Here is a 119,021-nt window from a genome sequence, read left to right on the forward strand (position 1 = left end):
TAATTAGTTTGTTGGAACATTATTTAAGAGTTGTTTTTATTAGTATTTAATGTCCTAATAATATAAATTATAGTTACTTGGAAAAAATTAAATATAAATATACTTAATGAAATATATTAATTATGTTTTTAGAAAAATCAATTATATATATTATGGTTAGGTGGCATTGTTTATTTTTTTTAAAAAATAGTTTATGTCATCAAATTTCGACAAGTTTAAAAAATTCGATGCCCGAAACCTTGGAATTGCAAAAAAATTATTTATTTATAAGTCAATTTTGCTACCCCTATAATTAGTATATATTCTTATTTTACGACCCCTTATATACAAAATAGTAAATTTAATTAATTAGCCGTTTGTAGACACTTTCCATTTTTAATTTTAGTATAATTTTTAACTTTTTCTGCAATAAATACGTTTTTAAGAACATAAGTCCTCGCAAACACTCCCGTGCGGTGTATGTTAGGTATGTAGTTGTGGGAATAAGTTATGATGATTCTGTTATGTCTGTCCATTAAATTCTTTTCACTAAATATATGTCTTTTTAATTAGTAAAATTGATCGATAATTCAATACGCTCTTTTTAATTAGTAAAAAGAAATAAAATGGCATTTAAATTGCACATTTTCGACTTAGTATTTCAATTATAAGAACGACAAACATGATGACACATAATTAAAAATATTCAGAAACAAACATATTTTTATTTAGCCATTGACGTATGGATACATTGCATGTATATATACTATACTAATGCATGTGCATCTATCATCATAACATGCACATCCTTCAAAACTTACATAGTTATTTTACATATATATATATTTATATTTAAAAATTTATTCAGTGCAAGAAGTAGTCTTTAACCCTAATGCATATAGAGGGCAAAGAAGGAGAAGACAGATGCGGCCATGAAGGATCCAACAGCAGGCAAGGCAGCAGCAAGTGCATTACTGGCTGGGGCGTGGGCTGCGTCGTGGCCTGCAGGGGCGGCTGCATCGTGGCCTGCAGGGGCTTCTGCCGGTGCATGTGCGTGGCTGTGGTCACCAGCCGCCACCACAGAGCTAATGGTGGCGACGACGATGAGAGCGACGAGTGCGATCTTCCTCATATCCATGGCGACGACGAAAACTTCAAAGAGGGGGAGTGTGTGTGTGAATTTGTGGGAACACAGTAATTTATTTTTTATTTATATATGTTGCTGAGTTGTTGTGTTATTCTTTATTGAGGAAAGTGGGTTGTCGTTCATGGCTTTTTATACCTCCAAAATTGCTATTTTTAGAGATTAATATTTGTGGTTAATTCTTTTTCTTGCTATTTTTGGAATATTTTTGGGCGTTGATTCTTTCATGTCGCGATGGCTATGGAACGATTCTTTGGGGGCCTTGGACGGTTATAACTTATGCAAGCAGCATAATTTGCATGTTGTTGTCAGCGATAATCGCATTTTTTGATCCTATATGTTTGTATTTTTCTTGAATTATTTAATCATATTTATTTCGATTTTATTATATTGCATCCTATAAGTTGAATTAATTTTTAATTTTAATCTTTACATGTTATTTTCATTCAATAATTAGAGAAGTCATTAATTAGTATTTTTCGTTAATTATTAGATGAAAAATACATGCACTAGAAAAAAATTATTATTGGCTACAATATCAATGGTTATGGCTAAAAATTATGGTAAATAATTATTATTAACTATGATTAAATAAAATCGATGTAAAAATTAACTTTTCCACAAAATTACGGCATTTTTTAGGTGTTAGCAAATAAAATCAACCAGAAAAGTATCATTCAAGTTAAAAAAATATTTTAAATAAATTTAGCCAAACACACGTGTCTGGACTGCCACATCATCAAATTCATCGAAAGCCCTAATTTAGGTGTTATACATAGCTGATGACATAGAATTGTCTTGTCAAATTTGACCGAAAAGGACTAAAATTGCCATATTTATAAAGTTACAAGACTTAATTGCAAACTTTAATTTAAATAGGACTAAAATTGTATTTTTTTCATAAATCAATTACATAATAAGTATGATATACTTGTTATGTCACTAGTGTAGATTCAAGAATACAAATCAATCCACTAAGGGGTGGTAATATGAGTGGAAACCTATAGTTTCAACCCAACTCACTTTGTTTTGGGTTGGCTTGGGTATAGAATTTCTTAACGTGGATTTAATATGATTCTATGTAAATAGATTATGGGTCCTATATGAGTTCTGACAGGTCTTATGTAGGTTTTTAATGTTTAATTTTTTATTAGTCAATCAAAAGTCAATTTTAATAATATAACAGAATTGATGAAAGATATTAGTATAATCATGAATTCAAGATGGATTGTGATGCGTACCACAAATTTGGCCACACCACAAGAGTTGAAGGATCTTCAAGAAAATTCTAAGATTATCAGAGAACTAGCCATGCAAAAACAGAGGTTAGTACTCCAATGTTTAAGTTAGTAACGGATTATGAAGAAATAAAAGGAAAAATTTGAATAAAAATGAGAATAATGGTGAAATATGATGTGGGAGTGATAAATATTCGTGGAGTGTAAAATATAAGCTTGAAATATCCTAAAAGCTAAGAGAAAATGGTGCAAGAAAGTGAGAGTTCGAGAATAAGTGTGATGTTGTTTGATATTCTAATCAGAAATCTGCACATGACCTCTATTTATAGGCTTGTATAGAGTTGAATACAAGATCAATTGCTAAGTGTCATATTGCATTGAAAAGCTCCTTGAATTAGCTTTCATCCACAACAAACTGTTGTAGTAGATTTGGATAAGTATTGGCGGAAATACATGAGCTGAATAGAACTCTGCCAGATCCTATATTTTTCAAAATTAGTTATTTACAAAATTGCCAACTCATTTATGCCCCGATTTACTTGGAACAATTTGGTGATATTTTAGAGTGATGTGTACAAATATATTGATAAGCTACATGATGTGTCATCCATGTTGTATGATAACGTGTCTGGCTGAAATAGATTTATTTGTTGAATTTGCCAGTTCAATAAAGCAGCAGGCAATCTTGTGGGCTTTTCTTCCTGCTGATGGACCTTATCTATCTTGCAGATAAGCCAGCTGGGCTTTTAGTCGGCTAAGCCAGTATGTCTAACTTGTGGGTTTGGTCCAATAACTTTAGGGGCATCATCAGATTGTAATAAATGAGTTGAATTTAATTAAATTTTATAACATTATGGATCCTATATGAGTTGATAATGAGTTTTATGTGGACTAATCATGGGTCTTATGTGGGTCCAACCCATGGTTTAATTGCTTAAAGCCTTAAATTCATTGTTGACTCTGTTGTGCTATATATCATTAACTACTTCAGTATTTTTTATGAGAGACAAACTTTTTTTACATATATTTATTAAATTAATAGTTTTACAAATTAATGATAAAACAAAAGAAAAATGAAGAATCTTACAAAATATTCGAAACTTGCAATTTATATATGACCATATAAAAATCATTTCTTTTCTTTTTTTTTGTGAATAAAATTGACAATATACAACTATGTTATGAATTCTAACGAGCATATCAAATACCAATATCTAATAATACTTTACATATAATATTATTGTAGACAAATAATAATTATCATTACGAATTATTTTAAATGTATTATCATTTTATTATGACTACTACTACTAGCCCAATTCAATCTGATTCATTTTAAACCCAATCCAACCCAACCCAACCCTCCCTCTTGCCACCTCTACAACACACGTCACTGCACCGACAGTGGAAATCTTGGCTTAGACAGCAAGAAAATGAATTAGCTAAACTACGTACTAATCAAAGTCTAAAACCAACTACCTAACCTAACCCATGCATGTGTCTCAATGCGCTCACTCCCACCCACCTCCCCTGGCCCCCTCCGCTTTCAACATTTTCTTTTTCCTTTTCTCTTTTTAGGGAGAGAAAAAAAAAAAAATCAATCAGAACTGTAGAGCAGAATAATTCTTTTAAAAAAATTATAAAAATCATTTATAGACAGGAAAAAGCTAAGTCCTATCGAGCCCCAGCGGCCGACAGAGCTTAGCTTCAAATATCATGGAGCATTTTTTGATATAGATGAAACAATTATAGTTAATAAATAATTTAATTTGAATGTTTTATTGTAACTTTTTTGAAAATAATATTGAAAAAATTTGACATATTTAATTTCATGAATCCTATAAAATAGAGGACTAAAATTGATAAAAGAAAATATATTTATACTTAAACTGCAGGTTTGACCTGCTCAATCACAGAGTCAAATGAATACTTTATATCACTATATTTTGTATTTAATTTGTAAAGCAATTATGTACTTAATTTAAAACTTTTATTAAAATTTAAAATTTATTTAAATTAATCGATTAAATTTTGATAGGGCTAAGCCAATATTTTTGCTTAAAAAAACTTAAATAAATAGTATTTTAATAAAAAATAATATATTTTTACTAATTAATTAACTCGGCATTAATTATGCAACTATAATAATAGGGATTGATTAAATTACGATAAAGTGAGAGTAGCCGAACTTTTTGGTAAGCATTTGCAGCTAACTTAGCTTTTACTTTCCTTATTCAAATCAATCTTTGCAATGTTGTTCTAACATGGGGCGTGTCCCCACCTCTCCTCCCCATCTGTCCACGCTTTTTGTGGGCCCACACGCTACAACCCCCCCAGGCCCAACCTCTGTGTATACATATAGAGCACCTCAGGACTCAGGAGAATACATACACTAGTTGCAATACATATACAGAAGAAATAATCAAATATCAATGGCGGGTTGCAAGTGTGTGATGATGGCGTTGATGCTTGTTGCCATTATTATGGCGACTCTTTCAGGTGCATTTGCTCAGGGAGAATTGGGGCTGGCTCCGGCGCCCTCGCCTGACGCCGGTGCTGGATACTCTGTGCCGGTTTCCGCGGCGGTGGTGGCTTCTTCCGTGCTGCTCTCGCTCTTGGCTCTCATGAAGAACTGAATCTGGATGTTTCGATTTGTATGTTGGGGAGGAATTCTTTCTATTTTTTGTTCTTGATATATATATATATTGATTATTGTTGATTTATTTGGGGAATATGTATGTTGTTGTTTAATTGTTGTGGTGTTATGCATATCATATAGGACAATAGTGTTTTGTAGGTTGAAGAGAGATGGGGAGGGGGGGGGGGTGAGAGGCGCTGCTGTACTTTTATATATTTCATCACTTTCTTATTGTTTTATGTTATATATATATATATATATATATATATATATATGCGCTTTCTTTATTAATGTTTTGAGTTTTGTTTTTCTCCGGCTGCATTTTTCCAGAATCAAATGATTCAGATTGATTTTGATCACTTTTTATTATTTTGTACAAATTCTTAGGAAATTCTGAGAAATGTATTGATGCCAAGAAAATCAGACTTTGAAGCACAAACATCATCTTTACCACTTGTATGCCTAAACATCATCTTCATCATCCCATTCTATCTAAATATTTTAGTACCTACTTTTTTCAAATAAATTTTATCTGAATATTTTAGTACCTACTTTTTCAAATAAGATGTAGTGTAAATTACATGAACACCCCTACAAATTACCCTCAACTTTTTGTAAAATTACCGCCACATTCTCGGAGGTTATAGTTGTAATTACAGCTACACTCCTTATTCAAATACAAAACTTACACAAACACCCTATGAAAAGCCACTAACAGCCCTCAGAAAGTGTGGCCGTAATTTTATAAAATAAGGGGAATGTTTGTGTAATTTAGCCTAATCTCAAAGAGTGTCGAGTAACTTACCCTAAAATCTAACATCTTACAGAATTTTTCCAATAAATTTATCTCTACACGCTCTAAGTCAGCAAAAAAATATCAATGGATAAAAGTGTCATGATCCAGTACCATATGAAAGAGATAAGTATGTTACTTTACTTGCATATGTATATATATATATAGTAGTAAATAAAAAAGATCCAAGTTTACAATAAGTAGTGATACGGGGAGAGATATACACTTGAATGAATAGAGAAAAGTGAAAAATGTATGGGAAGCTTGCTAGTAAACCTAGTTTCCCATGTCTCCTGTGTCACCAAAGTAGAAATCTCTTTGTTATTCCACTGCGCCTTCCAGGTTTCACTATATATATATATATATATTTCCTGGGGACCTTATACTGCTGATGAGCTGATGATGATGATGATGACAACAAGGCAAAGTTTTTAACACATTCCAAACACAGATTACCAATATATATATCAATCCCAAGCCTTTCACCGGCAAAAGATTGGATTTAAGTTTTATCCAAGTTCAGATGGAGGCTGTTTTCTTCTCACATACAATATCGATAAAGTTAAGCCTCCACCAACTGTTGATGACGCCGTATTATTGTTACATACACTTCCACAGACAACCTCAGGGTATCAATTATATTCTGAATTATTGACATAACGGGAAGGGCTGGCGTTGAATCCTGGAACCCAATGGAAATTACTATATCTGAAATTGTGGAGAAGGAAGAGTGTCAATGTTAGGAAACAGATAGGGAAAGACTTCAACATCTTCAGTCTGTAGAAAATAGGTCTGTCTGTAGAAAATAGGAGTTGCTTCTAGTTTAAGGGATTGGTGGCATACAAAAAGAGGAGAATTTACTAATTTCTCCCACATCGATGAACATCTTGTGCAACAGTGGTGAAAGGAAATTTTGAGCTAAAGAAACAGAAAACTCTTAATCAAACATGCATTCGCTCTATTATGCCCTTGGCACTTTTTTCTGTCAGCAGCCAAAGTGTCAGACATTACTAGATTGCGAGATCCTTAAACATCTACATTTGCAGTAGGGATAAAATTTTAGCATAGAAAGCAGCCTGTCTAAACATAACAAACAATTGTGTCTTAACTAAAATGCTGCAAAGTTGTCCTCACCTTAGATAAAAGCACTGTGGTTCCATAATTTGTTGAAATTTTAGGTCATGACATATTCCAGTACCCTACCAAATGTCCTGCATGTAGTAAGATTATATTGATTACGAAACAGAACAAGTTCATAATTTGCACCGTGTTTCCCAAAAGCAATCAACAATGAAGAAATACGCAACAGAGCTCTGCTAATCTGGAAATTAGTATAAAAAAGCACCATTTCACACACCAGAGTAGCAGACCAATTATGATGCGGAAACTTATGTGAGGGTGGGGCAGGTTTAAATGGGTTTTTAAATGGTTTTTTCCTAAAAGTGCTAATCGAGGGAAATACTGGCATATTAGAAATATAAATCCTGAAAAACTGAACGTTAATTCAAATTGAAGGCCTGCATATATATACAGTACTATTACAAGCACAAATAGAAGAGAAGAGTTGGAAAAGATGAAGCTGACCATATTCCAAGATCAATCTTAATGGGACTAGAAAGGACAACAGATAATTTCAAGCAGCTTTAAATGAACCAACCAGAAATAGAAAACGGAGCCAGATATAAAATCCTAAAGTGAAAAGGCATACGTGGTGATGAACAAGATCCAGACCTGAAAATTTCCTTGAAATATTTAATGCCACGATCATCTTATCTGCAAATTTCTAAGAAAGTCGGAGAGCCTGAAAAGCATCACAATTGGCAGACATGAATTAGTGGACCAAACAGTGAAAAGTACTAATATAACATCATAAATCAATGCCCAAAACAGAATTGGTCAGGAGAAAAATAGTGACCTCATATTTTTAGCAATCACGGTATTTCCATCTTCAGCCCCAAGATGGCGAAGAACCACTTCCTCAGGACGGCCATCACGATATGCATGCTGTTAAAGCAGAGTCCATATAAGTATTTAGCATTTTCTGGGCAATCAATTCCCAAGAAAAAAAATTGAAAAAAAGATTAAGAAAGAAAACCAAAACATGCACATTTGTGTATAGGAAACAAGCCAGGAAGGAGAAAGCATCAGCATTCAGTCATCAAAATTTTCGAAACATTTTGAAACATAAAAGAGTTTCTGTGTAAAATCCCATTGTTCTAGGTAAAAGTCTTTTACTGTGTTGCAATCAGACTTCTATAGATTCACAACATAATGTTTAATCAGAAACTGTAGTTTAACATTTTGTTAAACACTACTAATTCAAACCACAGACTGAACCATCAAAACTGCCATATATAAGCACACAGCACACTACCTCCCTCTGGCAAACGTGGAGTATGCTAAAATTATCGAACCAGTAATGCACAACCATACACTTCTGGTGCTTGCAATTTGAATATTGTAAGAGTTAACTATGCTGCGGACCAAATGATATTGTTCGAGGGAGCTATGTTTCGTATGATGGCTAAATATTAAGGATAAACAAAGAGAAAATAAGAAAGAAGTTCATTGTAATTAGAGTTATCACTAACATTAGAACAGCGGAAAGTTCAAAAAACTTAAGAATCAGGCACTACTGACTTTACACTAGGAAAGGCATGACTGACTCTCAATGAAGCCAGTCATTTCCCCAAAAAGATAAAAAAAATAAAAAGCAGAAAATATGCAAAAACAAGTTTGTTGAGTTACAAATGCTTGTGAAGACATGGAAACATAAAAATCAATAAAAGACTACTTGTATTTGACTTATTACGCCAGCACCACCCCCTTATACATCTATAAAGCACATAGAAACTTAGAAAAGACCAGAGAGTTATAGATATTCTTGGAGGACCACAGAAATAAACTTCTAGATTTGAGCTTCCCAAAAAAGAAATACACGTGGGAAATTGATAAGGCTTGAAATGAAATAAATCAATAGAAACAACAAAGAGAAAAAACATATACAAGGATGCAAGATGCTAAAGATTGAGGACATATTGGGAAACACTGGACCATATCAGTATAGTTCTTGGGAAAAAGATTCAAATATAGTTTTATTAATAAGAGAAGCAATGGAAGAGATGAAGAACTAAAAAAACGAACAAAGAAGAATAAAGGGATTTCCAAGATGCAGAAACTTGCAGTCCTAGATATATCTACGAGATCCAAGTTCACGGATGAATTTATGTCGCAGATCAGCTAATTCAGTATTAAAGGCTCTCAACAAAGATTTGAAGAAGATGCAATCGTAAAACTACGCCTACTCAAAATAATATCAGTTATCACATTTAGATAACCAAGAAGAATTAAGAGATCAAAAAGTTAATTCTCATGAAGTATGAGAACTTAAAATCTTGAATAGCACTTGCATATTAAAAGGCGGAAGTGTAATAACAGTAACACCAACTACAACAGCATTCTGGGTTTATAACAGACACCTATTGATAATCCTGTTCTAGCTAACAGCACTTCATGAAAAATCTGATGGTACGCTCACCTAGATGGTTAACCAACAATGGGAGTTGTGTTCCACAAATAAAGCGACACTTCATTAAAAACAAAACTAGTATATGTAGACAACATTACTCTGTATCTGTTAGACAAGGACGTAGAATAAAGGCCATAGATCCCAAAACCCAATACTACATTGTCAGGACCAACTCCATAGCACTTTCTTCTATTTGCACTAAAGGTTAGCCAACTGCCTTGAAGGCAACCTCTTGAAATCAAATTTCACAACTGCAGAGCAGCAAATCTAATGTGTTACAAGATATATTCTCTAAGACTAGGCTGCAATCGTCTGGAAGAGCCCAAACAAACACCCACACCCACCCCTTCGTAGGTTCCCGTTGTTATTTTTTGCTTGAATTGCGATTATGTTTTCCACCTCCATCTGACAAATTTACACCCATACATCTAATCCATTTCACTCCAACCAAAAATAAAGTAAACATTTAACTTTAATAGGCAAAATGTCTGTGAAAAAAGGTTGGCAGTTATAACTATCCATTGATATGGACTTCTCTTTCCAATTTATAACAGTATAGAAACTAAATCCACACCGCCAGAACTAATTAATAAAGTGGTCAGCATGAACCATTAAAACAATAAATGAAACGGTTATGTTAAATATAGAATAACATACCTTATAAAAACAACTAGTCCCAAATGGACATGTACCATTCCCGAAGTCGAAGTGCTTGCAATCAATAGATCTGAAAGAGAACAATCAGCCAATGAGAGCACAGTAGGACGAGAGGAGAGGGGGGACTGGGTGGATGGAAGGCTCAATCATACCGTAGCTTTGCCTTGTAACTATCAATAATATCCTGCTTTTCCTCTTTAGAGGAATACCAAATGACACTAGGGATCACAAAGTATGAAAGTTTTCGACAAATCGGGCAACCTCTCAGTGCAGAATTAACATCCAAGCCAGATGATGGAGAACTGCTACGCCAATTCCTGATACATGTTACGCAGAATGGATGGTCGCACTCTGACAGAATTCCGAATTTCCTTTCCGCTGTTGTAGGCTTTGATAATATACGCTCAAGGCACACACTACACTCTATTTCTTGACTGTGTCTTAGCACCTCTAGATGCTTTTGCCTTTTCTCGCATGTTTTCATGTGTTCTTCTCTTTCTTGAGGCCTGAAGGGATGCAAACAGTGTTTCCCACAGATTGGACACAGGTCCCCATGAATGTGGGGGCATTTCTCCCCATGTGGACAATCACCAGCAGCGGCAAAAGAACAAATTGACTGATCAGCAGAATCAACATTACTAAAATACCCAACACCATAACCCTGATCTAGTATATTGTCATGCCCAGACATTGTCTCCCATGCAGGTCTGGCAGGAGGTTCACTAGAAGCTGAATGTTTAGCAGCAGCATCTGCTAAAATACCTGTACTGTGTGTTGCAGTTCCAGAAAGACGCTCAACAGGGAATGAAATATCTTCTGATGAAGGAGCTGAGGACTGTCTAGAAACTTTGACATGTTCGTATCTGCATCGACTACCATAAGCACAAACTCCCTTCAGATAGAAGGTACATATCTGCAATGGACAAGCAAAAAATAATTAACAGTAATACCAGTAAAAACTGTTGGCAATTGGAACAGGTTGGCAGAAAATTACATTATTTGGTGGGGCCTTCCAATCATGCGAGAACTCACAATGCTCCCCTTTTAAACATGCCCCGTGAGCAAAGAATTTGCACAGAACCCTGCGCAAAATCAATAAATATATTCTCATCCACAGTGTTCTACCACATATCATGATGCAAAAATATTGGTCACAGAGCTTCAACTAAACGTTTTGTTACATGAAAAAGTTAGAAGCTTTTTTGGTCAAAAAGGAATGTTCTACTCATGTTTTCTACTTTTGTCCCTTAAGAATTGTCGTGTCTTCCACTAAGTTTGAGGATGGATTCTGTAAATTTCAGATGTTTCAGCATTTCAAGCTGACCTGAACCAAATTTAGCAGTCTCTGCAGTAATCAGTAATAATGTCAATGACCGACTGCGGAACCAAAATTCATAAATATGCTGATTCTTTATTTTGTTTATTAATTACATGAAAGTAGACTCTGAAGATGAAAACTAACTTATCTTCCAAATTAGCAGGCAGCTAAAATTGATAGGTTCTGCTGTTTGTTTCTAGAAGAATTTTATCAACATCCAAAGTTAAGAGTCTTGAGCTCACCCTAAAACCTGATTGCAAACATAAATGGTTATACTTTTATCCTAATTTGTACTGATGTGATTAACATATTCACTCATCTCAATATTTTACAATGTAGTATAAACCCATAAAAATTCGTTCATATGTTCGCTATCGCCGTTGGTATGAAATGCCTGATAGTTTTGGAAATGGCTGCAGGTTTAGCATTTACCAAGATATGATTGGTCAGTAAAATTGTAACATTATGCGGTTGAAAACTATGAACTCTACATTAGAGGTTACTGGGCATTCCAAACTTTAGAATGTTAACCAGCACTATGAAGTCCCAATATTCAATCCCTTGATTCTTAACCTTACTACTTCTAAGCACAATTGTCTTCCACATGCAGTATACAAACAAAGTAATAAAGATGTCAAAAATAAGCAAACAACTCCTGGAAGTTCATGAGGAAGATTAGAAAGATATGTGAGGAACGATTACCAAAGGATGAGATTCATGAGAAATATGTGAGAATCAAACCAGTTTAAGAATCTGGGAATGGCAATCTTTCTATTACACAATATGGATGTTGCACAAAAATGAAAGTGATATTATCAGCTAACAGGATTTCTTTTTCCTTTTCCTTTCCTTGTAGATGGGTATTACGTCCAACAGTTTTGCTTATTGAACCAAATCTTCTGGCCCCACCTAACATTGTGGAAACCCATTCAAACTAATTTACAGAATTTGACAATCAACAAGTTCAAAAACAAAGTAAAATCAAAGAGTCCATAATTCTAATATGATCAGATTAGAATTGAAGGCTATTAAGATTCCCAACGTCGGAGGGAAAACAAATAAAATTGCACACGAATTCCTGGTCCTCACAGGATTGGTTAAGACAACAAACAAGTAATCTGTTTTGCCTTGCTCAAACATTCCATCTCTTTCCCACCCCCACCTTAACCAAATTAAACAAGAATACCAAATTCACAGAAGAGAGCGACGTATAATTTCCGAAATATAATCCAAATAGAAGAATTACCGTTTAGACATGGCGTCGCTAAGAATAATCCCTTGGAAAACCCATCAACAGTGAGATAACAAGGAGGGATGGAAAGCAATGAGTGAAGCAATAAAAATGCAGGAACGGGGGAGGCTATTTAGGGCTTTCGAAGGTTGGAAATTGGAAGGTTAGGTGGATGATTGTGACGACGGTCCTGCACTTTCAAGGAACACCCCTTATTTACAACGCTGGCATGTCTGAATGAAAATTCCTCCATCGCTGTAATTATATGATTCAGAAATCTCCTACATCATCCATCTCCTCTATCCATCAACCAATCATCAATTAACGGTTACGCATTGGCTGAGTTTCGCCTACCGATGCAAATTTCAGTAATTACTTTTTCAAAAATTTTCATTACAATTATAATAATGAATAACACTGTTATTACAACCACGTTTTTATATAATTCATTACCGAAAATTTGATCATTTTTTAATGTAACCTTAATGTGTTAAAATTTGACAAATAAACGAAAATGATGCAGAATTTATACGTAATCTCATATATAATTATCATCCATTTATCTCAAAGATGCACAAAATGCAATATGCTGTATCAAATATTTTTTTATTATAATAATTAATTACAAATTATTCATAAAATTGAGGTTGCAATATTATTTATTCTCAAGTTATATAAATTTAGTAGATGAGGTGGCAGCATGCTCTACCATGATTGGTCAGTATGATACAAGCAGGATAAGGAAATAATCAAATATTTCTTACAAAACAATCACGTCCACCAATCCGAGCCCCCACCTCCCCCATGGCCACAATTTTCTCTCCCTCCGCCGTCCTTTCCTCCTCCTCCTCCTCCTCCTCCTCCTCCTCCACCACTACCCCTAAACCACCACTTACTCCTCCACCATCCAAACCCCACCTCAGCATCCCACCCGCGAAGCCACCCGTCAACTTGGTCTCCTCTTTAGCCGCCACAGCTCTGGCCGCAACGATACTCACCACCACCCCACCTTCCCTAGCCGACTCCCCCGCAGCTTACAAACTATACTACGGCACCGCCGCGAGCGCCGCAAACTACGGCGGGTACGGAGGCAACTCCGACAAGAAAGCATCGGCGGAGTACATATACGACGTGCCGGATGGATGGAAAGAAAAGCTAGTCTCAAAGATACAGAAGGGAACCAATGGAACTGACAGTGAATTCTACAACCCGAAGAAGAAGGCAGAGAAGGAGTACTTGACTTTTCTTGAAGGGTTCCCAAGACTGGCGCCTAAAGACGTCATTCTGAACAATCTCGCGTTATCGGACGTGGATTTGCAGGATTTGATTGCAACCGCAGAAAGCGTGAGTTCGGAAGAGAGGAAGGACGAGAAGGGGCAGCTTTACTATCTGTATGAGATTGATGGGCTTGGCGCGCACAGCTTGATTTCGGTTACTTGTGCCAAGAACAAGCTGTATGCGCATTTTGTGAATGCGCCTACGCCCGATTGGAATAGGGATCAAGATACTCTGAGGCACATTCATGAGTCTTTCAAGACAGTGGGGTGAGATTTACTGGATTTTGTAGCTGTTCCTGTCAATACAGTCATGTGGATAAATGAGAATATTACTGGTTTTGGTGTTTGCATGATCTTGTGATGAGAAAATATAGTTACTCCGAGTTGTATGTTTGTAGCAGTGAGCTAAATTCAAACACTTCAAGTTGGTATATGTTTCTGCTGAAACAGGTTGAACTGGTAATTATGTTTGCTTTAGTACCATGATGTTTATGTTTATTCGATCATAGAATATGTTTGTTTCCTGGTTTGTTGTTTCAATTACAGTTTATTTGATCATAGTATATGTTTATCCTGGTTTGTTGTTTTGATTACAGTCAAGATCCACTATTTCTTTCCACGAGCACACAAAATATTCTTTGTTTTCGGGACTTTTAGACTTCTAGCAATCATAATATTTTCATATTGAGACATATGGTGGAGTACATAGCACTTTACATTCATATGTAGCAGTCAGTTTTTTGTCTATAGACAATAAGGAACTAAAAATGCTTAACATAATCTAATGGAGATAATAAGCAAGAAAATGATGTATGCGACGCTATACAAGGATGCTCAATACAGGGTGAAACCATCATCGTAGGAAACGTGCCACCCTCGTTGGCAAGGTGGAGCGTTCTCATCATACTCAGCACAACAGCTCCATCTCTTCTTCCAGTTGGCTCTGCCGGTGTTGGGCCTGTTATCTTTCTCGTTCCATTTGTACACAATTACACCGGATCCATCACTCCATTCTCCATCAATTCCTTGGTGAGGTGGGGCAAATGCAAATAATCCCTTCTCACCTGCATATTTTAAAAGCTTTAAATTCCACCTTTGGGAAAATGCCAGTGGGGATCATAGTTGCATCTTTATCTTCAAATGAGTATGCTCTTGAAATTAGAAAGAATAGAATGTGATTGTACCATAAGGATGGGAAATAGGCTGGCTTGCTGCAGTTGGTGGATTTTGAGAGGCCAAAATGTTTAGAAAAGAATGATATTACATGAGTCCACAAGATACACTCTTTCAGATTAGTTGATGAATATTCAGATGACATGTATAAAGCAAACACACAAGAAGAGACTCAGTGGTTCATGCGATAATAGGTAGTTTAGTCAAGATTTAATTGGTTACTATCGAGTTTTGTAACTTTGTACTATTTGGTTGTTCGACATAATCTAATGGGGGTTAAATTATTTAAGATACAAATTACAAACAAAAAGCAGCTTCATTTAATTTGTTCAAAAGATAAAAACCAAAAAGGCAAAAAGCACATAGTTAAAACTTCTAGATGAATAACAAATTGGCCATACAGAAAACATAAAACGCCTTTTAACTTGCCCACAGCTTCACATATCTGATACATGATTTTCCACATTCTATGACAAGGTTGTCTTGAAGAAATACACAATTTAAGCATCATCTGCATTATGGCATCCAAAGTGTTTGATAGCATTTAATCCTGACATGTAAATCTTTTGGTATGTGCATGCAGTGGTTGAGAAGGGCAAAGTAGAACACACTGTTCAAAGAAGTCATAAAGTTAATCCTCCACACAGCCTAGAAACAACTAACTGCTTCATAAATCTTCTCCCCAGTTCACATACGCCCGTTTTCTTCCCTACTCTATTAATCATTAGTCATAAGCAATAACCTAAAAATGTATCTAGTGGCAAAAGGAACAGTTTCATAGAGTCCTTTGATTTCATCTCTTCTATTAAGGGTTGATATAAGTGGCATAATACTTAATACTGTATACTTCTGGTCATACCATTTGCTAATATCTGCCCATTGCTTTGCTTCTAAAAGGATGTTTAAATATACTTCCAATTCTAACACGGACGAGTGTTTTATCAATTGTTGTTTTATTCTCTTGATACAAAAGCATGGAGCATTGAGTTTGTACTGATTACTTTGCTGTGATCACTGATCAGGGCTTCCTTTCATTAGATAGTCCTTTGTTATAAAGATTCAACAACTTAAATTCTTCCGTTTCTTTGAAGTAAGAGGAGTTGTTGCGTTCAATGAACATTCCTTGCATTTGTTTAAATCTTGTATTTTAGTGAGAAAAAACAATACAAAGAGGATTTCACACAAATGACATAATTTCATAATCTAATTTTCAGACATTTCTTTTCCTTTACTTTTTCTTAACTGAAATGCAAAATCCGAATATAACCTTAAGAGTGCCAACTGCCGAACAACAGTTACTACTTACTAGTGCTAAAGAACACACATGCACACAAGGTTCCACCACGAGGCACAAATGCACTACTAACAAATCTTTATTCTGACCGACTGCCATGAGAATTCCTACTACAAAGATTTGCCTAGAAATACTTTTCATTTGAGAAAGTGTATCTGCAGTATATACATACATGTATATAATCAACAGCATGTTCTACAAATTTACTTATGCTCTAATGCTTAGATATTCGATAAAAATACACACTTGATTGCGACACCGGGTATTAATAGATAATAATTCTATACAACTCAGCACCTACACAGCAGAGTGTAATTAACTATGCCAAAACAGAAACGTATATCTAATAAATAATAACAAGACTATTTCCAGAAATTACCATAACACTGACTCAACTTTATTATCATCCCATCATAATAAACAATATCAAAAAGAACATAAAAAAACAAACTTTTCAGGAAAAAAGAAAAGAGGACCATCACATTCACCCGCAAGAATCTTGCAGTGGTATCTAAAGTTGTACCCAAAAACAAAAAAATACAAGATAAAGTTCTAAACTTTATACGCAATCAAAAGTAAAGATGAGAATAAAAAACTTTAACCACACAAATACACTACAATATTGTAGCAAAACAAGAAATGTAAATAAACAAGCAAGGGTATATTCAAATACATACCCGTGGCGTGGCCATGGAAAGCGCAAGCAGTAGGGAAGTTATCCCTATCTTCATAAAGCGTGTTGCACCTCAAGCACCTCTTCTGCGCACTCAGAATCTGCAATCTTTTCGGTGATTTTTGGTTGATTCTTGAAATCGTATGTAGGTTGGGTTGGAATAGCGGGGAAGGATGACGATAAGCCAAAATCATCTCCAAGCTACTGCTCTCAAGAAGTGCTATAGTCGGAATCTAATTATTGAAAAAGCGGGTTTTGATCCTAAAGTCACGCCCGCGCGCGCTTTGTTAAAGTTCAGACTAAGAGGGAGAAAACGCTGCTACTTTTTCCGTCTAAAACGTTAGTTTTGAAATGAACAGACAAAAGTGGGACCCACTTGAGCCTTCTTTTTCTTACCCTCATTTGCATAAAAGCGCGTTTCTTCCACCTGGATCCCACTCTCAACGCTTTTTAGCAATTCTGTTCCACGATTTGGTGAAAATTGCTCCTATGTCTAAAATGAAATATTTAATTTCCATTAAATATAAAATTTAAATCGTAGTGTTCATTTTTTTTTTTTATTGTATGTGATAATAACTATTTTAAGCTACAAAATCGGAAAATGACACTCGAATTGTTGCACAGTTTTAAAGTTTAAAAATAATTATTTTTAAAGACATATTATAATTGAAACATGAAGTTTGTGTTACCTTAAGTTTTAATAATTTGAAAAATTACATTCTACTCTGCTGCACAATTTATACAATTTCATTATTATTTAAAAATAAATAAATAATTCAGATTCAAGTGGCTATATGAATCTTTTTTTTTTTTTCCAGAAATTTGTCGACAAGGGTTTTGGTAGATATATTTCTTGAATTGGAAAATTTTTGTCCAAATTCGACTCGGTCAAACCTGAATCAATCACATAACAATTTAAAGGCTATATTTATTAACTAATTGATGTACACTTTAGAAAAATTGACCAATCATAGAGCAAGTATATTACATCTGTTCTGTAATTAGATTGATTCAATTGAGTTCGGGCAATAATTTTTTGAATTGAAGAATTAAGTAGATGAGTTGGGCTTTGAGTATTTCATAGTATTTTATTAGTGATTCAAAAATCCATGCCATCTAATAATTTTTCTTGTATTCCTAATTTTTAAGTAGAACTGCACCTGTACAGTGTACTTCTTTTAGAAACTATCACTCTTCTCAATTTTCATTTCTGCACTAATTTTGTCCTTTCTCTATCTATGCTTCAACCATTAATTTATTTTAATAATTGATTTATTATATTTTTAATTAACAATTAATTGTAAATATTTGATATTAATATATTAATTACTGATAACTCAAATTCACGATATCAATAATTTAAATACATAAAAACAACAACAACAATATTTTTAAATTTTAAAATTCATAAATCAATCAACATTTTATTACAACATTCAATACGTGATACATTATTACGTCCAAAAAGCAATTAAAAGTACTATTTTCAATTTCTATTTTTTTTCCCTGAAAATTCAAATGTGGGCGTTCAATTGGCCACATTCTAAAATAATTTATCTTTGGCCAAATATATAAAAATGCTTGATTTTAATTTTTTCGAACATTCTCTGGAAGTTTTATTATTTTTATCTTTTTTTTACTAAAATATTTCTTGTGTATAATAAATTATCTGTAACACACTGAAGTATAAACAAAAGATATTTTTTTAATTTAAAATTTTGGATTAAACTTAAAATGCAAATTTATTAAAAAAAAATTGTTTGAGCTAAATATATATAATATAAGGCCATTATTATCTAAAAATTTAATCGTGGGATGTAAGTGTTACATTTATTAGTTTAGAAAGGTAATTGTTACATAACGAATAATTTAGAGGAATAAAATGTATTTTGCCCTTAAAATTATTTCGAATGGATTCCAGCAGAAATTCTTACTTTGGAACCAATAAATTTGGAAAAATTTAATTTAGCCAATAATATATTCTGCAAATTTATAGATTGGCTTCACATATTTCACCTAATTATATAAACAATCTCTAGTAAATAATATTACTATAATCAACACAAAGTTTTATATGATTTTAAAAATATAAGTTTTGTAATTTTCATAGTCTTATCCTTTAATTGATAATTAATAATTTTTTTTATAAATAATAGTTAATAAATTAATAATAATTCATCTCGATATATTAAATAATTTATTAATTTAATTAATATATTAATACTAATGATTAATGTGGAATAAAATGTGATAAATATCCGATTCGACTCAATGAGACAGAAGGAGCATTAATTTATTTCTTATAAAGGAGTCGGGCAAAAACAGACAGTCAATTACAAAAACAGCAAGTGACGTTGATTTGTCCACCCTGTCGCTCGAGACGTATCCCCCACCCCCACCCCACTCCGCGCCTGCCGCTTTGCGTTCCTTCTCCCCAGGCCCAGGACACTCTTCTTTCTCATCATTTCACATTCAAGCTCCTAGAAGCACTACAATTTTAGCTTTGAGTTTCTGCAGAAATATTAGAAAGAAGCTCACTTGAAGGTGCTATATGCGTCGTTGGAAGTGAGCCCATCTCTCGGTTTCTTTCCCTGCCTGTATACGTGAGTTTTTCCAATTCAAACCCTGTTAGTTTTGCTCTTTCATGCAGTTTGATGAAGGTTAGTTGGGGTTTTTGGTTTGGTGTTGCGTTGTTTCTTGCATTGGTGTGTGCTTGGTTTCTTTTAGTTTCAACTTGTGGAGAATGGTTTTTGTTGTGACCCTTGTGGAATTATTGCTAAAGATTGAGTTTTTCGCCTGATTGGAAAGGGTTTCTCTTAAGCAAAAAAGTGAGTTCTTGAATGTGTAGCTGAGTTCACGCGAACAAGTTGTCTTTCTATCAGCTTTTTCTTTCTTGGATTCTCTATTTGATTCTGTTTTTTTCTAGTGTTGTCACTTTCTTGTATCCCCAACTCGAGTGTGTACTTATTTCACGTGATTAATCACTTCTTAGGTCTTCTTTCTCTGGTGTTAAACTGTGAATCTTGGGAAGAAAATTTCTCGATTTGCCTAACACTTTTAGCACAAGGGTAATAAGTTATTTTAAGATTGTTTTGGTCTGCGGCACCTCTTGCTTTACTGATCTGCTCCTGTTCTTTTGCTTTTGGGTGTTCAATTTTATGCTTGGATAGTGTGGGATGTGGGCTTAGTGGAGTGAGCCTTACTCAAAATAGGTTTGACATAGATTTAAGTAGGGTTGAATATCTTTTGGGATTCTGTCATTTCCAAATGTACTTATTAAAAATGGTTTAGCTGATATAAGTTTTGGATTTTCAAGTCTGGTGGTGAAAAATTCGCAATATCAACTGCTTGCCTTGTAATCTCTGTAAGTATTATCAGTATCTTGGAGCAAACTTTGGTCACTGGTTTATGCCTACTGAATGTTTGATTAAAAAAAATTAGAAAGAATGTTTGATGCTGAGTTCAGTTGGCACCCCTCTTGTTTTCTACCATCTTTCTTTCACACCTTTTTTCCCCTGTTTTTCTTTCTTTCTTTTTTAAAACTCTGACGGGAGCATTTATGGCACCATTTTACAGCTCAATGAAGCTGGCTATGCCATATTGTTCAATCACATTTATTTTGTATTTGATTATGTTCACTGATTTAACTGGAAAACTTGGTTTATTTGCTTCCAGATCATGTGGGCTTTGTCGTTAGTGAAGTAAGTATTTTCCGTACTACTTGAAATAATCAAGAATTGAATTGTTTGTCATCTTCTACAATGATTATGATTATAATCATTTAAGATAATCTAAAAAATGGGAACCAATATACTCGTCTAATGTCTTAATTTTGAGTTTGAGTTGTTTCATAGTTCTGGATTATTGTGGAAAATCCACGTCGATCCTGGTTGGGTCATGTTCCTGAATGTGGGTAGACTACTAGCAAAAGACATTGCAGCAAACATTTTCTTTCTCATTTTAAGGTTTTGTATCAAAGAAGTTGTTGGTCATTTATTAATATGCTGTCTTATATGCATTTGGGACCACCTTTTTGTGGTCTATGATTGAAAATAGTGGCGCTATGTTTGGTTGTAAACCTTTAAATATCAATTAGATGCTTAGCTCTCTCTCTTACCAACCTCCTCCTGTACCTCCTTTCACACGCACTGCACATGCATGCCTAAAATCACTTTCTCACATGTGTGTGGGTGTGATGGATTGTCTGGATTTTGTATATGTGTTCTGGGTATGAAGGCCTTACAAGAAAATGGAGAACTTCAATTTTGATGCAGGTTTGCTCTGGTTTTTGCTTGTCGACAATATTCAGGGGCCACTTTAACACAAAATATTGAAGGCTGAAAACCTACTCCAAAATTCATTTACATATATTTTCTGGACAATAATTTATTGGTTTGTCCAGCAACAAGTTCAAATTAATAAAAAGTGCTCAGCGCTTTAGTAGAAGGGAAAAATACAGCCCTGTTGAAGATTGAAGCTAAATTCTTCATTGCTGATGACGCTCAAGATATGGCTTCAAGCTATCCTTTTAATTTGTGGAGTTTTCTTCAAGGCATCAGGTGAATCCCGCAGACCTTTTGCATGCTTTAATAGACCAATATGCTCAATAGTTTGGTCACCTTTCCTTAGATTTGACCAGATACCAGATTCTTGACTTCTTATCTTAGGAGCACAGTTCTTTTTGTTCATTATTTGAAGGGTTTTTAGTAGGAATAAAATTCAATTGAATCGTTTTTGTCTCCCATGCCCTGTTTGATTCTGTATATGAAGAGTTATTCTCACGCATGGCTTTCTGTTCAAATTTGGAGTAATCTGATAATAATACTGATATTCTGCTAATTTAATTCTAATTTTTCTTGTGCATTAACGGCCTCCTGAGAAGAACTTGTACCAAATTATCTGTACTAATACAGTGACCATTACAGATCATTTGCATCAACTATGTGTCAAAAGATTGGAAGAGCAATACAGCATTGTCTATCACGAATAAGGATATCTGACTTTGAAGCATTAAATTGATACTTTGCAAAATTGTGGCTTCCTAAGATTATGTGTTTCTTTTGATATGAAGTTGGATAATTATGTTAATGTTAAATGCTGTATATGGTGGATATTTTTTGTGTGCGGAAATTACATTATGAGATAGTCACACTCCAATAGGGTACGGAGCAAACATATGCTAACAATGAATCTAATAACATGATTCTACTACATACCTGGACGAGTTTCTTTCATCATGTGTTTTGAGTTAATAAGTTTCTTTTAGTTGCAAACAGATAATCAGAAAACTAGCTATTACTATTTTCTATATCATCATAATTATAATATACTCGCTGTGCAGGTGCATTTGTTGGGATAAATATTGGAACTGACGTCTCAAACCTACCTTCAGCTGTTGATATAGTTGGAATTCTTAAAGCTCAGCAAATAACTCATGTGCGTCTGTTCGACGCTGATGCCCACATGCTGAATGCTCTTTCAAACACAGGCATTGAAGTTATGGTTAGTGTTACAAATGAAGAAGTCCTAGGTATTGGAGAATTACCATCGACAGCAGCAGCCTGGGTTAATAAGAATGTTGCAGCTTATGTTCCCTCAACTAATATTACGGCAATTGCTGTAGGCAGTGAAGTTCTTACTTCGATTCCACATGCTGCACCTATTCTGGTTCCTGCCATGAACAACCTATATAAAGCCCTTCTTGCTTCAAATCTCAACTATCAAGTCAAAATTTCAACGCCACATTCAATGGACATAATTCCCCGGTCTTTTCCTCCCTCTACCGCCACCTTCAATGCAACATCCAACTCTACTATTTTCCAGATCCTTCAGTTCTTGAAAAACACAAAGTCCTATTACATGTTAAATGCTTATCCTTATTATGAATATGTTAAGAGCAACGGCATTTTTCCTCTCGAGTATGCTCTTTTCAAACCACTCCCCCCAGTTAAACAAATCGTCGATCCAAACACCCTGTTCCATTATAACAGTATGTTTGATGCTTTGGTGGATGCTGCTTATAACTCTATAGCTGCTCTCAACTTTTCAGGAATCCCTATTGTTGTTACTGAAACTGGTTGGCCGTCATTTGGCGGCTCCAAAGAACCTGATGCTACTGCAGAAAATGCAGAGACATACAATAGTAATTTGATAAGGCGTGTGTCTAATGATTCAGGCCCCCCTAGTCAGCCCACCATTCCCATCAACACATACATTTATGAACTGTTCAACGAAGACAAAAGGCCTGGGCCTGTCTCTGAGAGAAACTGGGGTGTACTTTTCACTAACGGCACTGCCGTCTACGACGTAAGTTTGAGTGATTCAGATAGTCTTGGTGCAAATTCTTCCACAGCTTTTTGTATCGCAAGACCAGGTGCAGATGAGAGCTCATTGCGAGATGGACTTAATTGGGCTTGTGGGCCTGGCCAAGCTAACTGCGCGGCCATTCAGAAAGGGCAGCCGTGCTACTCCCCTAATACAGTGCAAAATCATGCTTCTTATGCTTATAATGATTACTATCAGAAAATGCGCAGCTCTGGCGGGACTTGTGATTTTGGTGGCACAGCTTCGTTAACTACTGCCGACCCTAGTAAGTTTTAGACTCCATTCATCTTACTATCTTACATAGAGCTCAGAAGATATCTATTCTGGTAACAGGGTTATATGTTTTCTGCATTCACGAAACTACTTTATTTGTCATATCATGTATTCATATATTATTTTCAATGAAGATCTGCCACAAAGTTGTTAGTAATCACTTGTCCCTGTGTTCATTGCAGGCTATGGATCTTGTAGATTTATAGGAAGGTGAGACACACAACATTTATCCATTCCCTTAATAAGCTTGAGAACAAAAAAACGAACTCAAGAAAAGATGATAAATAACCTCTCCTTTCATTTGGTCGATGTGATCTCTAATATATTGATCTACATTTTGGCTGCAGTGGAAACTCGAGCATGGGGGGGCTGTTTCCACCTGCCGCACTTGGACCCATTGGCCCTTCTTCCGGTAGCTCAACGAGTATAGTCCTCCGTTTTGGTAGAGTAGTTGCAGTAGTTGCTCTTCTTGTTTTGCTTGATTTGAATTTGAGAAACATTTTGTAAAATACCTGGGAGTCAGGATCTGTCGGCCGTCCTCCTCCGGTAGCTCAAGGACTGTAGTTGGTAGAAGAGTTGTAGTAATTGCTGCTCTCTTTTTGCTTGATTTGAAATCGGGAAACATTTTGTAGCCTGACTAGAGACTGGAATTCTGACCTGTTGCATTAATTGTTTGAAACCATTCTCAGATTTGGACAAGGTTGCAAGAGAAATCGTGATTGTTTTAGAACTTTGTTTCACTTGTTTCATGAAGCCATTTTAAGATTTTAGCAGTATTTTGGAGAAGTCGTGTTCGTTTTCCTTTGTTATGTTAGTGTAATTTTAAGAACCTGGATATTTCCATGGATGCACATTATATAAATGTCCAATCTTAAGATGTTCTTTGTAACTAAAGGAATTAGAAAAAGGCATCAAATTTTGTCTAAGGGAAATATTGCAAATCTTTTGGGGAATAATATGTAAATTTTAATTGTTTGGTAGTAAAAATGTACCTTGGAGGGGTCTAGGTACAAATTTAAATGTTTTAGGGACTTAATTGCAAAATCAGAAATTTGAAATGAGACAACCAAATTCCAAACAAATAAAAAAAAAAAGAAAAAGAAAAAATGTTGATTATCACATTATGGTCCAGCCCATGGGCTATAATTGTGAACTCCACTGACAAATAGATTATTACATCCAATGAAAGAACCAACGCATCTTATGTGGGCTGAGGCTTCTGTAGCAAAAACTAATAATACAAAGAAAGAAATTTATGTTTGTTCGAATTTATTTATTTATTTTTTTTTTTGTGGCAAACTATTTAAAACGAAATATGCTTTCACATAATCAGCCAAAATTTCTTATGCGAATCAGATATAAAAGTACTTTAAATTAGGAATAAATTATACCATCTTAGCATAATATATAAATTAAATATTACGCTAATTAACATAACTTTAAACAAATTGTTTGACTAATGTATATGATGTATATGTCGGTGGAATCCATTTATTTACAAGGGTAAAAAAGTAATTTTTTTATATGCAAGCCACAGAATAAAATATACACCATACCACATTCTAAAACTCTCAGTACCACTATAAATACCCCATATATTAATTTTTAAATCAGGTGACTATTAATTGATTTGGCCACTCATTACACATTCTCTCAAAATTTCTCTTCTAGACTTAATTTTAGTAAATTGTTGTGTCGAGGGTAAAATTCTCGTTTCATCCTTTTATCAAAATCACAACCACAACAATATACAAAAGAAAATTTTCACAAAATACAATATCGTCTAATATTCTCTATTCATTTACGTGGTATATATATATATATATGTGTGTGTGTGTTATTTTTTTTGTTATATGTAATTAACTAGTGTGTATATATAATACAGTACACATCGATATATCATTTTACATATATGTAGAACTTTATGTTATAAGATGATATATATATATATATATGCAATAATATATTCAATCCATAAAGTGCTATTGATTTATTAACAATGAGTAGGTTTGTGCCTCATTTGATCATTTTAAGCATTTAGAGTGTATATATATAATTTATGTCATTTTAATTACAAATGGGTCTAAGATTAAGTAATAATTTATATGTATACAAATTTCTTCATTGAAGATCTGAAGTAAGTACATGATATTTTTATTAATAGATAAATATTAGTTCAGAGGATAGAAGAAATCATAATTTTCTAAAAAGTTTCCATATTCTTAACTTTTTATTAATATTACATATACATTTGAACGATACGTCTCCACAATAACATTTTTCTGAAGCCGAGGTCATCATTTTTTTGTCCGACATCACCAACTCATATCAATGAAAGCGATGGATTGTTATTTTTTGAAGAAATTAATTATAATAGATTATTAATATCAAATATCTATATCTAACAATTATATTCGAGAATTTTAATAATTCATGGGATCTATATATATATCAAAACCAAAAAGAAATAGTATTCAAGATTCCACCAAGGAATTAAAGTGGAAAAACAAAATACAAAAGCAATTAAATCAAACTTTATAATTACACTCTCAAAATTAAAAAATAATTGATATATGATTAATTAAGAGCCAAATTAATGTTAAACCCTTTAACATTAATTAACATAAACAACCACCATTGTACAATTGTAGAAAAAGATCATCTGCATGCTGGATCATTTATAATTCAATTGGAAATCTAATAATTATAATTAGATAAAAGAAGAAAAAAAAACTTTTTCTTCTCACACATTTATAACTCAAAACAAATTAACTTTCCACACACAAAATCCCAAAACAAAACCAAAAAAAAAAAAAAAAGAGGGAAAAGAAAAGATCAAACTCCTCCACTTAATTCCAACACCATGCAAGCACACACATATATATAAAAGAAAAAAAAGGAAAAAAAAAAAGAGACGGATGATCATGACATTGGAGACGGATTATCTTGATCATCATGATCACCATTGTGAAGATCAAAAATCTCAGAAGTCGATTCCTCCTCCTCCTCATCCTCCTCGTCCAGATGATCATGATTATAGTTATAAGTATCGTAATTGTTATGGGCGTGGTGTCGGTAGCCATGTCCATGGCCAAAGGCCTTAATGTGGTCTTTGAGGGACCTCTTGTGCTTGAAATCAGAGCCACAGAAGCAATACCAAATCTTGCCACAGTTCTTCTCATGGGTTCTCCAGTCGCCCTTGACGGCGAAGGGCTTGCCGCACTTCCTGCACATGAAGGGCTTGGCACCGTGCTTCCTCTTGTAGTGCGTCTGTAGGGTTCTGAAGTCTTTGAGGGGTCTGGCTCTCGGGTGCTCTATGTTGTGCTTACACCCCGCCGCGCAGCAGTAGCACGGCAGCCTCAGCATTGCTGTTGGCTGTGTGCCTCTCAGTGACTCCGGCCCTTTTCTGTATTGTGATCCATGCCCCCACATATGCATCTGCATCCATCCATCCATGCATACATTAATTAGGTAAAACACACACCTACTCCCACACACTTATATATACATGAAATTAAGCTGCAGGGATTCATTAATCAATTCATCTTGGATCGATGTAATTATTTATTTTCGGTTGGGGCGTAAGAGAATCCTAACGTTGAATATTTGAGCATATATACATATGCAAACTAAGAGGAGTTCTTGTTCAGATCAGATTTGATTTTACCGCATTGATTAGAATATATATATATATATATATATATTCATCAGTACTAACATTTACATGTAAAATATTGTATTTTGATCAGATAAAAAGTTCAATTTGGGGCTAGCTAAAAATTCTATGCAAAGGAAATAACCAAGTTTTGCACAATATTTGAGAAGTTCAATTGATGATAAAATATATAGATTGTTAGTATATGTAACATTTGAGATTTGATCAGAGTTGTTACTGAACTTTTAAATTAATTACCAATTGTTTCCACCAAGAGTTTTATTCTTTCCTAATTATATACATATTTTATCTTGATTCTTGCAGTTTAATAGACACACATTCAACTAATTATTTTTTATTAAAAAAATCATTTTAGAAGAGTCCATCTTTTGATTAAGATAAAATTTTAAAAAAACTTTGCCAAATTAAACTCATCCTGAAAAATATTGTTTGTTTAGGTTTTAGAAACTTTTTCCTTCATTGTTCTTTCGGTATGAAGATATACATGATTACTTTACTGAAAATGGTTTAAAGAAAACCAATCCTATTTTTAGTCCCAACATCCTATTTTCTCAAGCCCACGCTAGTTTTGAAATTTCAGTTCGAATTATCTATTTTAAATCATGTTGCATCTTTTATTTTATTCAATATATACACACAGTAGGTATACAAAGATCTTGCACCCAGATTCCGAGAAACATGACTTATTTAACGTTGGAGGAAAAGTACGTTGGCATAAACCATGCTTTCTTAAATTTAAATTCTCCAACTTAGTAATCCAAACACTACAGAATTCTATCACATTCTCCCACAATCTTAACCCAAAAAAATAAATAAAGTAAAACAAAAACGAAATGAATCCAAACATATCTTTTTGTCAGGAAACAAAATCAGTGTCTGCATGAGCAACAAACACAGGCAGAGGAGTGAAAGCGTGAATCCGTAACTCAATTAATGTCGCATATATAAATCATGACTTTATATTCACCAAAAAATGCAGCTAGCTGATACATGTATGTATATATCTATACATACAAAGAGTTGTACTTAATTGAATGTGTGTACATATGATAAAATTAAATAAAAAAACTGTAGATAGAAAGGCAAATAGCAGGCATTGGGGGTGCGTGTGTATGCAGTGCAGTGGGATCTTTACAATTTGCAGTTGAGTAAGTGATGAAAAAACATCTGAAAACAGCTACACCTTTGCAACTTGTCGGGGTTTTCATTTTCAACCCACATGCATTTGGCTCAGTAACAGTGTTTTGCACAGACTTTTAAGGTCTTCAACAGATTAAAGTTCAGTCCCCCCAATTGTCAAATTTATAAATTAAAGCCCCGAAGAAAAAATTTCATTTATATCCCAGAAAATTGAGAGTTTTTTAGTCATAAAATCTTGAAAAAGAAGCATATATACATATTTTTCAGGAATTGAGGCGGAATAATTAACCTAAATGGTTTTCACATTTTTGTTAGGAGCTGGTTGTGATTGACAAGAACAAGATGATGATGAGCAAAACATAGGAATGTGATTGACACTAAACATGCAGAGAAGTGACTGTTTAAATCTGAGACTCATCTTTTGTTTTTACTACCTACACATATCACTTGACTTGACAACATCATATGTAGTTATTGTTTAAGAAAATCTCACGACTTGACTTCCCCTAAAACAATATAAACAAAACGTCTTTTTTTTTTTTCATTTTTACATGAAATTAAGATATATATTAAATGTTTACCCAAAAATTTCACTAATTTTGTTTTCAATATGCAAAAAGGAACTAATTATTGCAAAACATTGATTCATGGGATTCATTATTCCAGAAATTAAAGATAATTTATTATATATATTGCTGGGAATTAAATTAACTATAACTAGCAAGGTCAATTATTCAAGATTTCCGTAATGAGTGAAACTATAAGCATATCCAAGAAAAAAAAAGATATAATTAACTAAATTGTACAAAAAATTGTTTTTTTTTTAGTAAAATTGTCTGTGCCTAGACAGGGGGTTTGGCGTTAAATTGCAGAAAAAATTGTGGAGAAGTGTGAAATATGAAAAGGTAGATAGGGTTAATTGTTGATGGAGAAATTATAATTACCTGGAGATTGTTGTATCTGTTGAAAGTCTTGGAACAAAGGTGACAAGAGAATTGAGTAGGTCCAATGAGGATTTGTGAAGGAGTGGGAATCCAGTACTGACCCATGTTGAATCTGTTCAAGGGCAGCCCTGAGAGTATATCCACACCTTCTTTCTCCACCATTGATTCTGATCCAGCAGCAGAAGCATAAGTAGAAACCCTTGATGAGGAGGAGGAGGAGGAGGGGTGGTGGTGCAGATCAGCAGAAGTAGGGGTGAGCGGAAGGCCTATTTGTAGGGCTATGCTAACATTCTCATCACTAGTACTGGTAGTAGAAGTGCATGAGGGGTGTTGGTGAATTAGGTGTAATTCTTTGGTGGTGAGAGTAAGGCTGAGGGTGTTGAGGAGAGGAAGGGGCTCCTTGGGAGGTGGCGGAGGAGGAGGAGGAGGAGGAGGGTTTGGTGGTGGGACTGATGAGTAGTGAGAGTGGAGTGGGATGAAGTTAAACCATCCAGCTGCTGCAGTGGAGAAATTATAGTGAGGAGGAGGAGGAGGAGGGTCTCTCATGATTAGGGATATCAGTGGAGGAGAGGATTCCTTTGATCTACAAGGTGATGATGGATGATGATGATGACGATGCCCTCTCTCTATTTCATTTTACTCTTTCCTTCATTACATTATTAATGTTAGCTACCTCTCTCTCACACACACACTTGTGGTCATGACCTTGTTTCTTCTGTCTCTCAATATATATACACACACACAAGAGAGAGAGAGAGAGAGAGAGAGAGAGAGAGAGAGGGTTATGAATGATGGTGAAAGAACAAAATTCTCTTTAGGAATTTGGAAATTCAAGACATTCTGGTACAGGCCAGGAGGTGATGAGACTAAAATTATGTGCAACTTATAATTAAGTCTAATTTAGTGTTTTTTTTTATTACTAAATATAATAATTTTCAAGACTTACATTAGTTTTTCAAACAATATTTACTATACCACTTCGTTTTAAAAAAAAGTAATAAAATGTGCAGATTATCATATCATAACATTAAAAACAAAGTACGAAACATATATACATAATTTCAGTACATATATAAATATTAATCATTTGCAATTAATAATGAAAAAACAAGCTAAAATTAAGAAAAGAAAAAAGAATAAAATCCCACATGCTATTATTATATTGGGACAGATTTTAAACCTAAAATCTTATGTTTGGAAGAATTCTGAGACATCCCTAACACAAAACCTCTTTTTTTGTTCCTGAATTTTTTTTTTTTGCAGTAAATAATTAGCCATTTTTCCTAAAGTGTGTAATAAAAGATCGTTTATCCCTATGTGTTAAAAAAATAATATCTTTTTGCTTATTATTTCACTTGTTATTTGTCACTATTAATTACTTTTCCACAAAAAATCATAAATTTTATTCCGATTAGTATTTCATATTCATATTTTTTAAAAATATTATAAAAATATATTTTATTTAATAATCCTCCCACTAAGTAATATAATTAGGGATTCATACGCAATAATTAAACTTGCATGATTGCAAAAAATAATTAATTTATTAATTAATTAAATTATAATATGTGAAAAAATAATATAATTAGATGATATAGCACATAAAATATAGAAAACTGAAAATATTAAATATGTGAAAGTGCAAATTTAATTATTCTTAAAATTTAAATTATTTGAAAATTCCTATTTCAACTTCAAATATACAATTTTTAAAAGTAAATTTACAAACGGTAAAGTCGAGCAATTAAGATTATTATAACAAGGGTAAATTAATCAAAAATAAAGTTTGATCTATTTACAGAAAAGCTAAAGTGGCTAAAAGCACCCTCAAGGTGCTTCTAACGTTTGGCATAAAAGTCATTTTTTTAGTCTTTTCAAAAACAGAAATTTGTATCTCAAATACTTCAAAAGACGCTTTTTTGAAACGCTGGCAAACACTCCCTACCACTACTCTTTCTACTTTAACTTCCTATTTGAGTTTCATTCATCAATTACATCTTTACTTAGACGACCACTGATCCCAAATAAATAATAAAATATATATAGAGAAAATTTTCTCTATAAATACAAAATATTAGCAACTATTTTTTTAAAAAAAAATAAACATATGATGAGTGTGTATATATACGTATGTGTTTTAACTAATTAATTAATTATTTGATCAGGGAGTTAGGTCTATATACAAGTATTTCAAGTGTTGAACATCAATCTCATCCAGCATTGTTTTGGAGAACGTGTAGAGAGAGTATTGGTTCATGTGTAGAACATCAATCACACATATATATATATATATATATATATATTAATCTGGGATTTAACTATTGTTAAGGTTGGAATAATCAAACATTAGTCAAAAGTCAATTTCCCATGATCAGAGGATTTCTCATCAATTCATAAACTCTTCCCCATGCTCCACTACATTCCCTTTCTTTTTTATTTTTTATTTAATTTTTCAGAAAATTAATTAATTATATGTATATTTCCCCTTTTTTAAATATGGAGTGGCAAATAAAGAGACAAATTCAAATGGAAAATAATTAGGGTTGAGAGTAACAAGTCAACAACTCATCACCCCAATGTCTCCATCTCCCTCCACTTCATTTAATCAATTCACAACTACAATTTTCGAAGCCATCAAATTAAGCTAAAATCCATATTAATTAATTTTTCTATTTTTTATAACAGAGTGTATATTATCATTTTATATACTTTAAAGAGTAAACAAGAAATTTTGATCGGACTCCAATTGAAGTGAACAATACCTTACTAATTAGGGTGTTCGATTGTGATAAATAAGTGTACGTCACATCAATATTCGAAACTCTGATGTGCCATGTGGCTAAAATTGAACTTTTCTAAATATTACCAAAAGTAATAAAAAATAACATATTAACGATCACAAAATATTAAGTAATAATTTTAAAATATTATTACTAAAAGTATATATGTAATAATTATTGTGATGACAAAATACTCTTATCGTTCATTAAGTAAAAAGTTGATAATAAGTATACTTAATTATCACTTAATTCATAATAGGATCATAAAATCTAATTAACCTTTACCGACTTAAATTACAGCATAAGATATTTATAAATTAATTGATTAAAATTGGATGTGTCCTCAGTCTGATAAAATCATAGTATTGGAAGGGCTGTGGCATTGAGTGGAATGTGATATACGTAGGTAGTGTCGGGGATTGATGGGCAGAGAGAATGGGACATTAATTAATATTTACATATATGCAACAATTAATTAATGCATCATCTCATCACAATTTTGGCTTCTTCCTAATTCATTTATGACTATGGAATATATAGTGCATGCAATTCTACCAATTCTATATTACTAGTGATCGTGGCACGTTATTTTTTTATGTACATATATATAATAAATTAATATATTTATAGGTAGTACTATCAATTATACGGTCGAACAAATTAATATGAAAATTTAAAGTTTTTATCATATCAGTTAATCAATATTTTTTATGATTGAAGCATTTTCATAATTGCGATCTGGTAATTATTTCTCGAATTTTTTTTTTACCCAGATCAGATTTGACCAAATCCAATCAATTACACAGCAAGCGTGATACACTTATTATATAATTGATCAATCTTTCTGTATAGCAATTACATAGTTATAAATATGTTACATTAATTTTATAATTGATTCATATCTCATCAAATTTGATTTGAATTATGAATTTTGCTGTTTTCCAGACCACTCAATTTTGAGTTTCGCCCATGCGCAAATAGTATAGATATTTTAAAGAAGTAAATTGATGGCAAGCACAATTTTTAAGCAATGGTGGAACCCAATCCAAGTAATTGGAGGATATATGTTTATATATATGTTTGAGTGGACTTGATAGGACATCCTAGTACATAATTCAGAATCCCAACGTTGTACCTATATATATATACAATTTTGAATGAGGACCTATACTCTAACTAGGTAGACCATTTTTGGTATTGCACGTAGAATAGTACTGCTAATTTTATATTTATACTAATTTTTACATCATGTTATTCTTATGTACATATAATGAATAAATTTTTAAAAATAATATTATAAAAAATTATAAATATATAAATTAATATATTATATTAAAAATAAAAATGAAAGAAAGAAAGAAAGAAAAACTAATTTGTCAAATAATGTAAAGTTTAAAAAATTAAATAAATTCGTTGTGTTATCAATTGAAGGACATTTTGAATTTACAAAAAATTAGTGGGTCGGTGTCATTAATCGCCGTTTGTGAGTATGAAATATCTTTTCTTTTTGTATGATATAAATTAAACACTTGAATTAATCATTTTAACTAATTAAATTTTGTACGCAGAAATACAATTTTCAGATTACTCACAAAATAAATATATATATAATATATACACACATACATACACATCGTGAATTTGAATTTGAAAAGAGTGGTGTGTGTATATATATATATATATATGTATAGTGGCGAAATTGGTGAAATTATCGGAGTTTGAACATTATTAAATAATTGCATTTAGATTTGAGCTTAAGTTAATTCTCATGGGAAGCAACAAAGGAGAGTTTGTAATAATTTATAACAGTACTTACACCACATAAAAGACAATGGAAATTGCAATCTCATTTATTATCTTCCCATGTTCTGAAATTCGGACATCAAATATTTGAGGTTTTTTTTTTTTGTTTCTCCAGATGAGATTTAATTTCAACAAACAAGAACATATAATATTAGTGGTCGTGACGTTCAGATTTCACAGTACAAAAGTTGTGATTTCGAATTCCTTAGATATAAGTACTTAATTTCATCTACTATTAATAATAACATACTATATTTTTATTTATTTTGAATTTGATTGTTGATTTAAAAATATTAAGCTTTTAAACAATAATAATAATAATAACTTACAATATAAGTGGTAGCATATTAAGTGATAATTCCAAACTATTATCAAAGATATATACTAAAGTAACAATAATTTTAATTTGATCACAATATAGTTATTGGTGATAAGAATTGCGCATAAAATTATCAGTACATAATTAAGTCAGTGATGCATTTCACAAAAAGAGAAATTGAATTTTTCTCAACTCACACAACAACAACAAAAAAGAAATTGAATTGTTTTAATTCAGTGACAAATCTATACTATTTACCACGATCAAATAAAATTAATACGAAAACTTAAACTTTGAGATCTCGATTAATCAATATTTTCATGATTTTTAGCTGTGGTTAACGTTTTGACCTCAATAGGTGGCTGGTTTATACTTAGAAAAAGCAATAAATCAGATGAAGAACTGAACTGAATTAAAACTCTTGTTTGACCTTTATACTTTATTGCAATTAAGTCGTCGAAATTGGCAATAATTATTAATGTAAGAATTTTGAAGGATTTAGGTGGTCAATAATATTATTTAATGATATTTTGGTAATTGCAACTATTAATTAAGACTAATATATATATATTATTGGCAGGGGAAAAATAAAAAAACAAAGTGGAACTTGAAAAACAGTGTCAATGCTTTGACTGGCAGTCGTGATATGGACGTTTCCAAGAATGCACGAGTGTGTGTTGTGTGTGTTTTTCTATGCATTTAAACTATGTCCAAAGTCTCCAGATTTACATAAATTCGAGGATGCTGATGATCTCGATCCAAACCCTCCAATTTTAGGAATTCTAGATCATCACTTCATTTCCCACTTTACCCCCCCATTATTAATGAACAAAACTCAGATTATAATAATTATTATTAATTATATGTATTAACTTGTGATGATAATCTTTGTTATTTCATATTAATTAATGGTTTTTGTCAATTTATTAGTAATGAAAAAACTTGTGCATAAATTGTTACTATATATTAATAATTAATAACAAAACATTATCCACGTCGTTCATGATTTTTGGCACATGTATAATTAATAGCAATTCAAGATTAATAGTAAATGTAATTGTCGTTTTAATTTAATTATTACTAAATCTTAAATCATCTGATGATAATCCTCTTGAAAATCTCTCCCAGTCCTCATCCTTCAAGCTGTGTGGCGAAGCCAGAAATTTGGCCTAGTCTTATCAAGATTTAATTAATTAGTTTGATAAATAAAAATATTAAATTCATGGAACAAATATATTACTATAATAATCGTTGAAATTAAGTACGTACAATGAAATTAGCTTTAGAGATGAATTTTTCCGTCTATGATACTCTTTTTTCTTCTACTGACGATGGGTAGGTTGAAATTTATAATTTTTTATCAGTTTCTTAATAATAAGTTTATCCATTGATTTCTTGAAAACCAAAACTTGCATTTATATAATCATTTTAAAAAATAAAAAATCATGATTAATTTTTATATCTAAGCTTATTTATTTGTCCTGCAAATTCTAAAATGATCCTAAAATCCAAAAGTTTTAATAAAAAGTGTTTATGTAATTAGACTTATCCAATCATCCATAACGAGTGTCAATGTATTTTTTCCTTAAGAAGTAATATTAAATATATTAGGTAAATTATAAAAGAGCTCTATGAGGTTTGTTATAGTTATAAATATTCTTTCATTATTTAAAAAATTATAAATACCTCTAAATTAACGGCTTTCTAACAAACACCCCCTATAATGAGCTATATTTATTAGACGGTCATTAATTTCTAAAAGTATTTGTAATTTTTCAGACTGTGAGAAAAAATTTATAAATTGTAATTATGATAAGTAAAAAAAAAAAAAAAAACTCCTAGTAATTTGCAAATATATTATTCAAACTCATCTTGCCAAAGCTAACAAAACCAAGATCAAAATAACTGCAAAAACAAGCTTTTATCGCATTCCTTCTCTCCAGTTCCTATCTAAATTATTCACTACATATATATATGCTGCATTAATTCAAACAGGAAAACTCCTAAACTGATTCCATGTTGCAGGAAATTAGCATGCAATTGGTGAAAGGAGAGGTGGGCAAGACTCATCAGTTTTCAGAATAGATGGGGACTTATGATCAGGACTCCACAAAATACCCTTTTCTTTTCTGATCATCATCATCAATCATGATGCTTACAGATTCTAAAATGAACATTGTACTACTATACCAATGTATAAAGACACAGTCCAAACCCTTTTTTTTTTTAAAAAAAAAGGGTATTTTTGGAGAAAGAAAAAAAAATATTTATATTGCAATGATTAGAAGTAACTGTTGAGATAGAAAGATGATGTCATCCAGACTTTATTGGCATTTGCTACTTTGCCTACTGCTGCCTGCATGATAGTGATATATGCCTCCTCCTCTACCATTTCTACCCTTCTCTACCCCCCACCCCCCCCAACCCACAGTGCACATATAGTGTGCTTGTATGTATATATATGCTTGTATATATAACCACTGGTTTTTTCTCCATATATCCCTGTCCATGAGTTATGTATCTACAGTATTTGGAACCATTCCAAATGAAGTACACATGAAGAACTATTGGTACTGTTCTAATTTAGAAGTATTTGGTGATTTCTACCACCAATCCATTTAGTTTGTTAATTTAGATAGAATATTGTTATACTCATAATACAATTTTAAATTCTTATCAAGACATTCTGGTTTTTGGGTGATTTTCATATGATTAAAGCTTAATTCTTTACAATAATAAATCGGCTATAAAGACCAGCACAAAGTACAGGCACAATCCTCCCTTATAGGTATGTAGAGTGTGTCGCTACTTTCCTAATTTGTAATGAAAAAATAAAAAATTAAAATCTTGATGATTTCTGTACATTCATATTTCTTCCTGCAACATATATATGCTGTTTTTCATGAAAACAGATGTTAAACATAGATACTTAAGACTGTCAACATACATACATACAGAGAAAATAAATTTGTAACTATAAAATTACAGAAAACAAATAATTTAATAGTAATTTAGGTCGAAGTCAAATGTAACTGAAATCATACTTTTCATCAGGGATTGACTGACTGAAGTTGTAAATTTTCATTATAGTTGTCGGCATGTAAAATGTACTGTACTGTGTGTAATTATGTTCCATCAGGTTCTCACAGTTGCATCTACCTCAACTAGTTTAACATTAGCTGTAAACATTTCTCAGAACTCATAAATCAATCCATAATTTGGATCTGCAAAATCAATACTCAAGATTCTGCAAGAATCATACAGTACTTGCACTGATGATTCTTCAGGTAGTTGCAAGCAACAGTCCAACATTTACAGTAATTTCTTGTGAGGAAATAAAAATTAATTAAAAAGGACCTTGTTAAATTTCACAAATCTGGATATTTAATGTGTAAAGCCTGAAACACCTGTGACGACGACCAATCACAAGTAAGTTAATGAACATTTCATTACACTATAATAATAATCAGAGAATCCACAAGAGAAACCTGCAGTTTCTGTGCATTTTTCTGGAATGTAATGATCACTCCATGCCCTGAAGTCATCCAGTGGCAATAACGAAAACTTAGAGAAAGTTTTTTTTCTTTCTTTCCTGCACCAAAATAAGGGCATGTGAGATGGACCAGACCACATTAATCTTCCCCATATTTGGTTAAAGTCCCTGCCTCAATCCTGCAACCTCATATGCTACAGTTATTGCCTTCTTTTGGACAAACAATCTACAAAATTTGGTGTGAAAGGTACAGGTTGCCTTTACAATGTGAATGGAAATCACCAGAAGCGATAACCATGCACAATTTAAGGCACCAATCTAACACAGCCCCACTCATTAAAATGCAAATATTCTGTGGATTATGTGTTCATTCAGATCCGAATTGCGAGAGTTTATTTTGTTTAAGTGAACAAAAAGAAGGGTACTTATAAAGTCACTGACATCATGTAGGAGACATGTGATGAGTGCAAGGGAAGATGGAAGATGAAAGATGAAACTGTTTTATTTGGACAGAACCACACTCTAGATGACACCACTTTCTGAGAAAAGAAAAAAGACAAAAACGAAAGGGGTCGGCAACTGCAGTCTCAATAAAACGAGCAACCCCGTTAAAGGGTTATCACAAAGTGAGTGAGGCAGAAAATAGACCACTCAATGAGCATGGGTACGATGCTGAAAACGATGGCTTCCACGAGCTTCGAGGTCATTTGAGCATTTTGTGGGTAGCCAAGAGCCACCAGCAAATTGAAACCAAGCAAAGAGTACATCATGGCAAGAATAGATGATATGGTGGATCTCTATGGAATATGGATCTGCTCGCATGTTGTATCCATCACACTTCATGAACAGTCCTAAAGTAGTATTTCTATCTTTCTGTGGTACTTAATGGAACAAGTGTGTCCAAATCACTTGCCTTCCCATGAAGCTGATCTACTTGAAACAAACACCCAGTGGATTAAGGTCTGGAGCTAAAGGCAAGGTGCAATAAGTTCTACTTTGTTTGCCATTCGACACGTTGAGTTGGCCCAGTAAAGATAATCCCGGAAATCTTGCAAGAAATGGACATTGCCTGAAAGAGATTACTTGGTTCTTGAAGCTCATGAGGCAAGACTCCAATAACAAATGCTAAAAAACAAGCTATCCCACTCTTAGCCAACTTGGCAGGTCATGATAAGGGAAACCATTAAAACCATTTTGAACCCAAAAAGGTACAGGGTACCTAACTTTACAAAGGTGCGCATGTGGTCTGGTTTCCTTAATGGTGAGATACATGGGAAGGAAACATCGAGTATTTCATCATACAACCATCACCAGTTAACCATCTGCAACAATTGGGGAAGCAAATAAATTAAGATAATCATACAAACAAACTGGAGAAATTTTGATGAATGAATTCAACAATAGTCCTCAAGAGATCAATCTCTTTTTGTCTGAATTTTGTTAAATCCCAAAACTTTTCAATGTGAATTTAAAGTACCTCAAACTTCCTAAGACAACGAGTTGACTCAAATAGCTGGAAGGGTTCTTCAAAAATTTCATGGCAAAAATGACATGAGAACTATTTAAATGGTGAGATACACGGGAAGGAAACATTGAGTATTTCATCATACAACCATCACCAAGCATGTCTAGAAACTGTAACAAGAGAATTAGAATTTTATGCTTACAAAGACCAAACTGACTCAAGTTATGTGCAATAAACATCAAGCATAATCAAAGAATGCCCCAGGGGGCGGCGGGGGTCTGTAACAATTGGGGAAGCAAATATATTTAAGAAATCAATACAAACAAACTTGGAGAAATTTTGATAAATGAATTCAACAATAGTCCTCAAGAGATCAATCTCTTTTTGTTTGAATTTTGTGAAATCTCAAAAATTTTCAACATGAAATTAAAGTAACTCAAATTTCCTAAGACAACCAATTGACTCAATGATCTGGAAGGGTTCTTCAAAAATTTCATGGCAAAAATCACATAAGAACTATTTAAATGGCAAAATTAGTGGAATGATATGTCACCATAGTTTTGAACTCTCTTTGTAGCTCTCTCTTTCTCATAGAATTATATCCTACTGCTACATCGATCGATGTAACCAAACCAAAGGAAAAACCTAAATATCTGAGTTGATTTCTGATTCTATTATTCTTTATAAGATGTTGGGATCTCTCTGAATTTTGAATATCAGCTAGTGTAGTTTAATAGCAATCATCAGAATTATCTAGAGTATGTCAGCATAATAAAAAAAATAACAATCAATCTCCATAATGGATCTTTAGGTACTGAATGGTTCTAAGAGCTTAATGAAAAAGTTTATTAGTTTCTCAGCTCCTCTGTTTGACCAAGCCATCCACCAATAAAAGAAAAAACTGGAAAGAAACATATTGTATTAACATGCAGTATTATGTATAACCAAGATATACAACAAAGTTTGAGTCATCGGAGCATCTTTTATCCAGACATGTACATGATAACCCATGTTGGCAGACAATTCTCAACTGTGTGCATGTGTCAGAAACTAAGATAAGGTCAATTCAAAATTTACAAGCACCCATACACACACACGCACAACCAGCATCTTGCATTTAGCAAATTCATGTATCCAGAAGACATATTGACCACAGTGAGCCACTCAGTGGCTCTAGATTTTAATCAAAGCATTAGGTTTTGTCCTAGACTCCTATAAGAAAAGTCCAACTTATCCTAATAAACAAAGCACCACTCAAACTTAAAGAAATGTAGGGATGCAAATCAGAAAGGCCTACAAATTCCATTGGAGTCAACCATACAGAAAATACTCCTAGTTTAAGAAATGAATGTTTGTGGCCTTTGACTGGTATTTAAAAGACTTAAGATTCCTGAGATATTCTATTTTCCATGTGACTTCAAGTTTGAAATGGAAGAAAATCAAGAGATGGTAAAAAACAAAAGGAAAGAAAGGAAGATGAACTCACATGCAAGAGGAACAGACATTTCTAAGGATTCTTCAGTATGAGAGATTGCTCCTAAACCATAACAATTTTATGCGTGCTTGAGTGCAGAAAAAGAGATGAGCCATTGGATTAAATTTGGAATGACATGAAGGGTCCACTAGGATTTAACCAAGAAACAAAGGGAGGAAGTGATAAAGAAATTTTTACTACATTATCCTAAAAAATGGCCATCCTTTTAAGTAAGTACTTTCTAAGTTCCAAGTGTCGATAAAAGAGAGTCTGAACCTTGACATCAGAAGGTATGTTCAGCTTCCTACTGCTATTTAATTTGGACAACAGTGTTGGCTAATATACAAGAAACCACCATCTGGATTAATTTACTTCAGTTCTGCCCTCATTATTGTTATTATTCAGTTTATGAGATAATGCAAGTTCAATTGTTTCTCATGTTGATGAATCCACTATGTTTGGTTTCATTTTTAATTTGTTTTGGTGTGTTCTGTGGAGATAGAGAGAGAAAAACAAAGATACATAACTATGTGTTAGAAATAAGGTTTATGTATGGATTTGTTTTTGGAGATAATATAAAATAAATATGGTATGTTTTATGTTGTTTAGTGGAAGATAAAAACTACTATTCATTGTCAAATAATGTCTCTTTTATATATATTTATATATATGTATGAGTATGTATATAATTTTTTTAGTTGTAGAGCCTATAATTAGTGTAAACTTATTTTGACCAAAAACAAATGAAGCACTGTTTCAAAACACCACCAAAACTTCCAAAACAAATCAAGGCAAATATTTACCATGTTTTGGCCCATCTCGAAAATGGCAAAAATGAAACCAAACACTATGATTGTTTTTCTGTATACCCAAACTCTAAGCCATGGATTGAGGCACCAAAAGTTCTAATTTTGTTTCAGCAAGTTTCTGAAACCGTCCATAGGAGTCTCCTTCCTCCCTCAGCAGATTTAATGTATTCCCCGCAGAAAATATATATAACAGAATAAAAGCAAATTGTCGGAACACACGTAAATGCCTCAGCCCCTCCTTTTGTCACCCTAAAAAGGAGTAGCAATGAAAGCCCCCAATATTTAATAACAGAGCAAAAGAAGATTGCAAATTTCCAGTAGAAGAGTGAAAGGTCAAATCTCTAAAGATGCAGAACTGATATGCCTAGTGGAAAATATGTTTAGGATATGTCAGCAAGAAAAGTGAAATGTAGAAGCCAGGAAGCAAAATTGTCAAGAGATAAAAGAAACACAAAGAAGTCTTCAAGGTTCTAAGTTTGAGATTGGGAGGCAACTGAAATATTCAAACATGTTGAATCTTCCTTAGAAAATCAAAACACTTTGAAGACAGGAATATAGAATGGTATAAAACTTTCTAGAGCGATAAAACACCAGAGACCATTTAATGGCCTTTTGACAGAGATATGCTAACATTCTACGAGCATTGTTGCGAAATGTTACTTCTATTACAAGCACACTGGTGCAGGTTTTAATTCTAAGGTCTATGATTAACATTTCCTGGATACCAGTTGAACTTAGAGTGTATAATATATCTGAAAAATGGTCAAATATCTACACATGTGAAAGAACATAACTCTAATACACTTCAAGAATACGGCATAGTGAAGATGCTGGGCATCCAAGACCTTAAGGATTTCAATATAAAACATGTGAAGAGAAAAAAGTCTTAAGGCAGAAAGATGACATGACGTGCAATTAAATGAAACATTTGGTAAACGAATTGGAGTTTGTTTTCCACTCATCAAACTGGTTATAACGGGTGATCCTTCAAGAATAAGATCTTCAGCTAAAGATAATAACATGAATAAGCTCTCGGTCTAGAAAATTAAGGATAGGCCAACGTCAGGAAATTTGACTATTTCCTTAGAAAACCAACAGGATGATAGCAACTGGCACTTCTTGTGAGGAAAAAAACATTCAATTTCATTTTGGAGTGGCATTTAGACAGAATAAGGATTTACAACGCCAATGAGAAAGGAACCGAGAAACCCTTTCACAAAAATCACAAGATTTATAACTTAAATAGTCGAAACAAGAACAAGAGCTACTACTCAGTGGCAAATAAATATGGAAGGCGTTTAACAACAGATAATAGAACATTAAACCAACTCATGCACTTGGAAACAATAAACAGGACAAAAACAACCAAATTAACCTGCAACAATCACAGAATTACTCCACTAATTCTAAACAACCATGAGGATATGATGATGAGTAGTTAAAAAGCATGTCCAGAAAGCCGGTCATAAGCATACGATCACGAATGCCATCTATTTGATCAAAGTACTGAATGTAGGAGAGGAAATTACCTCATTTCATACAGAAAAATTCAAGCTATAGCATTGTCGTCTGCCAATGAAATGCCTCGCCATCGTTCTTGGGATTGGAGGGATTCAGGCGCATCAAAGAGAGGGAATAGGGAATACCCAATACGTAGTATGAACTTGAAATATCAATTTTTGCTCATATATCATATTTATATTGGTGTTCGTTGAGTACCGTAAATTTCTTCAAGCTATAAGTGTACTAAAGTTTGGATGAATTTGAAGATATCTAAAATTTTAATTCCAATGTTAGAAAACGTTAATACTTACATACAAATGATCGTAAATTCTAAATAAAACTTTGGTTTTTCTTCGTTTTCTTCTTCCGATTTTGACTATTGGAAGATCTATGAAGCTACTAATAATGATTTATTTATTTCAATAGTAGTTATTATTGATTAGTTATAAAATTTTGCTATATTTCAAGTGGTAGAACCCTAAAACAACTATCATTTGTTGGCAATACATGTATACCACCTAAACTACCCTCAATTGTACTTATTTTTCCCTACAGCCGTGTCTAAAATTGATGTTGCTCCTATTGAGCGCGTCAAACATTTGGTCAAGGCTAGTAGGCTGTCTAAACTTTAAAAAGGGGCTGGTGGCTGGTGTGTTTGATGGTTATGATAAGCTGCAAGTGATTGTTTTCGGAAAGAAATATGAATCTAATGACAATGCAGCTGAGTATCTTGAGTTTAAGATACTAGAATTAAGGCATATATTACTGATGCAAACGACTTTGTTGGCCTCTTGGTCAAAATTCTTGAGCACAAGACATGTCGTGTCGTAGCCGTTTTTCCCACATCAGATCCTCCCATGAAGAGTACTATTTCCATGTAGGGAGGAGATGGTGTTGTGTCGTGTGCCAGATAATATCACGGCATGTTTATCTTAATTGTCGTTCTTGTTTGCTGATGAATCGCTGAGACTGATATTCTCATAATTTATGTGGTAATAAACTTTTGTGACGCCACGCTCCCTTGTAGCAAATTTTGTGTTCAAAATTAATTTTTAATTTAATGAGACTTAAATCCATAATACAAGTGATAGTAATGGACCACTTGATCGTCGGGCAGACTGACAAAGAATGTAAGCAGTGGCAGTCAAAAAAGAAAATGAATTCCTTGCTTGCAACAAGGTGTTGGAGCGGTCCCATTGGTGTGATTGCGCCATCTTTTGAGTTCCCTATGCGGCTTTTCCTCGAACACTTTTGGGACAAATTCATTGAATAGAGATGGACACAATCAACAAGAAGATAGGGCCTCCTCTTGTTCCTGTTGCTGCTTTCCTAGCTTAGCTTCCTATTTATATTGACCACCTCACTCCTCCCATTATTCACTACCCTTTCTCACCCAAAAACTTAATTAATTAATTAAAATAGACTTTACAACATTACATTTATTAAGAAAAAATTTGTAAATTTCTATTTCTCCAAATACTCAAATAGAATATTGTAATAAATAAATTTCATGTAGCATTTAATATATTTTAAAAAATTTAAATTTGGTTTAAATGATTGAGTCACGTGTAAAAGTATATAGATTATGTGAATTTTATATAGGTGAGACTTATATATTAAATAAAAAAATATAATAGTATTTAAGAATTAAAAAAAGCTAACTTAAAAAAATAACTCATTAGAGAAATAAAATTAATAATAATAATAATAAATTAAAAAAAAGGTGAATATATATATATATTAATAGATGTTCCATTGACTGAGGAAGCTGCTTTTGAGGGGGAGGAAACAAAATGGATATGTAGGGACAGACAGGTGCTACAGTAACAGCTGTAGGGCAAAAATCTTTGCAGACAGCGTTGTGGGAATTCGGCTGCCCCTACCTCGATTTATACTTCTCATCGGCTATTAAAACGGCTTTACATTCACATGCTCTTGCTCTGCTCATTCCCTTTTTATCCCCCCCCCCCCAACATCTTTCTATATTTCACTTTCACCCCTTTCTTCTTTTTTATATTTTCAATTTTGATTCATTATTTTATGAAGCTTTGCTGTGTAATTTTTGGATGGATGAATAATGGGAAGTTTTGTAATTAATCCAAAATTATGTGATTAATATATGTTTTAATAAAATTCATTAAATTTAAACTACTTTTTTAAAGAGATAATTGAAATTTTTCACTGTCTAAACGTATTGATTTACGTTTGAGTATAAAATTAATTAATATTGAATACAGTAATTGTAAAAGAATTTATAAAATGAATAATTAATATTACCAAAGTGCCCCTAAAAGTATTATATAAGGGTTGTTCGTGATAAAGAAGTAAGGGTATAAATGGTAATTTTTTCTGATTTTAATATATAGTATGATTGTCTTAGCATCTATTTCAAAATATTATAAATATCTATATTAAGTTACTATTTAGGTGAATAATATATATTTTTTTTAATATTGTATTTGGATTGATGAATTTGGATTTAAAAGCAGATTTGGAAAAGGATTTCAATTAACTCCATATCGAAAGAATTTGAATCTATTAATATTTAACAAAACGTAATTCAGAATTAAAATTGAAGGATTTAAAACTCTTTAAATATAACCATAAGCTCGTTAACTCTTGAATTTCAATACCTTTTGTTAACTATATACCTATATTGAAAAAAAAATCTATTTTCAAATTCAGATAATGGAATTGACTCAAAGATCCATAAAGATTATATTTGGTTTAATTGATTTTGATTGTAAGGATTTCAATTTTTTTATAATAATTTATTTGAATAATTCTATATAAAAAATAATTTCAAGTCATTCAACTCCCATTTTAGAAGATGTTCGAAGTGCACTCTTTTGTATACGTCAGAAGTCCATTAATGAGAAAGGGTTGAGTAAAACTTGAACTCAATTCTTACATTGATGAATATGAACACAATTGAAATTCGGGAGAGTTATACGTTTGTGTATGTGAAAATTTTTTTTCGATACAAAGTTATTTAAGATCCCGACTCTAAATGTTTTTTTTCAAATTCACATATATCAATTCAAATATGACCTAAAATAATTGTTAGCCACACTATGTGTGTCTAAATTCTAAACTCTAATAGTTTCAACAATAAAATAATAATAATAATCAGTTGTAAATCCAATCACTCAAATTAAAATTAAATGTTAACCCCCTTTAACTATATAATATAAAAACTAAAGAAGAAAAAAGAATCAGAATTATCTAAATATTTCAAAAATCTGAAATAAAATACTAGTAATTTATAATTAATTACTACATGCATAAAGTGTAAAAGTATGGGGAGGGAGGGAGGTATAGATAGAGACAGACGTAAATACAAAATATGGTGTGGTGGGATGGCGTGTATCTCAAGTCCGGCATAAGCGCCTCAAGCAAAGCAGACCAGCCCACTGCACCACTTCAGACGTCACAAAGACAAAGAGAAAACACGCACCCACACCCCCCACTGTGTGTCAATCACATTTTTTGTCCTCTTTTTCCCCACCCCACCACAGCAGAGGTATATCATCATACATGGATGCGCTTTTCTTGGCTTCTTCGACTGATTCTTGATCGATTATTGTGTTGGAATTTTTTTTGCATGAGGGCGTAATGTGTGTAGTGTTGTTGGTGTGTTTCTTTTTGGTTTTCTGAAAAAAAGAAAAATGAAAAGAATCCATCTTGTAAGGGGCTGTTGATGCGCCCTGCTTTTTGAGTTTCCTTAGATTCTTTTTTCGTGTTTTTAGTTCAAAATCTTGAGTGTGATCCTGTTTTCTTTGAGCAACGGAGAGTGATTAGTGTTATTGCAGGTGTTTTCTTCTGGCCCAGTTGTTTTGGGGAGGCCAATTTCTTGAAACAAGGATGAATGAACATCAGCAGCTAGAGGTGCAGTACATGGACAGCGGCTACTCTTACCCTGTCTGCTCAGAGGGCTTCATGGATTTCTTTGGCGGGGTTCCAGCGGCCCCTTTGCATTATGTTAACATGCTGCCGATGCATGATCAGGTAATTTTCTTTTGATGCTCAAATCGCTGTTGACAAAGTGTTGCCGGGTGATGAAAACGGCGTTTACTTTGTTTGATCAGACAATGGATGGAAACGTGCGTGTATCCATATGTTTCTGACTTGATATTGCAGTTAGACAAGATTCTTGGATGCTCTTGTTTGAGATATAAGTGGTGTTTTATGGATTCGTTTAGTGTTTCTGTTGTGTATCTATTGCATTGAGCAGAATTTCAAATGCCTATGTAATGCACTGATACTTATGTAAAAAGTTGTAAGAGTACTCCAATATGCAGGAGCGGGATATTGGAGTGTCTGTGTGAAAAACATCAGAGAGAAAGTGTGATTTCTGGCCAAGAATTTGCATGAAGATTTAATTCCTCTTGTAGCTATAACAGAATTCTAGTTGCCTTTTCTACTATATATTTTGTTGGGGAGACAGCCAGACTGGGTTGCAAAGACTTTGGTTGGACTATTGGTCTTGTCAACATAGGTGGTACCAGCTGATGGGCTCAAATGCACCTTCATATGTTGGATATGTTGAGAGGATAAGTTCGACCTGTCTTTTTCACGACGTATATGTGTGCAAGGCCAAAAGTGTCCACTAGATCACATTTGTTTTTCCCATGTTACCTGGCATGATCCGTGGCCCAGGCTCAGCTTAGTGGATAGCACCTTGAGAACAGCTCCAACATCATCTGTCGGTCTCAACCACAGACCACAATTAAGCTGTTGTTGAGAAATGCTTATTCCTTGTATTATAATCTAGTTTTGCTCTATCTTCTTTAAGTTATGTGGGACAAGGCACAACAAGTGTTATGGCTCCAGTATTAGGGATTTATTTTGGGTGATAATGAAATTTGGCCGAGTCATCTGCCCTTTTCCCCTATATTAATATCAACGGAACTTCTTGTGTGCATCTGTCTGTGCACAGAGCAACCTTCGGATGCATGTAAAAAAGTATCTCAAGTTTATATTTACAAACATTTGGATTTAGCACACTGCTCTTTGCACTTCATGTCTTGATATGCTAGGAAAAAGCATTTTATTTCTGAATGTCACGCTTATGTATTGCTGTATGTGTTCTGTACTCATGAAGAATGTCTAGCTGTGTTGATGTCATGAAAGGGATGAACATATCATATTTAACTTTGGCTCTATTTGAAAATGCTTTCCCAGCTCAAACATGTGGTCTTAGGAATATGAAGTTAGATTTGTGAGACCAATAAACTGAAGTAGTAATTGCTCAAAACTAGAACTGCTTTGAAGAGTGGGGATATCTCTGCTGTAACTACAGTTGAGTTTTGTGATCACCTATTAATATTCCTTTTATGAGTCTTCTGCATGCATTTCATGATTATCTTAGACCATGACATGATTTATTCTTTTCTATTCCCAAATTTTTATGCTTGTAGCAGACTCTAGTGAAGGAATTCAATGAACATACATCTCATGATAAAGGTTTTCATCTTTTCATCCAGGAATCTGCATATTGGTCAATGCATATGAGTTCATACAAATACGGAGTGTCTGGTTCAGAGAGTACTTCTTATTATGGTCTCAATGAGTACAATGACCAGGACCCAAGACTGGATTTTAATAGGAGATCCTGGGAATACCCTTCAATGACAACTATAGAAGAACCTGTACCTGTAGATATACCATCCGAGCAAAATACGGTTTCTGCTGAGCATTCTATTACGAATGTAGAGGAAAGTAAGTAGTTCTTTATCTTCTATTGAGTTTCTAGCTTGAGGCGAAAGACAACAGAATTATCTGATGAATCCCGCGCGTTTATAAAATGCCATGTAGCCCAAATTTTCCTTATTCCCAGGTCCTTCATGTCAATTTTTTATTTTAACACACTGTTGCATTATTTTCTGAACATGCAGGCTCACCAAACGACCAAAATGATGGCAGTACCCAGGTTGGCATTTTTAGGATTCCATTTATGTTTACATGTTTTTCATTTTTGGAATATATAAACCAAAAATTGCATGATGGTGGAAAATCCAAAACCCTGCTACATGTGTTATGGTATTTGTTTGGTCTCGTGCTTGGTGGTTTCAGTAATGCTTTGTAATTCCGCCTTGGTTACTATTGATGGGAGAAAATTTTAAGTTTTGATTTCAATTGCTTGGGACAGATAATAGATATACAATCGGCACCCTTACAGCCCTACAAATAAATGTGAAAAAATAAGTGAAGTCAATACTTATCATCCATCTACATGTGAAATGATTGGAAACCCCCCATAAACGGAAATGGTTGTAATGACTGTGCTGTGATCATTAAAAGCAAGCTTCAAAGTACCCCATTAATTGATAACTGTCAGAAAGCGTTATTCGTACACAAGAAAGCAAAGATTATAACCGTGGGCGGTCTCTAAAGAAAGACTTCCAAAGCATAGACAAAAAGAAACGAACTCCTTGTATCTCCATTCACTTTCACTCTTTTCTTTATTCACTTGGATGAGTTTAAGACAATTTTTTCTGCAATGTTCTTACTTGTATGATGATGTTGACTGCTGGCACGTTCTCTAGTCGTCAGAGAAATTTTTTTCTTTCTCTCTGGTTATAGATGCTAAACTCCACTTTCATTGATGAATGGCATGGGTTAAAGTTGTGAATCTTTTTAGTGTCTGTTTTTTAACTTTGTTTCATGTTGTTTATGTTATGACAGGTCTTATGGCAAGACGATATTGATCCTGACACCATGACGTATGAGGTAGGGAAATTTGTCTCTACAGCTTTTCTTTTACTGTTTCATGCTTGCTATCATGCTATCTGATGTATCAGAGCATTTAGTTTCAATGTGGGTTCTTCCCCTTGCAACGACCCTTTACCTCGTGAACTCTTTTCTTAAGATTCATAGCAAGCGCTCAAAAATTGAGTATAAAACTGCATCATATACTGGCAAAGTAATTGATCGTCAAGAATGGACAATACCAGTGCCAATCTTGTTACGAGTATTATAATTACAATGTCGAAGTTAATAGGTAATGTTGCCATTCTTTATTTGACATATGTAGTGTAAGATTTGTTCATGAAGTTGGTAATAAAGGATTTCCAAGGAATAAGGCAATGCCTGTAGTTGATAGTCTAACAAAGTAATTGATACCGTCGCTTGGTGTATTAAAAAATGTGGGATATCTAGGTCGTCAATATGCACGTTCTAGGATAGTAAAGCATCCACCTCTTCTGAGTACACTGCTGTACAGCAGGAATGACATGCATAAATAGACATACAAAATGCTAAGAAAAATGGGAAAACCATGCGATTTTCGTAGTTCCCCCAACATTTGTAAGCATTTCCAGTGTTTGTGCAGAAAAATGACAGTTATTTAACTTTTTCTATTGCGTTGGTTATTCAAATGTGTAGGAACTGCTTGATTTAGGCGAGGCAGTGGGAACTCAGAGTAGAGGACTTTCGCAAGAGCTCATAAATATGCTTCCGACCTCAAAACACAAGTCTGGTGGAATCTTCTCAAGAAGAAAATCTGGAGACAGGTGACCTTCTGCAGATTAGGTTCTTATTTTCCTTGGAAAACGGACCTTAAACCTCCTTTTTTGAATAAATTCTGTGAGTTTCTGCCCATTCTACCGCATTATGGGTTGCGGGAAACGCATTGAGTTAATCAATTATAATTAGGAGAAATGTTAGATGCTACACCTTTTTACTTAGAGCTCTATAAGTTTCAAGGTTGTCATGCTTTTCTCTGTGGGACAACAGATGTGTCATTTGCCAGATGCGATACAAACGAGGGGACCGACAGATCAATTTGCCATGCAAGCATGCATACCATACTGACTGCGGCTCCAAGTGGCTTAGCATCAACAAGGTAATCCAGCATCCATCTTTTGATCCGTGAGTTTGCTCTGTTTTCTTAATACTTGTGATAGCTAATTCTACTTGTTCGTTTCAGACATGTCCAGTTTGCAACACTGAGGTATTTGGTGACGAGTCAACGCATTGATTGATCAAACAAACTAACCCAACGCCTTATGGTGAACGGGGCGTGTGTCTTTATACATTCTTTGACGATCTCTCTTTTCTCCATACATAGAAGCAATGCAGACTCTAACTAGTTCCCTTTCTCCCCTGTGGTGTAGTAGATCTACTTATATTTATCAGAGCGACTTTGAATTTTTTGTATGCTAATGCTGAAAGCTGCTCTCTCAGTTCTTTCAACATACTTTTGTCACAAGTTAGTTTTGGAACTTGCAAGATTACTGAGCATTACTGTTTTCTTGGAAAGTTAATAACCACTGTTTGCAATAGCTTAACTTAAGTGCTTATCAGTATACTGTTTTTATTTATAATTTGCGCTTTTGAACGGTTTAAATTAAGATGATTTATTTTCAACAATTTTTGCAGATTATTTGTAAAATTGCGCATTTTAAGTGCTCTCCCAGAAGCATTTTATTTATTTATTTTTTCAACATTTTACCTTTGTTTTCAAATGTTACTAACTCCCACTATAATTTATTTCTACCATAAAAATAAAAGCTATCGCAAATCGCGAACATCCTCTTGATATGAAGAAACAAGGCCTCCAAAGTTGAACACCATCCATCATTGTGTACTATGCATAAAGAATAAGAACATGAATCACAAATGTGGCAGTATGTCATCTATGGTTCACAAACACATGGAACTTCAACACATCGCTGATGCGTACAATGGGAAAATTGTCCAAACAAATTCTTATTATCTATGGTTGGATCTTTCTAGTGCTATTTCACCACAAAAAATTCATTTTCTCATATTTTTCCATATAAAAAGTTATTATAAAATATTACGTATTTTCTATTCAAAATTATCACTGTCTCATCTTTTCGTACAAAAAAAATATTATAATCTAATTATATTTTTACTGTATCACATTTTTTTTTCATACAAAAAATAATGATAAAACAAACACATTTTTCATTATATTACCACCCTTTTGTAAGAAACATATCACAAAATATTCTTATTTCTTACACAACACTCAATTGGAACATATATTAATTTTTTTAAAATATATAATTAATTTGTGTAAATAAACTATAATACAGGAGCGTGGGTGTAATTACCGGTTCTTATACGTTAGTCGACACTCGACAGTGTTGCCCCCTAAGTCCTTCATCATAAGTTAAAACCAATTATTCAGAAATTACAAGTAAACAAAGGCAAGAGTCGCTGTTCTAAATCCTATTAGCTGTTGGCTTTGCCTCCACCCCCTTAAACCCTCTCTAAACCCCACATTCATATTTCACCGCCAATACCCAGGTACGGCCTCTTCAGCTGCTGGTTCTATATATCTTGATGATAAAAGTAAGTCTTTCCCGAGTTAATCCCGAAACTTTTCTTGGTTTTTTCTTATTTCTTTTTTCTGTAAGATTGTGAGGTAGCAGGCTAGCAGCAGCTGTTATTTTCTAGTCTGTGTTCGCAGGTTTCTGTTATTCTTCGCCACTTAACGATGTTTTCAAGATTTTCCGGAACTGTTTGGTCTCAATTTAGAATTTTTTTACGGAGCGTATACGTATTAAATTAAAATACTTTAGTGATGGATTGATGGGTCTAAAGCGAGTGGATGGAATTTTTTATGTGGATGAACTGAAACAACTTCTTGATGGGTAGCGTGACATGGTTTATGATATGATGTGTTTAGGAAGTTGTTTGCCACCTGTTTGATGAATTGCCTAGTGAAAATTGCATGAAGGGTTGATGAGAGAAGCCTTGCAATCGATGGTTATGAAATCATGTAGTAGAAGGGGTTTGTCAAATGCCATCAACTCGGTCGCCAAACTACTTTTTTTCGTTTCTCTCTATATTGGTCATAGAAGGGATAGAATCACAGTTATGCTCATTATTTTTTGCAGTGTCTAGTGTGTGTGTTTCTTTCAGATTGATGGATTTCTTTTTTTATTTTATATTTTGCGGCAGTACCTAGCGAGTATTGGCTGGCCTCTGCTACTTCTTTTGACTTTGGCTCTCATTTGAGTAAGCTTTTCTCTATTCGTGATGGTTTTATTGTTTTTTCCATGTTAATACCAAAACAGCCGATTAAATTAAAGTTTTCCTGAAATTAGAAATATCATAGCCATTGATAGGTATTTATTGTCCTTTAATTTACAGTAGTGAACTCTATTCTTAGAAGAAAATTCATTCTTTGCCTGTTGATTTCCTTAAACACTCTTTTTCAGTAACAGAAGCGTCAAACGTAAATTGTTAATTAAAGTTTTAGATACTTATGTCCTTTTGACATCTGTCTTCTGCAGTGAAGCACTTGAATAATTCTATTTCTTCTGTTGGACATTCAAAATTTAGCAAGCATATCAACAACTTTAAGATCTCTTCGTTCTACGGCAGCAAGAGGAGGTACAGTGGCTGTCCCAGTGGGTTTCCTCCTGGAATAATTAACAAAAGTCATCCCATTCTTCAATCTAGTGGGCTTCAGCATTGGTTCAAGAATTGGCAACACCTGAGAAAGCATAAACTAACAGCAAGTACTTTTAGTTTGGCAGTTGGTTTTTGGCCTCATGGACGGGCAAGATTATGGCTAGAGAAGATTGGAGCAATTGAACCATTCTCTGGGAACTTAGCTACATGTTGGAGCAACATTAAGGAAGAGGAAGCTCTTGAAAGATATAAGCTGATAACTGGAAATACAGTATCCAATCCTGAATTCCAGGTGTATGGGAAAAAGAACCCTGAGGATAATTGGCTTGCAGCTTCCCCTGATGGAGCTGTTAACAGCTTTATTTATGGCTTGCCAACACACGGGGTTCTTGAAATTAAATGCCCTTTCTTTGGTGGTGATATGAACAAAGCCCACCCATGGAAACGAGTGCCACTGCATTATATCCCCCAAGCTCAAGGTTTGATGGAAATACTTGACCGAGATTGGATGGACATGTATGTCTGGACTGTTAATGGCAGTAGTTTGTTTAGATTACACCGCGACGTGGAGTACTGGAATATCCTGAAGACAGCATTGTCTGATTTCTGGTGGAAGCACGTTCAACCAGCAAAAGAGATCTGCAATAGATCGGCGATCACTAATCCACTTGTTGAACTAAGCTCACTCAGGCCAGCCCCTAAGCATGAGTTGCATCGTTACATTGTGTATGAAAGCAAACTGCTTGTCGACAACTCAAAACTGTTGATGCGGGAAATTCATGGCAAGTTGCAAAACTGATGCTGGAAAGCAAGACAAAATTCTAATTAGCTGGAGAAACCAAGATATAAGTGGAAAACTTAGTCCCTACAGTGAGCTTCAGTCTCCAGTTTGGTATGGGATCAAGAGAAGTAGTTCGTTGATTAGCATGGGGGGAATGGTTGCATGTTCTGGAGATGGATACATCTTTCCTTAAATAGGTGACAATCACTTATGAAAAGAAACAAAAAGGAAAGTGGGAGAGTTTAAGGTAAGCTTAGCTTCTTCCTTAATACTTTGAACTTTTCCTACCACCTTATTCTTCCTGGGAAGTAGTGTTGCCATACTCATTAACTCATAAGTGTATAATGTGCCCAGTGAAGAAAATCAATCTTTCACATAATAAACACTAGCGATCTGAATATTTATTTATTTTTAATTGGCTTAGCATGCATATCAACGAATTTCTAGTTTGAGACAAATAATATAGTAATCCCTGCATTTTTTTTTTTTGGCGCCTCCACCAATTTTCTAAAGAAGAATTAATGTTGTGGTGCTTTTGTTTCAAAATGGTGGCAGAAAACCATGAATATGGGACACTTACCAGGGAATCAGGGTACTCAACTTTGAGTGCCCTGACTCGAGATTTTGGAAGCTCAACCCGGAAGAGAAGAATATGAAGATTGTGGTGGAAGCCGAGGGCTCGGGCCTATATCACTTTTATACTTAATCTATGGAACAATCGTTACTGATTTATTAGAGTGTATATATAAGCAGTTCTAGAGTCTCATTATGTACCATGAGTTTTTATTTTTTTTTGTTCATTGATGCTGCATCAGTTTTTGAAGAATAAGACTTCTCTCTCCCTGCCCATGGATGTTGGTTACATGGGCCGAACCATGTAAATTCTTGTATATCCTTTAGTTTTCTTGCTCTAATTTCTTTGTTTAAATGTTGTTTTCCCGACAAACAGTGTGTGAAACGGATAGAAAGATTGCTTTTGAAGTATATAAAGAAGAATTGTTTGGGGTAGCTGCACCCTACAAATATCTTAGTGATGAATCTGTCTTGGGGGGGCTTTAAAAGCCTGTTGTAAAGAAGTCTTCTGCTCTCCTTCATAATTCCCATCATAACTTACAACACTAGATTTGTGTTGCTTCTTGGAAATATTCTGGTTTTTAAAAAGCGAGGAGGAAGCACAAAAGGTGGCAGCTGTAATTTATGTGAGTAATTTGCTCAAGAGATAAGTTGGACAGTCTCCATAATACTAGCTGGTACAAAGCTTTGTATTTCATGACCTTTTGATGTTCATAGATAGTTGCAGAAAGCCTTGACTTCAGTGTTGCGCTTGAGCATGAAGACGCATTCTTGGTTGTGGATGTAAAATCTTTGTCGGAATTGGACTCCAGATGTATAGCGTACAGCAAATTGTGGTTGCGAAGTTTGTGGATATGGAACTATTGTTTTTAACTTTCACCGCCTCAGGCATAAAAACTTTCACCTCTTTCCATTTGAGCCACTATACAAAAGTTACTCGTTTCTTAAGTATTTAGAAACACTTGCATTTAGTATGGCATTTTTTATGCTTAGACTTGAAGCATATATAATATGGCAGTGTGTTTGAACAGATGATCACAGCCTTTAGTTCATCATATTTTGCACGGTTGTTGGAGCGAGATACTCCTGAATGATAGCTCTAATTTCACTTCGGATGGGCAGACGGCCCTTGGTCTCATCCTCCGCATTTTGACACGCTCGGATGCCTACTTTCTGCAAACAGTGTTTCAGGGTCTTCGATCCTCCTGTTCTTTACACTTTCTCGCACTATTCTTTGATTTTTAGCTGTGTTGAAAGCTCCAATGTAAATGTAGAAGGAAAAACAGCAAAATGCATCGGTTGAAATGGATCCCACCACAATATCAAATGGTAGGTATATAAGTCGTACCTAATTGCACTGATTTAATATTATGTGATATATCTTGATGGAGTGTATGTTGAACTTTTGATGTATCCCGATGGAATACAGATGAATTTGCAAGAGAGGGGCGAAGAGCAAACTACAAGAGCATGCAGCATTGTTAATAAGATGTGATGGTTTATATTAATAAAGCTAGAGACAGGGGAAAGAATAGGAACAAAAATTAAATGGCCCAAACGAGAAGATTATTATTAACAAAATTGTTTTATCTTTTATCCTATGTTTGCATGTGTAATATATTTGAATGTATTCTTGTTATAAGCAAATCAAGTTATTTGGATAGCTGAAATTGCATAAATTAGGATAAAAATCTAATAATAATTCAAGAACTAAGGTCGTTTAATCCTTTTTTTTTAATAAACTATAGCACAAATGCAATTTGTAATTTTTATATCATAGACTATAACATTAAATATATTCTTTTTAATGCTAAATTTTCATATCATTATTTTAAATTTGTTATATGTGGTAATAAAATGAACTATCTTGATAAGTCGCTTTCTAGAATGACTAGTTATTCCATAGATGATTAGTTATTATATCAATTTTTTCATCTATGGGTTTGCAATTAAAAGTTAGGGTCTATGAAGCCATATTTGTATTGATGAATTGTAATTGAATCAATCAATGTTTAATAAAAAATAATTCAAATTTCGACAACTCTGGGTAGTATATGAGGTAATTAAAAACATGTCTGGGGTGCAATTGTCAAGTTCGAGAACTCAGGGGTAGAATGCCAATTATCCCATCTTTCAATTCATAGAAAACCTCTGCAAAACCCCTCTATTGAAGATCAAGAGCAGTCAGTGGGCAAAGATGAGCGTGTACATGAGCCGGCTATTCCCGAGATCCAATTCAAGTTTTTTTCTACGCAGCGGACTCGCCTTGGAAGCCAAAGTTGTACGTTTGAGAGAAGAAATGTACCTCATAGACGCAGGGGTGGGCAGGCCCAGAATCGCCACGCAAGAAGAGCTGATCAAGCCCCCAGAAATCGCGGGCCCTGCCCGTCTCACGAACCGCGTCGGGTTCCTCAACCCATCGAATCGAGAATCGCCGGTGAAAAATCTCGTCTTGCAGCGATGCTTCGTTGATTTGGTAACCGGCGATTCTCGGATCAAGCAGCAGGCCGCTGCCCGGTTCGATGACATGGTGGGGCAGACTGAAGTTGGTGGTGGAGGTGAGCAGCCGCTCCTCCTCCCGCGGAGGTTTAGGAAACACCGGGCGTGGATGGAGCTGAAGAATAAGTGGAGGGCCAACGCGAAGGTGAAAGGTTTCGTAGCGGAGAAAGTGAGGGGAGGGTATTCGATCGCGATTGCAGGTTACCTTGCGTTTCTTCCATCTCGGCACGCTTACAATCGAAAGATTACAAGTGACCGATTTATGATCGAGAGCGTGACCCCTAAGAATATTGTGGTTGCCAGAGCCGGATGATTGTTTGTTAATCGTACTGATTGGTGGTTTTCGGTAGAGTTTTAGTTAATCCTTGCTCTTAGAGTTGTTATTGTTTGGGCTCAAAATGGGTGTTCTCTTTTTCTTCTATTTGAGCTTATGTTATCTACAAAATTGACTTTATTACTAGCTCTTGCCGGAACTGGATAATTCATTGACATGCGTTATTTGATTGAGTTGATCGAAAATAGAAATGTGTTTGTACGCACACAATATTTATTGCTCTCTGAATTAAGTTAAGGAGATGGAAATGACAAATTATGAAACTAAAGCGCATCGCTTCTATTATGTATAGTTGTTCTTGATGCGTGCAATGTTAGGTGACAACCGGTACAAGTCGCATGTCTTGTATTAACTCTATGTGTTGGATTTATTTTATGATCATTTAGAATGAAATCTCAGTAAGACTCTCAAATAAGGCACAACCATGTTGAGAGTCATCTGGAAAATTCTTGCTATTTTTAGGAGAAGAATACATAACTTCAGAAGAGTAGACTTCTTGAGTCTGAAGATGCTGTAATTGCTGGTGGAGATTTTTCTGAGTTCTTGAAGTGAACTCAGAGAGAGTCTCCTGAAACTCAGTTTGCTCGGTATCTGCTGAAGATTATGAGCATAGTCTAGATATCTTTATTTGCCCCGCTAACTGTCATGGCCAATAGTATGCTGCAATTGCTCTAGAGACTAAGAACCATGTGTTGCAGTCTCTGACCCTATATCTATGAGCTATTTGACACTTGTCTGGATGATATTCATGGCTCTGATGCAAATTAAGGATTGGAGGATCAAATTATCACTTCACCTTTTATGTTTCCTATTATCAATCTCTAATCTACAACATGATAATAGATGGCTGCATGGAGCTTGTCTCCCTTGGTGAAAATGCCACCTGATACTTCTTATGGTCATTCTACGTCACCAAGCTTTTTTTGTCTCCCTGGATCCTATTCAATATACTACGGAATCATGGATGTCAAATATGTCAGGATAACTGTGTTACATCCTACTTTGTTTCACTTCGTTATTTACATACTTTGGGTCATCATTAATTATCCCATGTGACATGTAATACGACATTGTCATTTTATCTCATGGAAACTGAAAATTCAAGCTACCTTTAACATTGTTATGGTGGGGTATGCATTTATTCAGTTGTGATAGTAGAAGCTTGTATTATGGTCTTCCTTTGGCCTTGTGCTTTAGTTAGTATCTTGGAACAGGAGAAGCTTAGACTATCTCACCTAGTTTTTCCAGATGAATTTTATTCCATTATAGGAAGCATGTTTGATTGCTATATAAAGGTATTACACCAGTTATCTTGGGGACAAGGTCCACCTAATTTAGCTTTTCTTTCTACAGTCATCAACCAAGAAATGCATGGATCACGAGGAAAGCTCCAGAAAATACACCCGCCCGTCCTTCACATTTAATTCATCTTTGTTTACTTTGTTGGTTGGTCTTATTAAGTAGCTTTAGTTGTGTTTGTAGATTCGCTTCTGCCTGTTCTGCTAAGTTCCTTGCATCAGCTTTAGAATGGGCAATTGGTTCTCACTTTCTTTCTTTTCCTTCATAGATATTACAGCATGGTAAAGGTTTGAGGCTTATTCAAAATAATGAGCGGTTTGAGGCTTATTTGAAGCCCGACATTTTGTAACTGGCTCTAATTTTGTTGAACTTTACACATTTTGTTGTATGTGATGCCTGATAACTGCTACATATAAGGAATAGCATTGGTATATCTTCTCATTGTTACCGCACAGAATTGATTGAAAAAGACACAGTGAAAATTCATGATATTCTTTTCAAGAAAATCGCCAAAAAAAAAAAAAATGGACCGACATAGGACAACATATTAAGGAAAGGCAGGTGAAGCGAGAATATACTGCATAATGTTGCAGAGTTTTGCAGTGATTTGAAAAAGATTGGCATCTAAGGTGAGAGTCAAGAGAGAGGGACAAATCGTAGAATTTGAACAAATGTAGAAGAGCAGGAGGCTAGTTATGGCATGGATGATGAAGAGAAGGAAAGGAAGCCATTACAAGAACCGAGTCTAGAAAAGAGTTCCAAGGGAAACAGGGGAGGACAAAGTGAAGTTTCTCATACCGTAACACAGTAACATGGACTTGATGCAGTTGAATGGTGCCTACTATGTTATAGACTGGTTCTACATATACTGCTTTTCCTTCTTAAAGACCAGTGTGTATAGAGCTTCAAGGGACTGCCCTTCTGCCAGTTCACAAGAAACAAAAGAACATAAGCCTAGACATCCAGTCAAAATCAGCACAAATTGGTACAATTGTTGCAAACTGACTCTTCATGTTTCCTTGGCTTAATAAGAAGGTTTGCAGTTATCCACAGGTTCCTTCTTTCATAATGCTTCAATCTTTTGATAGCTCAAGACAAAGAGTACATACAAGCACATGATGTCACAAAAAAGGTTCTTGGATTCTCCAAGAGCCGTACATTTCACTTGGTTTCATGGTAATTCTGAAATTCCAGAAGGTTCCAGAGCAAGAAGCATGGAGGGATAACAATAGCAGAGACATCTTTTATTAACTACATAAAACTACCTCACCCTTTTCATAAGGGTTATGAAACCTTCAAGCACAAAAACACACAGACACACAGAGAAGATACATCTAACAGATGAGCCAAAAAAAACATGATGAGGAAAAATGTTTTACTCAATTAGCAGATCAATCAACCAAGAACAGTACATTCTTCTTCCCATTTATTCCTCTATAAAAGATATACATCAACTGTCAGGAACATAAATTCCCGCAAGAACACTCCCAGTTCCAGCCACGACCTCCAACAAGACAACCAATCACTCCATTTCCCTGCACAGATCAACCCCACAACACTACCAACAACCCAATCCAACCCACCCCAAAAAGAAAGTTAAAAACAGGGCCAACTATTCACAAATTCCCCTTTCGGCTATCTGGGCTGCTGCCCAAGCTCTGAACTTTTCCCAAGAAAAACCCAACGTATTTACCTAGTAGTATTGAGGAGCAAACAGTTGAAGATCCTGGAACAAGCATACCTCAAGCGAGGATACATTCTAACAGTATGTGCGCTTGACTCCTTCCACACACCCTCCACCGTCTCCACGAAAAGATTCAAACTTCTGAGTGGAGGAATGTAGAGAGTCAATGGGACTGCAGAAAACGCCACCGCAAAGAACAAATGCAGCATCTGAACGGGATTCTGGGCAAAACGAAACCCACCCAAGAAACGATCTTTGTTTCAATCTTGATATGTATGTAGACCTTGGGAGCTGATGTGAGAGTATTCTTTTTCTTTTCTATATATATAAGGTTGGGGGGCGGATAGGAACGACTTGCGATGCAAGAATGTAGACAATAATGAGTGTTTTGAGGATAGAGACGATGAATCGTGGGAATTCAGCTATGTGGTAGTAAAATCAAGAAACCCGCAAAGGGGGCTGCTTTCCTGTGGGCTGTAGGGTCCTCTTCTCCCTCCCTCCTTCGACACTCTGGAGAGCCAAAGGAAAAGTCAACACATGTCCAGAAGGTTCTTCTTCACTGTGTATGGGTTTAGTGGAGTGAAGCTCCTCAATTTTCTTAGGATGTTGTTGATTGTGGTAATTATTTATGCTTCACTCTATAACTGTAGCTATTTTGTTTAATAATCACATTTATCAATATGTAATTGTCTTTTAAAGAAATAAATTATTATAGTGAAATTTTAGATCGAATTAAATATGATCGACTTGAAAATTAATTATAATACGTATGATATGATAAACAATTCAAAAACAAAAACTAATTATACAACGTGTTGAATCATCAGATTTGGATAAACTTTTCCAACCAGTTGCATATCAATTTCTTGTAATAATTCATCATTCATTGTATTTAATCAATTGTCTTTTCTGTCAATTTTGGCCAATGAAATTTTGGTCATTTTAGTGGTACAATAAGTGTTAAATATATATATATATATATATTTAAATAAAAGTGAAGAATTGGTTGGGTGGCATCGACCGACTCCTTTTACTTTTTTTAGTTATTTGGTGATTTTGAAACAAATAAAAGGAAAGTGGGGAAAAAGACAAATTCAATTATATTATAGAATAAAGGGAACTTTTTGGTAGTGGAATTTTGTTTTGAAACAATTGCAAAGAAAGTAAAAAAGGGACAAAAACATGTTGTAAAACAAGGGCAAATTCTCTTCCTTTTTGTACTTTCTTGGGGTATAAAATGTAAATATACAAAATCAAACTCCTCAAGAGAAAATATAATTAAGAAAGCAGGAAGATGTCGCATCATGTCAATTAATTATAACCCTCATATAAGTTGGTGATATAGTATTGGAGATTTTGTTACTACATATGTTCAGACTTAATTAAAATCGACTATAAGATAAATTATAATAAATTCATAACCCAAATGATAATCACTGTTTTCTAGTCTAATTTTATTTATTTATTTATTTATTTTGACAACACGATTTTTTGTAACACGTAGTTTGGATTGCGTATATGGGGAATAATGATCGTTGAATTCAAATATATTGTTTTAATGCAATCTGTGGAAGGTTCGTGGGGCTGTCCACCATGTTCCATTAACGTGCCCACCTGTAAGAAATGGACACATTTCAAGAAAATCAGACTTTCCAGAAACATCTCCACTTTTACTCCTTTGTGGACTTATAACCCACCTCTCCTCAAATTGGCAATAAAATTTGAGGTTATATTTAATAATAATTATCTATCTACTTCAATACTAATTGTTAATTTATTTATAATCTGTTAAGTATTTTATTGATATATAAATTGCTAGAATTATCAATAAATTACCAATTTACATCAAAACATCATTTAATACAGGGATAATTGCACTCACCTTCTCCAAAATTTGACGTATGTATATATAAACCTCCTATAATTTAAAAATTATATTTAGTACCCATGAGATCTGCTTCTATCTAAGTAAATAAGTCTATCTATTAACGAAAAATTTGGATAAATTTTATGATCAAATTACCCTTATTAATCTTCACACGTTAATACATGCGATGAGGTATATTTCTCCTTTTACAAAGATAGTTTAGTCAGAAAAAAGTTTGTCTGATACTAAGTCAGTAATAATTCAATCGATGCTAAATATAATTTTCATTCGATTTTTTTATTGATATCATCTTATTCATTTAATTTTGACTAATGAATAGACTTATTTATTATAAATATTAGGGGTATTGGATGTAATTTTTCAAACCATAAAAAATTTATATGTAATTACACTAAATTTTAGAATAAGAGTGTAATTATTCCTTTAGCATATTGAGATTATAAACAAAATATATATCAGGACATGTATAATTGAAAATAACACGACTTGTATTTTAATCCACGTTCAAATGATTGAAAATTTATTCTATCTGCTCGTCGCTGAAGGATGTATATAAAAAATTAAATATTACTTGCTTTCAAATACTTTATAATAAGAGCAACGCTTCTAATTTAGGTCATTTCAAAATTATCAACTCGAGCACAAATTAAATTTCGAAATTCTGATACGAGTATACCTGACTAGCGTACGCTTATTCTTTCATTGCGAGAACAAGTGTGAATATCGATAGCCACACGTATTTATTAAGATATTAAATATTAAATAATTATTATTTAATTTAAATATTAAATTTTTAAATGATGTGTACGTTCTCAATGTACCCGTTTACATACACATTTTTCTTCGATTTATGAGCCCTCAAATATCTTATAAAATATTTTGAAACGTTTATAAACTCATAAAAACACCCTCTAAGAGCAAACTACCAATTTTATATTATCAATGATGTCATATAAATATTTTTTTTGTTTGATTAGAATGATAGTTTAATTGTTTATTATAAGTGGTGTCATATCAAATATATTTTTTATTTAAATAAATATTAAGAATTGGAAATTATTTTTGTATTGATTTAGTGTTGTTAGCGATTGCATATTAAAATATTATGAAAAAAATATTATTAGCTTATAAAATTAGTGATTATTATTTTTATATAAATGTAAGTATATGAAAGAATAATGATTGAGATGATAATGATGTGTAAATATTTTCCATAACAATATGTATAATCAACGTGTTTTTATTTTTAATATTATTTAAAAAATCAAAATTTGAAATTAAAATTGAAAATAAAAATAAAAATGAAATCTAATTGGCAAAAAAAGGTGTAATTAACCAAAAAAAAAAAATAAAAAAAAGTTGCCATTTTGAATTCGAACGGTCTGCTCCTGTCCTACAGTGAGTCTCTCTCTCTCTCACACACACTCCGTCTTCTCCCATTCACAGTCCAAACACACCACCGGCGGCCATGGCGAGAAAGAGGAAGAGAGTCCCGGAGGTTCTTTGGAGACTGTTCCGCCACCGCGCTCGGTCTCTGGCCGAGACCATCCTGGCCTTGATCCCTCCGCCGCCGGCCACGGCGTCCGGGTGCCGGTGCAAAGGGCCGCGCTGCCTCTATTGTAGTGGCGAAGAAGTCATGTCTTTCCTCGTCAGACCCGACGATCCGTCGGACTATCGGAAGCTTCTCACCGGATGCTTCGTTGTCGTTTCCGAGAATGCCCCTCCCCTCCCCGTCTTCGATCCTCACTGCCGCTGGTCACAATGTGAGGTACGTTCTCTTTCTGTGAGCTATGTGGGGTCGCGGGGGCGTAGGTGTGGCCGTACGGGTGCGCTTTTGCAAGTTTTGGCGTGAAAATGACGCCTCCCTTCATCTGCTTGATCTTTGGCGGGAAAAAGTGTACGATGATATTATTCTTTTGTCAAATGGGGGATTGGAACTTTCTTCTCCGGGGGTTCTTGCGGAATGAAAATTCTGATTCTTGGAAATCTCATGTGTGAAACTAGGACAGGTTAGAAAAACTACGTGGCTGTCCTGTGTAAATTTTACTAATAATCTTAACTATAAGCCTGGGAGGAAAGAAAGCACGAGGCGGGACCAACTGTTGTTGAATAATATTAACAGCTCGCTTACATGTGTCGTAGCAATGTTGCTTCTAAGAGGAAGAAGCATACCTAAAATTTTACCTTACTTTACCGGATTTCAAATTCATCTTTAAGATTTTTGAATGCTTATGGTTGCATTGCATCTGTAGCGTGATGCTGATAGAGTATGGTTCTTTCATGCTATGTTGTTTTCATCATTAATCACATTACCGCAGTAATGTTTCTTTTTAAGAACAGAGAAGCAGTCTCAAGCAATTTTACCTAACTTTCAAGTTAGAGTTTGAAATTAATTGTTGAGATTTTGTATCCTACAAATGCATCTAGGATTGATATAATGCTTTATTTGCTTCAGATTGTCAGAAGATCCATTGAAATGATAATGCATGAAGTACCTTCCTCTTCGAATTTGATTTGCTGCAGTTACGATAAAGTGAGTGGCCCTATAAGTTATATATTTCTTGAATTAATTTAATCATGTTGGAAGTTTAGTCGTCAATATTGTGTTTAGGTTCAATTTGAGCCATCAATCACACAGTTTCTGAATAAATACACATCTTTCTTTTCTTTTTATACAATATGATATTTTGCGATTGTTGTGCATTAGATAACTGTGTGATTGTTGAACTGTTATTTTACTTGTTGTTTGGCAGGACAACCGCTCAAGTGCTGTGGTTGATGAACTAACATCCCCAAAGTGGACTATCCTCTTAAGGAGGGTAAGAAAATGAGATGGCTTATATTAATATTATTAGCTTTGAATGTTTATGCCCATTAAACATGATTGGTGTACAAATACAAATTTTAGGTTGGTGATGCTCTGATGATGTATTTGTTGAAGTACACTTCACTATTTCTGCCTCTGCCTCGAAACAAGCATCATCAGATTTCTGGTTCTCCCATCAGTGATTTTTGCTTCAAATTCTCCAGGCGCATGCCTGACTTTAAATCTCAGCATCATCCACTTGTGTGTAATGGTAAATATTTTACAAGATTTGCTAATGAAAAGAAACTCCATAGCATTTAGTGGTTTTTTGCATAGATCTAAGGTTATCATTAGTGCAACCACACTTTGTAATTATGTAGATATATTTATTTGAGAGGTTGAGAAAGCAAAGGTTTTAAGCTCTTCATTTATATTATGGATCGGAACTCCAAGATTTTGAGCACAGATCTCGCATGATATTGGTAGTTATCAAATTGGAACTCTGTTCTATGCAAGAATCTTTGCATTTTTTCTTTTTGATGGTTATCATGTTTCATCCAAAGGACTGTTTCACTCTTCTTGGTTTTTGTAGGTTACTCCACAATATATTACTGCAGCATGCTGCAACTAAATATTAATGAATTTTTAAGGCACTAAAATTTGACAAGGGATTTGGATATTGCATTGACACCATGATCTCTGATATTACAACCCATCGTGCTAGTATCTTTTGGCACAATATGGCTTTTATATGCTTTAACGATTGTCAATATAATTAACAAACTACATGCTGTGCAAATAGATTTTATGGAGGCATGCTTTTTATGAGATGAAAACAACCTGACAACCTTATTGCAGCATGTGCAGTGTGTACGCATGGAGCATAATTCTTATCACTACATTTGGCGTCCAAGGGCAGAAGTAATTGCTTAATTATCTTTTGATATCTCATGCATGTGATGCATTTTAGCTATTTTTTTTTACGAGAGTTTCTCTCAGAATATACTGTCAATGGCTTGTCCTTAATTGCCTATGATTTTTGACTATTGTGCATTTCTTTTACATTTTTATTATGTTGTAGGACCTTTTAACATTTGGACTTTGTTAAAATTGCTATGGTTTTGCTAAAGTTTATCCACTTTTAAGTTTTCTCAGGATCAAGGCAGAAGAGGAAAAGGATAGAAGTGGTTGAGTCAGAACCAGGGAAACAACCACACAAACATTCTTCTGGTTCTGATCCTGCTTCAGACAGTAACAGGTTTGTTGCAAGTGATGGTAAGAATGACTCAGCTTGAAGTGGTATATACTAGTGAGATACAAGTCATAAGACTTTTCCGAAAAAGCTCCTGAAGAAGTCACAACACCTGCAGGATCGGGTTGTGGTTCTAATGAAGAACGTCCTCATAAAATTTCTGAAGGAAGCTTGAAACAAAATACTGGGTTGTCTCAGAAGCGTACAAGACAGTATCTTTGGCAGCGCCAGAGAAAATGTAGGCAGTTGGTTCAAGAAACAAATGCTTTGATCCCGTGTAGTGCAAATAGTTGCAACAGGGATAACATGTCCAGAAGGCTCCAATATGATGTCTATGCGAGGTCAAGTCTAAGCTATGAGAGTGTAAGTATGGTGGTTTCTTCTTTTCAATTGGACTGTTAATTTTAGTTCTTTAATGTGTTAAACCTAAATGAATCTCGAACTGACGAGCATTGTTGCAATCAGCTCTCAGCTATGAGTCCATAAGTCTTTATGTTCCTTGGGTTGCAAACATTCAATGTTCAATAGATCTGTAAAACCCAATGATTTTGTCTGGTTGCTTAAAAGACATGCCAACTGCCTTCAAGCGTATTAAACCGTATGGGGTTAGTTGTTTGCCTGAATATGTGCTGCTGTTTAAAAATGTCAATGGGTTTTTCCTTGGCACTGAATGATGTTAGATTGAGTCTATTCTTTTGAACTAATAATGATATACCGAATTTCGAAAGATACAAGTGACTTTGCTATATTTCTCAACATGACAACAGATGGAAGCTTGAGTTATTCTTTCTGCTATATTATTTTCTTTTATAACTAATTGTTTATTGGTTTGCCCTTTTTGTTAGATGTTCTAGGCAGAACAACTATTGATTATGCTTTGTAGGATGACATAGCACATTCACAAATATGGCACAAATAATTTACTTTCTGAGTGTCAAATAATGAAAATAATTAAGTGTCTAGGAGGATATTGCTTTTATGTCAATTTTATGTTCTGCAGTTTTCACTGTGGAACAAGAAACTTGTCATAGTGATCACGAATTCCAAAGATAGAAGTGTCTTTGCTATACTGCTAAACATGACTTCATAGGAAAATTGAGTTGGTTTTTCCATTACTTTATCTTTCTTTTATAACTACAAATTGTTTAGTAGTATGCTCTTTTTGTATTCTTGAAATCAAGGATACTCTGGGGGGGAACAACTATCAATTAAGCTGTTGAGGGTGGCATAGTTCCTCCGGAAATATGGAATAAGTAAATTACTTTCTGAGTTATGAAGAGGCCATATTTCCTTTATGTCAATGTTATATTTTACAGTTTTTGTTGTAGCAGAAGAAACTTGTAATACTATTGGCACCAAATTCTCCTCTGAAAAAAGAAAAAAAAGTCCAGAATGGAAGGATTGCTGGTGAGAGCAAAGAGATAATAGAAAAATCCAAATACGAGCATTTCATCTTAATCACTGATTTGTGAATTTGAGGCATGTAAATGGCCAAGGAAATAACATGTAAGACTTAGCCTGTCGTTAAATTGCTCATGTTTTTAGGACTCTAGTGAATTGTGATTAATCTACTCCTGAACTGAATATGATGACTAACCTCTTATCAAATAATTGCTTGCTAAAATTGTGGGCTTGGTCACAAACTTTAAAATGAGCTATCTATGTTGGTATTGGAACAGGATCATAAATTGCTTAAACTTAAGATATATGTCATTTTCATATTGCACATCTGTGTCATCCTTTTAGGCTATTTATATTTCTTTTCTTTTCTGCTTAAATGACGGGTTGTTTGGTTTTTTATTTTGCAGAAGATTTCTCCTTGCTTTTGTTGTTCAGTTTTCCAAAATGTACGAAAGATGCACAAAAATGCTGAGATTAATAGACAACACATATTCTATAAGTTACAGAACTCTACATCAATGTTCCCAGCGAAGCGTATCCTCCTTATCATCTATTCTATTTCTGCTTATCCAGGTCTTTTTTGTTTTGAAGAGCATTTTATCTGATATCCGGTGCCAGATATTAAAAAAGTGATAGCCATAATGCTCTTATTTTTCAAGCAAAGTTTATTATTTGCAATCTAAATTGTGTTCATTGAACACTGATTTATTGGCTTGGTCACTTGGGACAGCTGCACTTCTGTCATTAAAAACTTCCTCTAGCTTTCAATGCCTATGCATCCCTCTGCTCCTTTTCCAAAAGAAAGCTCCTCATTTTAGAATCTTGATCCTTCCTTTCCTATGTCATGGTCTTCTTTTATTTTCTTTTAGAAAAAACAGCCTTAACATGTAACAGACTTACTGTATGCTTTAAAGCCCAATGGTTCTGGAGCCTCTGTTCTGTTCAACAATATCTTTGGAACATTTGGAAGTGACAATCCTGAAAAAATAGCTTGTCTTCACAGCCAAAAAAGTCATCGTATAATATCCACCTGCTTGTAAGCACAGCCTGTCTCTGTATCATTCTTGAGGTTCTAGTGTTTAAGACGAATAATTTACTCTGCACATCTATTATTTAAGTTTTATAACCATCGTGTATTACACCTCTGAGCATGATGACTTTACATGTAACGTTGCACTTTCTCTTGGCTAAAGGCTAAGTTACTTGGAGGATATGAAACAAAGTTCACTTCATTCAAATGTTTGAAGATGCTCCTTTGTTTTTCTATTCTCCTTCCCCCTCGCAAAATCTTGTTTATTTTAGTCAGCCTGCTTGAAAAGGTGGAATGCGAAAGTGTCTAAATATGTATGTGACTTAAGCAGTAAGCACATTGAGTTAGTCAGTCCAATAATAAGTCTAGGATACAAAGACAGCAGTTTCTTCCATCGGAATTTTTGCTGGATATAAAAAGGAGCTGAGAGGAGAATATTGAGCTGCTGCTGTCAGTTGAGACAAGAAATGCTTCAAAGCATTAAATGTAATTTCATATGTCTTGCGTGATTACAGCTTAGATATTTGTCTGTCTAATTCCCTTTTCTTTTTTGGTTGTTTTCAGAATTGTATTTTGACAGTGGGTTGGGACATGACAATCGGAGTTCTAGAACCCGATGAGTTCTGATAGATATTCAATATCTAAATATAAGTTGGGCAACTTACAGATGGCTGCCATACTTGGAAGAATTGAGATTAGAAAACCTTTGACATTCCACTTTTCTGGTGTTTTTAGCATAAAGGGTAGTCTTGCAGTGGAAAGATTGCTGTCTGGTACTGTCTTCTGATTTGGAGGAAGTTATATCGTCTTCCAACAGCAACTTTGATCATCTATAACCGCACATACAGGACACAAAACCAACCCTCTAGTTTTAGGAAGTGTTAGGGGATTCCTAGCCAAGAATCCAATGATTTAGGGTTTCCACATATTTGCATGCATGCTTAAAACATTTTTTATCTTTCTAGTTTGGCTCACAGATATATGTCAAAATCCCTAAGCATCTATCTGGAATAGAATGTCCTTAGTAATGGTTTGCTCTTTGTCTTCTAGATATCACTCCTTTATTAAGCTACTGAAACGCCTCATACGCGAGACTCGAAGTTGCCGGTACCTCAGGCTGTTGAACAAGCATTGTTCCATCAGATCCCCATATCAAGATGCAAGTAGGAGTACTACTGCTGATTTTGAGGTTTGTATTTATTAGGACCTTTCTCTGGGACTTTCCACAATGAAGCAGTGCTATGTAAACGATTGCAAAATTTTCTCCCTTTGTTATCGTACTACAATAAAGGTTGAGTATCTTGTTCCTTTTGATGCCTGAGTTAACAGAAAAGATAACTTACCATTTTTGTTTTATCATTCAGATTTCAGGGTGAATTTATCTCTCTCTTCTTAAAAAGAGTGGAGTTCTAGATTGTTACTACTGACAATTTATTCCTGTTCTATTTCTTTTTTACCTCCCCTTAATGTTTTCTTTCTAGCAGAAACTAGCAAAAGTTTCAACAATTTCAAATCATGTAGTAAATCACTCTCTCATGGAAGCTTCTATTATATCTTCCACTCGAAACGATTGAAAATATTTTCCATCTTGTCAGTGCATGTTTTTTGTGGAAGTTTTATGCATGGTTGCTAGTCCTAAGCTTGTGTTTCTTCAGAACCATATTGTGTACTTGTTAGGATGATTTCACGTCTAATGTTCTTAAGTTTGTGAGTTCAGGGAAATGATAAAGGGGCAAATTTATCTATGAGAGGGCAAGATGAGGATCAAATCGACAAAGAATTGTCTCAGTTTTCTAAAACCAAGAAAAGTAAGACGATTACAGAAGCCTCTGTTAATCAGTTAGAGCCGAGTAAGTGTTATTGCCCCAAGAAACAGGTAGTGTCATTTATTTGGGCAATTTGTAGGAGGATAGTCCCCTCACCTTTGCTGGGAGAACCTTCTAATTGGAGAATTCTGAGGAGAAACATCTCAAAGTTCATTCAGCTGCGAAAGTTTGAGAAGTTCTCACTGAAGGAATGTATTCATGAATTGAAAATATCAAAATTTCCTTTATTGTCAAATAAGCATCATGCTGATTTGCATGGTGGATGCAGTGAAGTTGGTATCTCAGATATTGCTAGACATGCAATTCTTGAATGCTGGATGTATTGGTTTTTTATGAGTCTAGTTTCACCACTGGTTAAGGCCAACTTTTATGTTACAGAAAGTGAGCATGAGAAACAAGAGGTGTTATATTACCGAAAGTCTACTTGGAAGAAACTAATGAGAGAAACTGAATGCATGAAGGATGAGAGGTATCACCTACTAAATCATGCGTCTGCTAGAGAAATTTTAGGGAAGAGACCATTTGGTTTCTCAAGGGCCAGACTTCGTCCTAAGCAAATTGGATTTAGAATGCTGACAAATCTTCGAGCACCATCAAGAATGCCATTGAACCCACCTCCTTCAAGAAATCACTCCATTCGACAGTTGCAGAGTAAAGCACTTTATGATCATGGAGCGGCATATCAGTCTTTTCAGTCTGTAAACAGTGTCCTTCATGATTTGCATGTGGTTCTAAAAGGTTTATGGACAAAAGAACCTGAGAAATTAGGTTCATCTGTTTTTGATTACAATGATGTCTACAGAAAGCTTGTGCCTTACTTATTTCTTCTGAAAAATGGACCAACCGACATGCCTAGTGTATTCATTGTGGTTTCAGATGTGTCAAAAGCTTTTGACTCTGTTAATCAGGATAAATTGCTCAGTGTGATGAAGGATGTCATATTTGATGATGAATATACTGTAGAAAAGTTCACTCAGGTTATCCACGCAAAAAAATCTCTGAAAGTCCATCAGCATTTGACATTAGCACATAAAGAGATTGTTACTGAATCCAGAAAAAACACATCAAGGCTTCCGTCCCAGTCATTGCACAGCGTTCTTGTTAAGAAGGTATTGATGTATTATTTATTGATGGACACTATTTATTTTCCTTTTGAATAATGTATTGTGTTACACATGAGGAACAGACTCCAAAGTCCTATGGGACCTACTAAAAAAATTGTTTTTCATTTTCCTTCTACTGCTTTTAGCTGTTGATGAGTGGCACAACATTTGCCATTTCTTTAAGCTAGAAAACGTGCTATCAGGTCTCTACCCTTTAGTTTATTTACAGGGGGGGACAAATTTATCTTTCTTTTAGAGTCAATTTTCTTGGAGATTTATTATATTTTTGAGCCGAGGCAGGATATACCTAGTTTCATGTACCTTAGCACGCATAATTTTTTATTACGTCTCATTTTCAATAGGATGAGAGTTTGAAAGAGGTTAAACTTTCAGTCATAAAAGTTCGAAAGACCTGTGATCTAATAGATAGTAGGTCATGTAGATGGTCACAGCAACTTCGTGATTATATACGTGATATTCTTCTTGGGCATATAAGCTTTAAATAGATCGAAACAGAGAACTAATTCATTTGCTTAAGGCGAACTCCAGAGTCAAGAAGAATGTTTATTCTTCGTTCAGAGGGAGTCTCAAACCTAAGTCTTTAGTCTTGTTTTAGGCCCATGTTTTGGATTTTCTTGTAACCAAACATGATTCTAATTCGTAATTTACTTTGAAATTGTATTGCTTTAGGTGCTGTCTGTTGTGCTATTTTCTTACCCTCCTCTGTTTCAGGTTTTCAGCAAAAAAATAAGGAAGGAAGAAATTAATCTAATTTTGATAGAGCACATAATGCGCAATGTGGTACAGTTTGATAACAAGTTCTACCTGCAACTTGTTGGTATACCCCAAGGAAGTGTTTTGTCTTCTTTGCTCTGCTCATTTTATTATGGACACATGGAAAGAAATGTAGTCTTTCCATTTCTTGAAAAAGCAAATGGGGACTTCTTGGGAAAATATGACACCTTTGGTGCTTCAGCTTCACAGTCCAACCATACAAACGAAGTTGTTGTCTGTGGTGCTAAATATCTTCTGCTCAGGTTCATTGATGACTTCCTTTTCATATCAACTTCAAAGAAGCAGGCTTCTATGTTCTTTTCCCGGTTGGAAAGAGGAATTCGTGATTACAATTGCTGGATGAATGATGAGAAATTTGGTCTAAACTTTGATATCAATGGCCAAGGATGTCGATCAAACAGGCTGCATGTTGGCAAAGATGGTACCTCATTCCTTCGTTGGAGTGGAGTCCTTGTCAATTGCTCCACGTTAGAAATTCAAGCTGACTACACAAGGTTATCTTCTTTTCTTCTTTATTACTCATTTGGCAGCCCTAGATATTACGGATGAGTTTAAGCATATTTTTTTTTAACATTTATAAATCATAATCTTGCATGTGTTGTTTGTCTAAAATTTTTACTGAACTTTCTTCTTTTATCATATTTGTACAGTGACTTCGGTCATGTTTGATACAAAGTAAGGTAAAATATGAGGCTAATATCATACTTAAGAAGGATTCTTTTTAAGCTGCAACAATTAGGAGATTACTCTCAATGTTAATGCTTTTCCTCCCAAATCAAATCTTGATTTCTTGAATTTAAATTATGAGGCAACAGTTTAGACTTTAACTACAAAGCAGACATTTCTCTTGGGTATGAGTTTTTTGTATGATATAATTCTGCTGGAGTTTTAGCTTATTTATCTTGTGGTTTGTATGTTGCTTTAAGCATTAATCTTGCGGTTCCCATTTTTTCAAATGATTTAAAATGTGCCTGCAAGAGTGTCATGTAACTCAGAGTTAGTTAAACATAGTAGCTGTATGTACTAGAACATTGATTTTAAATATAATTGGTTATTGCCATTGCCTTTTATATTGAATTTGGCTTGCTTTAACTATTTCACTTCTTATGGTTTGAAGAGATGCTGACAATGTTATTCTTACTCTGGTGGTTATTGTTGGCAAAGAAACTGAGTTTAGATTTTTCTGTTTCAAGATCCTTGAAATTATCAAATAAACCACATCATTTCTTTTGTTTGGTTTATACTAATTTATTTTTGTCTTTCTAGATATAATTTCCATATGTTCTGCAGGTATCTGAATTCTCATCTGAGTTCGACTCTAACTGTAAGCTGTCGAGGTAAAGTGGGTTGCCAGTTGAAGGCAAAGTTGCGTAGATATCTGCAGCCAAAATGCCATCCTCTATTCTATGATTCTAACATAAATTCACCAGGCGTGGTCAGACTCAATATCTATCAAGCGTTTCTACTTTGTGCCATGAAATTCGTTTGTTATATCTCTAAGCTGTCAATTCTACCTAGATTCTGCCCGATATTCTGTATCAATGCCATCAGTGCGTCTTTGAGGTACAAATCTGATATTCATGTAAAAGCATTGTGGATATGACCGTGAATCGTTACTTTGTTCCCCCATTATCTAAAGACATCTTCTTCACTCTTTTGCAGGTACATGAGCAGACTCATAAAGCGAAAGGTGTATTCTTTTGACATAGACAATACTTTTCGACCAAAATATGATGTGAAAAAGAAGGATGTTATATGGCTAGGATTACATGCTTACAGCCGGGTATTCCAGAAAAAGCAATCACGTCACAAGAAGCTGCTCTGCTTGTTCAGGTCTCGGTTGAAACCATATGGAAGGTTAGAGAACATGTCGCCTGAGCTGAAGTATGCTGTTGATGATGCACGTTCATCTGTACTTTGGAGCATCAAGTATTGATTAGCTTTAGCCGTCTGGTTCTGATGATTTCTTGCCTTTCTCTTCACATAGCAAGAATGTTTTTAGCTTTTAGCTTATTCTCATTTGATACTTCTGCAACTGGCCTCTTGAGTTCTGAACTTAGGCAGAGTCCCTCATGGATATTTTAGGAGGGCAATCGAGGTATATTTTTCTCAAACTGAGCAAGAATTTATTTATTTATTTTATCCAAAAGAGTTCAACGTTTCTTTAAATCTTTTTATTCATCTCTCCATATAATCTCAAAGAAATAAGTGTTACATTTATTACTTTCGTGTGTTCTAATAGCAGTGATGTGAATCTTGTCATATTTAATTAAAAGTACTAATACATTCATAATCTTGTGGTAACAAATTTCCGTATTTTATACGTATGTGGATCCCCAAATATTCATCAAAGATTCAAACTTACATATTACATTCTATACTTTGTTTTCTCTGCTTCACATTACAAATACTAATTAATTAATGGCCGTTTGATGTAAACGAGAGGAACGACATATTGACAGGACATGTAATAATTTCAAATTTGTCGACTGTAAATATTGACACAACATGTAACATGAGGAAACGACATATTGTCAAAACAAGTAACGATTTAAAATTAGCAGTAAAATCTCTAACTAATTCCATATAAAAAACAAACTTTTTCTTCGTAATGACAACTACTTTAATTTAGTAAACAGACGAAATTGTCATTAATGACGATTAACAGCAACTACCTACTGCAAAAACAATAAAGAAATAAATAAAAAATATTATGACTATTACCGAGTAACATAATATTAATTATCACATGTAACTCAATTTATGAATGTATTTGGTAGATGACCGTTCTTTGTCCTGTTAATTAGGTTGTCAATACTTTTCGAATGTATTTGGTAGTTGATTGGGAGTGATAATATTAAAAAATAAAAGGAGCAACCAAAAAAATCGAATTATTGCATATACTACAAATGAATACGATTTTAAGTGCGATAATTAAGTATTTACGATAATCCTTAACTATGATGAAATAATTTGTATGATTTTAGCTATAACTAATTAATCTTTTGATACCGATTGCATGAAAAATAGTTAACAGTCGTTGCATAAATATTGTTAATAAATTTTTTATTTTTAATTATAAAAATTAATCACAACAAAAAAAATGATATTTTTGGTAGAAGTGTGTAATGATATATAACCTGCCATAATTGTCTTCACTTCTAATTATCTGTCCTCTTTTCCCAACCAAAGAGAAAAAAGGGAGGAGATTAATTTTTCACAAATACGTACAAATCTACTTCACTATCCTCAGCAATCAACCAACTTGGACTAAGACAATAGCAGCCCTACTCCTCACAACCCAGGCAACATGCTAATCTAAAACATGTGTAAACAAATGAGAGTTGGGGTTGGTTTCATGTGTAATAATGCGACAACAAGAAGAGGGACCAATCATCATACACCAATATCAATCTTTTAATTTTCAACAGCACACCACAGTTTAATTATCCATCATTTATATTCCCAACTGGGCACAATTCAATTTCATAATCATCATCTTTAATCTGACGCGGGTTTGCAATTCGATCTTTTGTCTTAATAAAAGTCTCATAATTTTGTAATAAAAAAGGAGAGAAGAGGCCTTGAATCTTATAAACTATTCAAACTTTTCGTTTATAATCAATATGAGACGCTTGCCTACGCCGTAATTTTTTCATTCGCATCACCTATATGTACACACACAATCCTAATTCCTAAACATACTGCCCCTTATCTATTTCTCCAAAATGGGAAAACTTGGTAGAATAGATTCACTGTTGAAAGCTCTGAAAGGAGTCCGCAGCAGTTCAAGAAGAGACGATCATGAAGATGAAGAAAGGTTCAAGAAGCTCTTGCGATCCAGGGAAAAGGTAGCCAAGCTTCATTTCTACATCCAAGACGCGTTGGGCGGATCAAACGCCACCGTCTGGGAGGTGGCGAGCTCTCAGATCACTTCAAATTCAGCCACCTCGTTCGGGCAGGTCAGAGTCCTGGATGATCTGATCACGGCGGAGCCCGATCGCAGCTCCGAGAAGTTGGGCCGTGCTCAGGGGATGATAACTTCTTCGGGTCTGGAGGAATCCGCCCTCACTATGAGCCTTAACTTCTACTTCACATCGGGTAAGTACAGTGGCAGCAGTCTTTGCATTATGGGGAGAAACCCCATATCGAGCAAGAACCGTGAGCTGCCGGTGGTAGGCGGAAGCGGCGTCTTCAGGATGGCCCGTGGCTACTCCATCTCCAACACCTACTCTTACGATGCAGCCACCAACTACGGTGTGCTGGAGTACACTGTTTATGTGGCTTATAATGTGGATGAATGTTGAAGATTTTCATTATTTGAGCTGCTTGCTGGCAATTAAGTACTGTTGTTGTGTAATTTTGTTAGAGTTGATCATCATGTATGTAGCATGTTTGTGAAAGATGGTGTCTTGCAAAACAATTCTACCTACTTTTGTAACTTTTAAGGATTGTCACATGTTTCTTGGACTAGTTAGATTAGATGAGTGGAGTTTTGTATTTAGACTTCTTTATTTCTTCATTTAGATGCAAATTTATTATTATTTTTATATAATATCAATTATTCTACATTTATAGATATGTTTGCTCACCTTTTTTTTTTCTTTTTAATTACCTCTGAGTCAATTATCTATCGTGGAGATTTGTGTTATACACTATCATAGTATTAAACTGCATTTCTCTATTCACGTTGACATGTTCCCAACTCTACCTAAAATATAATATCTTAGATCAAGAGGGTGTTTGAATGAGCTTATAAATTTTTTGAAACATTTTAATTATACGATCTTCAAATTAAAGCTTATAAGATGCCACATAATATTTGATAAACTTTTTATTAAAAGTTTATAAGTCCTAAATATAAGATGTAATTAGAAACTTATAAACTCTTTAAAAAGAAAAAGTAAATGAGTTCCTAACTTTAATTTTTAAAATCTTACAAACCTTCTTCAAAATCAATCACAAATTTCTCATTATTAATATTTTATAATTAAGTTCAAATTCTTATTTCATCCAAATACTCTAAGAGCTTATTTTTAAATTAAAATTTAGCATCTTATAAAATGCACGAGCGTATAAAGTATTTTAAATAAACTAAGATGCAACGACTTTTTCTTTTAATTTTTTTAATCGTGAATATATAAAAGATCCGATAATCATGAGAATTAGTTTCGTATATATTATGGTATGTTCCACTTGTATATATATATATATACCTTTTTCTCATGGCTTCAACATTGTCTGCTACCATAGAGTTAGTACTCAGTTTTGTGTTTGAAAATGTTTGTTTCCCTGCACTTTCATTTGTCATTCATACAATCAACTCATGACAAATGTTGGTATATACCTAAAAATCAAGAACCTGAAACTATGTTTCCCTCTTCTAATCACATGAATAAAGCAAAAGGACAAAAAAGAAAAAAAAGTTATGTTCATGTCACTATTTCAGTCCAGTTCGACACAAATTAATCAAATAAAGTATCAGCCAAGTTTGAATAATTTTATCTTTTTATATAAATTTTTATTTTTTTACTAAATAAAGGTGGTAAGTTTGATCGAGTTTAAAGTCATTAAATGAAAAAAAAGATATGTCATCCCGTTTATCTATTGAATTTTAATTCTACGGCCTAATTCCCTCATCGTTCGAACTGATTTAAGTATTGAAAGGTTATTGTTTAAAATTACTTAAAATTTTGTGTTTTTAGTTACGCTTGTCTTAATCGTTGTTAAGGTTGAGGTTTCACATCATTGGCCAGCTCGGATGCGACCTCGACCCAGATCAGTTTCTAATTCAAATTATAATTTTCTCTTATTTATTATCGCAAACACTCCCAAAACTTTTGGGGACTATTGGGCCGTAATATTTATGAATAATGAATAAATTTCAAACTAGGCCCATATTTCTGTAGCTGCAGTGCAGCCCAATCTGGAAAGGCCGAACAAGGCCCTAGAGATGGGTAGAAAACCAAAACCAAAACCCAACACACTAAAAACTCTCACCCATTTCTGAATCTTCAGAGCGCAGTGTTTTCAGGTGGTAGAGAAGGAAAGTTCAATCGGAGAATCAAAAGGGTGAATATTCAGGAATGGCAATGGCTGGGCGTTTGAGATCGGCGCTTCCTCTCCTCCGCCGAGGCCTCGCTGCTGAAACTGTGTCCTCCTCCGCCGCGGAGAGATCCGTCGCTACCAGAGCCGTCCTCTGCCCTTCTTTCACCAACACCGAGGTATCATTGAGAATAATTTTACTGGTTTTTGGACTTGTAATCTTATTTTGTTTAAGCAATGGCATATTTTGTTTGCGTTCGTTTTGTTTGATTGGCCCCTTTTATAATCTGAATACGATTTATTGGAGAGAGCTCTAGGGTTAGGGTTCACGTTGCTACTGTAAAAGCAAAATCTCTTCGCTCCAACCCCAATTTCTGTTCTTTTTATCATTTAAGCTCGATTAGTTATTTCTTTAAGCAATTACTTCCGTCTTGTTTGTTATTAATTGTTTAGTTTCCAGCAAAAGAATTAGAGGATTTTGCTAGAAAAAAATAGAGATATAATTATTTGTCTCGCCCTGCCGAACTTAAGTATTGCTATAATTGCAGTTAAAAAATTTAGCATTGTTCCCCTTGTGTTTAGAGTTTTACCAGCGAAACATGAAAATGGGAATAAAATCATTCTTGATGAGATATTGCAATTACCTGGATATAGGTTTCTTTTTAACTTTTCTTTCTGTCATACATTGCAGTTTATGAGGAACTATGCTACTGGCCAGCCTGCAAAAGAGCAGAAAGTCAAGGTAATATTCCTAGTGATATACGTGTTTATGGTTTCTTGCTTCAGAAAACTGCACTATCAATGTAGTAAGTAGATTGCTGGTCCAAGGGTTCAAAATTGTTAGTTCATGATTTTGGCCATTTTGTGAAATTATAATTCTTAACTTGATAATTCACAAAGTGATGTTTTTTCTGGTTCTGACTATTCCAAGTTTTTCAATTTGCGGATTGTGTAAGATTGAATTTCTAAAAATTTCAAGCCTTATCGTTTTAAGCAAAAATGTTATCATTGATGTGTTTGCCTTTCTTTTTCTTTTTTTTTTTCCCTTATGTCAAGACTATGAATTCTATTTTCTTGTTACTGTGGTGCTGCTATTTCCCCCCTTTTGGGGGGATTAGAATACATTTTACACTATAGACTTGGTGGTTTAATTGATTGGGTGTTTTCATTTAGGTTCCTGTGACAATGTTTGGAGTCTCTGGAAACTATGCCTCGGCTTTGTACATCTCAGCAGTTAAAGCAAATGTGCTGGACAAAGTTGAATCTGAGCTTATTACCCTTGTTGAGGCTTCGAAGAAAAGCCCTACATTTTCTCAATTCATGAAGGATCTATCTGTAACTGCAGATACCAGAGTGAAAGCCATCAATGATATTTGCACACAAGCTAAATTTTCAGATATCACCAAGAACTTCCTGAGTGAGTGCTTTTGAACCTGTGAATGAGTATGTTCTATCTAAAAAGCAATTGTTATTGTACATATACTGCACTTGGAGTCTCTGGTTTTGTATTGGTATTAATGATCATTGATGGAGTCATATGTTAATATAGTTGGTTATTGTGTATTGTTGGAATTTTAGTCTTGAAAATTTTATAATGACTGAAACTCTTTCGCTTGCTATAGAGTTGCACATCTTTATAAACTTCTAGAATGGACAATCTTGAGGACTACTTTGAATCCACTGCCTAACAAGGATACTTCATGGCTTTATTTGTGAGCCGTGAGATCTTACTGTAATCACTGCTCTCTCTTTTCCCCTCTATTTCTGTTTCTTTCTATATACTAACATGATTTTGTTTATTCTTTACCTCTTGCTTTCTATTAGAGCTTATGGTTATATATTATCCTGAATTTCGATTATAGAATTTTCAACGGTGTCCACTATGGTTTCACCTGCATAAGTTGCGGTTAAAGACTAAAGCAAATTTGTTTAATTTGTCTTTGAATAATATGTAATTGAGTAAGTCCTTACACATGTTTCTAATTGTTTAAAGCACTCTCTGTTCGGTTGTCTCACACAGAGACAAGATTTTGTGGTGATACTTTTATGAATTAGATGAGGACTGTATTCTCAGATATTGAGAAATTGCTGAGAAAAGTATTTGACCATAATATGTTTTATCATTATTTTCTTTCTATCACTCAGTAGTTTCCACAAAAAAAAATAAAGTGTTATACGATGACATGCCTATAGAGATCTACAAAGTTGTCTTTTTGTTCAAGCTGTAGAAAACTGCCAATTGAATAGTCAGCGGGAAATTTTGTTGAGAAAGTCTTTAACCTTGGCCTTTGTTTTGTGAAATCCTTTTGATTTTTGTGAGTAGATTTCCCTGATCTGGTGAACATCCTCTCCTTCTCGAGTGAAAGAATAGAGAGATATATGCTTGATATATGCCATAGAGTTAAAGCAAATTTGCTGAATAGAGATGGAAACACATGATATACTTTTTTATCTTCTCTTGTACCAGCCATCGTTGCTGAAGCTGGGAGATTGGGACACCTGGAACGTATGGCACAGAGATTCTCGGAGCTGACCATGGCACACAGAGGGGAAGTACAAGCCACTGTGACCACTGTGATTGTAAGTTCATCTCTTGCAACATGATTACTTAAGCTCAATATGACGAACAGATCAAAAGAATTCTAGCTTTGTGCCTTTCTCTGGTCCACTGTTTGTTATGTTTTTCACAAAGCATGAGAATGGATACTGGAATTTTGGAAATATTGCTTTTTGCTATCTTAACAAATTTTCTGAAATGGTACTTTTTCCTTTTGTGTTAGTTTCTCGATTCTTTTGGCACGGGGATATGTATAAAAATAGTATGGCATGTTTGGCTTTCTTGTAGAATAGGTGTGGTTTTCGGTGAGTCCTTTGTGAGAAGTGCATTGGATGTTCTTGTATTGCTTATCAAGGATTTGCTTAAATGCTACATGTTTCTTTTGCCTTGTAATTGTATTGGCAAAATGAACAGTAAGAAAATACCTAATGCATAGCACCGTGATATTTCGAAACATGCTAATTGATTTTTATACTTGTTTAAGTGATTTCTGTAGTCAGCCTTGGACTCTGTTATATAATTATTAGCATACTTTGCCTGAACTGAGACGACCATAGTCTCATCAAGTCAATCAGGGTGTATGTGGATCTAGTAAAGCCAGGAAAAAATTGTTTTCGAGCTTGGTTTGAACTGCCTAGTAATCATGAAATTGTATTTGAATTTGATTTGATTTCAATATAAGTTGAGCTCTAACAAGGTTTAAGTTGAAAATAAGTCAAGTTTGAGTAGTTTAATATTTTTTGCATGCTTCATCTATTCTTAGCTTAAAGAAGTTTCCTAACAATTAAAGACATTTGTAGTTGGTTCTAATACTAAGAACCAAGTTCTAATGAAATTGATCTTAAGTTGACTTTCGAGGTTAGTTGTTGGTTTTTCAGCCTATTACAGGTATCACATTCAGTAAATAGACAGAACCCACAAAATTTTGGTATTTGGTTCAGTTTCAGTTAACCAAAAAGTACTGAATACCGAAAATATATATATGTATTTAATTTCTGTATGCAATGTTGTATTTATCAAGTTCTATAGCTTCCCGTAATTGTAAGTTAGGAAAACCCAGAACCTGAGACAACAAAAAATGCCAGCATGCTTTATTATATAATGTAAACAATTTTCTTAAAAATATTTGGTGACCAAAAAACCGAAGAGGTTCCAATAGCCAACCAGACCAAACCAATTTATCATTCAGTATTCAGGTCGTACCCAAATTCCGTTTGGTTTACAATAAGAAACACTTGGAAACCCTAATGCCAATAACTTACGGTATTGTGGGGTCTGGATTCAAGGATTTGGTGGTCAAGCTGGTGATATTTGTTTACACTTTCTGCACAAAGGTTCGAGGATCTTCATATTTGACATTTTATTTTGGAAGGAAGACAATTTACTCAACTATGAGGATATTAGTTTTCTGCTATTTCCTTATTTGCATTTAACATGGTTCTGAACTCCAGATAGTACTTAAACCACGAAATGCTCATTTTACTGTACTGTGAAGCTTGTGCAGTCAAAATTAATGTTTCCTCAGTTCATATGACATTTAATATGTAGTATTTGGATCTGTTCTTTGTATTCACTCCCTCTTTCCTCTGCAGCCTCTACCTCCAGAGGAGGAGAAAGAATTGAAAGAAACATTGCAGGATATACTCGGACAAGGGAAGAAGGTTAAAGTTGACCAGAAGGTGGGTTCGATAATTCAGAATATGTTACCGTGTCGATATCTCTTCTGGTGTGATTGTTAATGTCCATATATTTTGCTGACCCCTGTCTGCAGATCGATCCCAGTATTCTCGGTGGGCTTGTGGTGGAATTTGGACAAAAGGTTTTTGACATGTCTATAAGGACTAGGGCACGGCAGATGGAGCGATTCCTACGCCAACCTATTAACTTGGATTCCCAATAAATGGTTACTATATCTGGTCCTGGATTTTGCCAATTATTCGCGATCTTTTTGCCTAAAGCTTTGGCAGGAAACGAGCAACTTTTATTTTTGATAGTGAAGGGGTGGGTAGCGCCTTTCATTTTCTTTCGTTTAACAATGTCATCCGGTGCTTGCAAATAAGAGTTATTCCCATTGTTCTTAGCTGTTTGATTCATGTGAAGTCGATCCAGCTCGAAAAGATATTTCCTTGTAATTTTGAAACTACAAGAGTATGATTTCATTTTCAATCCTATGTGGTTTGCATATGGGCAGATAGATATTCCAGCATACTCGTATTGCATAGTGGCTTGGAAATTGACTATTTTGTGGGCAGATCAGTAGTGAAGTTGTCATTGTGCGGAGGGATGGGATAGAAAGAAAACACATTTGATTTGAAATGGACTGAATTTATACTACTGCATGTGGAAACCCCGCAGTAGACATAAATTGGAGGTTGAATCTCTTGTTTGGCATAGGATACATATATAGACACGCAAAGCACGTACGCACGCACCAGGAGTCAATTGCAATCTCTGTAACATGGAATTTGGATTTCATTAACAATGACATAAGCCATTCTGCTATTTTGCTCGGATGAGATGTATGTGTGTCAGAATGATAAAAACATGTAAAATCTAACGCTGCGTTCGCCTTAGGGCATATATTCTCAAACAAAACGTAATGTGAAAGCAAAAGCAATTAAGAAGAGATATGAATGTGAATCCACCAGCAATTTTCCTTCCTCTTCAAGTTTTGTTTAAAAAAGAAACTCTACCATATATATTTTCTTCAAATAAATAAAAAATAGCTTTACCATTTATATATATATATATACACTTTTTCGTCTTCTTCTTCTTTTTTTTTTTCTTAATCTAAAATAATATATAGTACTTTAAGTAAGCCGACAGTCAGACACATTTTCAACATTATGTGAAGAAAATTTGACTCTAGCTATATATGTCTACAATTGTAATTATTAACTTCCTTTCTATTCATTTTGGTTAATTTCTGAAGAAAGTGAAATAGTATAAGTCTGGCATGAGATCAATGCAGACATTGTGTATATATAATGATTATATACGAATATATAGAGATATCAGAGAGAGGAAGAGATGAAATAATGTTTCTCTTTATCTCTTGCCAATTGAAAAACCCACACCCCACATATATATATGATTGGCTTAACTTTATCAGAGAGAGAGAGAGAGAACCATTTTACTTTCTCCTCCAATTTTCTAGTTTCAGTACATCTTCACTTTTTTGCTGCAAAACAATCATAAAAACGGGAAAAAAAAATAATGATTTGCTGCTCCAAATATGTTATTATTATTGTTATGTTCTCAATTCATGTATATATATATGCTAAAGTACAAACCAAAGGGTGTATTGAGTTTCATTGACGGGTTGCTTTACAACCTTTTTATTGTTTCATTCATATCAGCACACGAGGGCTATACCTTATATATCACTTGTTTGGTCTTTCATGATGTACAAAATACTCAACTATATATATGTATATATGATCTATGGAAATACAATTTCTCACACACACACACACACACACATATATATATATATATGGAGAAGTATTTAATTATATGCTTCCATATATGGGACCTGCAGGCACGTATATACATATATCTATATATAGGCTAGCTAGTAATATATCTATAGGGCTAAAAACATAATCTCTTCTCACTTTTCATGTATTACGGTGGCTATGTATGAACCTATATAGCGAATAATTCATGTGACCCTCTGAAAATTATTGCTTTCTTTGCATCACAATCCAAGCAATTTTCTTAATCATTAGACTAATTGTGGGTTGTCATTTTGATTTTCAATAGAGTTTTAGATTGCAATAATATATATATATATATAGTTGTTAATTATATAGCGTAATATATACTACTTCAGTTAATATATCTGCACTTTGAAGAACAGTAAAGTTGCATCATAATTAGTACTTAGCAGTGATATGAGATCGAAATAGGGTTTTGTGACATTATGTTTAGGCCCTTCATCAACTTCGTTCAGGCCGTCGAGTTGATCCTCATCAAAAAATGATATTGGGAAGGCCTCAATATAACCCTCTGATATTTAAGTTAGTAGAATTTATACAAAAATGGCCCGAGTAGTTGGTATCAAATATGGCAAGCCGGCAAGGGAACTAACCTGACATTTAGGGTCTTCGTAGTTGTAGTTATGACTGTAATTATATGGTTCAATGTAATTCGATTGATCTAGAAATTATCAAACGGTTGTTAATTAATTAAGTGTTGATGATGTCATTGAGTTGAGAACGATCAAAATAAAAAATTAATAGGTATGAATTCTTGAAATATTTGATTGTTTTCATTAACTTAAATTACATTTTAAAACTTACAACGAGTTCTCCTAAAATTTGTTACAATTATATATATTTTTTAAAATTATCGATCGTCTAACAAATACTAAAAAGAATGGATGATAACTTTGAAATATTATTAGTGATTGTCAAAAGAAAGAAGAAGATGGATGGATGGATGGATGGAATATATGGGTTACATGTGGCAGTAGTTGTCTTAATAATTTGTTTGCCTTAGTAGGCAGGCAAGGACAGTATATATATATATATATGTATAAAGGAGATGATGATGGACTACGTTTTCTTTTCTTTTCTGTGTACAGCTACAACATCATACATGGAAGTCTGACAGAGTTTAGAGTACCTTCACAGTTTTCTCATCACTACTACTTCTTTTCCCTTTTCTTTCTTCAGACATCACCTCACCCCCCATATATATATATATATATTGTCCTATTCACCATGCAAAATCAGACCAATACACACACATATATGTTATTCCTTAAAATCTGTTGATTGTTGACACGAATGGGATTTGGGTTTGATGGTGGGACACAATGAATGAAATTGGGTTTTCTTGAAATGGTTATATATATATATATATATGTCGTAGCATGTCTCAGCAATTTCAGGCTGATTAATATTAGGTACTGAAAGGAACCCTTGTATGTGTATGTGTAGGGGAGTTGGGGGTTGGGGGGGGGGGGGGCTTAAGTGATATTCTGCCATATTGAAGTCTGCAAATGAAGCAAACCTCATCAATGATCAGTGTATATCTTTATAAGAAGTAATTTTTACTCTTTATCCTCAACTTCAACCATCTTTCTGCACTTTAATCACTTCTATTTTAATTTAGCTTTCTACGTACTATACATACATATATATATATATATTTAGTTTATGAATTCATCAGATTAAAAATCATATAACGTGTTAGTATTACACTTCGAGAAATTCTTTTATTCAAATCAAGATTTAGTGGACCAATATACATAATGCATTTGTTACGTAATTCATTCAAATTTCAATAGACATACAACAGTATATAAACTACAAAAAAATAATGTAGAAATGTGATATATATATATATATATATATATGCTCTTTAACATTCATATAGAGTAATTAACTAATCGTCAAACATAAAATGATTGAATACAAGAAAAGTAGCTAGATGCAGTAATAATTGGACAACTTGGGTATAATTAGTGTTCAATATGTATATATATATATTGATGATGATGATGATGCGTACATATATGTATGTATGTAGATGGATTAATATATATATATATATGGGTTGTTGATGAAGAGTTGAAAGGGTTGGTCTGAGGACTAACGGCTTAATTGGTTGGTTGGGAATATATATCTTTTAAAACGAAAAATAAACAATTAATTGGTCAATGTGATATTTGTGTCGACAGGTAATTTGCTTAAGAAGAGCGTAAACGCAGTCCGACAGACATACTTCCAATCTATTCTCGTACTGATATCACTAACCAGCTTCATAAAATATATATACATATCACTACCATTCATTTCTTATTATAAACTCATACACAAATCATTCATTGCAAGAAATTTAGCACTGCAAATTCTTTCACATAACTAAATTCATTAATATACATATATATATATATATAATATTTGACACTACTTTTGCTGTATATTATTTAAGGTTAATTACATTTAGACTCCCTACATACTAAACTACACTTTTCCTAAAAAAAAAAGTTTTGAAATTATAATTACACCTTTTCGAAAATTCTCAATTTACATCTGACCCTCTTTCATTAGATTTTGGAAGAAAAATGTGAGATAAGCAAAAATATTACATTAATTTTTTATTCTGCCCCTCATTTGACATTTTAATGTATTTTTTTATATTTATAAAGGGATAATAAATGTGATATATATATGGAGCTAGATTAACGTTATTATACCTTTCTCTTTATAAGTACAATATTATTACATGAAAACATTAAATGGGGAGTAAAATTAAAAATTATGCAATTTGTTTTTGCTAACGTCAGTATTTTTTGTCCTCCTAACAAAATCCGATCAAGTGTAAACAATAATGAATTTTCGAAGGAGGTGTAAATATAATTTAATTTTTTTTTGGAAGAAAGTATAATTTTACATTTTGAAAAGGGTATAGATGTAATGAACCCTATTATTTATTTGATTTTGAAGAGGAGGTTAGAATTAATCCATAAGTGCGTGCTGCTTTTGTCTGTTCCAAACTATTATACTTGAAAAACACGTGTGTGCGTGTACCCTCTATCTGTGTGTGTGTGTGTGCGCGCGCATATGAGAGAGAGAGAGAGAGAAAGCTTGATGGGGTGGTAATGGTGATGATGATGGGGACGGATTGTGGGACATTGTTTAAACTACAGTATTGATTAATTTGGAAGAAGAGGGGGTGAATTAATTAAGAAAGATTAGTTGTTGCTAATGAATGATTAGTAGAAAACATGGAAAGGAGTAGAGGAAGATGGAGTGGAAAACGGATTGGAGGGGGACCTTCAAAGAAAGGGATGGTTAGGTCTTCTTGTCTTTGACTCTCTCTCTCTCTTCTTGGATGGAATTTTCTTCACTCACAAGGTAATCATCATATGTGTATGAGAATTGCAACATATTTTGCTTCCACTTCACATAATCTTTCTCTCTCTCTCTCTAATCATGTTCATCTATATATCTTCATTTTCACAGTCTCCATCAAGCCCAGTTGGAAACATTAAGAACCAGCAAAGTTGCTACACCATCCATCCTTTGCCTCCTTTCTTGATTGTGTGATCAGTAATTAGAAAGATCGATGAGGAAGCCTGCAGCTGCTGCAGATCATAATAATAATAATACAATGATAATGGTGAAGGAAAAGGTGAACACTAACAGTGTTATTCATAATAAGGGTAAGCTGAGGAAGGGTTTGTGGTCGCCGGAGGAGGACGAGAAGCTCATGAATTACATGCTCACCAACGGGCAGGGCTGTTGGAGCGACATTGCCAGAAATGCGGGTCTCCAGAGGTGCGGGAAGAGCTGCCGCCTGCGCTGGATCAATTATCTCCGCCCCGACCTCAAGCGCGGTGCCTTTTCCCCTCAGGAGGAAGAACTTATCATCCATTTACATTCCATTCTTGGCAACAGGTATTCTCTCTCTCTCTCTCTATATATATATATCTATATATATATATCATGTCTCTCTCTCTCTGTGTGTGCATGCATTTGGGGGGTGTTTAATTAATAATTACAAGAAACAAGAAGAGTTCAGATTTTAGTATCATAACACTGAATGGAACGTACAAGTTAAAAGTTTCAATTTTAGCTCTGGGGTTGAATGTAACAGACCCTTTTTAGAAAAAAAAAATTACTCTATTAATTCTTATTTAGATGAGTGGATATTAATTAGATTTATAAAATGGTAGTATTGATTTGTTAAGTCTTTTGGATTACATAAATTAATTGACCTGCTTAAATAGGTGATATATAGGAAACTAGCTACATATGTGCAAATATCAATCTCTTAATTATGCATTGTTGTTAGATATATTGTTATATAATTTATAACTTTTATATATCTCTAATAATTTAAGTTTTTCAAAGTTATTCATACGAAATTAGAGTTTAAATATGTATAAGTTCTATAGAAAGGTTAATACTTGAATAATATATACCTCTTTAATTTCAGATATGGGGGCATGTAATATATATATATATATATATGTTATATCTTAATTCCATTTATTTAATAATATCCCTTATTAGAATACTCAAGGGCATTTAAGAAATATTTAAATATATATACTCCATTAATTGTTCTTAATTAGTTTATCTTACCAGTACTAAAATAAATCTGAATCACACGACTTAATTGTCTTGTCGATTCAATGAAAAAATTCAGAGGTAATTCTTAAAATTTTCTTCATTTCACTTATAGTAATTAAGAAATATATAAATACAAAGTTAATTAAAAGTTGATTGGCGAAATGCATGTTGGTCGAAAGTTGATTGGTCAATTCATCTCATGATTAATACCCAAGACTCTTCTTAATTATTTTCACTTTCACCATCATGGAGCTTAGGAATATATACAATTAAACATCTATCCATCCATGCAAATCACATTTACATATTCTAAGACAATTGACGTACGTAATTTCTGTTTGGTGGATGCATTGATTTTGCAACATACATACATAATTAATTTGTGTGTTAATAATTACTACCAGGTGGTCTCAGATTGCGGCCCGGCTGCCGGGGAGGACCGACAATGAAATCAAGAATTTCTGGAATTCCACAATAAAGAAGAGGCTAAAGAACAACAGTAACAACAACAACTCAGAATCCTCCCCAAACAACAGTAACAGCGACTCCATGTCAGAATTAATTAAGGCTACTGGTACTACTGCAGGGGGTAGCCTTAATTACATGGGAGCAGCAGGGACAATTTTCATGCAAGAATACGAGGTGGCAGCCATTTGCATGGATTCCTCCTCGTCTTCCTGTTCCTCCATGCAGCCACCCTCTAATTTGGGCAGTACCCAATTCACCAACCCTTTTAACAATACCACTACTCATCATCACCATCATCATGATCAGAGTAATATTTTCATCGACGCAAATTCAGTATTCAACTTGTCAGCTTGCTTACAGCAAGGAGGAGGAGGAGGAGGAGTTGGAGTTGGTGGGGTTGGGGGGTTTGGGGATTATGATCATCATGATGCTGCAGGGGTGATGGAATTACCATATGATCATATGATGGGGTTGGAAAGTGAGCTTTCAGTGCCTGGATTGGAGCACAACAACATTAGTAGTTACAACAATGGGGTAAATTTGGACAAGAACAATAAACAGGTGAACCAATACTATAATTTGATGAATGATCAGTGTAGTACTAAAGTAGAGGAATTAGTGGAGGTTGGGTTTGGAGTTGGAATTGGAAATGATGATAATTGGGAGGGATCAGAAAGCTTCAAAATGGGGGAATTGGATTGGGAGGGTTTGTTGGCTAATGTCTCCTCCTTACCTAATTACCTTGATTTCCAACTTCAATAATTCATAATCTCTCTCTCTCCCTCTCTCATAAACACACACAATTCTTTGTCATAGCCCCTACTCATTCATGTCCTGATCACTAAATTTTGAGATGTGAGCGAAAATACTAGACGACGGTGGCACGCGGTTTACTATATATGTTGGAAGTTTTTGGTTTTGGGGATCCATGAAATAAGTGGTTGAGTATATACCATTATAGCTAGGGATATTGATCATCACATATATATGTATGTAGAAATTGAATTGAAGGTGCATGGTAGGTTCGTACGTACTAGGTAGGACATATATATATATATTGGCAACATGTGAATAGTGAAGAAGATGGGATCAGATGGTGATTCATGAGACCAAGAACATAATAAAGGATATCATTCAATTTGTATTTAGTCTTTGTCTTTTTTGTTTTTGTATAGTTTGGAATCAATAATATATATGATATAAGGAGGAGGATGGAGATACTACTGCTTCAAACTTTATGATCAAGAGGAGAATAATTCTTCAGAATTGTATTCAAATTAATAATAAATAATTAAGATTGCAATCAGTACATACGATACGTTGTTATTTAATATTCTTTTTTTTTTAAGTGAAAGCGATGAACTATTATTTTTTGAATAAATCGATTACAATCATCAATATTAATCGTCAATACTAATTAACAACAACCGACAATTATAATAATCATGTACTGATCATCAATATCAGATAATTACATCAAATCAACAACTACTATTAAAGTAGAGCACTGACACCTATACTATTAAACAAAGTACTAACACCTATTATTAAAATAAAATAATATTCTACGCATTGGTTGAGTTTGTATCCATGACTTTAAAATCATATATCTATTTCTCTCTCTTTCGTTGGATTATAATTGGAGTTGTTATTAAAATACTTGTGAAGTAGCTAATTAATTAACTACAATCAATTAATATTTTAGAATTAAACTGATCGCACATAATGAAGCAGACATGGTTGATCGAAGAGACATTAATTTAAAAGAGGAAGGATGGGTTAAATGCAATTTACCCCTCTAATATCATAAATGAGTAAATACTTTTTTGTGAAAAAAGAATTTATGTGTTTCAAAAAATAAAGCAAATTACTTTCTATCAATTTGCTATTTTATTTTTTATAAGGGGTTTTTGCTCATTTATCATATTATGTGGTTAAATTATATATTTTTCGAGGAAGGACACATTAATTGTGCATGCATGCATGTATAACTATATATTCATGATGTAATAATAATAATAAGTAATATGGCTATATACATAAGATATGACTATATATAATAACTAAAATGAAATTGAGACTCTTAGAGCCTGTTTGGTTGTGTTTTCATTTTTATTTTTAATTTTTAATAATTATATTTGTGTAAAAATATTTTATTGGTTTCTGTGCGAAAACTGAGAATATATTTGGATTAATTTTTTCCAAATATGAGAATTAAGAATACATGTATATGTATTTTTGATGTGACAGAAATTAATTACGAGGGTTGACCAAAATGATTGGAAGAGAAAGCAATTGTATTTGGTTTGAACAACAAAAGAGATGCTGACAAGATAAGCCAAGTATAACCAACCCATGTGACCTATAATTTCAAAAAATTCCAGATTAAAATATGAATGCATTATCAATGAAAATGACTTGACCAAACAGAATCCCAATTACCCAAATAGCAAAAAGTGAAAATAACCTCATTGAAAATACAACCAAACGAGCTCTAAAGTTTTGTATAGTTATATTAATTTGAAAACTGTATCTATGCAATGAGAGATTAATAAAATGTTGAGAATTTTGGGGTAAGTAGCTAGTCCAAAACATCCCTGCCATGCCCAACAATGTTTAAACTCACATCACATGCACGATACTTTGAAAAAAATGCTGTCGTCGCCTGAGAGATTCGAACTCTCGCGGGGAAACCCCATGTACTTAGCAGGCACACGCCTTAACCACTCGGCCAAAGCGACAAGTTGTTGATACGACAGGAATTACCATTATTATATATAAATTTGAGTTCTATCTAAACGTGTGAACGTACACCTCACTTTGGATAAATTTGTTATTTGATAATTATCGAATTTTTTGATTTAAATGCTCCAATATTTCACTTTACTCTACCCAAAAATAATAATAATAATAAAATAAAAGAATTCATGTATATATATATTAATTAAAAATCAAAGGCCAATTAATGTCGAAGGTTTGTTAATCCATCAATCATCATCGTCGTATATATAGAGTTCCATGACATGGAATTTTTCTTGTTTCATTTATATATATATTCCTCATGATTATTTTTCTACATATGAATTGTATGATGGTTGATATCATTTCTGCTCCATATGATGGTACTGAGTGCATGTAAGAGAATATATATATGTAAAATAATGATGATGGAATGAATTGATTATGTCTTGGCATAAAAGCTAAAGGCTGCCCCTCTCATTTCATCATTTTAATTTCCAACTATTGCCTTCCATCATTACCACCTATACATATATATATATATATATTATTACTGCACCTAGCTCTACTTATATATATGTATATATATGTATATGCCCAATCTTCCTTCCCTTTCAAGAATTTAAACATTCCAATATTATCGATCATTGCTCTTGTTAATTAACTAGTTTTCTACAATTATAACTATGCAATTAATATTAATCTACCTTATATACACCCCTTACTTATTGATCGTAACCAAATAAAATCATATATAACGTATGGAACTTCATTTTAAATATTTAATCTATTTGATGGTATCAACAAATATTTATTTGTAACGCAAAAGTAATTTTTATTATAATGGATGGTGGATTTTTCTTCCAAAAAATAAATATATATGTCGTGGAATTAGAAGTAATTATAATATATAAAAATTATTAATATACCACAAAGTTTGTCGCTCTCGCAAGCAACAAGCTAATTGTCGAAAATGAAATCTAAAATCGTGAATTAAAGTGGGGAATTAAATGGAGGATAGAGGGTAAAAGCGTGCTTACTTTGCTATGATTCCCTTGGTCATCAAAAGAAGCAACATTTCGGTGTAAAGCAAAGGAACAAATGAAAAAGGGCCTCTCCTATTTATTTATTCCTAACCCCTATTTTCGGGCTTAAACCTTTCTTTAATTATGAAACATAGGATTGTAATAACCTAATTAATCTTATTCTTCCATACTGTTTATGATTTGACTTTCCCAAAACTTTATAACCTATTTTATTTCAGATTTTCTATACTTGTAATGTTTAATGTTTGTCTTTTATTATGAATTATTTACTTTTCTTCTTCTTTTCCTTCCATGCGTCGTCTTCAAATAAATCCCTTTTCTTCCACTAAACACTCATCCTTTATTTTCAAACAAATATTATGAAATCATCAATATTTAATTAAGTTGGCATTATATATTTCGACTCAGGTTCTCCCACCTCACCCAAATTGTAATTTACAATAATTATATGAGAAATTATAATTTTAAAATATAATCAAAATCCTTTTATCAAGTAAAAACAATTTGTGATCTTGAGACAGAATAGGTTCGACAACAATAATACCTAGTAAACCTCATAATCACATTCATATAGCATCGAATCACAATTACAACATATAAAAATCATACATATCACCTATATATAAAAAAAATAATCTATATAAACAAAAAGTAAAAAATATAAGGGGGAAAAAAAAAGAGTATACATTTAAAAAAAAAAAAAAATCCCACGTCACTCCATTGAGGCAATCTCCCAAAGCAACGTCTCTTTTTGGCAGTTCAAAAAGCCCTCCAGACGCCCTCTCTCCCAATCTTACATCTCTTCTTCATCTCCCTCACACACAGCACACACTGCCATGGCCATGCCCAATTACAGAACCGAGTACTCAGAGGAAGATGCCCTCTTCCGTTCCTACCCCTACTCCCTATACTTCGTCCAGAGCCCATCCACCGCTTCCCATGCAAACTACGACGTCCACTCCCCGCCCCGCTCCGACCAAGAACCCACCCGCCTTGCCCTCTCCCGTTACTCCTCCTCTCGCGGCTCCAACAACTCGTTTCTGCAAGATCAGAGTAAAAAGAAACTGCACCCCTCCGGCGACGATCACGTCCCTGAAAATGCCGGACAAGGAGGCGGGACTGTGAAGAGGGGGGTTGATTTTGTGGTTTCGGCGGCGGAGGAGGAGGAGGAGGAGTATGATTATGGGGATCAGAGGAACAGAGGATGGAATCAGTATTTGTCGTTCAGGTATTCGGATTCGGGTTGGTGGGTTTTGGTGCAGTTAAGCTGGAGATTCTTGCTGAGTTTGGTGATTGCTCTGGTTGTTTTCTACGTTGCTGCTAAGCCCCCACCTCCCACCTTCTCTGTTCAGGTACGCACTCAGAATGCTCAATCATAAAACAAAAAATCGTATTCAGATTAGATCCGACTAAATCAAATTAATTATATACTAAGTGTAATTATATTTATTATGTAATTAATAACTTAATCCAAATTGAGTTAAAATTTCTGGAGTATCTTTTCATTGATTGATTGTGTATCATTAAGCATGGTATAAATAAGAATTTTTAAAAAATCAAGTAGCCCAAAATGAAATGAAATATATTCCCAAATCCCAATATATAGGCCCGAAACGTAATTATAATGGCGAACCTCAGCCTTGGCCCACTTACAACAATTCTTAATTTTGTCGAACAGGGCCGTAGCCCATGATGTTGCTTGATCCAAAGCATGTAGGTTGAGATTGGGCCTCCTTATAGTGGGCGGTGGACCAATCAAGAAATTGCGTTTAGATTGTATTTGTATTGAAGCATTTGAAATTATGAATTTTATAGTTTGGATAATTTTAAATTTAAATAATATCAAAGTATTCAATTTTAATTTGAATTATATTCTGTTGAATATTGATGTATTTTAAATTTTTGTAAATAGAGTCATTGAAAATATATTTTTCCGAACCATTCCTTCAAATTCAAATTCATGAAGCCAATTAATAACCCCTTAAATATTTGGTTTGGGATTAATATGGTGTTTCAAAAGAATAGTTTTAAATAAGGGCAATTGAATTGATAGATCTGAAGATGGGAATTTTAGATCCCTGATGACAATTCTTTAAATTAGTTTAGGATGATTTCATATTACAAAGATTTTTTTTGTATTTCAAAATAATATAGGTTATGGGATGAGTGGTTGCATATATATAGATGTCTTGTCTACTTCCAACCCCATTGTCATTGTGTGAATTCAAAAGGGTAATAAATAATAATGGCATGTTTGTCTCCATTTTCATCATACTCAGGTACAAAACTATATGATAGAGATTTATGAATATTTGTTCAGTTCCTGTGCCAATCTCATGATCCTCTTCTACGGTGAAATTCAAATTTAAATAGATATTAAAAATAAAAATAAAAAAGACATCCTCTACGCCTACAGGACATTCGTATAATTTGTTACTGTTTTTTGTGTTTCTACCAAAGTGTTAGTTGAACATTTAGAGTAGAAGAAACACATTATAGAGGGCGAGACATGAAAATCAGTTGCAAATTATGTAAGTGATGAAGAACTTAGCATGGGGGATATGAAATCTCATAATCACATTTGTTTTATGAGTGGAGAAGAAAATAAATATATTGGATGCATGCAGATTGCAGGAATCCGACAGTTTAGATTGGGAGAGGGAGTGGATGCCTCTGGAGTTGCAACCAAAATACTAAGCTGCAATTGTTCCATACATGTAATGATAGATAACAACTCCAACCTCTTTGCTCTTCGCATCCATCCTCCAATCATGGAAATGCTCTTTGCCCGTCTCCCTCTTGCAATCTCACAAGTAACTTCACATCTTCCATTTCATATATATATATATATATATATATATATATATATTATGCACGTATATATACGTAAGCATGATGTTTAAGCCGTCTGAAAATTGTACATACACTGCTCGTTGTAATAAATATATGCATGCATGCAGGGTAGAGAAGTATACGCCGGGAGCAACGATTTAACGTTGTTGAGGTTAAGTGTTGGGACAAGAAACAAGGCGATGTACGGTGCAGGAAGAAACATGGAGGACATGCTGGAATCTGGAGAAGGATTGAGTCTTGTAATTAGGGTTAGGTTGAGGTCAAGTTTCCATGTGATTTGGGGGATTGTTAAACCCAAATATGAACATGAAGCCCAATGTTTGGTGGTCGTAGGTAATAAGTATGACAAGGAACATAGGACCCAAGTATACAACAGCACTTGTGTAATTAACTAAACCACACCCACCCCACTACTCATCCTCTACCTCTTAAATCTCTTGTACTAAAATGAAAAAGGAAACATTGTTGTTATAATTATATATATAGTACGTTGCCTCAGCCTCTAGTTATATATGTAACTTAACTATTTGTAAGTATATTATTTGATTATTATTTCATTTTATAAGTACATTAATTTGAAGTATGTTATTAATTAAATTTATACTATATATCATGCACATGATCAATCGCTCTAACCAATTGAGCTAATAGGCCACAGTAAATAAGGTAAAGTATTGTATATTACTTAAAATATAAAAATATTTCAAGTAGAGAAATTTAAAAAAATATTTCAAGGTTCGTATTTTGAGTTTAGATGAACATTATAAATTCACAGGTCTCGAGAGATTCTCTACAAAGTTCGTCGAACTCAATTTCAAAAGTATTCAAAGCCAAGATCGAGTCGTTCGTCAAAGTTGTGCAATCAGTTATAGCCTTTAATTTGGAATTATAGGCGTAAGTCCTTGAATTGACGTTATAAATTCAATTTCTAAGAAAATTCAAGTAGAGATTCCACCTTCAAGTCCTCAAAGCCAAAGTCAAGATTATAGCTTTAGGGATTACAAGCGCAAGTCCTTAAATTAACGTTATAAAAAAGTCAAACCAAATCTGAAGGTGATTTACGTGGAGATTTTACCTTCAAATGATCAAATACCAAATTCTTTATTTTTGAAAAGAAAAAACAGAAAAATAGATAAAAAAAAAATTGTTGTCCATTTTTATTTTTATTATAATAATTTGTCTAAATTTTAATTTCAAACACGATAAAATTCATTCTCACAACTACATTAAAAAAAAATGCTTTTTGGGACAGGACACCCGATTTGGAGAAATTTCTAGTCTGATTATGAATAGTTACTAAAACAGGAAACAAGAAACCTATGCATGTAATTTAGTTTCTACCACCAAAGTCTGACACAAATATTATGTAATAATTAAATTAAAATTTAAAAAAAGAAAAAAGAATGATGAACCAATCAGTACATAAATATGTGTTTGGTTAGGGAGCTGAATATATATATATATATATATATATATGAGGGGTCCCTGGAAAAGATATATAGCAATTAAATCCAACATAATTAATTTCCGTAGCACGGCTGTTGAATTTTTCTTCACATTCTTCTCTTCTTTATCATTTTGCCTCTCAGTCTCATCAACCATCCACTTATAATGTCCATTCTCCTCCACCAACAACAAAAATTGCAACTCCTGTTATTTAAAAGATTTTATAAATTTATATATTTTGTAAATGTATTTTGAAACGTAAAAAAATATTAGAGATTAGTTCAAAAATAAGTTGTTGATGTGTTTGGATAAAATAAAATTGTATAACTTATAAAATATTGGTAACGATAATGTTATAATTAATATGAACATAACTGAAGAAAGTGCTATAAGTTAAGAGCTCTTCTACTTTTTTTCGAGCTATATGGATTTTATAAGTTTCCGACATTTTATCTTTGAAGCTTATAAGTTCCTTTTCTTACAAAACTTATGAAATATTTCCCATAATTTGATCTTAATCGTCTCATAAGATGTCTTAAGCATCTTGTAAGCGTGTGTGTGTATATATATATATAGGAATACTAGTGATAATGGTAGGGGCGACTGCGACTGCGATGGTGATGGCAGTGGCTGCGTTGGTGGTGGATGATTTAAGTGAAAATAGACGAGACATAATTAGGTTTGGAATTAAGACGGGTATTTTAAAATTTCTGTAAATATGTCAGAAGATAAAAATATTTTAAAATAATTTTGTGAAATTTTTACTCTGCCAAGAAGTTGAGAAACTGCACACACCACTCATCCACTAAAAATTACTATTGTCCAAAAGTAATTAAATGACAAAGTACAAGGTTGTATGCATAAGATTTTATGAAACATACCAAAATTAAACAGTAATACAAATTTAAGATTACCTGAATTGAATTTTCTGTTGCAAATCATATTATATCTTATGCTTCATTCAACATGCATACGCTATTTATATAAAAATGACATTATGTATTTAATTTTACCAAAAAATTTATACACATAATGTGTATATGCTGAAAAAGAATAAAAAAATAAAATAAATTTTGTAACAGAAATTCAATTAAAAGATTACCCTACAGGTAATTTTGTTCTTTTGTGCTCTACATCATGAACTGGTCCCACTGCGAACATTGCGGAGGAATGCGTGGAAGTTGTTGCTATTGCATATATGTCTGTGAGGATTAATTGCAGTATGTGGAAAGCATGGGCTTGTGGATGCCACATGCACATTCAATAAACGACACCACCACCTAAATATAAAATTATGTATTATTATAGTTAAAAATTAAAAATTTGTAATGAATATAATAATTAATTACAGTGGTCTAATGATTATTGATTTGTGTATGTAAAGCCATAATATTATTTATAACTAAAAAATATGATGGCAAATATTTTAATAATAACTAAAATTATAGTAAAAATTAATTAATTATGGGCGTAATTTAAATTTTCGCATTGATTTGTTCGATGTGGTTTTCAATTTGTATTCATTTGTAATGTAAAAAATAATTTATTTTTTTTGTAGCGGCAGTCATAAATTTTCGGTCACCTTTAACAACAGCGATTAATTAAAAGAAAACTGAAAAAAGATATATAATAAGAAATAATAAATAGAAGAAACTTTATGTAGAAAGGACAGAAGTGCGTAAAGGGAAAAAGGTTAAGTATGCACTAAGGAAGTCGATGGTGCATATAAAAGACATTCTTAATTAATGATTTGAATGACAGATTCTGCGTCTGTCTCACTTAGTGTTAATTCCATTAACATTATTTTAAATGGAGATTATAACATGTAGAGTTCACCAAAAGAGACATTTTTCTTTTCTTTTTTTTTTTTATGTTACACAAAATGAGAAGGTAAAGATGGTACGTACAGAGTAGGGATAGTGAAATTAAAATTGCAGTTCGTAAAATTTATTTGATTTGGTCGAGATCGTCGATGTGCCCAATGACACCGATATTTTTGACTGGGATAGGGTTTGTTGTCTCAACACGTAGGGAAATGGAGTCCATGAGGTCCTCAACAGGAATTGTATGACTTGATCTGAAAAGCAAGTCAAACTTGCTGAAATGATTCTCAACTAAAATCCTCTCATACTGAAGTCAGATCCGTGATAGAGTAAAATAGAATCAAAAAACTAGAACTCATAGTAATAAATGCATACCTTCCCAGATGGAAATTCATCAGTATCATGAAAGGTCAATTGTCTGAGGTTGTACGAAGTCAAGTGTCTCCACGAGAGTCCTCAGATGAAAAAAGCATCAACGGCTGTTCTCTAGGGTTGTCGGGTCGGCCGGCTCAAGTACGACCGGGCCCCGAGTGGAGTTTAGTTCTATTAGGTAATTTTAACCTTTTTTCAGGAGTAATAAGATCTTTTTAGGGATTTTTACCAAAAGAGCCATCAATATCTTACTAAAACAAACTAAAAATACAAAGGAAAAAAGAGAATGTGAAAAACCTCTGATCGACACATCATTAAGATTCAAATATGGACATCTTATCCAAAAATAAGGCCCTGATATACCATAATTAACTTATCCCTTATAATTAATGGAAAAATAAAAAAATTGCATTACATAAAGAAAAACATCCCTGATGAGTATGCACATACCACCCCTGCAAAAAGACCAAAACACCCTTCATTAAGGGCATTATAGTCATCTCGCGATTAGGATCCGCGTGTTTTGTAGCGGATGGGTCGTAGTTGACCCGACCCGGATCGCACAGACTGACCAAAGACCCGGATGATGACAACCGTTCGATCAGAACACACACCGATAAGATAAGGCCACGTGGCCCAGTACTTGACGTACAACTGTGTTCTATAAATAGACCCCGATGCGCCATAAATGAGGTAACTGTTGTGCATTAATTGAGTTCGAACTTTGAAATCGCATATATTTCTCTCGATCAACCTAACTTGAGCGTCGGAGGTCATTGTCGGGGACGTGCCCGACGAGCTTACGGTTCGTGTTTTATTCTCAGGGGACCCAAAATCTGGTTCGGAAAAGTTAATCCGTCTACAGTGAGATCGTCTCAGGAGATCGAATAATTCGACCCGAATCAATCCCAAAATTAAATAAATAAAGGATAAACGAAGTTTCCTATGGATTAGTGGTATGCATTAAGTGGCCACTACGAGGTGTGTGGAGGAATCTAGAAGTTGCACAATTTTTTGGGGATATTAATTAATTAAAAATTTATGGAATTGGGCTTGTGGTTGCCACACGCACATCTCCAATTATAAACAACACAAACCCTCAACTCTATATGTTCACATAAAATTTGAATAATAACAGATTCCTAAGTGTTTGTTCCATTAACATTTAATTTTGATTAAAATAATATAATTAGGTTTGCCTAATTAAGATGGAAATGAGATTAATATATATTATGTATGTAACGTTTCATTTCAAAAAGTTAAAGAGCAATATTTATATCCTGTTAGGGCATTTCTGCTACTTTGGTGCGTGCACTTATCATCTTGAATTAAAAATGTCGACATTGTTATGTTATGTTATCAACATTAATCACCCAATTTGATTATTGCCATGCACGGGACATTCATTTCCATACTCCACATGCTTAGGTTGCTTTTGGACCCAACGATTACAAAAACATTATGTATTTTTGTTACGATTAATTATATATTGATCAAAATGTGTATCAATTTTCAATAAAATATAACTCAAAATGAGAGTTTGGGGTTCGATTTGAAGTCCTTTGTGACTTGGAATTGCCCGAAAAAATACATAAAAATTGTATTGTGTTAAATTAAATTAAATTAATACTGTGATGTTGAACAAGTTTATATATATTTTTGACATAGGACGTATGTTTATGAGTTAAATAAAAAAATTTCATTTTAAATAGGTTTCGAAGACGAATTTTAGATGATAATTTGTAGAAATTAATATGAGTTGAGTAAAGTGAAAAAACAAAAAAACACCTAAATTATGTAAAAGGAAAAACACTTGCAGATTAACTTAATTGACACTAAATTCAACTTTTAACAAACGTTGCTTTCAGTCTCTCTTGTACCTTACAGTTCATTGGTTGCTTTATTGCGCTGTTACATTACTACAATATGATAACAACATTCGAACGTGTCCAAAATCCAGGAGATGGCATTACACTTGTTCAGTGGAATTAACCTCTTTAGAACAATGAAAAAAGTAAAGTTAGGGCAAAAATTTAAATTATTAACTCATTACTTTCCCTCACACACACACGTACACATGTTTGTGTGTGAAAGTGATAATTTACATAAGTTATCAAGTGGGAGAGAAAAGTACATAACTGAATGAAAGAGAAGCAGTACAATGGAGCCATTGGCTTGGTTTTCAATATCAGCTGCTACCTTTATTTCTTTTTTTATTTAATTCGGTAAATACGTACCGCTACTATTTTCATATCTTCTTTTTATGCGAAAAATACAAACAATGAAAAAATAAATAGTGATTTACCTCTTTATATCTTTTAAAATACAACAATTTACCTCCCTATATTTTTTTAAAATAAAGCAATTTATCTCCCTGTATAAGGAGGTAAATTGCTTCATTTTAAAAAGTACAATGTAAATTGCTATATTTTTTTTATAGGGGGTAATATACTCAATTTCAATATCACATAGGAGTAAATTGCTATTTACCCTTCTTTTATATATATATATATATATAATAAAGTGCATGGCCATCTTTGTAACCTTATCACCCGAATAATTTATTTAATTTTTTTAATTTAAAAGAAAAGTTTACATTCCCTATTTAAAGATCGAAATGAAAGCTGCACCAACCCAACTACGTACATACCCTATCACTTCTATATTAATTGCCCAATTACAATTCCAATAATATATAATTTTGTCGTCATATCACGCCATCCATACATGTATATAATACATAATATTTTATATTTTAAAATATATTATAAATAAATATATATATAAAACATCACACAGAAAAAACTAAAAGAAAGATAGAAAGCAACAAAAAAAAATTATTGACATAATAATAAAATTGGTGCCGCGCTGTCATAAGCATCGTTTGTAAGAGAAAAAGACCATATATTAATATTAGATATATATATATATGTATGTATTGTAGCCCAATTTGTTCTAGCTGTATTTTATGATAACATTCATTAGTTTTTTTTTTTTTATAAAATTTATAAATTGTAAAACATTTTAATATTTTTGGAAATGTAAATGATGCTACAAAATGTGTCCAAAAACCTATAATGCCTGCATTTTTATTATACGGAAGGATTTGGATGTTGGCTATTGTTTCTACAAGTGTAGTCAAAATATTAGCTATGCTCAAAATCATAACGAATGTTTTGGCTATGACTTAAAACCATGGCAAGTATTGATTAATCATGGTAAAAATTTAAATTTTTGCTTTAATTTTATTTAATCGTAATTAATAATATTGATTTATCATAATTTTTGAGCCGTAGTTATTAATGGTATAGCAAAAATTCAATTTTTCTTGCAGTGAGATATAATTTTTTTACCAATTTGTATCATGGGTTAATGATTAACTATGTCTAATTAATAAATCCATGAATTTCAATTACATTATGTCAACTATGTGTTAGGGGCATACAAGATTAGATTAGTATTTTACCTTCTTTTCTAACCATAAAACTATTTACAGCAATTTCTGAATACGCTTATTTCCTTGTCATTAACTGCAAACTAATTACATTATTAGTAACACTAACACCTTTTGTTTTTGTAACTTACATGTCATCATATGTGTTGCCATTCAATTCTTATCCTCATTTCCGTACAATATATATATATATATATATATATATATTTCACACACACACACACACACAATTGCATGCACTTGTTATTTATTAATCACAAGAATTTAATTAGTGCTAATTAAATTGGTAAAAGTTAGGTAATTTAGCCCCCAGGGGGTTGGGGTTGGGGGTGGGGAAATGGTGGAATCATACGTGCTCCATATTTGCAAAAGTTGTGATTGGAACCAATTAAATTGAGTTGAATAGAGGGCACCAACTTCATCAAAATATAATGCAATTTTGTCTATTTGTATGATTTATTAGCGGAGTGGGTACGTACGTGACTGCTGGAATTCCACCTTTTCATATAATCACATCAATGCCCTATATCTTTTCCCCATTTCTCCATAAATTTATACCTTACCCTCGTTGATGACAGTCTTAACGATTTGGACTCAAAATTTTCTATAAAAAATTTTGCCTTTGAATCTGAATATGGGTATAAGAACCCACGTATCCACAATATGCATTTATTTTTCCCGTTCTTTTTTTTTTTTTTTTTTGTCTGTAAATGTGACAAATGAATGCCTATGTTTTTAATTAATCCATTTATTATTTGGGATATGTATATACCTTGATACGTGACATTTAGACATTTTCCAACAACTCCTAAGGATGTAACTAAAGTTCTTTCTCGTTGAAGTATTAATGAAATAATTGATCTATTTCAATGTTGTAAATTATGTAATGCACAATTTGGGTGACCCGTCATATCAACTCATAATAGTCAAGTCATCTGACGTGCACTTATCTTTTGAGGACATTAAAAAATTTAAAATTATGTAATGTTTACTTTGATTAAAGTCGTGTTTTACTGGAAAAATCTAATGTTACCAAGAAGAATACCTTAAAACATGTATTTGTATGCATAACATCTTTTAACTTTATCTAATAGAAGATGATAGCACCACACTCAACATCATCAGTCCTCCAATCAAAGAGTTCAAAAAGAATATCAGACCTGATTTTTCACACACGACCTAAATGATGTGGTATATATATAATTCTCCATTCCAAATATTACAAGTCTTGATGTGAAATTAAAGATGAAGTATTGTATTTTGAATATCTTAATTAAAAAAAAAAAAAAAAGAAAAGTGTTACTTCACAAACCACAACTAAAAGAAGTGTTCATTTCATTAATCCTCGTTGAGTTTTCATCTAATTTTTTAAGTTGATTTGATCAAAATGCCCTTTTGGATTATGCATTATAATTTTATGTATATTTTAAAATACTTTTATGGACTAATATTTCTCATAGATTATTTATTTACTACCTATTATATTTTTTCAATTTTTTTTTTTACTTTTTAAACAATTTCAGTAAGGGTAAAGTAGTAATATTCACCTCATCGTCTAGGGCTACATAATTATTTTTCATTTTGAGGGGGTAGTTGTAATTTTTTCAACAACGAGGAGACATTCGTAATTATGCTAAATTTAAGTGGAGGTAGCTGTAACTTACCCTATTTTATATTATCGAGTGGTGAGGTTGAAGTCTTACAACTAAGAAATTATAAGTTTGAGTCCTATGCATGAAAATATTTAGTCTACTTCTGATAGTACTATATTTTTCTCTGTTTACCTTGAATTTTATAATAAGATATGTTGGTTGATTTAAAAGTACCGATATAATTTTTTAAAAAAAAATCAATAATTCTAAAAAATTAATTGAATTTCTTTTTATTTCCACTCAAAAGATATTAATTAAATTGACCGGTCAATCATAATGGATGACTACACTTATGTCATCATTATCACTAACCCATATGAAGCATGACATAATGAAATTTAATTTAGTTAACGAAATTGTATTTCTATATACGTAACTTCAAAATTATGGGTTGAATCGATGTACAGATATTAATTTATTTTAATAATTATTATTGATAAATTACAAATATTACACTATATTACTAATATATGAGATTTACGATGTTATCATAATCAATTCATTAAAAAAAGAATCATAAAATATACATCTCACTCAGATTTAATTTATGTCTAATCTCAAGAACTCAAATAAAATATCTCTCTCTCTCTCTCTCACACACACACACACACACAATTTGAGGCATAATTCTGATTTTGAATTGATTGGGAGAGGCAAAATTAAAGTGAAGTGAAGAAAGGTGGGGGTATATATATAAAGGGTAGGGGAGTGATGGTTAAGGTGCTTCAGACCTTTGTCATCAGAGAGAGAGAGAGAGAGAGAGAGAGAGAGAGACGGAGAGAGATAGAGAGAGAGGTGAGTACTATATTACCTACTTCCATGTTTTCTTATGAATGTATGCATGCAGTTAATCACTTTTATCTGTATTACTACGTACACTTGTCATTTTACTTCATTCTATTTTGTTTTGGTAATGATGGTAATTAAATACCAAGAATTTTATTTTATTTTTTTAATTGATGCTTAATCTATATTTAACTTTTTTACTTCTCAACGAGAGTCGTTATTCTTGCTCGAGTCCCACCAAAAATATGGTATTTATCATTTTTAAGTGATTGTAATAATCAATAAATAATTTTATTTTTTTTGTTAATTATTTATATGTAATTAGGATTTAATTGCTACAAGTTTTCTACATGTCTTTCCACTAAAAAAAATATGGTATTTTGTAATAAGTGATTATTATAGTATTTGAGTAAAAAATTGTGATAGTATTAATTAACTACGGTTCCAAAATGACTATTAGCCAAAAAAACTAGTCTTTTACTTTTCGCAATGTAATCTCTTTGTGATTTTGGTTTCATTATTTTTTTAACTCATCATATTGCATTTCATAATTCCAAAAAATCTACAATTTTAGTCTCAAACCTTAATTCCGTTTATATTTTTATGAAAACAACCTTAATTCCTCACAACTAAAACCAATGGAAATATAGACAAAAAATCAAGGCAAATGTAAGAACTTATATCTGGCCATAATAAATAGTATTCATATATCATTAGTTTAAATTGTAGTGATATATAATATAAGGAATTTATAATTCTTTGTTTTTGGTGACTTATATATATGTCTAATTAGTAGAAATCTTAGTATTGTACTAATTATTACATTTTAATATATATTAATAAAGAAATAGCAGATTAATGATAAGAATAATTATAATCTGAGCACCACTTATCATCATCTCTCCTTGTCGTCTTCTTGCCATTATAGTGATGATTACTATCTTTTTTAATGATAAATTATACATGTAATAGGACAAACCTGCACTATTATGAAAAAAAAAGTGATTATTTCCTGTAATACAGATTATTTTACGACTTAAAAGTTATAAAATCTCAACTTCGTCAACTGAACTAGGTCTCGTTGGTCATTCCTAACCATTTAACCAAAGGTAAATTTTTCTAAGAATGTTGATGTAATTATACGTTAATCACATGTTAGCATAATTATATTAAACAAATATTCACACACAATGCAGTCATGGAGCTCAGTCTCGCCAACCACAGTTGTAATATGAATCCTTCAACTTGTGAACTTATATTATGAACCAAGAATGAACAAGTTATGTAAGAAGTTCTGCTGTTTAGTGAAGAATCACATGTTATCAACCTTAGTGTTAATGAGGAACTACTAAGTTTTTGAGCAGCCAGTGCAAAATTTGGCATTAACATAGAAGAGACTGTTCTTGCAAGCCTAGGAAGACGGTTTTCGACCCATTCGGGGGAGTGATGGAGAAAGCTCGTGTATACACACAAACTTGTCCGAGCGTTGTAAGATGGATGTTTCGTTTCGTTTAACGTTAGGACAGTAATTTAACGGCCCTTTGATAACTTTAACTGTGTTGTTCCAACAATTTATGATCAAATGCATTCATTCACCTCTGTAAGCACACTGAACACCAACATTTTAGCCCATGTATTAATTAATTGTTCTTGATCAGCTATTAGGACAAACTCAGTTTAATGTGGAATAGTATCAAAGTATTAGGTAGTTTCTTTTTCTATGCTGATCCATTTGTCCGGTTCTACCGTACAATCTTTTCAAGTTTTGAGGTGTTTGGCGTGCTAAATTTTGGTCTCAATGACATCTGTGAAGCATATATAGGATGTCGACTTACGGACTTCTCCAAGTTCAATAGTTTCTTCAGAATCAGTTGTAAGGTTCCTACATTATTTGTTTCTTCAGGGACTTGTCTGCATTTTTGGCTTTTCCCCTTGAACTACGTGGCTGGAGCCGGGTTCAAGGCAGTTTTTAAACAAATCTTGGGGGATTAACTGAGGAGAGGGAGGTGGGAATCTTTGTAGGGAAGAAAAAGCTACTCATACATGGACAGAAACTCCTTCTCTTTCATTATCTTGCCTCTTTGTCCAGTTCTCTTTTGATGATAATGATATTTGTAAGAGTAAAATATGCTGATTAAAGGGACTGTGAATCTGCTAGAAAAGTTCAACATTCAGGGAAGTCTGAACTGGGGAAGGCTCTGCTATTTCTCAGTGGTTTTACTAAGTTCTCATACCATCATTCACGGACTTACTTTGCATACCGTCCCTGCATTAGTAATAATACTTTAGATTATGGGACCGGTCCTAAGTATGCCTTCCGGTGTATCTAGTAACAAATACAGCAGATGACCACGATTTACCTGCTACATACAGACTGGGAGAAGTGAAAAGGCAATAATACAAGTTTATAAGACAAGTTTTTGTTCGTTTCTTACTCTTTGGGGCGAGTGGGAGAAGTTAGGTATAGTTGTATGTGCAACTTTTCACATTTCTCGAGCTTCTGGCTTATCAGTTAAAGTATAATTTTTTATGGCAATGCTCTTTTCCAACTAAGGAAGGTATGTACTCTGGAAAAACATATTAAAACATCGTCTGATGTGGAATGTGTCTGGTTTGCTTAACTTTTCAAAATGCAGACATTATCCCGGTTGTCTTGATTGAAATGAACAAGAGTCCTGTAAATTCATAGGAAATCTCAATGTTGGTTTTATTCTTTATGTTGTTTAAGCAATGCTGCAGACATTTTTCGGATGTTAATGTCTTAGGGAAACTGTTTTTCGTTCGCCAATTCAGCATTTGAAGTGAACCACATATTGAACCTGGGCTTGTAGCGCTTCAGATTACAGCTTTTGAGTTTGTTCTTTGAGATGTAATTGTTGTATATTTTGTTGAAACAGCTGAGCTAGGGAAAACGCCGTGCATATACTACTGCTTATTGAGATACCGCTGATAATCATGGCTGACGATGCTGGTACGCTGCCTCCACCTGCCGCAAAGTGGAAGATTCCGATCTCTGTTTTCTTCAACGATGCTAGGTATAGTTTGTAATAATTCTGCTATCAAGGTTGTGCATTAAGGACAATCACTGATCTGATGGTCGATCATTATCTTATTCATGCATGCAGCTGTATGTTAGTGAAGACCTTGCTTTCTTGATTTAAATGCAAGTATTTCTCCTCTTTGAGTGCTTAAATTGTCCTATTTGCTTTCGTGCTGCCTGGAGCGCAGATGTGTTTTCAAAAGGGATGAACTCGGGGTGGAAATACTGCAGATTGCGCTCCCTGCAGCCCTGGCGTTGGCTGCTGATCCAATAGCATCTCTGATTGACACCGCGTTTATTGGCCATTTAGGTACAAATATTCACGTGTTTCACAACTCGGGATCGTTGAGGTTAATCATGTCGTTATCACGTTCATGTTTGCATTTCCCTCCTCATCTTCTGCTAGCATGTGTCTCTTGTTTTACAGAACTTGTACTTCTGTTCCATAGTAGAGAAATTTACTCATTACTAGTTTGATCCATGGAAGAATTTTCGCGCTGTTTAAACAGGTCCGGTTGAGATCGCAGCTGTAGGAGTTTCCATTGCTATATTCAATCAAGCCTCCAAAGTCACTATATTCCCACTTGTCAGCATCACTACTTCATTTGTAGCCGAGGAAGACACCGTCAACAGAATCAACGCTGAACAGCAAAAGGGCGACGACTTAGAGAAAGGATCCACCAAGAAAACAGAAACCAAACCAGCTGTGGTGCATGAAAACGATGCAACGAACAAAAACTTAGAGAAGGGTACTTCTACAATGAAGGACGATGCAAAAGATGAAGATCAAGAACTGAAAACAACCATATGTAAGTCTCTTGATGCTCCCAGCAGCAGTCCAGATAAGGAGAAAACAAAGAGTGAGCGTCGACATATTCCTTCAGCATCTACTGCACTGGCTCTGGGAGGTGTTCTTGGACTCCTTCAGACCATATTCCTCATATTTCTCGCGAAACCGTTCTTAAGTCTCATGGGCGTGAAATCAGTAAGTGTTGTACATGTTACTGCATTCCTTGTACTTATGTTATCCTTGTTATTAATACATATATGTCCACATGATCAAATAGGGATCTCCAATGTTATCTCCAGCACAGAAGTATCTAACGATAAGGTCACTTGGGGCGCCAGCTGTTCTTCTGTCTTTAGCCATGCAAGGGGTCTTTCGAGGATTTAAGGATACTAAAACTCCTCTTTATGCAACAGGTAAGAGAAAAATTTCGACTTCGGACTGTTCTTGTCTTCCTTTCTTTTTGTTACAAGAAATGCATCTTGGATTTGTTGTGGTATTCCTTTCTCAAGTTGTTCTTATTCTCTATCTGTTAACTAACAGTTGCAGGAGACTTAACCAATATTATCTTGGACCCGATTTTCATATTCGCTTGTCGATTGGGTGTGAGCGGTGCAGCCATCGCTCATGTCCTATCGCAGTAAGTACTTCACTATCATCAACTAATTAAACAGAGTATTGCTGACACTCTCTTCACTCTTATATATGATCTACTTTGGTTTTTTTTCAGGTACTTAATCTCTCTGATTCTCTTGTTCAAGTTAATGAAACAAGTTGATCTGCTACCTCCCAGCATTAAAGATTTGCAGTTGAGCAAATTTCTCAAGAATGGCAAGTTTTTACGAATTATTCGTTGAACAGACAAAACAAGACTACATAAGCCCATTTTTCATATATATAGTTTGTCCGTTTGCAGGTTTCCTGTTGCTAGCAAGAGTTGTAGCTGCAACCATTTGTGTGACTTTGGCAGCATCAATGGCTGCAAGGCTCGGCCCTACTCCGATGGCTGCCTTTCAGGTATGCTTGCAGGTATGGATGACATCGTCACTTCTTGCTGATGGCTTGGCTGTTGCTGGACAGGTAAACAAACTACCAAGAAAATGAGCTCTATATTATCCAAGAATGATTGTTCTTTATAAGTAGTGCTAAAGTAAGGTTTAAAAAACAATGATCTGGTTTGAATCATTCTAGGCCATCCTTGCTTGTGCATTTGCTGAGAAAGACTATCAGAAAGCTACAGCTGCTGCAGCCCGAGTGCTGCAGGTATTGTTCGTTCAGACACCGTTGTTTCCTACAGTTATCAATTCCAAACAAGCTCATAGATAAGAGCAAATAACTATCTGGGTTTTGTATTACACAGATGGGATTTGTACTAGGACTCGGCCTCGCCCTTCTCGTTGGACTTGGTCTCCAGTTCGGATCAGGAATATTCACCAAGGACAAACACGTTATTCATGTCATAGCCATAGGCATCCCGGTACTGATCACTCCACAGTTACTGTCCTAAAACCGACCAATAACACGTTCGTTTTTCCACTTTCCTCACCACCTCTTTTTTCCTCAGTTTGTAGCAGCTACGCAACCTATAAACTCACTAGCATTCGTCTTTGATGGCGTTAACTTCGGAGCATCCGACTTCGCATATTCTGCATACTCCATGGTAACTATATACTCTCATAAATCTTCTGGATGTTTTTATTACAATGAATGAAGCAAAGATCATCAATGTTTATGAACTGTTTTCTTACTAAAACTTCTCAGGTATTAGTCTCCATAGCAAGCATTGGATCCTTGTTTGTTCTGTCCAAAACTAATGGCTTTGTCGGAATATGGCTTGCCTTAACCATCTACATGGGCTTAAGAACATTTGCTGGTTTCTGGAGGTAATTTTGCTAAAAGTTTTCGACATATATAATTAAGTAAAACAAACACGTTACTTACTGAATACTCCCAATATATCTGCAGGATGGGCACAGGAACAGGGCCGTGGCAATTTCTTAAGAGTCGAACGTTGCCATCAAACAACATATCATCGTAGAGTTTACGTGAACTCTGTAATAAAATCCGACTTAGGACGTTGTTTTTCCTAGGCCCTTTTCTGTCTATTGTTATTTTATATTGTTTATAGGGTAGAATCGTTCTTGTACTGCGTACGTACGTTCTGCCCTGTGTCCTGTACGATTATTCCTACATGTACTAGGGGTTATGTAAATAAAACATATGATGGTGACGACTCAATTTTGCTGCTGAATTTTCATCATTTTCTGTAATGATTCTGAGCTTTGTCACTATAGCAACTGGACTGTGAAATATACAAAATAGAGCCCTTGAAAGTTCACTTTTATCATAGAAAAAATTTGAAAAATACTCTTTATAAATTAGAAGTATAATCAAATATTTTTTATCATCAAAATTAGTCAAGAAAATGATTCAATAATAACAAAAAGAATTTAATGTTAAAATCAATATCGAGTTAATTAACAATGAAATTTTTTACTAAATTCATTGTTAATCTACGTTAGCAACAAAAATTCCACTATTTTACAAGAAATACATGTCATTGCTTTGAGCATTATTCCTTATGGTTATAGAGTATAATCACATAGATTGATATCAGAAGAGCATGAATTTAACATTAAAAATATGATTTTTTTTGTTTTTGTATATTATTTCTAATAAAAAGTTATAATATTTTTATGAATTTCTGTAGGTTGTGGCTAGTTTCTCGAATTATGAAGTTTATCGAATTTCCTAAAAAAGAAAAAGTGAAAATTATTAGGAGCGTTTGATAAAGACAAGTCAGGTAAAGTGAAGTGAATTTGGGGTTCATAAACATTAATTTTGTGTAGGGGAATTATTAGACATCATCATTGATTAGTATATTAAAATATCAAATATTAATAAACTAATTATACCAATAATTGTAAGCATGCATTTGGTGAATGACCCACACTAAATTCCACGGTGGACCACTTGAGTTGGAAATTATTTGAAAATTGAATTGAATCCAACTCAGATTTACTAATGAACTAAATATAATAATTTCTTCATTAGAAAGGCTCTCTTACAACATTTGGCTGATAAAAATACGTACATAATTTCAACTAAAATTACTTATTTAATGATGAAAGTAACAATATACTATTATAAGAGAGGATAACTACACCGTTCTTCTGAAATTTAATATAATTACACCTAAATCTCTTATAATTTAAAAAATTATATGAATACCCCTCATATTGTTTCTCTAACAAATAAATCCTCTATCAATTAAAATTTATTAAATTTACTGATATTAATAAAAAAATTGAATGAAAATTCTTATATAGCTACAATTGACTTATTATAAATTAAATATTTTTTTCTAACCAAATTATACTTGCAAATCTTAACATGCCAATGCATTTGAAGAGACATTCATCTCTATAAAGATAATTTGATGAATGTAACAAGAATAATTAGAAGTTATAAATTATAGTTTTTACTAAAACATGGATAGGTTGGAATTTAGTTGCAAAAGTAACAATTGAAAAGGTGAAACAATAAAACAAATATATATACACACCCCAAAAGTAAGTTTGAATGGTTCAATCACAGAATCAGACGCGGACAGAGTCTCATAGCCTAGAAGATAATGAGGTTGGTATTGGGGCAATCTGTAGAAGAGCTGATATCTTAGAGGGATGCATGAATAAAAACACGTAGACGTACCCCATTCCTAATTAATGGAAACAAACCCAAGGACAAATACATCCTCCATCCATCCCCCCATCAATTTCAGCATTGAGAGAGGCCCACAACCACCTCCCTCTCCCCACCTACTTTCATAATTCTAAGTAGAAATATGCATGCCCCACCCCATCTCCATCACATCTCAATTTTCTACACCACCTAATCTCACAAATACACAAGAGAAGAATACTCCCCTCCTTCCATTCTCCTATCACCGACCCCCCTCCATTCTCACTTTATTCCACCATTCTCTCCACTCCAAATCAACTACATAAGAATGCGTTATCCGTCAATACAAACTGCTTCATGCTTCACACACAAAGCCAGCAGATCAATCAAGCCCAAGTAATATATGAAAAGGGATAAAAAGAGGGAAATAACCTTAGAGCATTATAGAGTAGTACAAAAGAACATTGCCCAGACTTGGCTGGGTTTCTCTAGTACATCCCCAGGTAACAAATGAAAACTCATTGTCATAATAATCAACAAATGATTTTAAGGTTGAATACATATTTTGAAAAAATTAAATCCATTGTACCCATAAAACTTCCAGACTCCAGCATTATGCTGCTACCTTTTCGACTTCCACCTTTTCCACCAGCCAAAAAAAGAGCCGAAAAATTTTATATACTTCCTAAAAGTCTTGTCTGTCTAACCGAAAATGAATTTTCATGTCCTGTTTGCTAGGCAACGAGCTGGTCAAGTTGCATCTGCTCGAGCCAAGCCCCTAAAACAGAGTGATCAATGGAGTCAGTTTGAGAATTTGATTTCAAACACTCACCGGATGGCGCAGCACCAGAAACAGGTGCCGCAGGCTTGTCCGTCATCTCAGGTGGTGATTCTTTGACGAGAGATTGCACCCATGACAAATCAGGTTCTTCTCCATCATTTTTCAGTTCAAACGAAGATGATCTCTTCAGATGACCTTGATCTTCTCCACTCACCGACCAATCAACTTTCCCATTGGGGGAACCCCACTTAGACCAAGTAGTGGTTGGAGATCCAACAACTGGAACCCGGTTCGATCCAAGATCCCGCGAGCTGAGGCTACGCATGTGCTGCTGCTGCCTCTCACGCTGGGCAAAAGCCGAGAGACGAGCACTCATAGGGGACCCTGGTTCCATGCTTCTTGGTGACATCCGTGGAGATGAGACACCCAAAGAAGCCTGCAATAAAGGATGTTCAACATTTCTAGGAGAAAAAACATTAGTATTAATAGGTGGCAAAATGTTCTGCTGCTGCTGAAACTGATTAAGAACAGCTGATTTGTGTGAGGGAGAAAAAACACCAAAAGCCGCTGCCTGATCAGAATATCTCGGAGATGAGGCGATCTCAGCAGAAAAAAGCTCTTCAAGATTGGAAGGAGTTAGTGTTGTCTTAGACCTTCCAGCGCAATTCAACATAGCAGAACTGGGACGTGGCTGTGAAAAACATGCCAAATCATTCATAACCAGTTGCTGAGCATCATAATCCCGCAACACATTCAGGTCCTCTGGTGGAATGTCACGGGCACTAAGGGAAGACCTCAGGCGACTGGACTGGAGGTTGCTACCAGGAAGATGAAGGGTGGGAACATTTGGTTGAGGCCAAGCTGCAGGTGAATGAGAAATTCCATTTGCAGATGGGGACATGGTTTGATTGAATGCAGAAGGAGACATAACAGACTGTGAAGTGGGGGAACCAGGCAAAAGACTTAAAGCTGCAGCCATGTCCATGAAACTAGCTGCAGAGGCTGCTGACCTCGGAGAAGGAACACCAGATCCAGTAGAGACGTACAAGGGACGAAGCTCGTCCTGGGTGTGCGCAAAAAAGCATACCTGTCTGGCACAGCTTGTGCCGTCCTTGCACAGCCTGGTTCGATACTGGGCAGGATGTAGCCAGCACTCAAAAACCCCATGGGCATATTCACACATGTCCCCACGCCTACAAGCACCCTTTCTAAAATCAGGACAAGGTACACAACTGTAATGGTATTTCCTTGGGTCCCTTCTGCGAGCATTTTCTCCAGGGTGAACAAAAGGACACTCAGTCCAATCATGAGAATAGGCCCTCGAGCAAGGCCTGACCTTGAATGAAAACATACGAAACTCATCAGTTGAGTAGATGCTATTTCTGATGTCAGGTAGAGATGGATCCACGGGATATTGTTTCTTCTCTGATACAGAATTAACAGCAGTATCACTAAACTTAGGGGCTGTAGGAGAAGATGCAGAATCAGATGGTGAGCATGGAGACCCGCTCTCGGGCGATGATGATAATACTGGTGATGATGCATTAGAACTAGATAAGGAAACCCGTAAATTGCACGCACCAACTGATCCATCAGAACTATTGTTTATAAGCAAATCCTCAAGAGCAGCTTTAGCGCCAGGAAGCTTTGGAGGAATTACAAGCACATCAACAGGGCGTCGTCCAGTGACATCCTCTATATTAGGATCAGCCCCAGCAGATAACAGCAGCTTAACAACTTCAAATGCATTCATAGAGCCACCAGAAGCCGCACAATGGAGTGCGGTCCACTTGTCTTTGCCACAAGATCTATTCAAATCAACCTCAGGCAGAGCAACTATCAACTTCAACACATCAATGCTACCATAAGTAGCAGCTAACATCAAAGGAGTCCTTTCTTCCTGGGTGATCTGCTTCAAACCTTTCTTGCGTACATACCAAAGTCCAGCCTCATCAACCGCAGACAGGTCTAGCTCAATGGATCTCTTGAAAGCTTCAATGTCATTGTTCGCAGCATATTCAAGCAAACTTGAAAAGGAATCCTCCGTCTCCACAGACAAATTGTTTAAGTCTTTCATGTTGTTGGTTTTTTTATCAGCAGCCCCTTGGGTGGTAGAAGAATTTGAATTTGATCGTTCCGGCCCACTGCACATACTCTAATCAACTGCAAACCAACCACTGTTTTCAGTTTACTCAAGAAAATTTAAAATCCTGTATTCTTAGGAGAGTTATAGCTAAGGGAAAAGGTAACACTATCAAATGAAAAAGATAAAGACCAGAAGATGAGAACATAAGATTTAATTAGTGGTTTCAGTATAAAAACAAATCCACCAAGAACACCTGGTGTTAAAACTCAACAGAAAACCACAGAAAAGTAATAGCCAGTTCCATATATTGCTAAGGTAAGTACAAAAAGCATATTGGAACTCTTGATCATAGATAAAAAAAGGGGGAAAAGAAACAGTAGGCAACTAATTTTATAAGAATACCAACAAATAAGGCAGTGAAACGCTTTACAACCCTTAATTTAGACTAGGATAAATAAGAAAAGTGTCAACTATTATCATTATATTACAGAGAAAGCAATTGACTTGCATACCTACAATTGAGGCAGAAGATTCACACCGTTATATTCTTATCTTTAACGAAAAACAGAAAAATATCTCATCAAGGAGAATCAATAAAGCAAGAAGTCCATGTCAAGTAACAAAAATACTAATACCCAGGGGACAATATTAATGAGAAGTCAACAATAAAATCTAACTCTGGACCTCCATTTCAAAAAAGCGAAAAATTCTTACATGGTCACAAACTATACCGTGTGAGAAACGAATCTTCAAGTAAAAATAGGCATATATCACCAGATAATACTGCAGCTATATTTACCATCCACATTAACCCAAATAATCTGAAACCACCCTAAAGTAAAGATACTAAAAACAGACAAAAAAGCCAATTACAAAATCAAACCACCAAACAATACATCAATAGAAACCTAAGTAAGACACAAATCAAGCTCGAGAACGAAGGATACATCGCATCGGCACTTGGGAAAAATAATATTTTTAAGTCAAAATACAAAAACCTACACCGCACACCAAAGCAGATCAGCCTAAATAGAAGTCAACGACAACTCAACCCAGTAGCTCAACTGAAAAAATAAGAAAAGGCAGCCAAAAAGAGAAAATGAACTCACCAACGATCCCCAAAACCGAACCTTTCACCGAAGATCTGCAAATGGATCATATCACTCGCTCATTAATCAATCTACCAATTGAACCGGAAAAAAACCAAAAACAAGAACAAAAACATCTGCAACAGAAAAACCGATCTTCATCCTATAGATTTACAAGTTACAAACAAAGATCGTAGAGAAAAAAAGGTGAAGTTCTATGTGTACATACATACAGGGAGAGAGAGATAGAGAGAGAGTATGTATAGGTGGGGGTGGAGAGAAGAAAAATCGAGAGAAAGCGAAATGAGGGGAAGCTTGTTTTGTCCTGTGGCGTAGTGAGAGAAAAAGGTGTATTAGGTGAGTGTCTGTGTCTGTCTGTGTCTGTGTCTGTGTCCTTAGGAGAGAGAGAGAGTTTAAGAGAGAGTGGGGGGGTGGGGGAGCGGTTTTGAAATTGAAATGCAAATGGAGATGAAATTGAAATGCAAATGCAAATGTAAATGTAAATGTAAATGAAATGAGATTGAAATACCCGCGAAATTAAGTTGGAATGAATTGTCAAGTCCGGAAGTGGGTCCCCTGCGAGAGGGAAAAGGATTTGGGCGGTGTCGCCATGTTTCGTTTATTACTACTTTTTTCCACATTTATTTTTCTCCTAATTATTATCAAATACAAGTACACCATAATTTTAATAATTAATCATTATAATAACTAATTAATCATTATAATAACTAATACAATCAAATATTCACAATTATCAAACTATTATAAGAAGAATAATAACCAGCTACAAATTGGTAGAATTTTAAATTATAAAATCAGTGTTCTCAATCTAACCAATCAAACAAACATCACTGCTCTATTCCTCACAATTTACGTACTCTTTTTTCCACTATAAATTACATAATTTGATCATAGTATTATTTAATTTAATTTATTGTAAAAAAATTATTAAAAATATATTACAATTTTCATTACAATCGCTCAACGTTGGCTAACATTAAATAACCATATAATTTTTTTGTGTAAGCATAAGCTGATAAGTACTTAAAATAAATTTTGTACACAGATGTCACTACATTCCAACTTCTCGTTCAAGGGCAAATTGGTCATTGAAATACCGACTTTTTAAACATTTTATTTTTATTAATTCAAATGTAAAATAACACATTATTGCATAAAACAACGTATCCATATCCGCATTGTTCAGGTGGATGTTGATCACGAAACACAATGTACAATTATATATTATCCGCATTTGTAAGATTAAAATAGCAACTAACTTATGGAATTTCGAATGCAAAGTGCGAAAGAGTGAATAAGAAAGAGAGAAAAAGATAAGAACTCAAAGGATATATAAGTAATATTTAATTATTTGTATCAAAGATTAAGACAACATCAAACCTAAAAATATAAGTTCGAAATTATCAAAAAATATATATATATATATGCGTTAAGACAATCGAGGACCGGCCACCTAATTGTACATTTAAAGTAAATTAATCTCATGCTTTACTTGTAATCAAACACTAAGCAAACATTTTTTTTTACTATTTTTCTTTAATTTGTGGATCAGATAAGGACCTGAAACTCGTTTAAGATTGATTTGGTAGCTAATCC

General features: G+C 34.0%; 14 protein-coding genes, 2 long non-coding RNA genes and 1 other non-coding gene across 31 annotated transcripts; 10 read left to right on the forward strand and 7 right to left on the reverse strand.

The window, feature by feature from the left end:
- Nucleotides 1-5,910: 5,910 nt before the first annotated feature.
- Nucleotides 5,911-12,964, reverse strand: LOC105168970 (E3 ubiquitin-protein ligase makorin). 2 transcript variants are annotated; one of them, XM_088880196.1, is made up of 8 exons: nt 12,543-12,964; nt 10,973-11,060; nt 10,131-10,891; nt 9,979-10,048; nt 7,708-7,796; nt 7,501-7,593; nt 6,927-7,003; nt 5,911-6,500 (listed from the first exon to the last, which is right to left on the reverse strand). In XM_088880196.1, the coding sequence occupies exons 1-6, from the start codon at nt 12,551-12,553 to the stop codon at nt 7,557-7,559; spliced, it is 1,056 nt and encodes a 351-aa protein (XP_088736322.1). In that variant the 5' UTR covers nt 12,554-12,964; the 3' UTR covers nt 5,911-6,500; nt 6,927-7,003; nt 7,501-7,556. The 2 variants fall into 2 exon arrangements, with proteins under 2 accessions (XP_088736322.1, XP_011087508.1); XM_011089206.3 differs by having other exon boundaries at nt 7,524-7,593; nt 12,543-12,953.
- Nucleotides 12,965-13,300: 336 nt separating this feature from the next.
- Nucleotides 13,301-14,344, forward strand: LOC105170047 (thylakoid lumenal protein (Mog1/PsbP/DUF1795-like photosystem II reaction center PsbP family protein)). Its single transcript, XM_020696901.2, has one exon. It carries the CDS (start codon nt 13,332-13,334, stop codon nt 14,073-14,075), a length of 744 nt encoding a protein of 247 aa, XP_020552560.2. The 5' UTR covers nt 13,301-13,331; the 3' UTR covers nt 14,076-14,344.
- A 119-nt stretch (nt 14,345-14,463) lies between these two features.
- On the reverse strand, nt 14,464-17,406 carry LOC105168980 (uncharacterized). Its single transcript, XR_016065413.1, has 2 exons — nt 16,949-17,406; nt 14,464-14,868 (listed from the first exon to the last, which is right to left on the reverse strand). It is a non-coding gene; the product is annotated as an uncharacterized LOC105168980 (long non-coding RNA).
- A 1,889-nt stretch (nt 17,407-19,295) lies between these two features.
- LOC105168989 (glucan endo-1,3-beta-glucosidase 4) lies at nt 19,296-24,271 on the forward strand. 4 transcript variants are annotated; one of them, XM_020696691.2, is made up of 5 exons: nt 19,296-19,604; nt 21,219-21,503; nt 22,286-23,533; nt 23,724-23,751; nt 23,889-24,271. In XM_020696691.2, the coding sequence occupies exons 2-5, from the start codon at nt 21,440-21,442 to the stop codon at nt 24,046-24,048; spliced, it is 1,500 nt and encodes a 499-aa protein (XP_020552350.1). In that variant the 5' UTR covers nt 19,296-19,604; nt 21,219-21,439; the 3' UTR covers nt 24,049-24,271. The 4 variants fall into 4 exon arrangements, with proteins under 4 accessions (XP_020552350.1, XP_011087532.1, XP_088742089.1 ...); XM_011089230.3 differs by having other exon boundaries at nt 19,296-19,547; XM_088885963.1 differs by lacking the exon at nt 19,296-19,604 and adding an exon at nt 19,617-20,012.
- A 1,933-nt stretch (nt 24,272-26,204) lies between these two features.
- On the reverse strand, nt 26,205-30,048 carry LOC105169009 (zinc finger protein WIP2). Its single transcript, XM_011089269.3, has 2 exons — nt 29,302-30,048; nt 26,205-26,979 (listed from the first exon to the last, which is right to left on the reverse strand). Exons 1-2 carry the CDS (start codon nt 29,845-29,847, stop codon nt 26,464-26,466), a joined length of 1,062 nt encoding a protein of 353 aa, XP_011087571.1. The 5' UTR covers nt 29,848-30,048; the 3' UTR covers nt 26,205-26,463.
- Nucleotides 30,049-37,391: 7,343 nt separating this feature from the next.
- On the reverse strand, nt 37,392-43,928 carry LOC105169019 (uncharacterized). 2 transcript variants are annotated; one of them, XR_848376.3, is made up of 3 exons: nt 42,974-43,572; nt 37,692-39,018; nt 37,392-37,610 (listed from the first exon to the last, which is right to left on the reverse strand). It is a non-coding gene; the product is annotated as an uncharacterized LOC105169019 (long non-coding RNA). The 2 variants fall into 2 exon arrangements; XR_016065765.1 differs by having other exon boundaries at nt 37,392-39,018; nt 42,974-43,928.
- Nucleotides 43,929-46,279: 2,351 nt separating this feature from the next.
- Nucleotides 46,280-51,199, forward strand: BB (RING/U-box superfamily protein). Of its 3 annotated transcripts, none has more exons than XM_011089287.3 (8): nt 46,280-46,470; nt 46,760-46,955; nt 48,434-48,668; nt 48,845-48,879; nt 49,635-49,679; nt 50,334-50,461; nt 50,685-50,793; nt 50,878-51,199. In XM_011089287.3, exons 2-8 carry the CDS (start codon nt 46,812-46,814, stop codon nt 50,926-50,928), a joined length of 747 nt encoding a protein of 248 aa, XP_011087589.1. In that variant the 5' UTR covers nt 46,280-46,470; nt 46,760-46,811; the 3' UTR covers nt 50,929-51,199. The 3 variants fall into 3 exon arrangements, with proteins under 3 accessions (XP_011087589.1, XP_088733990.1, XP_088733991.1); XM_088877864.1 differs by lacking the exon at nt 46,280-46,470 and adding an exon at nt 46,487-46,633; XM_088877865.1 differs by lacking the exon at nt 46,280-46,470 and adding an exon at nt 46,535-46,580.
- An 886-nt stretch (nt 51,200-52,085) lies between these two features.
- Nucleotides 52,086-55,034, forward strand: LOC105169035 (Restriction endonuclease, type II-like superfamily protein). Its single transcript, XM_011089299.3, has 4 exons — nt 52,086-52,271; nt 52,884-52,940; nt 53,219-54,367; nt 54,676-55,034. Coding segments are annotated over exons 2-3 (921 nt in total). The 5' UTR covers nt 52,086-52,271; nt 52,884-52,939; the 3' UTR covers nt 54,139-54,367; nt 54,676-55,034.
- Nucleotides 55,035-60,186: 5,152 nt separating this feature from the next.
- On the reverse strand, nt 60,187-60,924 carry LOC148789514 (uncharacterized). The gene has a single exon (XM_088885142.1). It carries the CDS (start codon nt 60,716-60,718, stop codon nt 60,515-60,517), a length of 204 nt encoding a protein of 67 aa, XP_088741268.1. The 5' UTR covers nt 60,719-60,924; the 3' UTR covers nt 60,187-60,514.
- A 2,837-nt stretch (nt 60,925-63,761) lies between these two features.
- TERT (telomerase reverse transcriptase) lies at nt 63,762-74,787 on the forward strand. Of its 7 annotated transcripts, none has more exons than XM_088881336.1 (13): nt 63,762-64,165; nt 64,853-64,930; nt 65,151-65,216; nt 65,306-65,474; nt 66,350-66,478; nt 66,556-66,818; nt 68,264-68,390; nt 68,751-68,892; nt 69,937-70,075; nt 70,604-71,821; nt 72,548-73,104; nt 73,877-74,173; nt 74,273-74,787. In XM_088881336.1, exons 1-13 carry the CDS (start codon nt 63,866-63,868, stop codon nt 74,544-74,546), a joined length of 3,759 nt encoding a protein of 1,252 aa, XP_088737462.1. In that variant the 5' UTR covers nt 63,762-63,865; the 3' UTR covers nt 74,547-74,787. The 7 variants fall into 7 exon arrangements, with proteins under 7 accessions (XP_088737462.1, XP_088737466.1, XP_020553232.1 ...); XM_088881340.1 differs by having other exon boundaries at nt 73,901-74,173; XM_020697573.2 differs by having other exon boundaries at nt 66,574-66,818.
- A 1,311-nt stretch (nt 74,788-76,098) lies between these two features.
- On the forward strand, nt 76,099-77,189 carry LOC105170054 (dirigent protein 22). Its single transcript, XM_011090654.2, has one exon. It carries the CDS (start codon nt 76,339-76,341, stop codon nt 76,915-76,917), a length of 579 nt encoding a protein of 192 aa, XP_011088956.1. The 5' UTR covers nt 76,099-76,338; the 3' UTR covers nt 76,918-77,189.
- Nucleotides 77,190-78,593: 1,404 nt separating this feature from the next.
- LOC105169063 (ATP synthase subunit O, mitochondrial) lies at nt 78,594-83,292 on the forward strand. The gene is made up of 6 exons (XM_011089333.3): nt 78,594-78,834; nt 79,347-79,397; nt 79,829-80,072; nt 81,123-81,235; nt 82,805-82,891; nt 82,984-83,292. Exons 1-6 carry the CDS (start codon nt 78,697-78,699, stop codon nt 83,110-83,112), a joined length of 762 nt encoding a protein of 253 aa, XP_011087635.1. The 5' UTR covers nt 78,594-78,696; the 3' UTR covers nt 83,113-83,292.
- Nucleotides 83,293-88,209: 4,917 nt separating this feature from the next.
- On the forward strand, nt 88,210-91,083 carry MYB83 (myb domain protein 83). The gene is made up of 2 exons (XM_011090666.3): nt 88,210-88,624; nt 89,707-91,083. The coding sequence occupies exons 1-2, from the start codon at nt 88,293-88,295 to the stop codon at nt 90,530-90,532; spliced, it is 1,158 nt and encodes a 385-aa protein (XP_011088968.1). The 5' UTR covers nt 88,210-88,292; the 3' UTR covers nt 90,533-91,083.
- A 1,346-nt stretch (nt 91,084-92,429) lies between these two features.
- Nucleotides 92,430-92,511, reverse strand: TRNAS-GCU (transfer RNA serine (anticodon GCU)). The gene has a single exon. It is a non-coding gene; the product is annotated as a tRNA-Ser (tRNA).
- A 1,826-nt stretch (nt 92,512-94,337) lies between these two features.
- On the forward strand, nt 94,338-96,906 carry LOC105169070 (delta-latroinsectotoxin-Lt1a protein). Its single transcript, XM_011089347.3, has 3 exons — nt 94,338-94,907; nt 96,183-96,368; nt 96,516-96,906. Exons 1-3 carry the CDS (start codon nt 94,392-94,394, stop codon nt 96,801-96,803), a joined length of 990 nt encoding a protein of 329 aa, XP_011087649.1. The 5' UTR covers nt 94,338-94,391; the 3' UTR covers nt 96,804-96,906.
- Nucleotides 96,907-105,790: 8,884 nt separating this feature from the next.
- FRD3 (MATE efflux family protein) lies at nt 105,791-112,006 on the forward strand. Of its 2 annotated transcripts, none has more exons than XM_011089368.3 (13): nt 105,791-105,950; nt 108,839-108,976; nt 109,170-109,291; nt 109,491-109,966; nt 110,049-110,184; nt 110,312-110,408; nt 110,499-110,599; nt 110,685-110,848; nt 110,960-111,031; nt 111,129-111,245; nt 111,333-111,428; nt 111,530-111,651; nt 111,734-112,006. In XM_011089368.3, the coding sequence occupies exons 2-13, from the start codon at nt 108,897-108,899 to the stop codon at nt 111,804-111,806; spliced, it is 1,656 nt and encodes a 551-aa protein (XP_011087670.1). In that variant the 5' UTR covers nt 105,791-105,950; nt 108,839-108,896; the 3' UTR covers nt 111,807-112,006. The 2 variants fall into 2 exon arrangements, with proteins under 2 accessions (XP_011087670.1, XP_020553048.1); XM_020697389.2 differs by lacking the exon at nt 105,791-105,950 and adding an exon at nt 107,193-107,429.
- Nucleotides 112,007-113,863: 1,857 nt separating this feature from the next.
- On the reverse strand, nt 113,864-117,799 carry LOC105169095 (zinc finger CCCH domain-containing protein 30). Its single transcript, XM_011089389.3, has 2 exons — nt 117,426-117,799; nt 113,864-116,393 (listed from the first exon to the last, which is right to left on the reverse strand). The coding sequence occupies exon 2, from the start codon at nt 116,380-116,382 to the stop codon at nt 114,184-114,186; it is 2,199 nt and encodes a 732-aa protein (XP_011087691.1). The 5' UTR covers nt 116,383-116,393; nt 117,426-117,799; the 3' UTR covers nt 113,864-114,183.
- Between the last annotated feature and the right edge of the window lie 1,222 nt (nt 117,800-119,021).

Source organism: Sesamum indicum, linkage group LG1, assembly GCF_026168435.1.
Source record: "Sesamum indicum cultivar Baizhima isolate 11 linkage group LG1, ASM2616843v1, whole genome shotgun sequence".
NCBI lineage: Eukaryota > Viridiplantae > Streptophyta > Magnoliopsida > Lamiales > Pedaliaceae > Sesamum > Sesamum indicum.

Bases quoted from the DNA above. Each gene is read 5' to 3' on its own strand.
- LOC105168970 (XM_088880196.1), bottom strand. The intron at 10,892-10,972 runs GTAATTTTCTGC...TGTCCATTGCAG, and splicing joins GGAAGGCCCCACCAAATAAT to ATATGTACCTTCTATCTGAA. The intron at 7,594-7,707 runs GTCACTATTTTT...GATGCTTTTCAG, and splicing joins GTGATTGCTAAAAATATGAG to GCTCTCCGACTTTCTTAGAA.
- LOC105170047 (XM_020696901.2), top strand. From the start codon at position 13,332: ATGGCCACAATTTTCTCTCCCTCCGCCGTCCTTTCCTCCTCCTCCTCC.
- LOC105168989 (XM_020696691.2), top strand. From the start codon at position 21,440: ATGACGCTCAAGATATGGCTTCAAGCTATCCTTTTAATTTGTGGAGTT. The intron at 21,504-22,285 runs GTGAATCCCGCA...CTCGCTGTGCAG, and splicing joins AGTTTTCTTCAAGGCATCAG to GTGCATTTGTTGGGATAAAT. The intron at 23,534-23,723 runs GTAAGTTTTAGA...TGTTCATTGCAG, and splicing joins GTTAACTACTGCCGACCCTA to GCTATGGATCTTGTAGATTT.
- LOC105169009 (XM_011089269.3), bottom strand. From the start codon at position 29,847: ATGAGAGACCCTCCTCCTCCTCCTCCTCACTATAATTTCTCCACTGCA. The intron at 26,980-29,301 runs GTAATTATAATT...GGATGGATGCAG, and splicing joins ACAGATACAACAATCTCCAG to ATGCATATGTGGGGGCATGG.
- BB (XM_011089287.3), top strand. From the start codon at position 46,812: ATGAATGAACATCAGCAGCTAGAGGTGCAGTACATGGACAGCGGCTAC. The intron at 46,956-48,433 runs GTAATTTTCTTT...CTTTTCATCCAG, and splicing joins TGCTGCCGATGCATGATCAG to GAATCTGCATATTGGTCAAT. The intron at 50,794-50,877 runs GTAATCCAGCAT...TGTTCGTTTCAG, and splicing joins AGTGGCTTAGCATCAACAAG to ACATGTCCAGTTTGCAACAC.
- LOC148789514 (XM_088885142.1), bottom strand. From the start codon at position 60,718: ATGCTGCATTTGTTCTTTGCGGTGGCGTTTTCTGCAGTCCCATTGACT.
- TERT (XM_088881336.1), top strand. From the start codon at position 63,866: ATGGCGAGAAAGAGGAAGAGAGTCCCGGAGGTTCTTTGGAGACTGTTC. The intron at 65,475-66,349 runs GTAAATATTTTA...TCCACTTTTAAG, and splicing joins TCATCCACTTGTGTGTAATG to TTTTCTCAGGATCAAGGCAG. The intron at 68,893-69,936 runs GTAAGCACAGCC...TTTGTCTTCTAG, and splicing joins CGTATAATATCCACCTGCTT to ATATCACTCCTTTATTAAGC.
- LOC105170054 (XM_011090654.2), top strand. From the start codon at position 76,339: ATGGGAAAACTTGGTAGAATAGATTCACTGTTGAAAGCTCTGAAAGGA.
- LOC105169063 (XM_011089333.3), top strand. From the start codon at position 78,697: ATGGCAATGGCTGGGCGTTTGAGATCGGCGCTTCCTCTCCTCCGCCGA. The intron at 78,835-79,346 runs GTATCATTGAGA...CATACATTGCAG, and splicing joins CTTCTTTCACCAACACCGAG to TTTATGAGGAACTATGCTAC. The intron at 81,236-82,804 runs GTAAGTTCATCT...TTTCCTCTGCAG, and splicing joins CCACTGTGACCACTGTGATT to CCTCTACCTCCAGAGGAGGA.
- MYB83 (XM_011090666.3), top strand. From the start codon at position 88,293: ATGAGGAAGCCTGCAGCTGCTGCAGATCATAATAATAATAATACAATG. The intron at 88,625-89,706 runs GTATTCTCTCTC...AATTACTACCAG, and splicing joins CATTCCATTCTTGGCAACAG to GTGGTCTCAGATTGCGGCCC.
- LOC105169070 (XM_011089347.3), top strand. From the start codon at position 94,392: ATGGCCATGCCCAATTACAGAACCGAGTACTCAGAGGAAGATGCCCTC. The intron at 94,908-96,182 runs GTACGCACTCAG...GGATGCATGCAG, and splicing joins CTCCCACCTTCTCTGTTCAG to ATTGCAGGAATCCGACAGTT. The intron at 96,369-96,515 runs GTAACTTCACAT...GCATGCATGCAG, and splicing joins TCCCTCTTGCAATCTCACAA to GGTAGAGAAGTATACGCCGG.
- FRD3 (XM_011089368.3), top strand. From the start codon at position 108,897: ATGGCTGACGATGCTGGTACGCTGCCTCCACCTGCCGCAAAGTGGAAG. The intron at 109,292-109,490 runs GTACAAATATTC...CTGTTTAAACAG, and splicing joins CGCGTTTATTGGCCATTTAG to GTCCGGTTGAGATCGCAGCT. The intron at 110,600-110,684 runs GCAAGTTTTTAC...GTCCGTTTGCAG, and splicing joins GAGCAAATTTCTCAAGAATG to GTTTCCTGTTGCTAGCAAGA.
- LOC105169095 (XM_011089389.3), bottom strand. From the start codon at position 116,382: ATGTGCAGTGGGCCGGAACGATCAAATTCAAATTCTTCTACCACCCAA.